Below are 125,000 nucleotides of genomic sequence, written 5' to 3'. Positions count from 1 at the left end.
TGTATGTACATTCAACCATCTTCTGTATTGCATTCCAGTTGTCATCTTAGCTACATACTATCTCAGTTTATTACTTTTGTCTTTGATGGCTGCTAGTATCCATATTTTGTCATTTACAAGTGATTTCCTATTGTGGGTGGTGGTTGTAATATTTCATTATCTTCATCCTTTGCTTGCTTCAGTCATAAGACTGTGGCCATGCTGGGACATCACCTTGAAGAATTTGATTTAATTGAATGAATTGACCCCAGAATTTATTTTTTTAAAGCCTGGTACTCATGCTATCAGTCATTTTGCCAAACTGCTAATTTATGGGGCTCTAAACACACCAACACTGGTTATCAAGTAGTGGTGGGAAATAAGCACAGACACAAAGATACACACACTCACACATACACATATATGATGGGCTTCTTTCATATTCCAGCTACCAAATTCACTCACAAGACTTAGATCGGCCCAAGATTATAGAAGACTCTTGCCCAAGGTGCCATGCAGTGGGACTGAACCCATAACCATGTGGTTGAGAAGCAAGTTTCTTACTACACAGCCATTCCTAGCCAAGTAGGAAATTACCATACTCTTCCTATCAGCTCTTCTGATGAGTACTGAGACTGATTTTTTTCTTAAATTCTTATGTATGAAACAGATTGGTAAAATTGGCTGAAATGGATCTATTAAACTGTATAGAACAGATATTAAATTATTCTTTTGCCAAATATACAAGTTTTTGTTTTTTTTTCTGACTCATGGCTGCTTAAAATCTGAGTAGTCATGTAGCCTGAGTAAAGTTTAAATCTTAAAATGCTAACTATCAATAAAGTAAGAAAAAGGCAAAGAATTACAAAAGCAAAAGGCATGCAACTTTAAATTGAGACAAATAAAATGAATGGTCCATATTTAGAGTTCATGTTAAATGCAAGCAGAGAGTGACAAAAGGTTCATGTAACATCTTTCTTAAAAATGAAAGTGTAAGAACAGTGTAGTGTTAGCTCTGCTTGTGTGTTGTGTGCATAAACATGAAGCAAAAACCATTGCAAGAGGACAGTGAGTGGCCTGAATGCATAAATTGAGTATAATCTACAAAAAAGAATAGAACACCATGTAAAATGCATATCTGTGCATAAAATTGTCATTTGGTTGCATTTCGTTGTTTCTGTTGCTGGCTGCAATCTGTACTTTGAAGTTTGATTGTCTGGCTTCCATGTTAACTATCATTTCTAGTGGTCTGGTCTCCATGTCATAGCAGTTAGGTTCACCAGTTTGTAGAAGAAATTTAGCTGCCATTTCTAGTGGTTTTATCACTATTTTGTGGCAGTCAGTAAGAGACAAATTGTTGTGTCGATGTCAATGTTGGAGTTCAACAATTTGTTGTTGAAGTAACCTGTTGTTGTCAATGTTAGTGGTACCAAATAATGGTTGGTAATGAATGTGGAAGTATAGTTGAGTGGCATGCTTTGTATGAGCCATGACAAAATGTAAACTTCAATATTTTGCATGTTATTACTTTGAAATGGTTGAGTGGCTCACTTTCATTGTTGGCTTCAGCAGTTTGTAGCGGTTGTATCAGTGTTACCAGTTTGTAGAAGTTGAATGTCAGGCGTTGAGTGATGTAGCTTGTTTTGGCTGCTATTTCCTTTTATTAGATGTAACAGTGTGAATGGTATATTGTGTTCACCACTTTAGCTTGCATTAAATGTCATTGTTGCCAAATGTGGCTTGGATAGGTGAGCAATGTAGATTTAGTTAGGCTGCATGTCATTCCCATGTAAAACCAAGTCACCATATTAACTTTTCAATGAATCCATTTATTTACATAAAGGCATTATAGAGATTAATTGCCAAGCATGTTAAGCTGTGTCTGTTTACTGAGATTTGGCTACAGGTCATAATGTATGCTGGCAAGAAGTGAGATCATTATTTCTTTGTGTTGGCATGAGGCAAGGGTGTTCTCTGTTTGAGGTAGACAAAATGATTCTGCTCAAACCAAGGATTCTTTGTAGTTACCTGTCTTCTCTGGAACTTCTACTCTCTCTGGAACCATACATTTATGACCATATTTTGGCAGGGGACAGCACAGAAATTTTCATTCATATCATGCAGTCTCATGAATACACCTGAAATGCAATTGGTCAGAATTCAGGGCTCAGTCACCTGATGTGTTGTGGCCTATTTCTCTTTACTGAGATATCAGAATTTCAAATTCCAAGCATTGCTACAAGAGAATCACCAAGCTCATTTAGGTATGCTTTTGAATCAGCTATAAATAAATTTTTCTCATGTTTATATATGACTCTGAGATCATATCTTTGTAAGTGTAACATTTTCAGTACTCATGATGTGAATAGACAAAAATTCTTCTGGAAAATTGATAATAATGCTTTAAGGCTAGTTTAAACCAATGCTGTCTTTCCATATGTCATATACATAGATTATGGCAAGCAGTTCCTTCTCTATTTGCAAGTAACTCCTTTTTGGGGGTTTCATTTAATGCATGTGATATATAAAACAATGAGATGACAATATTATGATATATTCATATTCTTTGACATCTTTTTAGCTGTCTACTAAGAGTAAACAGTAATCACTCATCATATCGCGGTTCACCTATTGTGCCCTCAGTACATCATGGATTTTTTTTGGCGAATATATGTAAATTTGTATTGTGGACTCCTCAGTATATTGCAGGTTTCTGTGGCTGATAGGTATTTATATTTTTTTAGATTTTAATTATTTCTGTGGTAAAATAAGCATTTTCATGCCTAAAAATTAATAAATAAAAATACAGTACAGTACTGCACTGTATAATACATTAATTAACATATATTAAAAGAAAATATGTTAGTATACCGTAGATGAGTAAACAAAGAATCACACATACTGTATGGAAAACGAAACTTGGGAGATGAGTGTGTGGTGTTGTTTTGCATTTATAATAAAATAAATATATATGAATTATAAAAATAATAATAAAAATATCCAGTAGAGTACTGTTTCTACTTCGCAGATTTTCACCTGTCGTGAAGGGTTTTGGAATGTAATACCCATGATAGTCAAGAGATTACTGTAATTTGTTTTTTGACATCATCATACTTAAGTATCTGCTATCAGTTTTTAGTTATCAAAACTTTTCCTGTGTGTATAATTCCATGTGAATTCGATGTCATCTTTGGTAAGCTCACATAAAGGTACAGAAATGTTAGATGAATTAGAAAAAAATTTTGCAACCATTCATGACTATTCCTAAAAATCTAAATACATCTTGTTTGTTTGTGGAATCTCAATAACGGTATGCACATGCTCTGGATTTGATTTAACACAAAGGTGAGTATGTGGCCAACATTCTTTGCCAATTTCTGTTTTCCCTGAGTTCAATATTTACCAAAGCTTGTTGCAAAAAGTCTCCTGAGCTGCATTGACCAAATAGTTAACACAAGAAAGAAGCAACTGAACACAATTTTGAGCTATCTTTGTCAGCTCTTCGTACTAGTAATTATGTTGTGTATCTAGTTTGGTGAACTCAGTAGCTTTGCCTATTTGTGTGGCAACTTTCTCAACTATGACAGTTAGATGATGTTCATGTATAATAACTGTTGAGATTGGTTGGATCAATGCAAATCCATTTTTGTGCTGTTGCTATTGAGTTGTCCCTTGCTGTTATTGCCCAACAACATGGGACAACTGTTGGACAATAATGCCAAGCTGCTCCATGCAACCAAGTTGCTTTTACTTTATCTTAAATAGCATATGGAATTTTACATAGAGGGTGTATGATTGGTGTGACATTTGGCTTTTAAATCAATTGAGTATTGACCAAGTAATTACAGAGTCAACTTCAAGTCTTTAATAAACCTAATTTGATACAGACAACTTTTCCTAGTAAAGGTGATACTTTCATATTGACAACTTGAAACATAAATTTCATAACATTATTGACTCAACTTTAAGTTCAATCTGACCTTCTGGCTGGATGGCATGCTGACTGAAGTTCTTCAGCTGAACTTTAGCTAACTGTAGTGTAAAATGAGCAAAGTGTGGAATATTTGCTTGTGTTGCAGTATCAAGCTTGAAGTCAATGCTTTGTCTATCTTCTATGATAGCTCATATCCAGCCAGATGTTACTGCATTCATTTCCAGTGTGATACTGTCTAGAAATAACTATTGATATGATGAGTCACTTTCCTGTGTGTTTATTTCTGACACCCATTGGGATTATTTAAAGCCTCACAGATTGGCAAAATGATTTTGCAGATGTTTTCCCATAGGCAGGACATTGTTTAGATTGATGACTCCTACCATATGAATTGATAGTCATTTCTTAACTTTTATTTTAATCTTTGAACAGCATGCTTTTAGATTTTCTTGATTTCTATTTTCCTCATCTGTTGATATATTTTGTGTTACAATAATATAAAAGAATCTTCAGTGATACTGTTTGCATGTATGGTAATTCAATAACTGTCACATTTATCTATAGCTATTTTTAAATGGTTAATTCTGCATATGAAAACAGTCAATCTTAAGTATTTTTATTTTGTATTCCACATACGATCATTCCTGTGATAAAATCTTCCAGTAAGTTTCCAAAACGACTGTCTTTAGCTTTCAGTTTAAAGTTAGTTAGAAGTGGATCAAATTTCTCAAACTATACTTGATTTCTATTAAATAGCAGACGTATGTGATGAAGTTATTTTTTAGTACTCTTGGAACTTCAGTTTAACAGTGATAATTTTGTCTTTAGTCTAGCTTTTCAAATTCAAAAAAGTTGTGCATGGAGTTTGGCAATGAGGAGATAGTTTCCTGTGACCCCTGCAGCAAGTGAATAAAGTTGTAGTATTGTTCCCAGACCTTGTAGTTTTCATCTAAATTTCCTTCAGATTTTTTGATGGTTTCAAGCTCATCATGTTTAGTTGAATGTATCCCCCAAAATGTGTGCAGGATATTTCACTTTCAAACAACTTGCAAAACAAATAAAATTAAAGGAGAGAATAAATACTCGGGTTTGTGTGCATGCTTTCTTTTGTGGTTAACTTATTCTGATAGTATTTTATGTCATGTTATAACAACATGAATAACTGGATAAAATAAGAAGAGACATTACATGTGGCTCATTAATCATGTGACTATTGTTAGAATGTATGTAATCTGTTTGTAAGATGATGTACCAAAATAAATAAGCAATTATTTTGGCAGTTTTGAATGCATATATATGTAGAAGATTTGTGAAATTAGATCGAGCATTTATTGTGGAAAATAACATAAAATATAGAATAACAAGGGAATCACTGACTATGACTTTTTACTGAAAAGAATAAAACCTGTATAATATTTGTTGAGTGATAAATATAATTTTCTTATTTTCCTGTTATTTTGATTTCGTTTTTGGATTTTGTTTGCAAGATTCTTTATGTGAATTTGTGAGTTGAAGCAGATTCTGTTGGTCTGGGAAGAGTCATTCTCTTTTAGTACCTTATAATTTAACACACTCACCGGTAAAATTTCCACTCATTTACTTATTTATTCTTCTAAAATTTTCGTTGCATTTTGCAACCTTTTCAATAGTTGTTGACTCTGTCCGTTATTTACACTGCGTTCATTTTGTTTGTTTGTGCGCATACATATATATGTATGTATGTAAGTGTGTCTATGCATGTATGTGTGTGTGTTCATATTTACATGTGTGTACGTTTGTATGTATGTATGTATGTATTCATGTGTTTGTGTGTTTTTATGTGTGTACCTGTCTCCTTGTGTGCATGCACACACACATACATGCATGCATACACACACATACATACAAACATGCATACATACATGCATACATACATGTGTATGTGCAGACACACTGACCCACACACATGCACACAAACAAAATGAATGCAGTGTAAATAACGGACAGAGTCAACAACTATTGAAAAGGTTGCTAGACTCAACAAAAATTTTAGAAGAATAAATAAGTAAATGAGTGGAAATTTTACCGGTGCGTGTGTTAAATTATAAGGTACTAAAAGAGAATGACTCTTCCCAGACACAACTGTTATTTTGATATTTTTATTTACATCCTCATACTCTCATTGGTAACTTTGATCATCTAAATTTTTCAGTAATACCTCCAAATAGAAAATCGATTATTTATATATACATCATCATTATTGATGGTATGGCTACCCTAGTATTTTATAAAAATACGATTATTTAAATAAAAACAAAACTTGAAAGTAAAATTTTTGTTGCATTGATACCAACAACTGGTATTATTTAATTTGAGTATGCTGAATTCAAATATGAAGTTAGTTTTCCTCTGTAAGCTTTACTTTTTTTTTTACTTGTTTCAGTTATTTGACTGTGGCCATGCTGGAGCACCGCCTTTAGTTGAGTAAATCGACCCCAGGACTTATTCTTTGTTAGCCTAGTACTTATTCTAATGGTATCTTTTTGCCAAACTGCTAAGTTACAGGGATGTACACACACCAACATCGGTTGTCAAGCGATGTTGGGGGTGGGGACAAACACACACACATATATATATACAACAGGCTTCTTTCAGTTTCCATCTACCAAATCCACTCACAAGGCTTTGGTCGGCCCAAGGCTATAGTAGAAGACACTTGCCCAAGGTATCACACAGTGGAACTGAACCTGGAACCATGTGGTTGGTAAGCAAGCTACTTACCACACACCCACTCCTGTGCCTAGATTACTTGCATTTAAGGGTTTTTTTAATATATTTTCCAAGTTTTGAAAATTTCCTGAGATATGATATAATCCATCTGATAATTTTCTAGTTATACTATCTTCAAACTAAGTGGAAAAGAACAAATATCTATGCATTGAGATTTTAACTTTATTCATATGTATGAGTTTCTACACCACAATAAGAATTAAGTTATAAAAATAATGTTTCTTATTCTGATCCTGAGTAAAATAAATGTTATATGCCAGTTTTTTTGCCATCTGCTTTTCAGTTGAAAATATATATTATGTACAAATGATAGGTGTACATAGTTGAGAAAGTGATTGGGATAGAAGATAAAACACAAATAGATCTTATTCAGGCAAGAATTTATGCTTGGAGCTCTTCATTTGTAGACTTTCTCAGGGAAATGTTGTTTAATGCTGTAGCAGTAGTCTGCTATCACGTTTTTTTTCCATCACTCTTGATAACATTCTTCCATGGTCCTGTGGTCTTGGTGGAAGCATTCACCTTGTTCATCACTTACATCTCCAATGTTTTCGGGGAATCGATTGCAGTGACTATGCATATTATTTACAAGAATTTCATAGTCATCTGCTTTTCTGTTCCAACGAAAATTCACGACTGCTACGAATGACAGCCATGCTGCTTTTTCCTTGTCATTCATGTTTCCTACAAATTCCTTACCATGTAGAAGTGCATGAATCTGAGGTCCATCAAACACACCTGCTTTGATCTTCTCAAATCATAAACCAGGAAATGCATAGACAATATGTTGAAAACATTCACCATCAGTATTCAATGCCTGAGTGAATTGCTTCATTGAGCTCAACTTTATATAGAGTGGTTGGAAAATAATCTTTCCTCAGCTGACAAATCATTCCCAATATTAGGCATGCCTACCTCCAGTGTCTCACAAATGGGCCACTTCTAAATCCAGTGTTACTCTTGAGCTCAGCTGTCCCACATGCAAACATAGCAAGGATACTTTGTGAAACCTTTCTGTTGGCTGAGGAGGAAACTGACCATTTTCAAATCTACACAAATGGTCCAGTTGTGCTCATGGCATTTTAGTTGGCCAATAACCATTTTTATGTCATTGTATTCTTCTTGTAAATGCACTGAGTGACCAGCATACATACATGCATGCATGCATAGGCACACACACTTACCCCCACACATGCGCACAAACAAAAGGAACGCAGTATAAATAACAGATAGAGTGAAGACTACTGAAAAGGTTGCAAGACGCAATGAAAATTTTAGGAAAATAAGAAATAAGTGAAAATTTTACCTGTGTGTTAAATTATAAGACACAAAAAGAAAATGATTCTCCCCAGACACAACAGAATATAAAAAGGTAATCTTCGAATTGCAAGAAAACTAGAGCATCGAGAGCAAAACCGATTACAGTTTTGAAATTAGCACAAAAAGGACTGTTAGAAGCAGTTAAAACATCTCATGCAGCTGAAAATTAAAAAAAAATTGTCCTCTGTAATTAACAAGTATGAAGGGAAGTAACTCAATAAATATATTTTAAAAAAAGGGGTATAGGACCTAATTTGAACTCGGAATATGAATGCTCAAACAGTTTTGTTAATTCCCTACCCTACCTTGCTTGTTTAATAAAGCTAAAAAATAATAACAATCTTGAGTTGTTGGAATTTGTAATTAATGACTCAATCTAATTACACTCTTGAAATAAGGGAGACAACTTGGAATTCTTGAAAACTAATTTAATGCTGTACATCGTAGTTATTCCCTCATATGAGGCCTTGTACTTCTTAAAATGTATTTTTATAGGTAAAGGCATCCCATACCATTGGAAATTACTGTCAGAATATCTGTAAACAATAGAAACACATCAACAAGTATCACCTAAATAATATGGTAAGTAGACGATTCATTGGCCATTAAAGTCACGGAAATTATTTGCAATTTCCGTTACGTGACGTAACGCCATTTAATGTAATTCTAGCGTAAGTTGTATGTAGTTTTTATGAGTTAAAATAGGAAACTAACAAACGAAACGCATTTTAGAATTTTGAAAATAGAAGTGTATGTAACATCAACAACTGGTGACCAAAAATTGTGAAAAGTAAATTTTTTAAACGATCCAAATAACTGAACTTCGGTGGATACACATGTGAGAAGTTGGTTCAGAAACTCTTTGTATTTCGTCTGCCGCTACGTTCTGAGTTCGAATTCCGCCGAGGTCGACTTTGCCTTTCATCCTTTCGGGGTCGATTAAATAAGTACCAGTTACGCACTGAGGTCGATATAATCGACTTAATCCGTTTGTCTGTCCTTGTTTGTTCTTTCTGTGTTTAGCCCCTTGTGGGTAGTAAAGAAATAGGTTCAGAAACTCTGGAACCAGGGAATGAAAGTCTACGCTCAAACGCAAAATGAATGAGAAAATAAAATGGTTAAATTTAAATAAAGTCATGCTTTTAATTTCGTCGCGTATATTTCTGCAAAGATTTATTTTGATTTCATTTATGTTTCATGAAGAGAACGTAAAGTTAGACGATTTCGTCAAACGTAGTAAAATAACTTGGCGGAGGTAAATACGCACACCACCCTTTTTCGGCGTAACAAAAATCCTAACCCAAAACACCGGGTGTACGTATTCTTTACTTCCACCAACTGAACAATTACCATATATAATATTTCGTGTGATTAACTCGTCACATAAAAATATTTAAAATATATATATATAAATTTAACAGACAAATATTCCGCCGAATACCCAATGGCCAGTGCGCCACTCACCGTGGTTATATTTTCGATGAAAAAATTTACTTTCAGGTGGTGCTAGTAAGTTAGACATGGTCTGGGCCAATAATGGCCGAAACCTATCAAAGTTACGTTCACTACTACTAGTTGTCCACTAACATCAAAGCAGCCAATTTCCATTATATTTTGTCGGAGCCAAACGAACATATTTTGGTGCATTTAGTTATGTCCCCTTTTTTTACGCACGTAAACTGAATAATTCGTTTTTGGATTTGGTTTGCAAGATTCTTTATATGAGTTCGTGTGTTGAAGCATATTCTATTGTGTCTGGGGAGAGTCATTTTCTTTTTGTGCCTTATAATGTAACACACTCGTCGATAAAATTTCCACTTATTTCTTATTTTTATTTTCCTAAAATTTTCGTTGCGTCTTGCAACCTTTTCAATAGTCAAGACTATTGGAAATTTTACCGGCGAGTGTGTTACATTATGAGGCACAAAAAGAAAACGACTCTCCTCAGACACAACTGAACAATTACCTTATATTAAAAAACAAATTGTAATTAAAAAAACAACTTATTTTTGAGTTATTTTACTTCCCTAGTAAATCGCCAGGAAGTAAAGTTGGCATTCTTTCGATATAACTCGACACAATCAAAACATTTCACTTCGGAATTTATTATTGGCACTGTGTAAGTCACTGTAGTGAAGACACATCGCTCAGTGGTTAGAGCATTGGGCTTACAATTGTGAAGTTGTAAGTTCAATTCTTGAACCAGGCTGTGTGTTGCGTTCTTGAGCAAGGCACTTTATTTTACATTGCTGTAGTTCACTTAGCTATAGAAATGAGTTCCGATGTCAGTGGTGTCAAACTTATTGGCGTTTGCCTTTCCTTGGACAACGTTGGTGGCATGGAGAGGGGAAACTAGTATGCATGAGTGACTATTGGTCTTCCACAAACAGCCTTTCTTGAACTTGTGCTTTGGAGGTGAACTTTCTAGGTATTATCCCATGGCCATTCATGACTAAAAGTGTCTAAAAAGTTTATGTAGCAATGGTAGCAGAAGATTGGGATTGTTGAACAGATACCAACTGTGGTACATGAATGAGTTTATTTTTGTTTATTTTATCCCATGTGTTCTTGGGTTTCCCTCTTCCACAAATTCCATCCACCTTAAGTGATCATCACTTGTGTATACTGCTGTCCTCATCCATATGCATTATATGTCCATACCAGTGCAATCTTCTTTCTTTCACACTACATCTGATTCCTCTTATACCCAATTTTTCTATCAACACATTTGTACTTTGTCATCGTGCTCATTTATGTTGCACATTGAATGAAGCATACTAGCTTCATTTCTTTCTTATCTTTGCAAGTCCTTTGCATTCAGAGCCTAATTCTCACTACTATGTAGTATTACTGTTTGTACATAAACATCATACTTATACTCTATCTTTCATTCTCAGAGTGAAAGTTTTAATTACCTACAGTAGTAAAAGATCTGTAAAAAATTTTCCCAGCATGTTCTTATTCTAGCAACTATACTTACAGAACATCTTTTTCTTTTGCTAATTAAGTCACCTAGGAAATAGACAGGACATTTGAGAAAGTTTGTTTTCCATGAGTTCTTAGTGCTTATTGCTTCTGAGCATCTGCTGCATGTAAACTCTACTTTCTCTCTTAACCTGCTTGTGATACCACTGCATCTCTTGCATTGGGTATGCCATGCCAAAGCTTTTCTTTTTCTATGTAATGAAGAATGCCATTTCCCTGATGGAAGCAGATATGTCTATTTTCTTATTTACTAAAGCTTTAGTCTTTGGTAAGTTAACTTTGAGGCCCTTTGATTTCAGGTTTTGCTTCCATACTTAGAACTTCAGTTTTAGTTCTACTAAGATTCAGCTATAAAAACAAGGTCATCAGCATAAAGGAGTTTCCATGGGCAGTAACTGGTTTTGTACTCCTCTGTTATGGCCTGGAGGACTAATGAAGGGACTGATTAGCCAGTGAATCATCATCATCGTTTAACGTCCGCTTTCCATACTAGCATGGGTAGGACGATTTTGACTGAGGGCTGGTGAACCAGATGGCTGCGCCAAGCTCCAGTCTTGATCTAGCAGAGTTTCTACAGCTGGATGCCCTTCCTAACGCTAACCACTCCGAGAGTGTAGTGGGCGCTTTTTACATGCCACCGGCATGGAGCCAGTCAGGCAGTACTGGCAATGACCTCGCTCGAATCTTTTTACACATGCCAGTGAAATGACATTGGCAACAATCATGCTCGAATGGTGCCCTTTTACGTGCCATGGGTATGGAAGCCAGTTGGCTGCTCGGGCAACGATCACACTCGGATGGTGCTCTTGGCACCCTACTAGCACAGGCACAAGTGCCAGTAAGGCGACGCTGGTAACGATCATACTCGAATGGTGCCCTTTTATGTGCCACTGGCACGGAAGCCGCTTAGCTGCTCTGTCAACGATCACACTCGTATGGTGATCTTTGCACCCCGCTAGCACGGATGCCAGTCAGCGAATTGATTTTGATTTCACTTGCCTCAACAGGTCTTCACAAGCAGAGTTTAGTGACCAAGGAAGGAAAAGGTACGCATAAGCGGGCTGGTTACGCTCCTGGCATAGGCCACAGGTTATGGTCTCATTTGGCTTGCCGGGTCTTCTCAAGCACAGCATATTTCCAAAAGTCTCAGTCGCTAGTCATTTCCTTGGTGAAGCCTAAAGTTCAAAGGTCATGCTTCACCACTTCATCCCAGGTCTTCCTGGGTCTACCTCTTCTATAGGTTCCCTCAATCGCTAGGTTGTGGCACTTTTTCACATGGCTATCCTCATCCATTCTCATCACATGACCATACCAGCACAGTTGTCTCTCTTGCACACCACATCTAATGCTTCTTAGGTCCAACTTTTCTCTCAAGGTACTTACACTCTGTCAAGTATGCACACTGACATTACACATCCATCGGATCATGCTGGCTTTATTCCTTGCGAGCTTATGCATGTCCTCAGCAGTCACAGCCCATGTTTCCCTGCCATGTAGCAGTTCGTATACATGCATCATAAAGTCTACCTTTTACTCTGAGCGAGAGGCCCTTTGTCACCAGCAGAGGTAAGAGCTCTCTGAACTTTGCCCAAGCTATTCTTATTCTAGCAGCTACACTTTCAGTGCACCCTCCTCCGCTACTGACTTGGTCACCTAGGTAACGGAAGCTATCAACTACTTCTAGTTTTTCTCCCTGGAATGTGGCGGATTTTCAGTGTTTATTGCTCCCGAGCATCTGCCACATACAAAAACTATCTTTCCAGTTAGCCTTCCTTTGATATTGCTGCACCTCTTATGTGTCCATAGCTTACACTGGATACATCTTATAGAGTTTCTACCTACACCTCTACTACAGATCGAGCAGGGCCATCTACCTGAAGGGATTTGTGGTTTGCTTGCCTTCCTACTTATTAGGACTTTTGTTTTAGCTAGGTTGATTCTAAGGCCCTTCGATTCTAATCCTTGTTTCCACACTTGAAACTTCTCCTCTAGTTCTGATAGTGACTCAGCAATTAGAGTAAGGTCATCAGCATGTAGGAGCTCCCAATGGCATCCTGTCTTGAATTCCTCTGTTATTGCCTGGAGGACTACGATAAATAGGAGGGGGCTGAGGACTGAACCCTGGTGGACCCCAACCTCTACCTTGAATTCTTCAGTATACTCGTTCCCAACCCTCACCTTACTTACAGTGTCCCTGTACATGGCTTGCACAGCTCTCACTAACCATTCATCTATCCCTGGTTTCCTCATTGACCACCAGATAAGGGATCAGGGAACCCTGTCAAAGGCTTTCTCCATGTCAACGAAAGCCAGGTACAGGGGCTTATCTTTGGCTAGGTATTTCTCCTGCAGCTGTCTTACCAGAAATATGGCATCAGTGGTGCTTTTCCCTGGCATGAAACCAAACTGCATCTCATCCAAGCTGACTCTCTCCTTAATCAGTTGGGCTATGACCCTCTCCGTAACCTTCATTACCTGATCCAGCAGCTTGATACTCCTGTAGTTATTTGTAGATACCGCTGTAATTATTTGTATCTAAAGCGTCACCTTTACCTTTGTAGCAGTTGACTATTATGCTGCTACACCAGTCATTGGGTATGACTCCTTCGTGTATCACCTGGTTAACTATATGGGTGACTAGGCTATAGCCAACACTGCCAGATATTTTGAGCATCTCTGCAGTAATTTCTGAAGGGCCTGGGGCTTTCCCTGTCTTCATGCTTCTAATTGCCTTAACTACCAAGGAACTGTCAACTCAGATAGCTGGTCCCTCTGTCGGGTCGACATTCAGCAGACTCTCTTTATCCCATTCATTTTCTTTATTCAGCAACCTTTCATAGTGGCATCTCCAAACCTCTCTCTTTGCATCATCATTTAGCGCAAATGAACCATCATCCATGCGAACACCCTTCTCTCCTACCACAACACGATTATCTCTCACACACTGTCTTGCAACACGAAATACCTCATGTCTTTGGTCCTTACGGCGCAGAACATTGGCAAATTTTTTCTTATCTGCTTCCCCTCTGGCTAAATAAACCTGCCTCCTAGCTTCCCTTCTGGCAGTCTGATACAGTTCCATGCTACCACCGTTCTTGTCAACAACATTGTTCCACCACAACGTTATTTTGGGTCGAGAGGGGACTTTGCACCATCCACGGATCTGGTCAGTGGCCCTTAGCAGGTTGTCCCATAGGAACCTCCAGTTGTCTTCTGTACCATGTGAAGCTATATCCCCTTCTATTTCATCAAAGGCTCCAAGTAATAATATGTCTCTAAATCTCTGGTGGTGGTGGTCATTTGTGCAGATTGGTATGATTTCTTTTTAAAAACAATAATGAATAATGCAAGAATATATTTATTTATAAAGTTTAAACAGAACATGGAATGAAATGTATTTATTTATAAACTTTAAACTGAACATCAATTGTTTTATAAACCTAACAGCGTGGTTGTACGTAAATAAACGGCATAAATTAACAAAGGTCTAAACCTGACGTAAATACACGAAGTTGACGTCAGATTTTTCTACTTTCACTTTTGACAGCTAATACCATGACAGTGCCAGTTAAAATCTCTTAGCTGAAATTTTTCATCCTCTGAGATTCGTATTTTACAGCCAAGGAATCGCAGTGTAGTAAGAGGGTCACCAGGCATGCTTTAGTTTATATAGGGTGGTGGGTGGGGAAGTAGGAAGTAGGTCTTGGCTAAGCTAAAGTAATCAAAAGAGAGGGAGAAAGACACATAGTGATACAGAGATGGGGTACACGACACGAACTAGCAAACAAGCTAGGAATTGTAAGAGAGAGATAGAGAGTCAGTCAGATAGACAGATAGATAGATGGATGGGCACATACTGAGCCAGTGAGGTGGGGGGTGGGGTCACGACACGCGGGAGGAATGGTTCTGGGGATTTGGAGAAAGACAAAATTAGAGACGAGTGATTGTGTGATTGATATCTCAGCCATCAACAAGGAAGACGAAAATATAGAACTGAAATGAACTTGTTAAAAAATGTTAAAAAAATAAAAATAATATTTTTTTAACAAGCTCACTAGCTAATCATGACACCAGTGACTTTTTTCTATATATCACTTGTGGGTGGATGAGTTGCTGCTATTTCTAGCGGTTGCGTGTCTATCATTGAGGAGACTAAGGAACGTTGAAATCACATGATTTGGTGGTCTCAGTGCTAAAGGGATTTATCTCCCTACTAGCATTTTGCACCAAAAGCCAATATGAGAGTTTCTTTCATGGTAACTAACACAGTATAGTTCTGATGGAATATCCATGGTTAAGTGGGGACAAATATTACTTCTCGGTATTAGTACTGCCTCTGTTGCTAATATATATATTTTAACAAGTGATAACACTGTATATACTCATAGACAAGTCACTATGTTTTATTCATATAAAGTTACCTAAAAAAAATAGAAAAAGTTACTGGTGTCTTAGCTACAGAACCTTACTCCAGGTTTGAAATGTACAGTATACACTAACACACAAACACACCCCTCCCACTGGCAAATGATTGAATATATTTCACTATGCAGTCTGTATGAGTATTGGCATTGTAAACAAAGTTGTTGTCATGTACAGAAACAAATAAAACTGCTCACGGAAAATTCGAATTTGGTTCAAGAGCAAAGGTGTTTTATGATGAGGCACATATACTTCTCATAACCGTCCTAACCTTTCATATTTATACACGCAGTTTTGTTGGTAGAAGTGCTAAAAAAATTTATGCTATTTTTGATAGAGAAAGATGATGTAAAAAAGCAACCATGAGTATTTGAAAGCAAATGGGTTATGAGGTTTGTTTCTGAGTTGTGTATTATTGAATATGATTATGAGTGTGGAAATTAGTGTTGAAGGAGTGTTTTATGTGTAACATATTATCAAGGTATTTGTGGAAGCAAAAAGAACTTTCAAGAAAATGCTAAAACAAGATGTCTTGATGTGGGAAGTCAGAGAAAGATATATGAGTGCTTGTAAATTATGTAGGAATAGATTTGTTACTTGTGTAACTATGAAAACAAAAGCTAATAGATAGCTTACAACTTACTGCTATCTATGAATACAAGTAAATATAGTATTGCTCAAAATTTCCACATGTAAATGTGATTCATGAACAGAAATTGGCTTGCAAATTGGTAGTGATGAGTAACTCATGAAGCCATTGCATGAATATTATAAATACAGTTTTAATAAAGTTAATTTAAAATCAATTCATAAGTGTTTATTTCATTGTAACAAAGTCTCATGGATTTAATGAAAGTATCTGAATGAAAGCATTTGATAATAAAACTTTTTACATGTTGCATTACGTTTTTTATGTCCTTCTGTGCTGAAGATTACTGGCAGTAATTCCACATTTTTCGTCAGTTAATTTTGCAGGCCACTTTTAATTGGTAAAATTTAACTGGTAAAACACTTTTCAATATGTTTTCTGTTTTGTTTAGTATGCTTGAATTTTCTTGATATATTTGAGACAGCAATTATAATAAACACTGCACATTAGAAAGGTCAATATGTATCATACACCAGGGATATTTTTTACCTTGGATTTCATAGCCCAAAATTTGTGATGGACATTACATAGGGGTTCATATTGAACAAGAATAAATATGGTAAATTGCTATGTATTAATTTCTGATGCCTGAGTAACATTTACTTAGAAGGTGTGTTTCTTGTAATTTGCTCTTAGACTTGAAATCAATTCTTATGTGCAATTCAGGACTTGAGATAAATCCAATGAAGAATAGTAGGCTTGAAATCAGAATAGAATCACATCTATACAACTCCATAGTCAACTGCACTGAAACAAATCATTACATATATGAAAGAAACAATATTGTATTATATATTATGAGATGTATACATAAATGATTTAACATTTGTGGAAAGGAACTGATAGGGCAAGAATTTAAAGAGTTAATTTATTTCTATTTGTAAAAGCTCATTTTCATGATTAGCAGATAACAAGTAACAAGATAACTTAAAAACTAAAAAATAGAGTCAATATAAGTTAAAAATTTGGAGAAATGTTTGTTCACAAGAATATAATTACGCTTGCCTTCTGTGCAAGGTTGTTACCATAGCAAAGTGAAAAGGTGTGTGTGTGTGAGGGAGAGAGAGAAGTTGTGTTGATGTATGTGTGTGTGTATGTGTGTGAGGGAGAGAGAAGTTGTGTGTTGATGTATGTGTGTGTGAGGGAGAGATAGAGTAAGTGACAGCGTATACCAAAAATAAAAATATAAAATGGTTTTTTTTCTTAAACACGAGATATAGTGTTCAAATTTAGGATGTTTTTGAAAGACACTATATTTTATAATCAGATTATATATACTTTCTCACACAACAATTAAAATATATTTATTTTAAATCGTTCATCTTTCTCCCCCCTCTCACACACACTCACATTACTTTGGGCGTGAAAGAGTTTTGTTTTTATTTTACACAGAGGAAAAAGTCTTTTGTTGAGAATCCATTTATTTAATAACATAGAAACAAAGAATTACATAATATAAATGGGTAAAATTTCTGAGGCTCTACCACACCCATCCCATTTCTTGGGCCACAAAAAGGGTTTTGTAGCATATTAGGAGGTTAGGGTAGTTGATTAGACGCAAAAAATCCGATTTTATTTTCTTAGTGAAAATCGTGTGAGTGTTATCTAAAAATTTGCCTGGAGTTTTTCATGGTAAATTTGAGACTAAAAAAATGTTTTCCATATTCTTAATCCCCGTATTTTTCCACGTACATTGAAAAATAGATGGTGAAAAGATCAATGGGTGGTGGGGGGTGAAATTTCCGAGGCTTCCACCACACCTCACCCTGTTTCTCGGACCACAAAAAGGGCTTTGTAGCATATTAGGAGGCCAGGGTAGTTGATTCCATGCAAAAAATCCAATTTTTTTTTTTCTTAGTGAAAATCGTGCAAGTGTTAATCTAAAAATTTAATCTAAAACCTTTTTTCCATTCATTTCTGTTTATGAAATTCTCTGTACATAATTTTGCTTTCTCAGTGGTCAAGGTAAACGATGACTGGCAAAGCAACAGTACCCTAATGCTGACATTGGATAATGCGCTGATTGAAATCGAGGATGGCCTGCTCAAAATGGGTGAGGCAGTATTGGACACATTCAGTTTGCCATCCTCATTGCGATAGGATGTTAACACACTCCCACCAAAGTTATTTCTGTAGTTGTTGTATGACACTGATGGCCTTGCGGAGTACCTGAGAATAAATGAACTGAAATTGCTCTCTGATCAGAGGCTGGCGTTCGAATGATCAGAGACTGGCATTTGAAAGTGTCGTCAGTGCCATTGAAAAACTGGTGGACAGCATTTTTCCCTCGATACTCCTGGAGGTACCAGCAAATCCTTTGTAACACAATTAATACTTGCTAAGATTCGTCACGAGAAACAAATTGCGCTAGCCGTTGCCTCCTCAGGAATCGCTGCTACATTATTGCCGGGAGGTAGGATGGCACACTCGGCATTCAAGCTGCCTTTACATTTGGTGCGGGCTGAGGTTCCTACTTGCAACATTGGCAAAAATTCAGAGGGAGCTGAAGTTCTTAGACAGTGCTGTCTCATTGTATGGGACGAAAGCACAATGGCCAATAAGGGTGCCCTTGAGGCACTTGACCGGTCACTGAAATGTATCAGGGATTCTACTGCTTCTATGGGTGGTGTAACTCTATTGCTTTCAGGAGATTTCTGGCAAACCTTTCCTGTCATCCCTAAAGGGAGCCAGGTTGATGAAGTGCACGCATGCCTTAAGTCATCCACATTGTGGCCCCAGGTTAAGACCTTAAGCCTAAGCACAAACATGCGTGCACACTTGCTTGGTTATAGCACGTCTGCAGCATTTGCTGAAGACATTTTAGCCCTTGGAGAAGGCAAGGTCCCTAGGAATGATAGGGGTGACATATCCATCTCTGAACTGTGCAACACTGTGGACAACCCTTCCGATCTTTTGGAAACAGTGTTTCCCAATCTGGAAAGTAGTTATGCTGACATCAATTGGCTCAGTGAAACAACCATCCTGGCCACCCAAAACGTAACTCAGTGCTATCGACGACCAGCTCATAAGCCGAATTCTGGGTGAGGAGCGCATCTACAAATCGATTGACCGGACCTCTGATCCCCAAGACATTGTCAATTACCTTATCAAATTTCTCAGCTCACTGGAGCCAGCAGGGCTTCCATATCACATTCTTAGGCTAAGGGTTGGATGCCTAATTATGCTAATCAGAATCTTGCTTTTGCCTAAACAGTGCAACGGGACCCGCTTAGTAATCAAGTCCCTGACGCCCTACTTGATTGAGGCCACCATTGTTACAAGATGTGGGAGGGGTGAAAATGTTTTCATTTCAAGGATGCAGCTTTATCTCTCGGGGTCAGGCATGTCATTTAACTTCTGCAGATTGCAGTTCCCAGTGAGACCATGCTTCGCCAATGTCCATCAACAAATCCCAAAGCCAATAACTATCGGTGGCAGGTATCCATTTGGGGTTTTCCATTCAATCAGGATAAAAAAATTGATAAACCGATTCTTTATAGGATTTCCCACTAAAATTGGCTAAACCCCATTTACAACCATAACTTTTACCAGTTTTGACATATTTTGCTCAAACTTGATGGCAGCATTACTTAGGACTCATAGGATCTTTGAATGCCTTAAGTTCTAAAAAAAAAACAAAAAACAATCGATGAATGAAAATAATTGACAAACCGATACCTTATGGGATTTCCCAATCAAATTGCCTGCAACCCATTTTTAGCCAAACTTTTACCAATTTCAACAGATTTTGCTGAAATTTGATGTCGGTGTCACTTATTTTGGTTTGAAATAAAGTACTTGATCACTTAATAATCCTAACTTAATCCCGGGCAACACCAGGCTATACTACTAGTTCTGAGTTAAAATTCTACTAAGTTCAGCTGTGCCTTTCATTGTTTTAAAGTTGATAACATAAAGGACTTGTCATGTACTAAGGTTGAAGATATTAACTGATCCTCTTCCTGAAAATATCAGGCTTTGTGCCTATGTTAGAAACAGTTATTAAGGGTAGAAGATTAGAAACAGTTATGGTGGGTTGGTTGGTGCATTACAATGTTGGAGTTTTTGTTTTGGTTCTTTACTTTCTAAATTCAAATCCTGCTAAGGTCAACTTTGTTTTTTGTGCTTTTAGATCAATAAATTAAAGGTACCGGTCAAGTACTAGGATCTGTAGTATCAACTAACCCCTTCTTCCAAATTTGAGGTCCGGTGTCTTTACAAGGAGTTATTGTCACTCATCTTTTTGGGGTTAAGGAAATAGAGTACCAGTCAAGTAATGGGGTCGATGATATTCATTAATTCTCTCCTCTCAAAATTGTTGGCCTTGTGCCTAAATCAGAAACTTTTATTATTGTTATTACTCATATAATAATTTATGTTATTTCAGGAATAATGGACAACTACAATAAAGAATCCAAAACGGTACCGGAAAGAAACCCAAATGTGATTTATAAGAAATTATCAACAGACACAAAATATGACGGAGCTAAATTGAATCAAAATAAATTTAAGAAAGATAATTCAGAACAGTCTGATAAAAATCAACAATCAAAATCAGTGTCTTCTGATGGAAAGAAATATAAAGCTAAAAAGTCTAAAATAAAATGGAAAAATCTTGAACTTGATTTTCAAAATGATCCTTGGACATCTGTAAGAACTCATGAATGTTCCAAACACAGAATATGTTGTTTAAACTTGAAATTATTTCAAGACCTGATTGAGAAGGATGCAAGCAGTATTTGTCTACAGTTGGGATCCTGTGAAGAATGCTTCAAATACTTTCTCAATAAACCAATTGATCTTCACACAACAACATTGTTTTTGAAAGTCTTGAGACAAAGTTTGAAATCTTTCACACTAAAGGAAATGAACAACAAACATCTGTCACTAATGATGTATTCCACATTCTTTGATCATATCAATGATGTAATTATTGCCATAAGAGACATAAATGACAAAGAAAAAGACTTCTTAACTGAAATATTAAATATATTTAAAATAATTCTAACACTTACTCCCAGCCATTATGTAAAAGTCATGCAAACTGTTGGCATTATAGATATTGCTGTTCAAGATCCTGATTCAGAACTTAATTTGAAAATGAAAGAACTACAAAATCTTTTACAATCTATCAGTTCTGAACATGCACCTAGATCCAGGCAGAGCAGAACAGATTCTTCATATAGTATTGTGGATGATTTTAGGAATCTAAAACTGATTCCCACAGTAGGAGAGATTATTTCAAATAAGAAACCTATCCTCCATAAAAATATAAAAAAAGGTGCTTATGAAAATCTTGACCATTATCTGGACGTACAGTTCTGTTTGTTACGCGAAGATTTTGTTGGTCCATTACGTAATGGCTTAGCTTTATTCATCGGTGATAAGAAAATACTGAATGATAAAAAAAATGATGACTTTTATATTTATCATAAAGTATATGTTATAGATTGGGTAACAACTAAGAATGGTATTCAATATAAAGTATCATTTGATGTTTCTAAATTCTCAAATATCAATTGGGAACAGAATAAAAGATTTATATTTGGGTCACTTCTCTGTTTGTCTGAAGACAATTTCATAACTACTTACTATGCTACTGTTTCTGATAGGAATTCAGAAGAATTGCAGCAAGGAATTGTTACAGTGAACTTCTTTCCTGATGTTAAATTGAATATGGTAATAAATAAGCAATTTGTTATGGTTGAATCAAAAGCTTTTTATGAAGGATATCGACCTATTTTGATGGGTTTAAAGGAAATTGTTTCTTGTGATTTACCTTTCAAGGATTATATTTTATATGCTGATAAAAATGTGAAGGCTCCAAAATATTTGACAGCTTGTAGCCCTGTCTTTGATTTATCTTGTCTCACTGATAAATCCAAACTTGTTTATGATTATTCCACCAAAACTGTTAAAGTTCAGAGAACCTCTTCAACTGCCATTAAGGTTGATGTTCTAGGTAACAGCTGGCCAGAAGCAGTGTCACTGAATTTCAATGATTCTCAGTTAAGTGCATTTTCCAATATTTTATCCAAAGAATTCTCTCTTACACAAGGTCCACCAGGTACAGGAAAGACTTATATTGGTCTTCAGACAGTCAAGGTTCTCTGTAGCAACTATGAGAAATGGTGTGGCAAGCCAATGCTGATTGTATGTTACACAAACCATTCTTTGGATCAGTTTCTTGAAGGTATTGATAAGTTTTTAGATGGAGGTATTGTTCGAGTTGGAGGACGAAGCTCTAGTGAAATTCTTAAAAAATATTCTCTGCACCAAATGAAATTAGAATTTTCATGGCAAAATCATTTTGCTCTGAATATAAACAAACAAAATGTTGAAAAGGAAATAAAAGAACTTAAAAGCAATATTGATGGAAAAACTGACCAGTTTCAGGAAACAAGATATAAAATTGTTTCTATTGATATTCTTGGACAATATATGGGTCATCTTTATGACTTGTTAATAGAAGGTTTTCAAGATAATTTTGGGAAACTGAATGGAAATAAATATTTTATCATAGAAGAATGGTTAGGTTTTGGAGATGTCACAGTTAATGAAGAAAATAGTTTTGAAAAAGTAGCTAATTATGATGAAGTTATTGATGACTCTGATGTTGAATTTCTTCAAAATAATCATATGCTTGATACAGATATTGAAGATTTAAGTCAAGCAAGATGTAAAAGAAATCCCGTCTCTGATGAAACAAAAGAAAGTGATAATTTAAACAATACAGATGGATTTGAAAGAACAGCAAAAGAAAAAGAAAAATTGCAAAAGAGACTCAAAGTGGAATTAAAATCTACAGAGATAATGTCTGTTGAAGAAATTGATTCACTCAGTTATATTGATTTGTGGATAATGCCTGTTTCCAAACGTTGGTGCCTTTATCGTTATTGGGTATCTCTCTATTCTTCAAAATTATTAGAAGACATTTTTGAATTAACAACAGAGTACAACATGGCTGCAAAGAGATTGGAAGAGCTGAGATATGAAGAAGACAAAATCATCTTTCAGAATTCTTTAATCATTGGAATGACGACTACAGGTGCTGCTAGATATCGAGCAATTCTTCAAGAAATCCAGCCACGAATTATAATTGTAGAGGAAGCAGCAGAAATTCTTGAGGCTCATATTATAACAAGCTTAAATTGCAAGTGTGAACAACTTATTCTTATTGGTGATCACAAACAACTGCAACCATCTACAAATGTCTATAAACTTGCAAAACACTACAATTTGGAAATTTCTCTCTTTGAACGCATGTTTAATAATGACATCGAAGTGAAATGCCTTAACTTTCAACATCGCATGCGGCCTGAAATTGCAGAACTGGTTCATCCAATTTATCCAGAGTTAAAAAATCACCATTCAGTGAAACTGTATGATAATATCCATGGAATTAGTAAAAATATATATTTTATTAATCACAATCAGCCAGAAAATGAAGTTAGATTTGGGACAAGTAAACACAATCCATATGAGGCATCATTTATCACTGGATTATGTTGTTATTTACGAAAACAAGGTTATGAAAGCTCACAAATCACTATACTGACAACATATTCAGGACAGTTGTTTTCTATAAAGAAATTGATTAAAACTGAGCGACTATGTGATGGTGTCAGAGTAACCATCATTGACAATTATCAAGGAGAAGAAAATGACATAATTTTATTGTCTTTAGTCAGAAGTAATGAGCTTAATTCAGTTGGATATCTAAAAATTGATAACAGAGTATGTGTTGCATTATCAAGAGCAAAGAAAGGCTTATATGTCATTGGAAATTTTAAGCTTCTTGCTACAAACAGTCCACTTTGGGCAGAAATTTTGTTGTCGTTAGAGGAGAAGAAAATACTTGTTGATGCAATGATATTGAAATGTCAGAATCATCCTGAAACATGTGCTCAAGTAACATCTTTTGAAGACTTTTGTAAGGCACCAGAAGGTGGATGTTTAAAACCATGTGAAGCACGTCTAGATTGTGGACACACTTGTGCATTACTGTGTCATCCTTATGATAAGGAACACAAAGGTCATCAGTTTTGTGAATGTAAGTCAAGCATTAGGTAGCAAAAATTCGTCTATAACAACCATATTAATTTGTAAACAAATATGTACAAAACTTGTGATATAATCAAAGAGTTAAATAGATATTTATGTATCTTTTTACTAAAAGAGTATTAATGTTGCAGTGAACATAAAATATAAATGCTTTGATAAAAACACATTGCTTCATGTCTTTCATATATGTTATTGTTATTTTAAAAAAATTGTATATAAAATTTTTTCAAGAAACTGGACTGGTTATTTGAATTCTTACAGATCTATCTCATTCATTTCAACATGGTAACTTAAAATTAAAACTTGAAATATACTAATATTACTTGTATTCTTTTTCCTCTCTTGTTTTCAGTTCATTTACTATTGTGACTGATAAGAAAGTATTATATGTACTCTGACATGTACCTTATTTTACTTCACCCATTTTAAACCTTGCTATATAGTTTCCTCTGCTACAGTTCTCTGGTATTCTTGACACAAGGTCATGTTTGTTTGGTGTATGTTTCAGTTTCATGTACTCAAATTGACTTGGCACTTGTCTGGAAAATCTTGACTTAAGTTTTTGTTGACAGTCCCTTAGAGTCTCACATGTTTAGTAGCTAGAGTGCTACTGTCACGTTGCATACATTGGTGTCTCTGCTTCCCTGGTTACTAATGATACTAAGTGGGTGAAAGTATTAATATTTTTAGTGTTTCCTCTTGTAGCATGATTTGGTCAGTCGCATAGATTTGAGGATTTTAGTCTTTCATCTCTAGATATTGAAACCAACTCGTGCATAAGCAACTGTCACATTTGTTTTGATTGCTGGTTATGAGCTGTAGCACCAGATTATTTGTAAGTCCCATTAACTTGTTTTCTGGTTGCTCAGTTGATCCTGTTTCTTTTCTTTGTATAGATTTTTAATAGTATCAGTTAAACTTGGCAGATGTGATGTTGGAGATATTCTCAAAAAGTCTCCTTGATATTTTATTCTATTCGGCAATATCTTGTTAAATACATATCTTAGAATGGATTGAATTGTGATCCTCTTTAGGATCTTCATTATACTTGCTAATTTTCTTAAGGCTTCTTAGAATGGTTGAAGATCACTGTTGTGTAGCTTATTAAAACTAATAATTGTTTAAGTAGCAATTCATTTACATAGTACATTTTAACACACTTTTTTTCATTATCTATTTGATCCTTTTATTCACCACTTCTTTTCTGTACCATTAATAACTTTTGATTGGCTTAACAATCTCTATGTTCAATTTTTGTAATCTATCCTTTCATCCTATACCCAATCATTGCTAATTAATAAATTCAAATGGCTAATTAATAGGGCCGGTGTGGAAGTGATAGCAAATGCCTAATTAATAAATTCAACAAACTGTCAGAGCCTCTCACCAACATATTACAACCATCAGCCCACAGATATGCCGATTCTTCTCTCTGCCTCTTCTACCTCTACTATGAGGACTTCTAATCAAGTTGAATATCCTTTCTATCCAAGTATTCCAACAAATATCTCTCTTTACTGTGTGTCATCTCCCTAGATTCAGACTTTGTCTAATCATTCCTTGCTAGAATAGACTTTTCTGGAATTCTTCCTCCACCATGTTTTTCTTACAGATATTAACTTACAGAGGTCCAAATTAAATTCAAACACATAGATCTCACTTGTCTAAGTAGGCATGCATATTGTAAACTTATCAAAATGTTCCTGGAATAGTTTGAAGGAGGACATTCAGTGAAAGCGACTGGATCTGTGGAGTGTGAAGAATTGGATTCTTCTCCATGACAATGCACCCTGTCACTGAGCTCTATTCACTCATGAGTTTCATGCCAAAAACAATATGTTATCACTTCCACACCAGCCCTATTTGCCAAATTTAGCACCTATAGACTTCCATCTCATGCCCAAGATGAAAATGCTGCGTAAAGGTTGCTATTTTAACACTGTTGTCAAGATCCAGAGCAAATCATAGAAGGTCTTTGACTCACTTATGGAAAATGAATTCCAGGCCAGATTCTGAAAGCGGCAGGTATGCTGGGACCAGCGTATTGTTGCACAAGGTTTTGAAGGAGATGATGTTAAGACTTAGGGAAATAAGTTATTTTATATTAAGCATAAATAGTCTGAGAACTTTTTGATACCACCTTGTATGCCATGGGAATTAGTATTTCCTTGAGTCAAGGTTCACCAGACCTTTCCTTTTTTTAATCACATGACACTCCCACTTTCTTCTTAAATTATATAGTACAAGGTGCAGACACTATTCTTCAAGTGTGCTTGGATCATCAGGGAACACTTTATTGCATTCTGTTATGGAGATCAGTGCTGTAGAATGTTTAATTGATGATCCATTCCAGTTAGGTATCCGAATGAACTTGAAACACCCAATGCTGAGTTCCAAATAACTTCAATGGTTAAAACATATGTAGGAACTAAATATTTATACTGATGGTCATCTTAATTTCCACTACGAATACTCTTACATTATAACTAGTAACACTACTAAGTGTAGAGGTTGTTTAACCACTACAATGGAAGCTGACTGGATAATGATAAGCTATGTGGAGCTCTAACTCTTACAGTAGTAGACATTCATCTAACTGTACACACAAAATGTACATCAATCTGATGAAGGCTTAGCTTAAAAATTCAAAGTCACTGTCAATGACAGTGTTAAAGAACAAAAAAAAAACAAATATATATATATATATATATATATATATATATAGAAAATGGAAATAAACAGTCTTTGACTGCCATTTCTAATTCCTTCGGTATGTGGTGAAGCAACCTGTTGCCTGCCCTTTTAATTATATTTACTATATATACTGAACTCTACAGAAGTTCCTGACGCTAAAAGTCATATTTACATACCGAAATTTACCGGTAAATAATTGTTGGTTGTACGAAAAACCACGGAAAAATTATTTACCCTTTTTATTGTATTACCATGTGGATTTCTTACTCCATTGCGATCACCCAGGTGGCGCACATAGCAGAATTTTGGAGGGAAAATTTACGGCCCCAGTCGTTTACTTAGTTTTAACATCTGCACACTTCCCCCCACTATCTGATGTCGCCTGGTCAGAGGTGGAGGCTGGTGGCATTTGATAAATCTATTGAATATGGTGCTGACGAAAGAAATTAGGCAATTTCTAGCCTACGATCTAGAAACATGTTCATCATTAACGGTAAGAGATTGTTTTCGTTTATTTACTACTCCGATTTTGCGTATGTGAATTGCAGGGTTTGTCGTATATGGAACCTCCACTTGTAGAAAATGGAAATAAACAGTCTTTGACTGCCATTTCTAATTCCTTTGGTATGTGGCGAAGCAACCTGTTGCCTGCCCTTTTAATTATATATATATATATATATATATATATATATAAAGGGTAAAGACCCCCTTCGGTCATGAATGACCATGGGATTGCACCTAGAAAGTTACCCTCCGAGGTACAAGTCCGGGCAAGGTTGTTTATGGAAGACCAGCAGTCGCCCATGCATATCAGCCTCCCCTCTCCACGCCACCAGTGTTATTCAAGGGAAAGACAAAGGTCGATACAGCTTGGCACCAGTGACGTCGCAACTCGTTTCTACAGCTGAGTGAACTGGAGCAACGTGAAATAAAGTGCCTTGCTCAAGAACACAACACGCAGCCTGGTCCAGGATTCGAGCTCACAACCTCACGATCGTAAGCTCGACGCTCTAACCACTGAGCCATGCACCTTCACATTAGTATATATATATATATTTACAGCTATTAAACTCATATCTAGATTAGATGGTCTCCCAGGTATACTGTTAAAGAAGTGCAAATACAGCCTCACTAAACCACTAAAATTGCTAGATATTGGCATTTTCCAAGAACACACAGGAAGTAGCAGGGCTGAAGCTAAAATTTACAGACCTGTGATACAGATGCAATGTTTTCCTTGAATCTTTATAAGTCAATACCTGTATGAAAGATATGTTCTGAGAAGGTGTTCCATGCGGAAAATGTTTTGGGAAGGAAGGACTAGATTTAGTCATTATGGTATGCAATCAGCCAACTCCAAGGAACAGAGGCTATTATTATAGCCATAGAGAGAGGCTAGTTTCTCAGATGTGGTCCTCGATGTGCTTTTGCTTTTACTAGAAGAGATCCTCAGGGATAATGATGTCTGATAGAATGATTGTGAGGGCTCTAGCTGAGTGCAGCTCATAATTAAATATGATGAGTATATGAATTAACCATTTAGCATTTAAATGAGCCATATCAGGCTCAAATATTTTACTTGTTTTCTTTACAAATTAGCCAGCCTCTCACACCTCTCATATAATGTCATTTTAAAAATTAACACGCACATCATTAAAATCTCAAAGCTACAAGATAATGCATAACAATGTGAATAAATAAACATTATATTTGACAGAGTAATCTGAATGTTAAAGGGTTAAGTACTGATGCCTCAGTTTATTTGATGAACATCAGTTCGATCGCCAGATAAGTGAATCTCTATAAGCTCTGGTTTAAGTGGAATAGTTAAATGGCATCACAAGAATAGTCAATATAATATCTTCTCATATATGGGCAACAGAATGAACATCATCTACTCTTCCCATCTCTTGGACTGAAATAATGAATTCAGTTAGAAAATGAGAGAACCTTAGTGAATCTCCAGAGAATACAACAGCCACCTGAAGAAGGCCAGAATGTTCAGTGACCGAAACATTGTGACTATAACAACCAAGATTTGGATCTTAGTTCAAATATATCACTGTATACTAAAGAAGAAACAAGGTATTGATATTTGTGCACTTTTTAAGATCATTAGTGATTAATTTTATTTTTTACCTTTGTGGAGTTGATAAAATAAGGACTAATTAAGTTCTGAAATCTGATTAATTGACTGTTCCCGCTCACCAGAAAACATGACCTTGTGATAATGTCAGAAATCATTAATTAGTTGGAGATGAAAGACAAGTGTCTTTGCTTTGCAGGCCATCATAGACTGGTGGTACTGATATAGTTGATGGTCAAGTTGAACATCTGTAAGCCAATATGTACAGGAAAAATAAGGGCATGAAGGGAATTACAAGTTGTAGAAACTCTGTGAAGGAATGATTAAATAATATATTTACAGTAAGATCAGTGGCAGGGATGAGGTGTAGTAGGGCTAGTAAGAGACGAGATGGATATTGGATGAAAGTGATATGCAGCTTCAGATACCAGAGGAGAGAGTTTGTAGTATAATAACAAAAAAAAAACAAAACAAAACAAAAACAAAAAAAAACAAAAACAACAACAACAACAATACATCCATGATCTAGTTGGTCAACTTACTTTTGAACATAGCAGATCACCGGCTCATAATCAAAGCTAAATGTCTGATAATTTAACCCCCAACCATTGTTGCTATGTATCATTTTAAAGTTGAGAGGAAGAGTATTATAAGATATATTTATATTTACAATCATTGTATCTGTATAAATATGAAAACAAAAGCCCCTGGTAAAATTGTTTAGACATCTACTAAATGTACTTACTGTTATTGATTATGTCCTTGTCAATAGATAATGATAATATTCATAGGAACACTTATTTAAAAAAAATAAAATGTGGAACAATAAAAAAGCATAATTTATTTAATTTATACTTTACCATTTATGATGAAAATAAACCCAAAGTTATTGAAACAAGAGATGCTTTCTTTTATTAATAAATATCCCATTAAGCATCTGAATATCCATATTAACTCTTGAAAGGATATCTATATCAGAACTATCAAAACTGTTAAATATGTGATGAAAGATTTTATAAAAGCTTTGAACAGTGACAAACAAAGAATAAGGGTGAAATTAAGAAGAGACCAAAATATGAAATAGTGTAACAACTACTAAAAAGAACATTAGATCGTTAAGAAAAATTGTGATTGACATAATCAAGTTGAGGGAAACTAATCAACTATTGTGCTTTTATTGTTGGTTCTGTGAGAGGCAGAATCTGACTATTTCTAAATATTTAGTCTCTAAAGGTGTATGATAATTTAGAGGGAAATTATTGTTTTTATTTTTGTTATTAAAATATATATTTATATATAGCTATGTGTTGAAAATTTGAAATAATATAGTAAATAGAACCATTCAAACTAGGAATGGAAATTTGCCAAAAGGTTGCATTAAATGAGAATTGATCACTGTATAAAGCAGCAGCAGCAACAATGATAATAGTAATAATAATAATAATTTGAGTCAGTACTGAAGAAGTAATGGAATACATTCCATTTATTTACAAGTAATATAAAAAAAATTATTTGGTAAAAAAATGAACATTGCACATTGTAGGCTATGCGAGAGAAGGAGAGCCCTGAAATGAGTGAAATTGCTTGTCATTCAACAAGCCAGATTGTATTACATGCACATAGAATGTTTTAAAAGCTTTTCTTTTAAATTATTTGTCTGTTCTGGTAATATAGAGAATAGATAAGTAAAAAAAAATCTTTTCACCACTTGCTTTTATTTTTCCTTCTTTCTTTCAATATACAAATTTATAAATTAGATACGGTTTTGTAATTAATAGTGAATTAGATTTAACTGTAGACATACATATATACTAGCCAGTAACTTAACCATACTGTCATCTTTTTTGATGTGCAAAGAAGAATGTAATGTTCAGCATCATTTCAAATTTTCTTTTGAAAAAAATATATTTATCAATAATTAAAAAAAAAATAAATCGAAAAATATTTGTAGTAAACTATTTGCATATAAAAAGAAATACATATCTTTTTATTCTTTTCTCAGAAATGCATTTTTAATCACCATATAACTGAATTGTGCCAACAAAGTCATTAAAAATTAAGGTTTCTACTATGTATAAAAAATGTATTTTTAAATATATATTGTCAATGAATGTGTATCATTCTATCAATCTATTTATCTAACTAACTGTCTGTAAGCCAATAGACAAACTGATAGCTAGATAGATCAAAAGAAATATAGATTGATAGATGCATAGTTAAAATCCAGCTCAATCTGTTTGTGGTAGAGAAGATGGCTATTTTCCTTTTTAATTTTCTCTCATTTCAGCAATTCATTAAGATGTTAAGTTCTCTTTTAAAAAAGTACAAGTTTTTCCATAAGTCCTTTACAAAAAACCCCTGGCAGTGTTTTATTTTAAACATCACAGTATGATTAGAAATAGTTTGAGGGTGATGATGATAGAACAAAAGGTAAAAAAAAACCCTATATATATATATATACACACAACACACACACATATATATATATATATATATGCATGCATATACTTGTATGTATATATGTGTGTGTGTATATATATATATATATATATATATATAAATATGCATACATATACTTGTATGTATGTGTATATACATATATATATATATATATAATATATATATATATAATATATATATATATATATATACAAATATATATATATATATATGAATTGCAACAATAATATTATTTATTAAAATAATAATCAAACAAGAACAAAATTCTTATTACAGTTTTGTAAGAAATTCCACACCAACAATATTACATAGCATTTGGGGTTTGTGAGTTCAGAAGAGATGGAATCTATAGGTAAAAATAAATTGAAGAGCAGAAACTAAGATAGTTTAACTATCAGCTATCAATAACAAAATACTCTAACCTTTTGTGTGTGTTTGAGCACTCAAGTATGTGTCTGTGTTAATACATTAGTTCTTTCTAATTTTGTATTAATTTAATTTACAAATATTTTTCTATTTTTTTTTTGTTACAGTAACTGATGAAGGTAATAAGATCTGTATGGTAAATACTACAGCTAAGTACATAGCACCAATAATATAAGGACATTTGAATTTTAAAAAATGCACCTCTTGGGAAGTCCAGCAAGCCATTTATATTATCACTCAAAAGGGTGATAAAGAGTTTTGCTTCTGATAAAAGAATAAAAAAAAAAACGAAACAAAAACGTTCATTTTGCTTGATGTTCTGCTCAGCGTTAGTCTTCAATTATTACACTTTTAACTCAACAGGAGTTTTAGTTAGGAGAGTTGACCTCGGCCACCTCCCCTATTGCGACGGCGGTTACCGATACTTTTCATACACACTTGACACCTACTAATTCGAGTCTTCAAGCTTCCAGCTTTCAATGTTTGTGGTTGTGGAGCTCTGAACTGTTGGTTTTGTTCAATAGTTGTAAGCCAAAAACTGTATTTATTAGCAAAATAGTGGCAAGTGCCTGCATGCCCATTACATTCAATGAATGGTGTAGCTCGGAAGTCTTCAAGACAGCTGCCAGGGCTAGACAAAGATTGTCCACCACCTCCTGCTCCAGCTCCAGTGTGCTGAAAGGAAAAGAAATTAGATTAAAAACACCTCCAAAACTCTTAATCTTAAATATGAATAATTTGTATGCATGCAATCAAGAAAGGGATGAGTATGATTCTGATTTTAGAGAATTAATGTTTTTTACTTTCACTTGCAGACTCATTTTGTCATCATAAAATACTGTTCTACAAAGCAAAATTGATAATTGTCTGATTCTGCTTATTTTTATCGTTATTTTTTACTTGTTTCAGTCATTAGACAATGGCCATGCTGGGACACTATCTTGAAATATTTTAGTTGAACAGACCAGCCCCAGTACTTATTATTTTTAAGTTGGTTCTTATTTTATTGGTCTCTTATGCTGAACTGCTAAGTTACAGCAACATAAACAAACCAACACTAGTTGTCAAGCAATGATGGGGAACAAACACAAAGACACACATAAACACATATTTATTACAGGCTTCTTTTCAGGTTCTATCAATCAAATCCACTCACAAGGCATTGGTTGGCCTGAGGCTATAACAGAAGACATGCAGTGGGACTGAACTCAGAATCATATGGTTGGGAAGCAAGCTTGTTGCCACACAGACACACCTATGCTATGATCTATGGTTTCATATCTGATCTAAGCAAATGATGAGTATTTACACAGGTTTTTGTTCATAAATTGAACTGGAATGGCAAATTTTTAATCTATTTAATTTCACTCTTATTCTATTGTAATTTTATTATATTTCTTCCATCATTCTTTTCTTTATCTAAATATGAACTACACTTTTGCAGATGTGTAACGACAGGAAACAACCAAATGATAAATTGTTGGATGGAGGTATATGAAAGGTTATTTAAATTATATAACTAGTAGGACAGATTATATTATTATGGCTGGTCTTATAAGAGTATTGTTTATTGATAATACAACACAGATAGTATGGGGTGATAAAACAATCTTTTTAAATCTATGTAAAGGATGGAAAATTAAAGATATGCTTGTATTGAGGATAATAATGATGAGGAGGATAAAGAACAGGATGAAGATGGTGACAAGAATGATAGCAATGATGATGATCATTAGAAGACTTATTGACAATGATAATGAAGAAAAATTTTCATGATATTTACCATAGCAAAACTGTAACCAATCCATAGATATTCCCAGCCTGCTGGGCAGTCTGGTAACTGAAGAGTCTGACTATGGACAGCTATAACATTGGAAGGAGAATCACAGACTGCGCATCGACTTATGTAAGGTGCAATATCATCTTGTGCAACTGGCATCATAGGCATTGGTGCATTTGTTGAAAGCCAATAAGATTTGTCATTGCGGCTAGCATAATTACATACATTATTGAAGTCACAGAATAGGAATGGCATAGTTGAAAATCGTGTTATACAAGAACCAGCCCAACCTGAAATAAAAATAAGAGTTTTCATCAAATGTATATATAGAATGTCAAAGATTGCAATGGTATCAGTTAGATTACTAATATGCGTTAGCATTTCTTAAGACCCATTTTTTATGGTTTCATCTGAGGAAGAAAGATAGTACCCATGGACTAGTGGGGAAAGCAAGAATTAAACCACAACACAGAAACAGTTACTTTTTGTTATTACATAGAAATGTTACTGATTAGTAAGATACTTTGTTGAACAGGTAAACATAGTGTAGGAAATGAATATAAAACTGTGACTCAATTGGGTTGAACCCTGTACTGTGTAAATGCAAAAAGAACATCAAGTGACAATTAATTATGAAATTTTATCATATTAAATTCTTCAGTGTATAGAGACAACAATAAATAGAATTAAGAATTTGTTACTGAAGCAAGTAACAAACTGGTTTTTGAATAGTAAAAGACTGAGAAATTTGGCCAGATATTAGTTTTGACACTGAGCATACAGTTGTCCAATCTGGTGAATGGTCTATTTTTAAAATCTGCGTGTAAGTGGAATATTTCACAGACACAAAGATAGACCTTTAAATTACAGATATAATTCATTAATGAGCTTTCATACAATTTTAGACTGAGGATTTGGTCATGAAATCCTTCTAAAGGTGGTTGTATTAATATGGTTTAAACCTAAGAACATGTATAATCCATCCAACAAGGTTCTGTAAAGTTTCTTTCCAGCCATTTTTTACTCACAGGGTTTGGTTTAATCAGATGTAATTGTAGAAGACACTCACTGAAAGTGTGACCCAACTGGTTTGAACCCTGTACTGTGTAAATGCAATGTGGACTTATTATTCATTTAGCCATGTGTTTAGATTTCCTGTTTGCTATTTCATCAGTGTTGTTTTTTAATAAGTGATTTGCTCTATTTACATCAGGCATGAAGAAAATGAGAATTGTGACATTTATACATTAATCAAAGGTTTTACTAATATGAAAAATAAGATAATCAAAATTAGGAATTTTAACTAAAATCTTTTTGCAATTCCTGCAGTTTTTCCTCTTTGTATTTACCTTTTTATTCCAGCTAGAGGTATAAATAAATCAAGAAAGCACTGAAGAGAATAAAGGAAAATGGTTAGAAATGAAAGCAATTTTTGAAGGTGGAAAAGCCATTGAAAAGCAAAGCTAACAGACTGAAAGCAAACAGAAGAAATAAGCAGCAGGGTAAAATACTGAATTAAAGTATTTATTTTTAACAATCCAGAATAAAATGTATTTGAAACTTACCAAGGTCTTGATGATGAGATCTATCATTACCCTCAAGATAAAGCAAACTGTAGCCATCCCATAGTTTTGTTAGTCCAGCTGGGCACCTTGGAACCTCTGTTGTTTGACTGTGTCGGGCAAACAAGAAACCAACAGCTGCTGAACGACCAGGTGGTCCAGGAGGACCTATTGGTCCCATTGGGCCAGGTTCACCTAAATGAAGAAAATATGGTTTTGATGCTTACATCTTTTTAGTTTAGTTTTGTTAAGGCAAACTATTGCTTGTAGATTCAACATTCAAAATTTTACTATACCAATGATGATTCACTCTATTAGAATCAAAAACAGTTATTATTCCTTTTTGTTTTATCAAGTAGAGGGTTTATTGACAATAAAAATACTTTGTTGACTGGATAATTACATTGTAGAAAGCAAATATAAAACTGTAAGAAATAATGAAAGGACATATTCTTTATTTTTGGGTACATATTACTAGTATTTTAATGGTTTAAAGTCTTTGGTGTGGAAATAATAATAAATAGAATCAAGAATTTATTATGGAAGCAGGCTCTTCAGTCAATACACTGCTTTTTGATTAGTAGAAGAGTGAAAATCTTGTCCAGATAGAAGGATTACATGATGGTTCTTCTCTTGTTTTGGGTTGACTATAGCTTTCTGAATATGGTTTTCAATTTTATTCAGAAAGCTATAGTCAACCCAAAACTACAGTAAAAGACATTTGTCCAAGATGTTTTGCAGTTGGGTTGAACCTGAACCTCATCAATGCAAACTTCATAGTAATCTGGCCATATCTGCATCCACAGGAGATTACATGTTTCACTAAGTTTGTGCCACTGAATGTTCAACAGGCAATTGAAAGTTTATAAAAAATGCTATTTGTACAAGTGCACTTTTAGCTGGTTTAACAATGTGATCTTGTGTTTGAATTACTTTATTAATCATAGTTCCTTTAGCTTAAATGCTCCCGCTTTTGATAGGTTTTGTTTCTTTATAGTCTAACAAATTTAGAGGCTGAGGTGGCAGCAGCAGCGTAAATATAAGTTTGAAGCTGTTGATGGCTAATAGCACCAAGGGGCTATATCTTCAAATTCATCATCTTTGTGATGTATTAATAAGAATACACTACCTATTATTGGCAGGTCTGCAACACAAACTTCTGGAAAATATTCTGTCTGCACCCTTGTGTAAATGTTTAGAAAAGCCCTCAAACCAAAGTTCTAATGTAGTTTCACAATGCATAGGAGTTTTGCATCATCACTTCATCACAACAAGTATTCATTATAAAAAAATCTTCTTGATTATAATAAAACTTTGTTGGAAAGTTTGTGAACATTGTATGGAAATGATAATGTCAACCAGATTGAAATCTGATTCCTTCAAATGCATTGTTTAGCAATGTATTTGCAAGATGAAGATGCTGTCTTTACAAAAAAAAGTATCTTTAAGTAAAATGACCTTTGTCTGGGAGACTATGGATGGGAACCTATCATTTTGAAGGTGTACTAGAGCAGGAACAATGCAGGCTTTCTTGCACTCCAGTATACAAATAATTGTGTCCTGATGACACTTTGATCTAACATCTATGTAGTATCACGCAACAGATTTTAGATTGTATAACCAAACGGCAGATTCTATGCTAGTTTTGCCTGACGCCTTGCATAAACTTCCCATCTTCACTCTATTTGCTACTTTCAACCAACTGAAGTACTGAGAGGTTACCAACATTACTATTTGATAAACAATTTCTGAACATATCCTCTTTTAAAAAGGTGACTTTAAGTCCTTAAAGGGGTTCAGAGTACTTCTAGTACACTTTCAAAATAACATAGTGAGATCTTTTTGAGACCAATAGATAAGCTTCACTAATCAGGAAATGTGATTAATTGGATATGTCATTTGGATTCTGTATATGAAATATTTTGATTGCCATTTTCATCTCAATATCTACATAACAAGAGACAAAGGTGCAAGGAACAATTGAAGATTTTTCTCTAAAAATGTGAAATGAATTATTGATTTGTGATGAGGATAAAAAGTAGAAAGTTGCTTTGTCTGTATAGTATCTGGTACACAAATTATATCAGAAATTAATGAGTACAATAGAGAAGAAGAAAAAGAAGAGGAGGGGAGGAGGTAGTGGTGGTGGTGTTTGAATGTAAATGTATATCCACAAATGTATAGTGGATAGCCTGATAGAAATGTTTTGGGGCTCTAATGTAGCAATCTGTGGTGCCAAACATTAAATTAATAACTGTGAAGTAATTGTGTTTGAGCAAAGTCAGTGTGACTACATTGCTGCTACTTCTGAACAAATAGTGCTCTCATTAAGTAATATTTATTATAAATCTATAAGGGGTTGATATATATTTATATATATACACATGCATACAACTGTTTATATAAGTCTGAAATCTGCTACTAATGAAAACTTGAATGAAATTATAACCTGGTAATCCATCAATTCCTCGCACTCCAGGGAGACCATCTTTTCCAGGCAGTCCAGTCAATCCAGCGTTTCCAGGTACACCACGATCTCCAGGTATACCAGATAAGCCAGGTTTTCCTGAAAGAAACAGAGAATAGTATTTCAAATTGTAAATATTTCACAATAGATTTCACATTCAAGCAAAAGCAATCACTTTTTAATTAATTACCTGCAACACCGGGTTCTCCTTTCAAGCCAGGAAAACCTGGAGGACCTTGCAAACCAGACAAGCCTCTATCTCCTTTAACTCCAAGTATTGATTCTCCAGGTCTGCCAGGATCTCCTTTGAATCCTCTCTCTCCTTTTGGACCTGGATAAAACAACAAAAAAATAAAGCAGATGTTATTGAAAGCATATATGTTTCAGATGATGTTAATATTCCCATCTGATATCCACTTTTTTTCATCAGTAAGAAACTTCACTTGATCTTGCATAGAAATCTAACAGTCCTGTAAAATTTAATGGTACTACAAAACAGAATGGTACTTATATTAAAGAGAAAGTGCACTAGCCACTGTTCCTCTTGAACATAAACCCAACTTTAAGAATCAAAATCAAAATCATCTGACTCATGTGATGCTAGAACTCACTATCTATAAGGATCTCAAAAAGAAACTAAACATTCTGAACATTGTAAAAGAACATCAAAATTACTTGTCTTACTCTTTGCTTACAAAATACTGCCACTTTTGATTTTAAACCAAGTTGAAAGACATCTCACATTAGTTTACATTTCACAGGATTGGGAGGGTACATATTTTGTATCACCATAGATGTTTTGTAGAGTATTTTCATTGATGAGAACTGTCTTACTTCTACAATCCCTTACATATTATAGTTCTCTCTCTTTCGAAACAATCATAAAAGAAAAACAAACAAATCAACAAACAAAAAAATCTTCATTTTCTCTCACTCTTTACCTAACCAGACACTTCATCCTTCTATTGGACTATCCTGCTACCTCTCCTATCTTTCTGGAATTCCATTCACTTTTTAGATATGAACACAACCTTCATTCCTTGTGAATTTGGAACATCTTCCAGTCCCTGCTCTCACTACAACATACTGTCTTTTCATTTGTAACAATGCTATGTTTCATGGTTCTTAGTGTATTCTTCAAGTTGTAGATAATTTCTCTCTTATGATATCTATTGTATAAAATGCCAACTTAGCAATGCTTTGTCTGAAGTGATCTACTGGTTGGTAGATTAAATCCAGGAGCATTTGCATAATGTACTTTGCAACAACTCCAGGCCACTTAAGTCTGTTGCACATCTTTTTGGCACAATGAACCACTCACATCACTTTTTATCTTTATTTTACCCCAGCGTTTTGGGCTACCACTACCTGACTTTTTTGTATACTATGACTACTTTTTCTCTTAGATACCTTCTCTCTTTAGAAGGAATTGTTAATTTTGGAATTAACAACTAAGAATTTTTCCTCTAATTCTTTATCATCTCTTTTCACCTTTGCAGATGCAGAGATACAAAACCCCTCACATTCAACTCTTCAGCTCAGTCATAAGTACTAGTATGGATATGCAGCTGACAAGCAACTACCTGATTCTGCTTACTCCACTTCTTTTATTCTTTTGTCTGCCATCCATCTTCACTCTCTTTCACTCAAAAATCACATATCTACCTACTTGTGTCATATATTACTACCATGGCTCCTCTCTTTTTTAATGTCTTTTCCCTGTTTTAAAAAGGAGTTCATGTCCAAAATGCTGATAATTTTTCTTTTCCATATGACATAATACATTGACTTCACTTAATGTACACAAAAACATGTTAATAATAAATAAATAATATCATTACTTACCTGGTCGTCCATTTCCTCCAGGTAAGCCATCAGATCCTCTGTCTCCAGATTGGCCTGGTAAACCAGGTAATCCATCAATTCCAGTGTTACCTTTAGGGCCATCAAATCCATTTTTACCTGGTTCTCCTCGTTCACCTGTAAAGAATTAGTGTGTATGTATGTTAAAATATATATATATATATATATATATATATATATAAAATTATGAGTTTGAGGTTATGCAACTGTCTAGGGGATAAATGTATGTGTAGGCCTTGTTGTAAGGTTAACAGTAGCTGGTAATTTAAAGGGTAAACCGTGGTTTAATATATTCAGATAAGAGAAGAGATGTTTGTTATATTATGACAAAGAAAAAATTGCTCAATTTTTGAGCATGTGTCTAAATGTGTTTGAGAGTGTATATGTGTGTGCCTGTGTGTATGAGGTGCATAAAAAAGTGTCAAAGCATAATGAAAAAGAATACTTTTATAATTTTATAAATTTATCCTTTTATATATCTTCTATATATTTTTATGAATTCATATTTTCGTATATCTGTAAGTTTTCATCACATTTGTATTACATGTTTTTTGTCATAAATGTACATACATTTTTAATGTTCATAAGAATTTTAGCAAAGTAAATATATACTACACACCCAAATACAAGAATATGATACTAGCACTTGTGAGGTTATCACACAACTTGCAAGACTACAAACCCTGAAGGGGTTACTTTATGCTTGGAAATGAGGGGTAAAAGTATAAGAGAAGAGGTTAGGGTAGAATAGATTGCTACATGACTACTCACAAAGAGAAATTACATGACTTCTCACATTGTAGAAGAGAGGGTGAGAGTAACTAAGTGGGGTTGGAAAGTGATAAAAATAGTGGTGATGAGGTGTCAGGGAAGACCATAAGTTATGAGGTAGGTAGAGGTGAAGGAGACAGAGAAGGTCTAGGAGTGTGGGTGGGTGGAAGTTGCAAGAGACTAGTGGGAGTGGGAGATGAGGAATGGGGTGGTAGGTGACTATCAATGATGTAAGAGTTAGAGAGAGGGGAGTAGGAGATGACTGACAGTGTGGAACAGAATAGTAATGATGACACAGTAGACAGGAGAACAAAAACGATGACGATGCTGGGTAAACTGCAAGAGTAGATGGTGAAGAAAGTGGTAGGAATAGTGCATGAGAAATGAGAGAGGGAGACGTATAATGGTGGAGGAATTTCGTGACTCGGGAGGAGGGAACTAGATCATTTGCATCTAGGAGTTTTTTTAATACAATTCCTAATATTTAATTATAAAAATATAGTTTTTTTTTAAAACATTGAAGGGATATGAGGGTCCATCTGAGTAAAATAGGAATTAAAGGAATCCATAGGTAAAAAATGGTTGAGAAACACTGATCTAACACACTGCTGTCAACTTGAATTGCTGGTTCGTCTGTGATGTCAGCACTAGTTACGTCCTCGTTATCCCATGCATTCTCCAAGTTCAGCAGTCCCTCATAATATCACTTCTGCACCACTTTATTGTCTTTTCTATCAATGATGAGTTTATCTTCCTCACTCCAAATACACTTCCCACCAATAGCATCTTGATTCTTTCTCACACATTGCCTCACAATCCTGAACATTTCATGCTTCTGGTCCTCACATTGCAGGACATGTGTAAATCTCTTCTTTTCTACCTCAACTTCAACCAAAAATACTTGTCGTGTTGCTGCCCTTCAAATCCTTGGATAATGTTCCCTACTACCACCTTCCTTCCAGGTTTTCCAAGCCTGTCCCTTAGCCTTTACTGCCATGTCAACTGTATCGTTCTACTACCATGTTGCTTTCGGCTTGACAAGGACTTTATTCCAGTTACATGTCTGGTCTGTAGCCTTCAGCAGGTCATTTGATAGAAATTGAAATGCTAATGTTTCTGCCAGTTCACAGTCTTGCTTTTGAATAATAATAATAATGATAATAATAATAATAATAATAATAATAATAATAATAATAATAATAATTATTATTATTTCTAATTTTGGCACAAGGCCAGCAATTTTTGAAGGAAGGGGTTTAGGTGATTGCATCAACATTAGTACTTGACTTTATTGATTCCATAGTGATGAAAGGCAAAGATGATCTTGGTGGCTTTTGAAATCAGAATGTAACAAATACTACAACATAATTTGCCTGACACTTTAACAGTTGTTTCAAAAAGATGAAGAAAACTTTGTAATTAAATTTAATAAACTTACCTGGTAGACCTTGAAGTCCTTTAGGGCCAGGTAATCCATCCCGTCCAGGTGATCCAGACAGACCAGGCTCACCTTTTGGTCCAGATGAACCTGGTAAACCATCACCTCCTCTCAGCCCAGAAAGTCCAGGTTCACCTAGAAATAAGAAACATTAAACTAGAGAAATGGAAAGGTGGATGCTTAAGTTATAGAATAGTAAAAATATTTGGGGTTTTGCATCTAAACAGGTTTAATTTTAAAGCTGAGAAAGATATTAGAACCTGGATCATTGCCTGAAAAAGATAATAGAATTTCCTACTGTAATTCAAAGCTGATTAGATTTATTACTTTCTGAAACTGAATAACTTTCATATGTGCTGTTCCAATTATATATTTATTTGATGTTATGTTGCACCTGTCAGCTGTGATCAAAATAAAAGTTAGTCAAATAACAAAGGGTAATCAACAAATCCAGTACTTCACATGTGTCAAGTTAAAACAATTTTGTGCATTACAGGCAGGTTGTACTTAACAGTGTCAAGTCTGTTGCTGTATGTCTATAAGTTCAGTTAGTGACCATGGCAGAGATAGAAAAAGTGGACTTAGAACATGTCAGTGCTATTATTCAGAAATGATCTTACAGTACTTGAAAGCTTAAAATGTTATTGATGTTGCTAATATTTTTTTGTGTGTTTGCTTTTTTTTTTTTATCTATTTTTCTGGATTTGGAGGGAGGGGTATTGTTGTACTATTGTTTCGGTGAGCTGAAATGTATAAAGAAAAACAATAGATGCCAAGGAAACCAGTATAGTATGACTGCTAAAATTCATTTAATTCACAAAGATCACAGCAACTAATTGTACTTATCACATTTCCATCTTAAGAAATTTTGTTGCACTGTGTAGCTGGTTTATGGGATGGAGTGAGCAACTTGTGATGATGTAAAATATGTTATTTTGTGTTGTTTATAGTTAGTTGTGGTGGACCAGTAGCATTAGGATAATGCATGATGGATCTAATATGTTGCTTATATACTTAGACTGTCATTATTTTCAGTTACTCAGTTGTGAGTACCCTGAGTGTAGACGTGTTTTTTTTTAATAATATATTTTTTATGCTGAGATAAATTTTATTTAAAATAGATAATTTTGTTTAATACATGCACTAGTGTATCTACGTTGGTGATTGCAGAATAGAATGCTTTGAAATTTGAAATTTGTTGTAATAATGATGCATAAGTGACCTGAGAAACTGATTGATTGCTTGCTTTGTGCTTGGGATAGTTATGCATGTCTATCAGAAACGATGTTAGGAGAATTATCACAGCTTGGTGAAATATCTGGGTGCATTTTGTGCAGTTTGATAGGATGTAAAGGTAGTTTAGTTGTGATGCTTTATGTCTCCTTTGGTGTTATTTGTGTTACTTTGGTTCCAAGATGTGCAATGAACATTAAAATCTCACTTGTTATGGTCATTGGGTATGTGTTATGACTAACAGTTACATTTCTATTGTTTTCTTATGCTGTATTGATGTCCAAGTGTTTACAGTGTCTATGTCATGAATATATGATTTTATGTGTGTTATGAGGCCTTCCCTGTGGTTTTGCAAACCTGAATTATAGGGATACAATTAAGTTGAGAGGTCATCCTTTTGGAATTGTAGGATTATTTCAATTGGAATGTTTTGGGCAATGAAAATTATCTTATAGACAACAGTATGCAGAGGATTTGGTTACAAGTTAAAGACTAAATGAAATGATTGGATATGACAGCAAATCCTCTCCATCAGAGGTGTCAAAAAAATATTTTGTACACTACACATTTCACATTCACACTTGTTTCCTTGACAAAAACAAATGTTATCGGAAACATTGTCTTTACTTCATAACTGTCATATTATGCTTGCAATATTTGACATCACTTTAGCCTAGATATATTACTTATGACATTTTATTGTTTTTGCTGCTCACAAACCAATTACATCAAATAATTAATACTAATTTCTAAACAGTTTCTCAAATATTTCATAATTGAAATTAGGTAAAAAATAAATGAACAGGAATCAAAGTATTTTTAATAAATAATATAATGCTAACCTTTTGCACCAGGATATCCTGGGTCTCCTTTGGCTCCAGGGCGGCCAGATATACCAGGTAGACCATCATCACCTTTAGGACCAGGTAATCCATTTACACCATCCAAACCTGTTGACAAAATAATGCAACCATTTGGAATACGAACAGTCATTTTGTTAGGAAATGTAAATTTGAAATAATTTTCAGAAATATCATAACAAAGGGATCAACAAGATTTCCAGTTATATATTCTGGGTCAAAGGTTGATTAATGGTTGAGTTCTTATAGCCAATCATTTAGCTTACCATCTTTTCCTGGAAATCCTCTAGGACCTACAGGACCTCTACCTCCTTTAGAACCCTTAGCGAAGTTTAATGGGCCAGGTTCACCTGAAAAATAAAATTTAACAATAATTAACTAAAGCTAAAGATGATAATTATTTCAGAGATAGAAGAGTTTTAAACAGAAAAATATATTTTATTATTTATTTCTTAGAAACTTAACAAAATGTTAATTAGTTCACTTTAACAATATAAAGAAAAATATGTAATATCATTATCTTTTATGTATTTGTCACTATGTTTTATGTATCTACATTTAATATGAAGTGCATCGAAGGCTGGTGGCTTGCAAAAACAGTAGAGGGATAGACTTGCTTGCTGTTTAACCTCAAATTCAAACTCAACTGTGGTCAACTTTTGTCATTCCCTTTCTGAAGTACTAGAGTTGATTAAATCAACTAAACGACTCCAGAAATTTGCTGCTTTTTCAATATATTGATATTCTTTATAAAAACTTGGAGGTGGTACCACAATATAGTTATGAAAATAAACAGCACAACCAGAAAACTTCTTCCAACTGAACAGGACAAATCCCACCTTGGCAGCAAGTGTCATTTACATTCATAAAGCTGCTACATCTGACTACTAACATTAAGGGGGACAATTATGTGATTTTTTTCCTGACAAATATCCATGGAGAAGGTAACTCAACTGAATAAAGCTTTACCTTTGAATTAATAAATAAACTCAACAATACATTTATATACTTTCCATAATATTTTTTGCTTGTTTTCTGAAATACACATTCACATGTAAATATGCACACACCACATACACTCACACCACATGCATATATCCATACAAACACATACACTCACACCACATGCATGCACATGCATATACTCATACAAACACATACACTCACTCACTCTCTCTCCCTCTCCCTCTTCCACTTCTCTCTCTTTCTCTAAAATCCAGCAAAATTTGAGATGGTTTGTGATTGCAAAAGTATTAATAACAGCTCTTCAATACTTATTTTATTGTCACCTTGCATGAACCTAGTACTGAGCTGAACTCACCTTCATTCTAAACTGTTTCTTTTTCTCTGTTGAGTCTTGTGACATATAGCCATTGGGGATTAAGATAGGCTACAGTTTTCTTAATTCACTGGGTTAACTACAGAACCTTATGTTTGCTATAATGTGTGTTCCACCCACATGTTAGAAGAAAACTTTTCACACATTCCAACACGCTGAACTACATCTCTTCTCTTCTTCACATCTCCTCTTTCATGCACTATGGCCCTGTTCACTGTATTATTGCTATCTAGTAGCCACCCCCACCCCCAACCACTATATACTCAGGTTTCCACCACTCACTGCATTCCTCACCTTCACTCTCTACTCATGCCTCTTTGGCAATGTCCTGCCACTTATATTATGGCCTCCATACCTCAAGGGTATGCCCTGGCACTTGCCTCCATCTCTTTGTTTACTTGACCATCCCATTTATATTCTGATCCCTGTCCCTTGTAAGTATGTCTGGCACTTTGCCACCAGCTGTCTCCTGCTCTCTCTTATACTCTTGATGTCTCCTACTCTCTCTCCTTCTCCTTCTGCTCTTCTTCTCTCAGGCTTGGTAACCATGTATTTCCTTTACAGCAGCACAGCTGCCTTTGTTCTCATTCCTGATCTCTCTCTCTCTCTCTCTCTCTCTCTCTCTCTCTCTCTCTCTGTGGCTGGGTAACCATGTACCTTCTCTACAGCATGACACCTTTTATCATCTGATACAAGATCATCTCCTCCAATCTAGTCTTGCAAGTTACTTGGTGACCCTGCCAGTACTGATGCCACATAAAAAGTATCCAATTCACACTCTAAAGTGGCTGGCATTTGGAAGGGCATCCAGATGTAAAATCCTTGCCAAAACTGATTTCACCTCATAAAAAGCACTCAATCCACTCTGCGGGATGGCTGGTGTTAGGAAGGGAATCCAGCCATAAAAATCCTGCCAAAACAGACACATGATGATGATGATGATGGTTACTGTATCAGTCTTCCTTTATTCACTAGAAAACAACACAATTGCCTTATCTTGTTCATCAACAATTCTCACTCTGTACTCTACTATCTGAGATACTTCCATTAGCTCCTTGGCTTCTCTGGTATAGTGCCTACTTTTGCAGCTTTGTACATTACAAACTTATTTATAATTCACTCATATCTAAATTCTTCTTCTTATCTGACACATTAAATTTGTTGGCTATGTTGTAAAGACTTGGACTTCAAAGCCAAAGAAATATATAATTTCTTCTTTACTTATGGTTTCCCATAAAATTACAGCACTCCTGCCATCTACACATAGGTATACAGAAGTAAATTCCTCTTCCACATCTCCATCTTCTGACAGCTCTGCCTTCTACCATCATTCCATTATCTGCTGCAATTTCTATTTCTTATAGTACAACCTAAAATCACTTCTAGTTTTCAAGAATATTTTCTTCCCCTCTTTCTATTTGACATCTTGGCTATCAATTCTCTTGTTCCCATCTACACCCAATCCAGTACCTTTAAATGTATTCTTCCTTTCCACCTAGATACCATACCATACCATGTCATCCTCTTTTATATCTATACAACAGTCATAACCAACTTGAAATCCAAGTTTATATCTCTGACAACTCTAACTGAATTTCATTACAACCATGTACTGTATTGCTTGCTTGCTCTGCACGGCACATTTCTGCTTGCAAAATGAGATACTATGTGGATTACCATTTCTGAGACCCTCTCCTTGATATTTGTAACAACAGCCAACATTTAAATTTACCAGATAACTCTGTAGACTATCTTCATTGATCTTCTCTCACTGACAAGCATAAGAAGTACGTTATTCTTCATACTTTGTTTGTACTTTTAGAACCCTTAATGCTGATTTATATTTCTATATGTGTTATTGTTTATTTCCAGACCCTTCCTAACAAGGCAGACATTCTGTAATTAAAGGTGTTCCAGCTACTACTACCTTGTCCTTCTCTTTGGTTTTGCATATTTGAGACTACATCACTAAATGTGCCTTAATCTTTTCAAGACTGTAGGGTGTTATCTGAGGGAGATTTGGTTTCTATTTCTTGCAGGTTTGAATGCTCATAAAGATATCTCATTGAGTGTTTGGTGTATTATACCTGTAAATGTGTACATACTGTTTCTTCTACTTTTTATTTTCTTTCTTCATTTTATATTTTTTCTCCACTTTAATTTTTGATCTTATAACTACTTAATGTCGGAGCACTTGCATCCCACAACTTTCACTCCTAATATAAATATATCTTGTGTGGGCTTCAATGATGAATGTTCAAACTGCTTGATTAACTGAATCACGCATACACACACACACCTCACACATATATACACTCATATACATACATACACACAACTCATGCATATATACACACACACACACATACTACTTCCATGTATCCATGTATACATGTCATTTGAACACTTATACATATGCAAATATCTACATAGATATATATACATAGAACAAAGAATTAGGTATGTTTTTAAGCCACTATCACTTTCGATGGCCTATATGCTTTTACATGAAGATTTTTTTCAGTTTTATTCAAAATATTTGATTGTGATATTAGTAAAGAAATTAGAATAAAGTAACAATTATTCCAACTAGACAAATATAAAGTGAATTGAATCTTCAAAGTGAAAAAAAAAAGGAACTCTATATCTACATATCAATATGATATGGTGAAAATATGAATTGCATCTTACCTTTCTTGCCTTGCCGTCCAGAAAGACCATCACGACCTTTAGGTCCTGGGTATCCTCTATCTCCTTTATCTCCTATGAATAGAATTAAAGCAAAATTATTCATTTAGCTTTACTTTAATTTTGAACCTTATGTAATTTTGGGAGGGTGTGATTTCTCTGTTCCTGCATCTGGTCATTGATAGACTATTTTCTTTATAACATACCAATGGAGACCAATATTAGAGATCAATGTGAAGCTATATGCAGAAATAATTGATACTACTGAGTTAAAGAGAAAGAATATATATATATATATATATATATATATATATATATATAAAAGAGAGTTTGTGTGCATGTGTGTGTGTGTGTGTGTGTGTTCATATTAGGATATCCTGACTTGGGTAAAAGTATTACATTGTTTGTTTATTAAGCTTATGTTTAGCATAAAAATAATCTAATTTAGTAGAATTCATAGAAAATATGTAATCTAAACAAATTACTGGAAATGGAATGACCAGATCTAAAATGACTACTCTGAAGTACGTCACTATATTTGTTTTTTATTTACATAATTACCACTTAATTATCAAAGATTAAATATATTCTCTTCGATGTTTCAATATATTGGTTTTAAAATACTAAATTTGATTAATGTTTCATCCTCACTAATTGCTTGGCAAATCACAGCAAACTGTAATCATATAAACTAAAGAAATTTAATTGAATATTCCAAGTTCTTACCTGCACCTCCAGGGAATCCAGCCCAACCGTTCTCTCCTTTAGGACCAGAAAGACCAGGAAGACCATCAGGACCAGGTAAGCCAGGTTTTCCTGCAGGACCCCTTTCACCTAAAGTAGCAAGAAAAAGATTATTGTTAGAAACAGCAAATGTTACTCTATAATGTCTTTCATATATATATATCTATCTATCTATCTATCTATATATATATATATATATATGCACGCGCACACACACACACACACACACACACACACACACATGCACACACACACAAGTATATTGATGCAATCAGGAAAAATGGAACTCAAAATATGAGTTATAAGTATATTTTTATTAATATTTAGCAGAAGTAACGGAGTGACTCAAGGTCTGAGAGTTTTGTGTATTGGCACTTATTAAGTTTAATAAGTGCCAATGCACAAACTCTCAGACTTTGAGTTATTCTGTTATTTCTGCTAAATATTAATATGCATAAATTCCCACTTATTTTCTTTGCTGATTTTAACATTGTATTAAATTATATCACATGTATGTTAAACAATATATAGAATGGATGGCCATGTTGGAATACCTTTGTGTTATTTCTCATTATTGTGGATTATTGAAATATATATCCTTGTTGTAATGTACATATGAAACAATATATTGAAAAGACTTAGGTACATTTCATAATTTTACTATTTATAATTTAACTTTTTAACTCTAAAATTTAAAATACTATGTTTCAGTTAATTAAGATTCTACTTCTTTTAATTAAAAAACTTGGTTAAAAATATTGCCACATCCTGATGGTTTGATGTTTAAAACATAAAACTGAAGAATGCTTTTATTAAAAAAGGAATCATAGTCAAGTTAGAGGTAGGTGGTTTAAAATATCCAAGCATAATTTATAATTACTTTGTTCCTCTGTGACAATATAACCATATGTGCTTCACTGCAAATAGTGAATTGTAAAATGGAATATAAACTATTTAAATACATTGTCATTATCAAAATTAAGCTGATTTCCAGGAAAATAAATAAATAAAAACATGATTATATGAGTTTCATTATGCTGACTTTAAAGTAGATGCACTTTTATGGCCCACACCAGTAAAATTCAAAGGTTTTTTGAAAGTGCTATTTCTGTTTGCTCTGATTAGGACGTGCAAACTTGCCCAATGTACTTTATACAGCAATTATAATAAATCTGTCTAAATTCCTTATTCTATTCATGAAAATTCTAAAAAAAAATCAACGCATATTCTATATGAGATATATTTTTTTCCTCCTAATTAGAAATGCACATTATATGTGAATGCATATATAAATAGAACATAAATTAAGGTAGCAGCTGTGCAATTTGCTTAATGATATATCCTAATGGATGACATATAACAAATAGCATAATTACTGTAGCACTAGATCAGTACTAAAGATTTTAAAATGATAAATAATTATAAGAAAAATAGCATTTCTTACATAAACCACCATCTCGTCCATTTGCACCAGGATCTCCTTTTGGCCCAGAAAGACCAGGCAGGCCATCATTGCCTCGAGGTCCAAAACTTCCTTTATCACCAGGAATGCCAGGCAACCCATCTTGACCACGTTCTCCTTTAATACCAGATAAACCATCTCTGCCAGGTAAACCAAGTTCTCCTATAATATTAAAAAGTAGTTTCACCAGAAAATGAACTAAGAAAATGATAGTAAAGAGTAGACTAAAAGAAAACAATACTTGTTTCTGATTTTTTATGCTCAATGGAAGAAAATATTCCTGAAAAATTTCCAATAATAATGTATTTTAATTCATTAAAGTTCACAGTATTACAAATGGTCTAGTAATCTGTAATGCCACTTTTTCTTCCCCATGGAACATTGGAGCATCAGCTACCATCAATTACAGTCTGTTGTTTGATTCTGCTTTAAGAAATGTCTGTAGAAAAAACATTATAATCTAAATGCTTACAGAAATATCCTTGGAACTGAGCTGCCAGAGATATGGAGGAGTGTGTAAAAAAAAAAAAAAAATGAATGCCAAAATCGTTTCCAGTTTCTACATTGAGTTAATGTGAAAGTATATGAAATTACAGAGTAAATTCAAAATCTTATGGTAAGCACTTCACTTAAACAATAGAAAGTTTAAAGACAGAGAAATATTTTTAATGTTTAAATAATCATGATTATCCAACTGAGACATCAAGTGAATATCACTTTTGAGAACTGTTTTTAGTGAGTCATCTTCTATAGATGTTGATAAATTATTAGATGACAAAGCTTCATGTATGGATGAAACATCATCTGAAATATTGAAGTTGGTGTCTATTTACTACTCTCTAAACTACAATCATTATTGTATCTTGTCTCAATTAGTGAAAAATTCAAATAGTTGGAAGAATACCATGATTGTATCAGTTTTTTAAAAGAGACAATTGTGGTTTTGGCAAGAACTGGCTGAGATGAATGTTGTCAAATGTCGGCAAAGTTTTTATTTCCCTTTACACTTTACACTTAAAGTGAAAAGGAACAAGTGAAAATCAACCTAAATTGCAGTTGCTGCAATTAAAGTTTTCTATTTAAACAAATTAGGGAAAGATTCATTCATTATAGCAAATGACTAATTATTGCTATTACAACCGTGAAAGAAATATATATTTGATATTATAAGCAGACAAATACTCTGGAAATCTTTGAAGCCAAGGGTGTATCATGAAAGCTTCTCCATTTGCTACAAGTGTATTAACTGTTTAGTTCAGGCAGTGAAAATTACAGATTAAATATCAAATATTTATTTTCTAATGGACTAGTGTCACACTAGGTTGTTATATATTCTCATCTCTGTTATTCAATGCAGTTACCAATATGATAATGAAGAGCATGTTCAGTATGGAATAGATTATACATTTTGGCCAGAAAAGCTTGACAATGCAGCAATTTATGGTGACCGAAAGGACAGAGCTTAAGAGCTTTTCTGATATATCTAAAATATAGCTTTGAAATTTGTTCTTAATATACTTGTTATGGATTGTCAATGTCGAATTTGGTTAGAAGAAAACAAAATTACTGTATTGTTACATATCAGAATAGAATTGATTTAGCATCTTCAGCTTATTGGTCTGTTTGAAAACAGAACATCTCATTACACACTATAATGCACATGTTGAGAACATGTGTTTTGTTCAATGATATCAAACCATGAACATTATTCCAGAGTGATTTAGATATGTTGGAAATGTTTCAAATAGGATATTTTTTAACAAATTCATGGAGTGTCATGGTTTAGCTGTTTACTGTATGTTTTCATTTGACAAATTTGCTTTTGCCACTTTGTTATTTCTGGTTCAATTCAGAATAAAGATGCTGAATGTTAATCAAAAACAACAGATATGAAGGGAAATTGTTCATTGGCAATGGGTAACTAATGTAAGAGGGGAATTGGAAAATACTGTTAAATAATTTCTTGCAAAAAAATACTTATGATGACAATGATGATAACAAGTACTAAAAGTCAATATGAAGAATTTGATTTATTTCCAGAACTGCTTAGCTTCATCTTTTTCCAAATATCAAAACCATATAACATTTGAAAACAGAGTAAAGGAAATATTATCTTTCGATAAAATGATTATTACTATATAAATTCATGCTTTTCTTTTTGAGACCATTAAAAACAAATTAATAATAAGAGAATGTAACCCATACTACTGTATTATTTTTCTTTTCTCATTGCTATCAGCCCATGAATCCAGCCATATGATTACTGATAGCTGGAAATATATTGTAATTTTTGCTGTCATGATGTAAATTCACTTTTGAATGCTATTTTACTGCATCACTTTCTGTTTGCTCATTTAATCTCAGCTGTCATCTTGCTAAATATACCTATAGTTTCTAGTAGTGGCCTGCCTATTCATTCACTTGTGTCAAGACAACTTTGAAAGCTAATATATATGTGCTCTTTTTTCTTGTGGGTTGATTACCCAAATAATATTTAATATTATCTGGTGTCAATAACAGAAAGAATAAACTCAAAATTCAACTTTACACAAAGCTCTTGAGTTGTATGTTCATAATCTACAAATAATGCATTAGAACTATTCTAATAAAATATTTCCATTATGTCTTAGAGTTTGACATTTAATTATCTGTACTCCAGTTCATGGAATCATCAGGAATATAACATTAGTTACTAGGAAATATTTTTTTAAAAAAGAATAGTATCTTATTTAAACATAACATAAATTCAAGCTTTATGTGACAATTTTTAAAACGAAAAGAAAAAAATTCTATAAAATTATAAAGTATGAAGCGCAGGAGTGGCTGTGTGGTAAGTAGCTTGTTTACCAACCACATCGTTCTGGGTTCAGTCCCACTGCGTGACACCTTGGGCAAGTGTCTTCTACTATAGCCTCGGGCCGACTAAAGCCTTGTGAGTGGATTTGGTAGGCGGAAACTGAAAGAAGCCCATCGTATATATATATATATATGTGTGTGTGTCTGTGTGTGCGTGTGTGTTTGTGTGTCTGTGTTTGTCCCATCCAACATTGCTTGACAACCGATGCTGGTGTGTTTATGTCCCTGTCACTTAGTGGTTCGGCAAAAAGAGACCGATAGAATAAGTACTGGGCTTACAAAGAATAAGTCCTGGGGTCGAGTTGCTTGATTGAAGGCGGTGCTCTAGCATGGCCGCAGTCAAATGATTGAAAACAAGTAAAAGAGTAAAAGAGAGAGAATATCTTTCATAAGATATCTGGTGATGAAGAGATTGATTTGCAATCACAGGTCATTTGAACTTCCTATATTCTACTTTGATCTCCTAATATGATGAAGAAAAGTTCTCATCATACTTTTTCTTGTAGCTATGGACAAACTTAAACAATTATTTGTTGTGCTTTCAGCTCCCCACAGGAGAAAATAGTGCAAAGTGCATTGTCAAATACTACATTAACAATACAAAGTTTGAAATTATGACTTTTGAAAATGCTCAGTTACAGTACTTTGTTTAGGAACAACAAAAAGTATTAAAGAAATTCCTGTGAAAAGAATGAGTCTAACTCAAATTAAAGAAAAATATATTTAACATGGAATCAATATTTTCTCTTAAAGGCTGTTTTTCTTTTTAAACAAAAATACATAAAGTATTATGAATAAAAATTAAATCCTCTGTAAATTGTGTGCATACCTTTCATTCCAGGAAGTCCATCCAATCCATCATTTCCAGGTGGTCCAGCAAAGCCAGGTACTCCCTAAATAATAGAATAAGTTGACTTAAAATATTTTTAATATGTGCTGATGAAAGAAAGAGTTCCTCTACAAAAATTGGGATAAAACTTTTTGACAAAGTCAAAATATTTGCCAAAACAAAATGAATCTTGGTAGTCAATTGTTGTGTAAAAATTTTTATAGGGCTTGTTTTGAGGGAAAGAAATCTCCTGATCATTCTGTAAAACTAAAGTGTGATTTCGTTCAGAACTTTGTCAATCTAGAAGGTAAGTCCAAATTAAACTTGCAATTTAACTGGTTTGTTTGCAAATATGAATGGATCTGTTCCTTCTGGTGCTTAGCAGTTATTTTAGTCTGCTGTATTTACAAACTCCTCTAATCTATCAATTACTACAAAATAGCCAAGGCACGCTTTGTACTTTCCATTCCTGTTGTAATTTAACTTTGCCAGTTTACAACCTGCAGAAGTTTCGGACAAAAAAATCCACGTATTTTTCTTTCTTTTTTGTTTTCCTACTGTCTACCATTTATCTTGTCAATTAAATCCTCTTTTACCTTTTTTTTCATGTTACCTATTTTTCTTAATTACTGAAGAATAATAATGGGTGAGTTGAAAACAGAGCAAATTCAGCTTGTTGCTACTCTAGATGGTGTAGCAACTGACTTTTTGAAAAGATATTCTATTTCAGGCTTGTTGATGATGATACAGCAGGAGACAATTGAATGTGACAAGCAATACATTTGTTGTGCAACTGCCATACCTCAGCCTGGCATGAAGTCATATTGCTCAATGCAATAGTTAACTATGTGGGATATAGTAAAACAGTCTGGATATATTGAATCTAGTTGCCCTGACTGTGTATTCTTGATGGTCCTCTATTAGTCACCTGACCTATATAATATAAAATAGTAAAAAATTCCTACAAGCAATGTAGTTGCAATGCCAAAATGAAAACACTGTGTGTTATGAATGAATTTTCAAAATAATATATCCACAAAAAAAAAAAAAATGGATAAGTATAACACAACTGATCAATCCTTTTCTCCATTGTAGGCTGAATTAGAACTTCAAACTTGACTCGCTTTACCACTAAACTCTACTGAGTACAGAGTTACAAGAAACTTCTTTATTTGCAATCTTCAATATATTTGTGCTCTGTATATGTGATGATTGGATATTTTCTAAACACCTTAAGACATATTAACATTTTGTAAATCAATATTATTAAATAAATTGATAATGTCAATTCCCATGTTGCATGTCACTGGTTTTTTCATAAATATACTAGTTTTGAGCTAACATTTCCAATGTTAATTTTCAGTCTTAAGACTTCATCTACCACAAAGTTTATTTCTAGCTTTAAAAAGATATTCTGAAGGCTGCCTTGTTTCAAGTTTAGACCTTTTCTTGTATATTACCCATTACAGTTTAATGAATTCAAGGGAGGAGTGTCTAACTTAGTTTGAATAAATTAGTTAAGGCAACGATATATACTAGGAAATTTAACTACTATTTAGAGTAGTCTAAACTTAACAATGTTGGGCTTTCCCTCAAATACTTACTGATTCACCTTTCATTCCAGGGAAACCAGGTGAACCTGGATCACCTTTAACTCCTGGTAGACCATCAGGACCTGGTCGACCATTCAAACCAGCAGGTCCAGGCTCTCCTTTTTGACCTGAATGACTATAGGCAGGTTCTCCTTTAGGCCCAGAAATACCAGGCAAACCATCATTACCTAAACAAAAGAATAAATCGCATTTCAGACAGAAACAAAAAAACAAGCAAGAACCTTCAAAATGTACATATTTTGTGAAAAATAGGAATGGATGTAGTGAGAGAATTAATAAGATAGACCAAGAAGAAGTAAATATATATAAAGTATTTGCATAATGATATCAAGTTCAGATGATGACTCTGTAAAATAACTTAAAAAGTGTAACTGCATTTATTTGGTGATAGGATAGTATAGCAAAATATTATAATTGTCAATAATACACAAAAAAAATTGTTCCATGATGTATTAGTGATGGTTGCTACAAAGGTAAATAGCTATAAGGACATAAAAATGTTGCTGATAAGTTCTGTCTTCAAATCTAGACTATATTGAAAAATTATGAAGATGTTAAGAAAATTTATTTGATATTCGCAGGATCCATGAAAACTCCATGTTTTATAAAAGGTTTTCTTTCTGTTTTGATGCATTAGTTTATAGATATTCATAACAATGTTTTGTTATGTTAATCATTTTGAGCAAGTCTTTGATTCCATTCCATAGTTAAGGTTGTTGACATTGTACATTGTTACAAACTTGAGAAACTACTCAGATCAGTATGAAAAATAAAATATTTATATCGTCCATGCAGCAGTGAATGGGATAAATTATCCAAATGCTTATAATTAGAGGTCTCCATCAACAGTTTGTTGGATCTTCCAAATAACAATAGTAAATCTTATAAATGAAGGCATTTCTCAGGGGTAGGTGTATTGAGAAGTGATATGTCTAGTTGATTAAGGTTTAGATTTTTCTTTTATATGTCTTATTAATGAAAAATAGAAATATTCCATATACATTGGAAATAAGGTCAACATACCTGGTAAACCATCTTTTCCGGGAAGTCCAGGTAAACCTGAGTCTCCTCTTTCACCTTTATCACCTTTTGCTGCAACTCTTCCAGGCTCTCCTTTTAAACCAGGTAAACCAGGGATGCCAGAATCTCCTTTTCTGCCTAAAAATTTTGAAATTTAAAAAATTATTTGATAATTTATGAAGGATATTTGTTGAAAGTGTTGGACGAAAGAGAGGCAGGTTGATTTAGTGTAATTAACATTATTATATTGAACTAGTAGTTACAAAGTTAGTGAGAAAACCTGCTCTATTAAGAAATTCTAGAGTGATGTGGGATGTTTATGGGGTGTAGAATAATATAGAGCATAGAAAAAGTGGCAAAGACTAATTAGAATTTGAAAAATGGGCAGGATCTTGTATTGTCTTTATGGGCATTTTGATTAATATTAGTTTGGTGCATAATTATTGAGGCTTTCTTCAATAAATTTTATTCAACAAAAACAATAGCAACATTTAACAAAAACATTTTAAAACAATTATTCTGGAGCATATTCATCATCTACTTCAACTTCTGCCTGGTGTTTTGTTTAAACTTTTTGTTGAATAAAATTTATTAAAAAAAAGCTGCAATAATTGTGCACTAACCCAATATATATATATATATATATATATATATATATATATATATATATATATATATATATATATATATACCAGTCTATTGTCATATATATGACTATTTAATATTTTAGATTTATATACAGATGACTCAAAAACAAATAATAAAAGAATATTTACCAGGTAATCCATCCACACCATCACGCCCTGGAAGACCAGATAAACCAGAATCTCCCTTAGGTCCAGGCAAGCCAGAAATTCCAGGATTGCCATCAGAGCCTCCTTCTCCAGGAAATCCTGATTCTCCTCTTTCTCCTTTACTTCCTATTTAAGAAAAAAAAAATCACTTCAGAAATTGAACTTTTGCAGTCAATGATTCTATATCATCACTTTCTAAGTATTCTTAGGATGACTAGTGAAAGGTGAAGTGGTTAGAAAAGATTACTTCTTGTTGAAGTAATGTCTGACTGAATATCATGTTGGGAAATCTTATTTCCCAGGAAGGTCAATTCTTCTGAATGAAATACGCTCTCCTTTTCATTAAAAGCCATATCATAGGAGGTGCATTTTTACAAAATTGCTTTTACTTTCTCCTCCAGGATATCAGTTGTGTGATCACCAATGCAAAAGTCATCTTAATAAATTATTATAACAGTGATATCACCTAATACATCTTTAATGGTATGCTGAAATATGATTGCTTGCTATTTTTATATTGTATAGTGGATGTGTCCTGTATAATAATCCAAGAGGGTGTTCAGTATTGCTATTTCATGAGTTTCATCAGAAATTTGGATTTGATGATAATTTTCAACTGAATCAATTTTTAAAGATATTACATACTTACCAGCTTGTGCAATGTCTTTTTAATATTTGGTGTTAGATAAGAGTCAGAGCAAATATTTGGATTTACCCCTATCTTGTAGTCTGCACAAATACATAAATAACTATTGAGTTTGTGCATCACAGCCAATGGTGAAACCTATTTATGTTCTCCTGCCTCAACTCTTTTCATTAAGTTGTAGTTGTTTCAATCCATAATATGCAGGTTAAACATTCTTATAAAACAATATTTTGGCTTTATGACCTTTTAAGCACTCATTATAGTCAGATTGTGTGTGATGAGTATATGTTATTTCTTTATTATCAGCAGAGTTGCTGTGTTTCTTTGACCTTGCACTGGATAAAAGTCAACTGGGATCTGACTGTATTAATGCTCTATCAGTGATCCCATTGTTATGTTGTTAATTAGTAGAGATTATTATTGTTATATAGATTATATTTATCTTGGACAGATGGCTTTGATAAAATCCATTAATGTAATCCCACATTATTTATCAAAGTAAAACAGTAGTCATACATGATCCCTTAATTGATTGAATAACCAAGTAAAACTAAAGTTGCATACATCACATATCACAAAAAAATTAAGTTCTGGGCACAGAAAGGGCAGTTATGCTGAATAGTTTTCATCACATAATCACTAGGTTGGTTCACAAGATAATGCCATGCAAAATGCAGGCAAAACTTCAATGTACAGAAAGTTTGTAGATCAATTTGGAAAAGGAGTGCTAAATTAATGTAAAGGTAAATTATCTTTTGCATGGATAATCTCAGTTAGTCAAAAGCTTTTCAGTCCATTATAATACATATGTGAAAGCCTGCCACATATGTATTTAGTATACTGAAGACTTCTCACAGGTATTTTTCTCTTCATATTCATTATCAGTATCACTACAAACTCTCTTTTTTTTTTTATATGTATTGATCACCTCTAAGTTATGCCAACAGTATAGTATGTGATTTGCTGAGGCGGTTTAATAAAACCGAATATAAATGCTGCTTTCATCAGTTGCCTGTTAAGGCAGGATTCACACCTATTTGCATTGCCTTTATTTTCAAAAATAATTTATTAATTATTTTATTAGAGTTATTTTCCTTCCTTGTTTTTAGATTTTTTAAGACCCCCTAGAAGGAGTTTTTGTCTACTAATTTCATGCTAATCTTAGCTGATTAAAGGTTTTACATGTGTGAAACCATATCGCATATTAAGCAAAGATGTAAGATGAATTTCATAACAAATGGATAAAATTCAAGATGAAAGTATCTTCAATGAATATTTCAGCTGGATTATTTTTGAAATATTCAAATGTGTTCTATTGTTAGAAAGTTTTAAAGAAAATCTAAAGAATTCAAAATGTTTTCCTTGAAAATCCAAAGTAGTTAGTTTGAAATGTAAAAGGACCAGATGATGTAAAGAAAATTAAATGATATAACCATTTCTAATAAATTTTGTTCTTTCTTTTTTTTTTTTGTAGAATATCAGTTTTGAGATGAGAATAACAATGGAAACAGGTACCAGTAACATATTATAATGATGTAATTACAAGAATGCTGCTATAACTGTTAGGAAGTAGAATGTAAAGGTTTTCCTTCAAAAATTTTTTTACACATTGGTGAATTAAAATTCAAATGGTTTCTTTAAATATGTCTCTGAAAATTTCCTGATTTTATCACCATAGAACAAAGGTTGCTTATATTTCAAAGGAAAAAATCTCACTTACAAGAGCAAATTATATTCAAATAACATTATAATGCAAACCAAACATTTTTTCATATTTTAGAGAAATATTTCTTCAATACCTCTAGAAATTTACAGTAGCATTATTGTTTACAGACTATAGTGATTTACAAGAATAACAGTAACCCATAAAAATTTTTTTAAAATTCAAGCCCTTCTACTAGTAGGCTAGTAAATTGATCACCTAATAATTACCAGCTCTCATTATTATAAATACTTACCAGGTGATCCAGGAATTCCAGGTAGACCATCTAAACCAGGGGGTCCACTTAAACCATCTAAACCAGGTAGTCCTGGTGTGCCTTTAAATCCTCTTGCACCCTTTGCTCCTTTGGGACAAGGCGGTCCTGGCAGTCCATCTCGTCCTGGTTCACCTTTGCGACCAGATCCTCCTGAAAGCAGAATAACGAATAAAGATTTTTTGCTCTGAGCAATGCAGATAAATTGTAATAAAATAATTGAATTTTGCTAAGTATTTGCAGTGGTTAATTATATATGAAACATTTAAGACAAGGAAATAAACCAAGAAAACAACTATAAAAGAAACTGGCATGAATGGTTAATAATGAATGTTTATAAACCAATATTTAATAAAAGTCATTGAGGTCTTATATAAGTAAACTATATATATATATATGTCATCACAAGGATGTGAGTTTGAGTCTCATGTCTGGCTGCTGACAGATTTTTCTGCAAAATATGGATAGTTCATCCTGTACATGCTTTATTATTAGCATTATCCTGCATTTGAGAATAAAATTATTTCCTTATCTGTATCTTTCAATACATCTCAATGCCTCTAAAGCAAACTTTGTTTACTTTCAACATAAGTTGAATTTAATATATATATATATATATATATATATATCATCATCATCATCATCGTTTAATGTTCATTTTCCATGCTGGCATGGATTGGACAGTTTGACTGGGATCTAGGAAGCCAGGAGGCTGCACCAGGCCCCAATCTGATCTGGCAGTGTTTTTACAGCTGGATGCCCTTCCTAATGCCAACCCCTCTGAGAGTGTAGTGGGTGCTTTTTATGTGCTACTGGCACAAGGGACTAGAGGAGCTGGTATCGACCACGATCGGATGATGCTTTTTATGTGCTGTCGGCATGGGGCTCACAACTACAATTTCCATTTGATGACATCAGCAATCAAAGGAGAGATAAATGACATTTGCTTCATTAATTACGTAGAGATAAGAAGTTTGGGACAAGTTGGCCAACAGTTGGAAATCAAATTGGTACTTGTAAATTAGAATGATTGCATTACAGGATTAATTCTCATCCATCCTTAACTCCTGATCAAACAATACTGGGGCATATAGCCATTCATCATCATCATCATCATCATCATCATTTAATGTCCATTGTCCATGCCAGCATGGTTGGACAGTTCGACCAGGCTGGCACATCCATGATCCTTCCAGGAATAGTGAGTGGGGCCAGTTGATGATGGATGACTGAAAATAAGACTAAATTACACCAGAATTTGAACTTCACTGATAAGAATAATTTGAATACATATCACTCTTTCAACAATGATTTTTAATAATAACTGAAAACTTTAATTGTTTAATAACCTAAAGGTGAGAATTATCATGTGGAGCAGAATTTAACCTAAATTTTAATCTTGAAATCAGAAAGTTGTTGCTATAGAAATCCAATACTTACCTCTAGATCTCCACAATAAGCACAAATAAATAAATAAATAAACAAATAAATAAATAATATACCATCATCAATTAGGATATATATATATATAATATATATATATATATATATATATATATATGGGGGGAAAGAGAGAGAGGGGTTTAATAAAAAACAAATACAAAAATGTAATAGTTTTATAAAACCTACATGTTTCAGTAAATTCACTGACAAGATGACACAATTGTTTGGAAAAATTGCATAACCTTATCATTTCACTTTATCACATGAAATGGGGTAAATCATTTGTGTGTGTGTGTGTATATATATATATATATATATATATATATATATATATATATATATATATATATATATATATATATATATATATATATATATACAAGGGAAAGTAAAAAATTATCCACACTTTTGCCATAACATATCTTTATATTGCCACACTGCCTTCTGTACATTCGTGCCTATAATTGGTACTATTGTGGTCACATGATCAAAGTTTGAGCTTGATTGCACCATTTTTCTTTCTGGCAATACAGTGTAAGCATGGCTGCTCCACTAGCAATGAGCACTAAAGAAGAATAAAGTGCCGTGATCTGATTTTTCTGGAAAAGGAGTATACTATCAGCAGTGCCAGATACAGTGCCTTGCTGACCAACAAACTAAAGCCAGCAATTCACACCAAATTCTGAAGCCAATTGTTAAAGAAAGTTTTGTTGTTACATGACAATGCATGCCCACACATGGCCACCCAGACCATTGAAACCATTAACTGATTGGGTTTTGAGGTACTAGAACACCCTGCCTACAGCCCAGATCTTACCCCTTCCAACTATCATATCTTTGGACCACTCAAAGGTGGTTTATGAGGTTGTTGATTTCCTATGAATGAAGATGTGAAGGAAGTGGTGCTTAAATGGTTGCATGACCAACCGAAAACTTTCTTCTTGGAGGGAATACACAAGCTTGTGAACCACTGGACCATGTGCATCAAAAACAAAGGAGACTATATAGAAAAATGACATACTTGTTTATCTCCTGCTTTTGTGTAAATACATTGGAAAAACAAGAGTGAGTATATTTTTGATTCTCCCTTGTATATATACAAACACCTCCTCTCTCTCCCTCTCTCTCTATATATATATAGTGGAGGCACAATGGTCCAGTGGTTAGGGCAGCAGACTCGCGGTCATAGGATTGCAGTTTCAATTCCCAGACTGGGTGTTGTGAGTGTTTATTGAGTGAAAACACCTAAAGCTCCACGAAGCTCCGGCAGGGGGTGTGGGGAAACTTTACTGTACTCTTTCATTACAAATTTCTCTCACTCTTTCTTCCTGTTTCTGTTGTACCTGTATTTCAAAGGGCCAGCCTTGTCACACTGAATCTCCCTGAGAGCTACGTTAAGAATACATGTGTCTGTGGAGTGCTCAGCCATGTTAATTTCACAAGCAAGCTGTTCCATTGATCAGATCAAATGGAATCCTCGTTGTTGTAACTGATATATATATATATATATATATATATATATATATATATATATAGAGTGGGACATAAAGATCTTCCACATTTTGAGGAGACACCATGTGGATGTAAGTAGAAGTAGAGAGACAGGACAGGTTTCATTTGGAAGGTTAAGATCTACCATTTTTGTATTCATCATTAATTACTCAAACACTTTGTGGAGAGATGTGGGGTGGCTGTTTAAAAGATCCTTGCAAATATCCAAGTTTTTCCAGTCATTCAGTCTATAAAAGAATAACAATTTCTGTATGCTATGTATGTGAAAGATAAGGTATAACTGATTGAATCTACTTAGTACTTTTTATCAACCCTGGAAGAATGAAAAGTAAACTCTCAAAATGCACTGTCATCACCAACATTTAGCATCACAGATCACATACTAAATATTTAGCTTTTCTCCAGATACTTGGGAACTTTTCATTTCATATATTTAGTTAATTTGACAATAAAACTTGATTAGTGTCAACAATTTACATCCAACACAGATTCTTGCACATATAAGCTGGCTTTAGAGAGACATCGTATATTTGGTTTATTCCACCTTTTATAGTATTAATTGGTTGCTAATATCAGTCTATAATTGATTCTGTTCATGGAAGTATTCTAATTCAGAAATTCAACCCAACAAACACAGAGATCCTAGGACTTACTTGTAAAAAGCATGATAGCTGTCAAGTACTCATGTAACATCTGTAATACATTATTCACGTGTTTGTGTGTATACTTATTTATAAATATTAACAGGATAACAAATACTGACATAAGATGCTTACCTGGTGTCCCTGGAAAGCCTTTTGGTCCATCAAGACCAGGACTTCCTGGCAAACCAATGCCGACTTCTCCTTTGGGTCCATCTTGGCCAGGTAGTCCAGGGAGTCCTGATTCTCCAACTTGACCTCTTTCTCCTTTGGGTCCTGAAGGTCCAGATTGTCCTACATTAAAGAATATATTAATTTGTATTATTTAGTTGCTTTGTATTCATTATTTTGCAAGAAAAATATATGGTTCTTTTCTATCATATAAATGTTCTTGTGTGACTATTAGATAATAAAACCAACATCTGAAATATATTTCTTACCTTCTAAGCCAGGCAATCCAGCCAAACCTCGTTCACCCTTTGAGCCACGTAATGAAGCAGTGGATGGTTCACCTTTGCCACCTAGAAATTAAGCAAGGAAATAAATTATATTTCATTAATGTGCTCAAACAATAACAAATTACTGGCATAATTATAAAAAAGTATTAGGGCATATCTCTAGTATTGATTTGAGGATACTTTCCTCAAGTAGAATGAATATAGAGAAATAACTACAGCAGTAAATCAAAACAGTTTTGCTTAGTTTGCTGGTTACTTATTTCATACTCTTTGTTGATTGTCAAAGCGCATTTCAAATTGTCAAATTGTCATTGAAGTATGTCAAAGCATGCTTCAATGGTACTCACAATTTACCTCATATCCTAATGACACAGAAAATTTACCTCATACTCTAGGGTACTTACAACAACCTACCTCATATAGCTACTCATAGAACTCATCACAAATTATGTCATATTCTGTGGTATTCATCCAACCGATTCCATATTCTAAGTGAAAATATCTTATTCTTAAATGGTATGCATCTGTTGTTATTGTTGATGCTTAGCTCCAAGTCAGTCCTTATCAAAGACATTCTAACCATGATGATCCCATCTTTTTTTTTTCCGACTTTGTGCAGCTTGGAATGCATTATACAATGTATTCATCTTTTTAAAAAAATACAGAGCATTAATTCTTGTAGGACACTATGTGGAGATTCCATAAATGGCTCAAAGAAAATATTTGTTTGAGGCACTGGAGACAATTTATGTCCAAGTAGTTGTTGACAGAAATAAAACATACATTAAATATGTGTACAAACTGAAAATATGAAAATATTGAAATAAATGGAAAAAAACCGATCTTCACAAAATAATCACTTATGGGGAATGTAATCATTAATTTTTACCTTTTTGACCAGGAAATCCATCTTGTCCATCACGTCCTGGGAAACCCGAGTCACCTTTTTCTCCAATTAAACCAGTTTCTCCTTTTATGCCTCGTGCACCATTGTATCCTAACATATAGGAATAATAAAACTATAACAATGAACCACAAAACAGAAGCATCACATATGTAAAGGAAAATTAATACTATTGGAGAAAATATGAGTATACATAACCATACTGAATTTTGAAGTTTTAACCCTTTATTGTTCACACTACTCTGTCAAATGTAACACTTTTTATTTAAATTGTCTTGACTTAATCATGCATTATTTTATAGCTTTACGGTTTAGTTGATGTGATCGTTTATTTTTAGAACATGAGTGTAAGTTAGGTGTGAGAGATTAGATGTAGCCAATTTGAATGTAAAACGTAAAATATTTAGGCCAGATTTGGCTAGTTTAAATGCTAAAGGGTTAAGTAGATGAATGGAAATGTTATTTGTAGCCAAATAACTCATCCTACTGTAAATTCCCTATTGGAATCGTACAGATATGCATTATGTTGATTGAGGCAACTGAGATGCCTTTTCCAATGAAATGTTGATATGAACTCATGGCTTATCCAATTAACAAACAATTCAGTGTTATAATCTGATCAGCACTTCAATTGAGATTGGCTTTTGCAAAGAGGTAAGGACTTAAGGGTATTGTGAAGATAGATACTGGTGCTGAGGTGCAGTGTTTGAGGGTGATGGAAGAGGTTAGAGAAACTGGAAGAGTTTTTAGTATGATCATTTTGTGACATGATACTGATATTTGGAGCATGAAGAAAGGGTGTTTTAGAGGAGGTTTGTTTGAAGCAGTGTAACTGAGAAGCAAAGTGGGCAAATACAGAAGCTGTTTCAGCTAACAGAACTATATTGAATAGTGGTTGACAGGAATATTCTTCAAAGTTGGTAGGTGCTCCCTTAGCACAGAACCAGATGGTAGCAATTTGGTATGTTGGTAAAGCTTTCAGAATGAAAATCTTTACTTTTAAAGTTGAAGACTTAATGTATTGTGGTGGTTGGTAAATGTCTCATTTGGTGGTGATGAGGGGATTATCCAGGTGTTGTAGACAGTATTCATTACCTGTACTACTGCAGTACAACTGTGGTTAACTAATCTGAACAGCAGGGATAGGTTAGAGTTACAATATGGACAGATTAAGGGCTTGTATTAGGGATGTGCTGCCTGAATGAAATAGATCCATAATAACATTTCCCTTTTATGGCAAAATATGCACCTAATTCTATAAAATTACGAAGGTGACTCTTATTACTATGTATAAAATACAGAATATTTTATTTGTTTGTAAATTAGATAGGCATAATTCACCCCTACTTTTCAATCTCAGTATTAAAGCTATGCATAGAACTGCTATAGTACATGTGCTGCATACATTCCTACATTTTCTTTACGCACTATAAAGGCAGAGTTAAATCAGTTGCGTGCCTGTGTTTCATTTAATTTTTTGTGTATTTTACTACATAAACATCACCAACTGCCTACCCTGAGTAATTACTGATGGTACGTGTCTGGCTTGTATATCATTAGGATGTGGTGATTGAGGTCTAAGCTGGATTGAAGTCTACTAATGTTTGTTTGCATAGAGGAGAGAATTTTCAATAGATTCACTGATATTCTTATTTTGTGATATTTTCATAGTTGGCATGAAGTGGGTGATGAACCTCTGACTCTTCTTGGGTCATTACTTCCTGGGATATGATGGCTCAGACAGTCAGTGACTGTTAGTGGAATTCCTCAAATTTTGTGCTTTCTGGGCTCCAATCACGAAATAGGGTGAATAATGAAAGATTATGTGTCAACTACCAAGGCAGCCAGGTAAGGTATAATTCATGGGCCTGGTTACTTTCTGGCAGTGTACCTTCACAATGAAAAACTTCTCCACATGTACCCTCTGACCAGACAGTGGCACTATTTAAGGGGAAGTGAAGTTAGGAGTGCATGAGTGGGCATTTAAAGAATGTATTGTACTAAAATTTTGGATTTAGTGTAAATATTTGCAACAAAGTAAACTGTACAAAAAACACTACAGGGCCATGTAATGATTTTAGAGTAGATATGACAATGTTTGTACAGTGACCAATGAGTTGGTCTTCAATGTCATTACTGATAAATAGTTTGACAGAGCTATTGGGCTTTACTCATCTTAGCCAGGGATAAATTGCAGTATTGGTAATGGGAAACAAATTATTGACATTTTAACCATCATTCCAGATTTTCATAATTTTTTTCTCCATAGCCATAGTATTTAATGCCGTAAATTATTTAAGGTGGTAAATAATTATTTGACATAATAAATAGTTATTTAACACAGTAAATAATTATTTATAACTCTCATATTAACTCCTTAACATTCAAATTAATCTACCTAATACAATGCTTATTTACTCACATTCTTTTGAATTAATCATGCATTATCTCATAGCTCTGATATTTTGATGATGAGATTGTTTATTTTTAGAACAACATTATCAGATAGGTGTAAGAGGCCAGATCTGGCCAGCTTGGGCATAAAACTAGTAGAATATTTGGACTGGACATTGCTGGCTTAAATGCAATAAAGTAAATGAATCTGTGTCAGTTCCAACTAAGAGGATTTGGTTGTTCAATCAGCTGAGCTACCAGCTCATTGAATTAGTGGGCAAGTGGCTGAGTAATCTAAAGTCACATGCACCATTAACAGTGTGATACCATGTAACAACCGTTGACATATAAAATTCTGATACAGTCCATCCAACAACCTTTCACACTGTTTCTATCTACCCAATTTCATTTACAAGGCTTGGATCGACAGAAGACTATAATAAAATACATTTGCCCAAAATGCCATACTTTGGGAGCAAACCTGGGAAGCTTCTGATTGCACACCAAACTTCTTTTTTGACCATTCTGTGTCTATCAATGTTTATTTATTGCTGTTGTAAATAATTATTTACAGTTGTAGTATTATGAAAAATAAATAAACGTCTATATTAGAATGGTAAGAAAACTTAGGAACTGTATACTCTTCATAGCTACAATAGTGAAGTAACTGAATTATAGAAATAAATAGTTATGGGGTATCATCAAAAATGTATTGTTATAGAGTAATATTAAAATGTAAAAAATATCTCTTGATAATTTATTTTCCATAAAATAATTGAGTTTTGATGTAATTTACCTCTAGGTCCTTGACCACCTGGAAGTCCATCAATTCCACGTTCTCCTTTCAAACCTGGTAAACCATCAAGACCAGGAGCACCATCAAAGCCTAAAGAATAAAAATAATTATGCAAATATAAAATTGACATTGAAGTATATGTGTGGATATGATTCCGCTCTTCAAAAAATAAAGTAATAAGAAAATAGAAGAATACAATATAGGGCATTAAAAATTCGAGAAAAACAGAAACAAAATCTCCAAAGAAATTTGCTGAATAAGCAATAAACTTTGCCTCACTTTTTATAAAGATTGTTACACTTTTCCCTTGCATCAATGGGGGAAAAAAAGAGACAGGGTTATGATAGTATGAGAGTAAGAGTGTGATAGCAATAACCAAAATGGAACCAACAAATTAACCTAGCTAAATAGGTTGTACAGGAAAGTATTAATCCCCAATTAAAGGCATTCTAGTATTATTATCAGCTGATACAAAGACAGAGGAGATGCATTTGTAGAATGGTTCAATTGTAGAGGTATCAAACTGATGAAACAAGTATTAACAGTAGTTGAGAGAGATGCAACAAAGCTAGCAAAGGATAAAGTTGTAACTTTCATATGATGTAGTCAAGTTTGTACCAGCATTTAGAATTGCAAAATGCCATATTCCTAGAAAGAATTCCTAGATAAGAACATAAATATTGTTGATCTGTGACAGACTTTTATTAGATTCCACACCCTGTCACCTTTTGGGAGCTAAGAAAGCAATGTATAGATGAATACTTTTTGAGAGATGCAGAAGTTTCAACCCTGTAAGCATAATCTAGAGTCCAAAGGCCTAAAAAAGTCAACATTGCAAAAACCAAAGTACTTAACAGGGAACAGAGTAATATGGGAGAAGCACTTCAGATGTGATACATACAGAGCAATAGTAGTTAGCAATAGAAGCATTAATGAAACAGAGTTCATGAACTGCTCAGATAGCCATCTAAACACATTGCATAATTTTCAAAATCTAGGCAAGCTGGTTGTATCAAAAGTATATTACAGCTAGAGTAAGGAAAGAGTATGAGAAGTTCAGGTAGCTGTTGTTTTACTGATAACAAATAATTTTTTTCTGAATAAACATACTATATAAAATAATATTAGGACTTGGATACCTTATGATAGAGAAATGTGCCCATTGAATATAGGACAATCTACAGAAATGGAAAAGAAATGAAAGCAGAACAAAGAAAATAGATTAAGAATGAAGCTGGGCATTAAATGTATCAATTGATGAATAAAAGAGAGGTGACTGCAGGCATATGAGCATGGTGCAAATTGATGAGGAGGGCTTGGTTAAAACATACTATATGGTTATAATAAAACTGTCAAAGAAAACATGCGAGAAAAGTGATGAGGTCAGATCTTAAGTTGCCCCACATACAAAATGACAAAAGACTGTAGAAGATGATGGTATACACTACACCCAGACCCACTCCACCCACTTGTACATGGGGAAATTATGATAATGATGATGATAATATTGATTATAATAATACAAATGTATGTATTTGTATTTGTGTGTGTATTAGTAGATATACCTGTAGTTACCCAGGTACTATTACATTTGCATATATATATTTTTTTATTGTAATGTAGATACATGTCTAAAGTTTAATTTTTCCAAATTTCTATGATAAGTGAAAGTTTTGATTCTATGTTCTGATAAATTTTAATTTTGTAACTTAGTAAAATAATGGCATTATGTTTCACTTTATATATATATATCTTTTTGATTTCTAAACTAATATGCAACACATAAAACAGAAGCAAAATCAACAGAAAATTCTTGTCCTATAATTTGGGGCTCTAGTAAAAAGATACCTGTTTGGCCCAACATGTGAACATGGAACATAGAACTGACTTTCAGAGAAACATTGACATATTAGTTTAACTAGAGCAACTCTGAAGGTCCCTGAAACCTGCAAGCAGTTGTAGAAAAAGACAATGACATTGGAAACTAGGCACATCAATTAAAAAGGCCTATCTAATAAACAGAAAAATATCAGATAGGCAAGTGTGTGTGTGTGTGTGTGTGTATTAGTAAGCTGTTACTAAATTCTCTCCTGTATGACTTCCTGTCAAACAGAACTGCTGATAATTATTATTTATTTTAAGATTTGCTTGTAGAAATAATGAATGAATGATTATGGTGACAGACAGGTGATCCTTTGAGAGAAAATTAGTTGGAATTCTTAGTAAGAGAACTTCTATTCATTGCTCACTGATAAGAGAGATGCACCTAGTTTTAAAGAAGATTGTGACTGCTTTGACATGCCATTACAAGGCATAGAGATATAAACTTGGGAATGTAACAGGGATACAATCTAAATATTTAATAAGCTTTAGTTTAAATTAAATTTATTGTAAGATACAACACTACAATTTTTGTGAAACAGGTATGAGACAGAACTGCTCATTTTAGTGCTAAGATGTACAAAAGATTTGAAGATTTGGGATGAAATACCTCTATTTTATTTTATCCAGATGCTGTTACATAAGCATCATAGACTGCATCAGCCCAAAGGCAGAAGAAAATAAATATCTTCTTCAAATTAAAATAAACTTATTTTACTAATATCAGAAATGAAAATAACCTTTTGCTCCTGATAAGCCTGGAAGTCCTTTAGCACCTGGATAACCTCGTGGTCCTGGTTCTCCTTTGCGTCCTAAAATATATAAAATGAAAATCCTTAAAATCCAATTTAGGGCCATTGTAAAAGGTATTATTTTCATAAAATTACTTCATTACTTTATAACATTTTAAAATTAAACCTTTAGCCATTCTACATTATACTGCATAATGTATATTTCTGAAAAATAGAATGAAGAGGAATGATAGGGAAATGGAAAGATACATTGATTTGAGCAAAAATCATCTTTTCTGCTACTTATTAAATAGCTTTGAGGGTAGAATAAGATATTCTGCTCACAGAAGCTATTATAAACATCAACTACAGCTTTAAAGATAAAAATGTAGGACAAAATGTCTAAAAATGCACTTGGATGTGCTTCAAATGGGATGGAAGCTCAAATCAATGGATTAACTTTTTACATTACATATATTATACTTTTGATGTTGTATCAGTTGCAATATTGAGATTAGATATAGCATTCCTTCTTATAATAATTAACATTCCATGTGGTATAGTTATTGTGAAAAATTACATTGGTAACAGAACAACTTATATTGCTTATAACTACATGTATGAAAATATAATTGAAACCTGTTTTTAAATCTGCTACATTTACTACTAATTTTTCATGCATGTACAAGTGTGCATGCACATATACACACTTTCTTTCATGTTTGAAAATATTTCTATAGAAATAAAATTATGTCTGACAAAAAAAAGAAAAAGCAAATGAATGTGATTAAATAGAAAATCAAAAGTTTCATAGACTAAATTGAAATTCATTGTAGTCTAAGATAAAACTACAATTTACAGAGAAAGGTATGGGATAACATTACATTACATACCTGGGTCACCCTTTTCTCCTTTAGGACCCACTGTGCTCACACCTGGCTCTCCAGGATGACCTTGTTCACCTTTAATTCCTGGTAATCCATAGCCAGGCAGTCCTTTTATACCTGACTTTCCGGGTGTGCCAGATAATCCAGGAATACCATCTTTGCCAGCTAATCCAGGTAAACCCTAAAAATATTATTCTTTGTTTAGTTCTTTATTTGAATTTTTCAGGAAATGAAAGCATTTGTACTATTAATGATTCTTAAAGAGTTTATCATTTAATACTTTGTAAAGTTGAAAATGTTTTTCTTTTTCATTCATTCTTTCTTTTTTTTTAAATAATGAGGTTTTTTTTGTATATAGTCTCTTTCAGTTGTGTCAGTAACACCTGCACGGATATTATAAACCTGTCCAATTTAAAGTGATTTCCTTGAAGAAGTGTTGAAATAAAATACCTTAAAACACAATGCAAAACATTTGGAATTGGAGGATATAAGTAGTCAGTTTGTAAGTTTCATGTTCAGATTAAAATATTAACAGATTGTAGAAGGAAAATGTGTGGGAACATAGTTCTAAAGAGATCCAGTAGTAGAAAGAAGAAATGAGCAAACTATTTAAAGATGTGAGTGTTGGAGCATGAAAGAGATGAGCAGAAGAGGAGATGTGGGAGAACCAAGTAGAATATGGAGAGTGAGAAGCAATTGAATTGGGTAGGTCTGAGTGAAGGTGGTGTGAGATTAGTGAGATCAAAAGAACAGAGGCTGTTGTAATAGTGGTAAAAAAGGCAGAGAGAGGAGACACAGCTCATGTATCCCAGTGTTTGAAGTGTGCTGGTGATTTTATGCCAATCAGTCAGTGGCTTTTTTATGTGGCCTAGGATGCTTGTATGTGTAGTACCAGCATTGTGCTAATTGAAGAAGCAGTAATTCATTACAGGTTTCATTTAATTTTTGCATAGTGCTAGAAACTATTAGATGAGTCATATGGAGTCCATACATGAATAGTTTAGCCAGGAAACCCACATGCTAAATATGATTGAACACTTTGTTGATCAAGTGCCTTGACCTTATAGCATAGTCTGACTTGACAAAAAGCGTTTCTTGATTGTTGCATTGAAGATACTTTGGTAAGGCAGCATGGAATTTGTGCATCACTAATTTTACTTTGTGCTAGATCGTGCATTGATATCCAATCTCAACTGCTACTATAGTAGTAGTGATTGTTGATAAAATAAATATTTATGATAAATTGTAATAAATTATAAATAAGTATATTTAATGTTTTAACCTTTACTATATGAATGGTACATGTGGTATATCTTGAACATCCACCATTAGCTTATACTTCATTTGGTTACAAATCTCTGTATAAAATATTCTAGGAGTGGGGTACCGAAAAGTTCCTGGCTTTGGGTAACAGAAAATACAGGAGGATCAGTTAAATATGATTTTAATTATCATATTCTCCTCTCAGATTCACACACTTATTGCAATACTCCTTCAGATTTTCTAAGCCCTGTAAAAGAACCCGGAAGGTTGAGCCTCCAACTAGGCCTTTCACAATGACCTTAAAGCCAGGAACTTTCCAGTACCCTCTTGTACCTAGGAATCAGTTTATTTCTCACAGAAATACATTTCATGATGCTACATAATCTGATACATTTCAATATGTAGTAGTCAACTAAAATTTGAAGAGTTTAAATAATAATACCAACACTAGTACTTATTTTATTAACCCCATAATAATGACAGGCAAATTCATCTTCAGTGGGATTCAAACTTTGAAAGAAGAATGAACACTGAAAATTGAATAGCAGTATACTCCTTTGATTGTCAACGTCTATTTGATTATCTGTTTATTTCACTTTAACCAAACCTCAAAATGTAGTATTCTAATTCATTAACTTCTAAGCTAATTCCTTGGTGAGTGATTCCATAATCCAGTGGACTTTTAGTGAAAGTGGTCACTAATTCAAAATATGAAAGTGTTCATGACAAAGTCCATTAAATGCGCTTTTGATAAGCATGTGTAATGAATGTCAGAAGGCAGTTTTTAAACAAAACTTTGTAACTTTATTGAAATAGAAATGAGTGCTGACAAGTACCAAGAAGTGTAGCCTGTAGGTGTATGTGAGTCAGGCAAAGAATCATAACTTAGTTTTGCACAAAATGATTCTGTTGGAAGCTGTTGTAAACTAATAGGAATGAAGCTAGCTTAAATGAAAATATATAGTTCATTATAAGGCAGAATTGTGGCTGATGTCATCCAGACTTTCAAGGAGTGAAGTTAGCATAAATGAACCAGGTTATTCAGGAAGTGACTAGTTGAGAGCTGATATAACTCCAAGTTGGCTGCATGAAGTTAGTGGTGAACATACAAACACTGTTTCATGTTGGAAGAAGAACTGTTGCTGCTATGTTGTCTTTTTGCCAACTAGTTAAAAACTGCTTGCTTCTCTGCTTGGGCAGAGAACTGCCATTTGTATTCTTACGTGTCCAGCCCTGATTAACCGGAGAATATCACAGCACAACAACACAAATAGCTTTTCTGACTCACTTCAGGCTGTTAGAATATCACTGAAGATTTTGCTGTCATCTAGTGACAAGAAGTTCACATAGTGCAACCCATTACACTGTTACCTATACTTGGAGTAGGATTTGAACCCAGTTATACGCTCTAAAAGAATTCTTATGCATGTACATTCACTATAACAAAAATTAGTAATGGAAAGATATCAAAAACGATTCAAAGTGATTTACCGATTCTCCCTTGGGTCCTAGTGGGCCACGTGGTCCTGTTGGTCCAGGGGGTCCTCTCTCACCTTTGTCTCCTAAGTGTCCAGTCAATCCAGGAAGACCACGGTCTCCCTTTTCACCTAAAAAGACATAAAGTAGAAGTGAAAAATTAATAGACAGTTGGATATATGACATATATATATAAGAAACATAGATTAGCAGAGATTATCAGAAAATTTTGAACTTTAATGGCAGCCAATGTCTGCTAAACTACAATTCTTGTTATTTATTATTTCTGTATTTGTACCTGGAACAACTGTGGGATAAGCAGCTTCTCCTTTTAATCCTGGAAGTCCTGGTGGTCCCATGGGTCCAGGGTCACCCTAAAAACACCAGAAAATATTTGTTCAAGCAAATTAAACAGAAAGTACATATAATGTACTCATACAACAAACAATAAAAGCCACAGTAGTGATGGAACAGTAGAGTGTTATAAGAGTTTAAATGCAATAATAAATGAGAAAATGCTTTGCATACCTGCAAACCTCGTGTGCCTGTTTTTCCATAAAGTCCATCATCACCTGGTTCACCAGGTTCTCCTTTTTCACCAAGATTACCACTACGACCAGGAGAACCAGGTAGTCCATTCAGTCCAGGATCTCCTTTCTCACCTGGAGCTCCATTAGTGCAGAAATTACATTCTCCTCCCTTATCACCTAAATAAATAAATAGTGAAAAATAAATTCATCATCTTTATATTGCTTCAAGTCAAATTCTTAGAAGTTAAAATTATGCAGGAGTTAGTCTGAAATACCTTATTTTAAACTTTCATGCCTTATTTCTTTAGTCTCCACTACTTAATATCGATATGTGTATTAGTTTTGAAGACATAGACTATCATAGTAAAAGAAGATTTGACTCTCTTCCAGTACAAGCTTTAGAGATGAATACTGACTCCCCATATCTATAAGGTTTCAGCCTATTTATCTTTAACTTACCTATCAAACATTTTTGTGACTCAACATTAGCTTTTATCACAGACTCTTTATGAATCAAGAGTCAAATGAATCTGGATTTGTGTCAGCCATGGCTGAAGTATATAAACTGAGGATGTGTGTATATATATATCATTCTTAGTTTAAAAATGAGTATGACAATGCCACCAAAAACAGATTTGTGTTCATGAATGCAGCATCCCCAAATTTTGTTTTTGAGCTCAGGAGAACACAAGATCATGTGAACTTTTTAGAATGATTTTTCTTTCTGCCGAGTAGAGTTAATATAATCTACTTCCATTACTATATGGCTCAGAATACTCCTCTGATCTCCATTTGATTTATACAGCATTGCTTCCTCTTTAAATTGTCAGATATGAACAAGTGTTGAAAATTTCCTGGTTTTGGGTAAAAGTAAATATGGAAAGAGCAGTTAATTATGATTTTAATCAATATATTCCTCTCTCAGATTCACACACTTATTGCAGCAGTCCTTCAGCTTTTCTAAGCTCTGTAAAAGGAAGTTGGGCCTCTAACCAGGCCTTTTGCAATACCCCTAAAACCAAGAACATTTGAGCACCTCTTCATATTACTGGCTAAATTTGTAACATTGCACCTTTCCTCGATTCTAAAAGAGGACTTGTGATAATTTAGTCTGGTATTAAAGGATCCTTCTGTTGCCCCAATGTATTTCTGTATATGCATCATCTCACTGGTGTTGGTTGACACTAATTTTGCTTTGTAGATCACAGCTTCTGTGTTACATTAATCATTTACTCAGCACTCAAGGTAAACCCTACATGAGTATCCTGCCTCTACTCAACTAATTGTAACTACCCCTAAATCTTATGGCTTGGGATACCAACTAATAATTTTTTGACTCTATGTGCACACATACACTCATCCATATATATATGTGTGTATGTATGTCAAACTGAGATGATTAAGTACAGTTGTTTGGACATAGGCAATTTGGTGTAGCTAACTGGACATTCAGTCTGTTTTGGCACTGAAAGCAAACACATACATGAGTGCACAGAAGTATATACATACAGATGCAGAGAGTGAAAAAGAGTGAAAGAGAAAGAAAGAGGGAGGGATAGAAAGGGACAGAGTGAATGAGAAATATTAAATTTGTTGTTAAATAAGTTGGTGTCGATTTTAACAATGTCAAAATAACTGTTGCGTGTGTGTGTGTGTGTGTGCATGCATGTGCATGTTTGTATGTGTATGTGCATGTGCATGCACACATGTGTGTGAGCATATGTATAAATCGCTGAGACCTTTGGCAATATGCTGTGCTTGAGAAGAAGACCCATCAAACAAAGTCAAATCATAGTCATGGCAGGTACTGGTGTTGTGCAACTGGTACCCATGTCAGTGGCATGTAAAAACACCCTAATGCCAACTACTTTTGGAGTGGTTGGCATTAGGAAGGGCATCCAGCTGTAGAAACCATGCCAAATCAGACTGAAGTCTGGTGCAGCCCCTCAGCTTACCAGCCCTGGTCAAACCAGTCAACCCATGCCATCATGGACAACAGATGTTAAATGATGATGATGATGATACATACACACAAACATACATATCAGATTTTCATACAGTCTATTGAAGTCTACTCACTAACTATTGGTTAGCATGAGGCTATGGCAGAAGATAGGATAGATTTGCCTCCAATGCTGCAGAATATTTTTGAAGCAAGTTTCTTAACTACATTGCCATGCTAGTGTTTACTTGCTTATATACTATTTATAAATATACCTTAAAATTATATGTTTATAATATAAAAAAAGGTATAAAAGTAGAATATAATTTACTAACCTTTGGATCCTCTTAATCCATTTAATCCATCAATACCTGGAGAACCAGGAACTCCTCGGTTACCTTTGTCACCTTTTCCACCAGTTGCTCCTGGGTTTCCTTCTTTTGTTTGACCAGGTGGGCCCCGTTGTCCTTTTAATCCCTTATCTCCTTTTAGACCTGGTAATCCATTCAATCCATCTTTTCCAGATGATCCATCACGACCAGGGATACCAAATCCTGGAGTTCCCTTCATTCCTTTACCTCCTTTTTCTCCAGGTATACCTGGTAGTCCAGGTAATCCATCTTTTCCTCTAAGTCCTGATATAAAAATAGAAAAGATTATGCAAATATAATTTCAAGTTGCTAAATCCAGATTGAAGACAAAAAAACAAAATAATAATTTAGAGCATCCAAATATTTGGAAATTTTGTAGATTTCTTGTAATGTTTAAATCTGACATTACAACACATGAAATGTGACATATTTATCAGTTTAAAAATTAAGCTTGTAGTGAATAAAATTCCAAATGCATTAATGTCTAACATTTCATAATGGGTAGGTACAGTTAAGGTTACAAAATTCTACACAGGATACTTTCACACAAATATGGATGCAGAATTTTAGATTGTTGGTGAAACAACATATTTTATTGCTATAATAATTCCTTATAAATAAGCTGTTTCCATAGAATATAGCTATATCAGTATTGAATGATAATTTTGAGATTAGTAAACTCTAGAGTGGATATTTACAATCTTTGTATTAACACCACACTATTACACTTTATGTAGAAAAGAAGCCTTAGAAAATGAGCATATTCTGAAACACAATACTTGATAATGCTTGTAAAATATCATACACTGAAATGATCTGGTAAGTTAATAGTAAAAAATTGATCATCTTTGTAAAAATAACTCATCTCAAAAAACTTGATATCTGTGTTGGTTTCAAAATATATTTCTATAAATAATGGTAATAGATAAAGAATTTGGGTTTTTTATTGTCATATGAATAATAGAAAACATCCATGATGACTGACTTGCATTTGTTTCAGTTAAAATCTGAGAATAAAAATGAAGAGATAACCTCTGTGGGATTAAACTGTGGATATTTGAATCAAACTATAGAACTTGGAGGAGCAGGATTCAGGAATTAAAATATAGAGATTAGAATTTATAGAAAAGACTATATAGATTACATGTCCCTTAATAAAAATACTTTAGATAAATATAAATAATACTGACCAGGGAATCCGGAATCTCCTTTATCACCTTTGGGGCCATCTCTACCTTGAGGACCAGGGGGGCCTTGAGTTCCAAATCCACCTACTTCTCCTTTTGGGCCTCGTAGTCCAGGAGGACCTGGATTACCCTTTGGTCCATCAGGCCCAGAAAAACCACGTGGACCAGGTAAACCTGTATCTCCAGGTGGGCCAACAACTGTTCCCTAAAGGTGAGAAAGAGAGACAATATTGATGTCTAGGATGCTTGTGAATGTTTTGAGATATGTGAGCAGTAGTCCAATGTAGTCCTTACTTTATAGAGTGAAGGCCAATAATTGTTTAAATTAGAAGTATTTTCTATTCACAAAAAGGAAGTCTTAGTCTTTGAGAGATTTTGTCGTAGATGTCATAGATATGATGTCATTATGAAAGACCATCAGAGATTAGGAAGCTTGGCAATTTGAGAGCTTTAACAGTACATTGTTTGTTGAGAAAGTGATGTTGCAAGAATAGTTCTTTGATAAGTGGAGTGAATGAATATTTTTGTATGTTTGAATGAGCTGAGTTACCTTGTTCCCATTCTAGGATGCTTTTGAAGATTGGCTCATATGAGCAAATGTGGTGTAAAGTGCAAGATTATGAGCAACATAACTTGTTTGCATTAGAGCTGGTAATATATAGTTTGGAGAAAGCTCTAACAGGAAATTCTGATGTAAAGATAAATTAGATGACAAGCTTTGATAGGATATTATTCTTTCATTCTTCTGTCAATGATGAGAGATGCAGTGCATGCAGTAAGAAATTTCTGTTAGAAACAGCAAGATGAAATTGTATCTTTGATTCCTATATGGGGAGATGAACAAAGGAATAAAGGCAGCATTTATTAAAAACCATCTTCATCACATCTGAGATGTTAAAAGAATGTAGTTGATAATTGTGGAGAATTGCTCTTCTCTATTATGGGTCATACTATCAGGCGTTTTCAGCTGGAAGTAGAGACTTCAACTGAGGTAATGAATAAAAAGTTTAGTGATGATAGAAACTTGATAGAATATTAACAAAATCAGTTTATTTTGTGGAATTGAAATAACTAAAAAAGAATGTTCTATCCATGTATAGGTTTGAATAAGAGGCAATGTGAGTATCAAGTATAGTGCTTTATTTGTAAAAGTACTGCTTACAGGGCAATCTACATTGAGAATGGTGGGTAAAAAGATTCTGAAATGTTAGAGATCTCTGTAGTAAAGGACAAGAGAGCTTAGCTGTAATTTAGGAAATGCACAGACTTTGTGAGGTGCACAAATATATGCTTTGTTATTCTGATAACATTTCTACATATTTTGCAATGGACAGTAAATAATTCTTTGTTGCAATTCGTTGGTAATATCCCTTAGGTGTTGTAAGCAGTGTTCTTTATCTTTATAGATGTAGGAACCTTTCAGAGCTTCTGCTTATAGAATCAATATAAATCTGACATGAAGTGTCTAGTTGGTATGTGGATAGTACTTGTAGGGGCTCTGTTAAGAAGCAGTGAAAGTTAGTATCATATGCTGAAGAATATGTCTAACTAGAAGAAACAACAAACAAGCTGTCATTGTAAGTCTGAGAGATACTGAATCCCATAGAAAAAAAAAAGAATGAAAAAGAGTTCAGGTATAGATACCATTACTTTGATGGGTATATTTTAATGTTTTACTGCTGAGGTGTGTCTAGATTATTACTATATATTATTAAATTTTTGCATTATTTATAAACAGAATATATCTTATGTAAAATATATGGTATTTATTCTAAAAATCAAGGTTTATAATATTGAACACAATTATTTTTAGCATAGGTCACTGATTTTCTTCATTATCTATAGCACATTATCTTTTAGTATCTATGCCATGTATCTTGTCTTCATTGTAAATAGAAGAAAGGGCATTTAGAATGAAATTAATGATCTTTTTGTTAAATATCTGTTTTAATGAATATAAATCAACATTTTCTCTGATAATTATTCTGGATCAAAAGTAATTATCACATTCAATGAACAGCTGGCAACATAGACTCAAAACCTTAGCTCAAATTTGCATTGCTATATTTGAAGGTCAATTATTAAATTTAGGTTGGACTGAAGTTCAATAATTCATTAAACAACATAATCCATTCATAATATTTATTTAGCAAATATTTTAGAAAGTGTTATTAAAATTATCATTTTAAAGTTGGCTTTAGTACCCTAATATGATTTGATTATACTGAAGGTGGTGAGCAGGCAGAATCACAAGTATGACAAGGCAAAATGTTTAGTGACATTTCATCTGTCTTTACTTTCTGAGTTCAAATTCTGCCAAGGTTGATTTTACCTTTCATCCTCTTCGGGTCAATAAAATAAGTACCAGTTGAGTACTGGGGTCAATGTAATTGACTTACCCCCTACCCCAGAGTTGCTGACCTTGTGTCAAAATTTGAAACCAGTATGATTTGGTTATATTTACCTAGAGCTATTAAACAAAAAGATTGTGCAGTATTTTTTATATGACAATAAGTAGATTTGAACCCACAAATGTTTATTATTTAATGCAGATTTACACTAGGAATTGGTTAAAGACTTGGCATATTTGTCTTATTCTTGATTATATTATATAGATTTGGTATTAAATCCAGTAAATATCTCTATAAAAAGCACTTTATTGAATTTACTTGATTCACAAGAAATATATAATTCAGTGGTTTCAAATATAGAAGAGATATTAAGCATTACATCTGTGATGTACATCAAAGGACAATGAGGATTACAAATTGCGGTATAAAGCTAAAATTAAAAAGAATCAAAACCTTTCATTCTTTCAATACCTGTTTCCATGTATATTCTTTCTATATAATTACTTTGATCTGAATCCTTTGATTCTCTTTCACAATATTCAGTTGGTAAATTTTTATGAGCAACTCAGAATAAAACCATTGATATTTTATATAAAATAATAATTTATATAATTATAAAAATTTTTTTAATTCATCTTATCTATCATAAGACTGTTCAGATAGAGAAATTTGTGAGAATTATTGGAGTAGATGTCTAAAATCAGTCTCATAAATATGAAATATTAATGATACTAAATTTTCAGTAAAATGTGACTACAGGTTTAAAGACTGAAATTTACAAAAAACATTTTTATTTTAAAAAGGTTTTGGCCTTAGTGATGATTAACTAATTGTTATAACATAATCTCTAACAAAGTCAAAACAAAAAGCTTTTACTTACTCCAGGTGGACCAGGTGGGCCAATAGCTCCAGTGATACCCCTCAATCCAGAGCCGCCTGGTTCTCCTTTCAGCCCAGGGAAGCCATTTAAACCAGGAAGACCATCCATGCCTCTGTCACCCTAGAATTATTTTCATATAATGTTTAAATTATAGAAATGGAAAGAAAATGTACTCAATACATAAATTTTATTCCTTATTACACACTGTGGCTCCCCTTTGCCACTAATTCATTTATCATTTTCCAGAGAGATCTCTTTTCTTCCTTCTATCATTTATTAACTTGCAGTCCAAGTGGCAACACTTTTTTCATATTCCACATTTTCAGATGAATGGCAACTTGTTTGATATTTCATTCTTCACATCAAGTGAACATATGTAACTCCACTAGGAACTCTTATCTGGACTAATTGTTACCAACAATCCAAGTAAACTTAGATTTTATCCTTTATGAGTTAGTATTGAAGATGTGACTCACATCATCCATGGATAACCCAAATATTGATGTAGTAGTACTTCCCAATAAGTATAATTCTTAGGTAGAGCAACAAAGAAATTTAACAAATAAGAAGCTCGAATAACATGGAATACATTTACTAAACAAACTAAAGAATAACGGTATAAGGAATATATAAACTAATGAAATAGGAAAATGGAAGACTGGATCCAATATGAAAATGAACAGTGTCCTGGAGGTTAAATGATAATTGAATATATCACTTCTATAATAAATGAAAAGAATAACAACTCAGAGCAACAAAATTCATGAACTTTTCATCTAGATTATAACTTCATATTTGTACATGTAGGCATCAGATAACTTGAATGTATGTATAAATGCCAGAATCTCAAAATTGTGAAGTTCACAAAGCTGGTATCATCATCCAGTGTTTTAAATCCGGGTTTTGTCCCTGTTAATGAGGGTGGCTGGATCTATCTCAATGCCATAGCAACTGAGGTAGGCAGGTGCAGCCCCCCTTCCCCCACAACCTTTGGGCTGGTTGGTGCCCATTCTCCTTTGCTATCATGAGGCTTTTTTGGAGCTGGATTTTCTATGGGGAGTATGCCCTTGTTTACCCACAACCTCAGTTTCTAGACATGAGTGGTCCTGAGACTAAGGTCTCTACCATGATTTTTAAGAAATGTGGAGAACTAGCTAAGGAAGGCGGGTACGCTACTCCCTGAGACTCCTTTCGGGGTCACCTACCCTATTTACAAAGCTGGTATATTGATACAAATGAAGCTGCACTCACCCAGCCATCCTTGATTTTGTCTTTATTCTATCTCTATCTACTTTCTTATACCTTGAGGTTAGACCCTAATACTGCATCTACACCATCCTTTTTTCTTTCCTTCTGGGGTATATATGAATCTTCTCTACAGTAAGACACATGTACATATCCCTCTTTTTTTCCCTATTGATGTAATGCACTTTCTTGTACTCACAAGTCCATATTATAGATCCAGTGTGGAGGTGCAATGGCCCAGTGGTTAGGCTAGTGGATTCACAGTCATAGGATCATGGTTTCGATTCCCAGACCAAGTGTTGTGAGTGTTTATTGAGCAAAAGCACCTAAAGCTCCACGAGGCTCCGGCAGGGGTTGGTGGTGAACCCTGCTGTACTCTTTCACCACAACTTTCTCTCTTTCTTCCTGTTTCTGTTGTACCTGTATTTCAAAAGGCCAGCCTTGTCATACTCTGTGTCATGCTGAATCTCCCCGAGAACTATGTTAAGGGTACATGTGCCTGTGGAGTGCTCAGCTACCTGCACGTTAATTTCATGAGCAGGTTGTTCCATTGATTGGATCAACTGGAACCCTCATCATCATAAATGATGAAGTACCATGATAGATCCAGCAAATTCATAATAAAAACAACATACCTTTATTCCCATAGGTCCCTGTGGTCCAGGTAAACCTTGCTTTCCCTGTAAAAGAAAAAAATAAAGATATGTATTTGAAGTATGGATATATAAAATAAAACTAGAAAACATATTAATTATTACACCATTTAATACACTGTCTTGTCAAGACAGGCAATGAATGTAGATTAAATCAATTTTTTCAACTTATACCTCTATATGAATTTAAAAAGAGTACTTCAAAGCAATAAAAGATTCACATTTATACAATTACTTCCCACAGTAATTATTTATGGCAAAGTGTACTGAGCCACATGAATTAAATGATCATGAGTTATGGTAAATAAAAACATTACTTACTCTTGGACCAGCTATTCCTGCAACACCTTTTTCTCCTTTCATTCCAGTTGAGCCCGGAAGACCCTGTCAAATATATATACACACACACGCATATATATAAGATAACACAGAACACATTGTAAACATTTCTAATACTTCAGCGATGTTCTTGCTGAATGGTATGCTGGTATTAAAGAGCAGAATATTTGACTTCTTGGCTTTTGATTACTTCTTTGATTTCAGCTTACTACTATATCACCAATGTAAACTAAATATGAGTATAATACATTTTTTTTTTTTTCAAAACAACTGTTAAGAATTGTGAAAGTTTTATTCTTGCTATTTGCAGCACCTACAGTTACCTACTGAGAGTTAGGTGGATTTGGCTTTTGAGAAAACAAATTGTCTTAACCAGAAACAATACTCTCTCAGTGAAATTACCAATCTGTTGATCGAGCTATCTAGCTTTTATAATAGTTTGAACTTAATTTACTATAAGCCATTCTTATCTGAATCCACTTACTTCATCTGTCTCTCATAATCTTGTTACTGTTTCTCCCAACAATTACTGGCCTTATACTAAATACTTTATCTAAGCTTTCTTCAAATTTTTTTTCAGTAGCTGAAGAGAAACTAGTTAATGATATTAATATCAAATTAATTGCAGGTTAAAATAATTTATCTAGTAAGTAAACTTTTAAATTGCTTAATCAGTGAATTATTTTTACACCAAAACTCTTCAATTAATTTCTTTTATGGTTTGATAGTTATATGTTGACTTAGGCTTTTCTGGGGAGGTCTAATATGATCAAAACATGTCTACAGTTGTCACCATAACAGTCAAAGCTCAGGTTCACTCTCTCCTAGTGCATCTTCATTTAGCTTTTGATAATTTTAAATGTGGAGTTTTTTCCTTTGTTCCTTTTGAGATGACTTTTCATCAATGTTAATGAGTTTTCTTTTCATTATTGATATAATTTGGATTGATTAAAAAAATTTTCAGTTCCTCACTTTAAGTATGTTTAATTTGCACATAACCATGTTCTTCATGAAAAGGGCAGCTATAGTAATTTTCCAATTACGTTAACATCAGTTAAGTTAATGTTAGCATATTTAACCCGGAAAGAATTAAAAAGCCAATTAGAAATAATTATGGAGTGAGGAAGACAATATTATTTGATGTGTAATATTGTTCTGAAACAATATTACAAATCAAATAATATATAGAAGGAGATAACTCTGAACTTATTTCAGTCTTATTATAATCTCATTAGCAGAAGCTAATCTTTATCATATTTGCCAAGGTCATGATGAAAGAATAGCAAAATATAAGATTGTACAATTGGTTGGTGTAGAAAAACAGAGCATCAATTATTCTTATTTTAAACTAATGAATAAATCTTAAGAGTGTATATATAAAAATATATCTTTGCAATTTCTATATTGTCATGAAAATTTAATAAATTCAAATTTAAAATTAAAAATGTTTTCAAGTAATGATAAAATAATAAATGAATAAAACAAAATGATCTTACATCAAGACCTGAAACACCTGATAATCCTTGTGCACCTTTATCTCCTTTGCTACCCTGAAAAAGCAATATTTCATTAGTGTGTTTGAATAATTGAAATGAATTAAGAAATACAAGTAGAGTCAAGATATGTTCTAGAAAATATTAATAGTAATTAATAAATTCAGAAAGAATTTATAAAAATATGTTATCATAGCAGATTCTAAAACAAAATTATAACAATATATTCAAATAATGATTGTTAAATATATTAACAATGTTAACTAGCAGTAGCCATAAATATTCCAAGATTATTTTCAAAACTGTGAAATGGCTTGAAATTTATAGAAAACCACGAAACACAATTTATTATGAATTTAAATTTTGTTTCAAACATTTTATTCTTTTGATAGGGTAAAATCTCAAATTGGTGATGTTGAATGTGCAGTCTTGGGAGACAGCATCTCAGAAAGCTACATTCTTTGTTATGTACTTGTAATTTTTTTCTACCTTAAGTATTGTGATCTATTATGTTTCATTCTGTGTCAAGAAGTAAATAATGTTAACTATGGAATAAAATCAAAACCATAATCTATCATAAATGATATTCTGTTATAAGATGACTATAAGGATAAAACTTTAACAAATCATAACATGCTGTATTACATGATAATGTCCACAGAGAAAACTTTGTATGGCTAGACTTGAACCCACACTCCCAGTAATCAAATTATTGTAGCTGTTCCACTGAGGTGTGGATTCTAAAAAAATATCAATAATATAGCAGCAGGTATTGCTGTATGGTTTGAAAGTTTGCTTTATAACTATGTTATTCTGGGTTCAGTCCCCTTGTGCAAGTGTTTTCAACTATAGCCATGAGGGATTAATGTCTTGAATGAAATTTGACTGTTAAAAAACAGTATAGAAGCTTATTGTGTGTGTGTGTGTGTGTGTGTGTGTGTGTGTGTGTGTGTGTGTGTGTGTGTGTGTGTGTGTGTGTGTGTGTGTGTATAAATCTCTGTGTGTGTCTGAGTGTGTACTTATGTTTATGCTACTAAAAACTCGCAATGTTGTTGAGATATATAACATAGTGGTTTGACAAATCCAGTTGATGAAGTAAGTACCAAACTTTAAAATAATTATTGGCATCAATATGCTTGAGTAAACCCATGAAAGTGATGCCCCTGTATGGCTGCAATCCAATAACCAGTTAAAGACTAAATGAAAAAAAAGCAAGATATATATATACATACACACACACACATACACACATATATGGGTACAGGACATCACCAACAGTGCAAATAACATGTTATATGTAAACGAGAAAAAAAAAAAAAGGAAAACAGGACAAATAAACACAAAGAAAGGACCCTTCATCAGTTGTCAGCTGTCTATCTGTTCCTCATTTCGAGCATTCAATGACAATATGAGTCTTCAAAGACAGTTGCTCCCATAAATTGTAATTTAAATTTAGGATTCCTAACCATATGTATTTATTTATTATTCCCAGGCAACTTATTCCTGGAATCTTTTCTTAAATCTGTTTTGTATTTTGATAGCTTTAACGGACTCAAATAATGTTATTATTTTTAAATAGTAGCTGACCAATTAAGTTGTACGATTGACATTGGCCTTACCCTACTCATAGGGGTATTATGATGAAAATTTTTGTTAATAAACAATAACATCACACATAATTTATACCCAAATTATTCCTTCATTGATATAATTACGTATTGATTTTCCCAACTACGTTTACGTTAACTAAATTTTATTGCTATTCTATTACATAGTTTTTAGTTTCTATCTAATGACCTCTGTTATATGGATCATCCCATTAACCCCACCCTATAACGTTTTATCTTACTATATCCCTCATTAGACTGAAATAAGATGTAATCTTAGAACCTCAAGATATTATCTTGGAATTTACTTTTTTACTATTTAAAATTTTTTTTATTATTTCATTTTACTTTTTTGCTTGTTTAATTCTTACCATTTTGGACTCTCTGATGAAGCTTTGGAGTTCAAATTTTGTCAATTTTTTACTCTTTGACTTGTTTCAGTCATTTGACTGTTGCCATGCTGGAGCACCACCTTTAGTCGAACAAATAGACCCCAGGACTTATTCTTTGTAAGCCTAGTACTTATTCTATTGGTCTCTTTTGCCAAACCGCTAAGTTCAGGGATGTAAACACACCAGCATTGGTTGTCAAGTGATGTTGGGGGGACAAACACAGACACACAAACACACACACACACGACAGACTTTTTTTCAATTTCCGTCACAAGGCTTTGGTTGGCCCAAGGCTATAGTAGAAGACACTTGCCCAAGGTGCCACGCAGTGGGACTGAACCCGGAACAATGTGGTTGGTAAGCAAGTTACATACCACACAGCCACTCCTACACCTTTGTCTAATTTTTGTTCAATATTTGTACAATCTCTGTATAATCTTGATATGATGTGTCAACTTTGGCATGCTGGACCCCAAAGTAGAAACAGGTGTAAGAGTAGAGTTATATTCACTCATTTATCCTTATTTATTTATTTATTCATATGATTGTAACTAATAAATAGATCTAGCTGATGTTTGTCAATTAATTATCTTCTCCATTTTCTTCTTTACCTTATATATATATATATATATATATATATATATATATATATATACATACATATATATATATATATGTGTGTTTATGTATGCGTGTGTATATACATATATATATATATTATATATATATATATATATATATATATATATATATATATATATATATAACATACACAACTAAAACTGTAGTGACATTACAATCTTTGTTATTCTTTTTCCTTTCCTTTTTTGTATTTAAATCTCTCAATTTTTTTCCTCTCTTTCTCTAGCAGGTTTATTTTCACTCACACTTTTATGCTTAGCAATACATGTCTAGATTAAAAATTGAATGCAAATAACAATGTTTTGATATTTTGAGAAATAGCTTGAAAGAGGGTACACAGAAATTATATGTATTCTATTTTGATATTTCAACTGTGTGGTTTTGATTTTTAAAATCACAAACTCTGGCTTAAGAGCTGTGTGTCAGTACAGGTATGAAAGAATCTGAAGCTCTGCATCTCAATTTCCACAAATGCTACACATAAAAATAGTGTATATAGCTGAGTTCTATTCAACATGATAATACTGCATAGAGAACAGGCAACTAGCAATTACATCTGGCAATGAGTTTGAACTTAAGTCACAAACCGCATCTTCCAACAATTCTCATGGAATCACTCAGAAATGATCTCTCTTGGACATATTAAGTTCTAAAAGCATCTCAAAAGATGTAACATTCATATAGGAGAAAGCATATTAAATGCATCATCACCTCTATTACCATCATCACGTTTTAATGCTATTTTCTTCATGTTGTCATGGATTGGACAGATCTATAATATAAACCTGTGACAGCTCAGCTGTGAGGCCCAATTTTCACAAATTTCACACCAACTATTTTTTGTCCATCATCTGCCAGGTTCCTCTTCTTCACTGTCAAGACACAGCATTCTAACTCCCAGCCAGACATGTTCATTCATATCACATCAATTGCAACACAATGATTCCTCCTACTACAATGTCTTTATGGCATAACCACTTTTTCATCTCATGTTTCATACCCAACAAATTGTATTCAACTCATTTTTTCTTACCACTTCATACATCTTCCATATTTAATGCTCATGCCTTACTGCTATGCAGAATAACACTTACTACACTCTGTTCATGGCTTGAAGAGAGAAAATTTCACATAAAAAACATAATAGAAATATTAAAGTAACATAATCTTGACTTTTTCACAGCCTTACCCTCATGCCTTTTTCACCCTTTTTACCCATTTTCATTGTATTAGGTCCATCTTGTGCACAGAGGTTTCCTGGAGGTCCAGGATTTCCTTTTGGCCCAGGTGGCCCTGGAGTTGACTTTTTAGATATACCAGCTGGACCCTTTTCACCTCTTTCACCTTTCTCACCTTGAGGACCCTATAAAATATAACAGAAACACTTTTTAAGAGACAGAGGTAGATATCTGAAGCTGAGTAGCAGAAGAAAGCTGAAGAAATTCAAGCAAACATTTTATATGACAACAATAGAACTAACTTTCATGATGAAATTATTAAGACAGCTTATGTTATAAAACATCTAAATTAATGTTCTAAAACATCTAAAAATGAAGCAGAAGCAATTGGTATGATTGGAACTATTGCCAATTCCAACAAAAAACTTCAAGAAACTTTATTATGTGTTGCAGAAAAAATTCTGGTACACTCTATGCAATTACTTGATTTGCTAAACGTAGTTGCCACATAACACTCTACCATCTCTGAAATGGAAGGATACACACAATAATGTTGTCCTAAATATGTTTAGTATGGTAAACAAAGATGGTGGTGCTTGAATGTCTTTAATTCAAAGGTATGTATAATCTAGTTTAACTGGGGTTAATAATAATGATTGACACTACTAACATACCACACACATATTTACTTATGCAGTACTAATAACTGTAATAGTAGTAACTTACTAGCAATCCTCTGAGTCCTTCTGGCCCACGCAAGCCAGATTTTCCAGGAGGGCCTTGTGATCCCTAAAAGAGAAGGACAAATAAGCATTTATATATACATATATATATACAGAGAGAGAGAGAGAGAGAGAGAGAGAGAGAGAGAGAGAGAGAGAGAGAGAGAGAGAGAAGAGAGAGAGAGAGAGAGCGAGAGAGAGAGAGAGAGAGAGAGAGAGAGATGGAACAGATTCTTTTCAAACAAATTATATTGAAGACATAACTGTGTTCAAGTTTAATATTTTACTAAAATTTTTCATATTTTCTTACAAACTATAAAAGTAACCAGGATTTAACCATCGAGCAATTCTAAATCTGGGGAGAATGGTTTGGTCGTTATTCCCATGATCTTTTGCTGCCTATATTTTATGTGTCTGATGTAATCCTTTTCATATTGAGGTAATGTAATCCTCAGTATATGTACTTCTCAAAGCAACTATAAATTTCATATAATTTACAGTTAGATTGTTAGATTATAACATAAATACAAAATAAAATGAAATATTTTATCAACTTGTACCAAATCTTGATTATTTCAAAATTAGTTGAAACTCAAAGGTTGACTGTTCTTGGGAGAAATATACTCAACAAAACCACTAAGTCATTTTTTATTTTAGGATAGATATTTTTTTTTAGCTCTCATCTCAATTCTCTCTTGCATCTTGAATATTTTAAAACTATTCCAATGACTTTTTGAGGATTTGTTTTAAAACAGAGGAGTTTCAATGTTGACATACTTACCACAGGACCAGGTATCCCATCACGTCCAGGTTCACCCTGTTAAAAAAGATATGAAATGAATAAACAAAATATTATACACTGACATATTTGGAAAGAAAAAAATATTAGGTTGAAATCTCCTAATTTTCAATACTATTTTATAGCATTATGAATATTTTCAGAATCAACACTTGCATTTGACATAAGATTACATATGCAAGAATATCGCTATGATCATGTATGTAGTGTGTGTAAAAATACATGTATATATATATATATATGTGTATATATATATATATATATATATATATATATATATATATATATATATTGTTATATTGTTTTTATGTATGTATACATCTATGTATGTACTATAGAAGTAATGCGAAAAATAGTCAATAAAGCCTTTAAAATACACACCTTCAAACCTTTTAATCCTAATCCAGGTTCTCCCTTTTGTCCAGATCGTCCACTTGGGCCTGGTGTTCCTCTAAGACCAGGAACTCCAGGGAGTCCAGGAACACCAGGATCACCCTGAAAATAAAAATAAAGTAACATAAAATGTTTGAAATTTATTGAACTTTTATATTTTTTTTACAACTTCATGATCCTGAGCTAAAATCCATTTTTTTCTGAACTATTTCAGCTCATCATCTCATTATCCTGTTTCATCTCTGTAAACATTTGTTGATACAAGTATTCAATTATCTATTTAAATTGGAGATAAAGTGATTTACTCAAATGATATGAGATTCAACTTCAAGACTGATAGAAAACCCTTCATATAGGGGAATTAGAAAATTTTGAATAGTAGCATATGAATCAAGTTTTATGCAAATTAGACACATTTTTTTCCCTGCCTCCCTGACACAAATCATTTAAGTATTAATTAGGAACTGCACTGGCTTTAAGCTAATTTGATAAAAGCAACTTAAGTAAAATGGCTTATTTGAACGCTTAATTCAATGATAACTAGGTCTGGCACTGCTTAAAAATTTTGGATCTAAAATCTGACAGTTGAACAATGAATGAATTTTGATCCTTTTTAATATTTTGTTCATTTCCCATTACATAGGTGTTATGAAATTCAGATATGTATTTATACAACCTATGTAGACTATTATTATTGTTGAATTGCTCCACTCAGTGGAGGTTGATTATTTGTATGGTAAATAAGAAGCTACAGAGTAAATATTGCAAAAGTTGATAATTTAAAAAACTTTTAGCTCAGCACTACAAATTGACTAAATTCTCATCATTTATGCAATGTCTCACCATTCCACACTACAGTACTTATTTTACATCTATGTTATCTGGACTTGCAAGAGTAATATATATGAACCAAGGACACAGTGCAGTGCGAGTAACAAATTACAAAGTGTTGAATATTTGGCTTGTTACTGGAATTTTATCGATTTCTTAAGTTGCAATTCTCAATTAATTTAGCAATAATAAAATTTCTGATAATTTTTCAAATGGATAACATGGTATAAAGTGAGAGGAGAAGAGGTATGATACAAAATGTAATCACATAGTCTGCCACACACTAAAACTATAAATCAAAAACATCTGAAGGTTGATGATTGAAGAATGATCATAAAAATAAATGTTTTACCTGAGTTCCATTGCATCCATCTAGACCAGGAGAACCACGGGGTCCAACAGGACCAGGTACACCCTAAAATAAAAAAGAAATAATATTAATATTGAAATTATTTAACTGTGACCTATTAATAATATTGCTGGTATTCTCTTTGAAATTGAGAATGGATCAACATCAATGGAAATTGCAGCTGTGATACCAGTGCCGGTGGTACGTAAGAGAACCATCCGAACGTGGCCATTGCCAGCGCCACCCCGACTGGTCTCGTGCTGGTGGCAAATAAAAAACACCATCCGACTGTGGCCGTTGCCAGCCTCGCCTGGCCCCCGTGCCGGTGGCACGTAAAAAGCACCATCCAATCATGGCCGTTTGCCAGCCTGGTCTGGCACCTGTGCCGGTGGCACGTAAAAAGCACCCACTACACTCACGGAGTGGTTGGCGTTAGGAAGGGCATCCAGCCGTAGAAACATTGCCGGATCAGACTGGGTCTGGTGCAGCCTTCTGACTTCCCAGACCCCAGTTGAACCGTCCAACCCATGCTAGCATGGAAAGCAGACGCTAAACGAAGATGATGATGATGATGATGATGATGATAATCAACCAGATTTAACTTCTGTGGATTCACATGTAACTTAATATGCTAAAGTGGAATCCAAAATTCAAGTGCAGGATAGCTATTTGTTGTCCCCTATGAGAAGAGTTGATGTATTGGTTATTTTGCACAACTTTCTATTCTAACTTTTACTCTCTAAGATGTTTACTTCATATGCTGTATTGAAGTATTAGGCATTGATGCCAAAATGACTAGGATTCACAAAAACAAAATTCCATTGGTGATTATTATTATTATTATTATTATTATTATTATTATTGAAGGTGGTGAGCTGGCAGAATTGTTAGCATGCGGGAAAAAATGCTTAGCAGAATTTCTTCTGACTGTACACTCTGCGTTCAAATTCCGCCATGGTTGACTTTGCCTTTCATCCTTTTGGCGCCAATAAAATAAGTACTAGTTATGCACTGGGGTTGATGTAATTGACTAACCCCAAAATTTCAGATCTTGTGCTCATAGTTGAAAGGATTATTATTATTATTAAGGTGGCAAGTTGGCAGAATTGTTAGCACTTCAGGTAAAATGCTTAGCAGTATTTCACCTGTCTTTATGTTCTGAGTTCAAATTCCACTGAAGTTGACTTTGCCTTTCATCCTTTCAGGGTTGATAAATTAAGTACCATTTAAAAACACGGGTTGATGCAACTGACTTACCCCATCCCCCCAAAAATGGCTGCTCTTGTGGCAAAATTTGAAATCATTATTATCATTATTATAATTATCATTCTAGCGTTGTGGCAGAATTACTATTATTATTAAGGCGGTGAACTTAATAAGGCTTAGTAGCATTTTGTCTGCCTTTATATCCTGGGTCCAAATTCTGACAAGGTTGACTTTACCTTGCATCATTTGCTTTTCATACTGGGGTTGATGTAATCAACTTACTTCTTCCTTGAAATTGCTGGCCTTGTGCCAAAATTTGAAATTATTATTAACATTATTATAATTATCATTCTGGCGTTGTGGCATTTCTTTCAACATTTTACATTTGAAGTTTAAATTTCACTGAGGTCAACTTTATATGTCATCCTCTTTGGGGGGTGGGGTCAATAAAATAAAGTACCAGTTATGTACCTCCTCCTCTCAGAACTGCTGGTCTTGTGCCAAAATTTGAAAAAATCATCATCATCATCATCATTATTATTATTAGATAAAAACTCAAAGCTTATTTTGCTGGGTATGATGGGTGATGGTCGTTTGCTGGGTAAATGTCAGCTGTCCACAGCCAGCAGACTAAAGTGACACTTGTTTACTGGTCGTGCTTCAAGAAGAATGCGAAAAATTTTTGCAATTCCAAGCAATGCTGATTTTTGTAAGAGTACTACCTTCACTCTTGCACCAATCTTATACTTCCAGGCGCACCAATTACTACTGGAATCACGTCTACTCTCATTATTGATCACAAACATTATATTTCCCACTTCAAATCATCATAGGTGTATATTTTTTCTTCTTTCACACTGATTCTATTGTCAGGGCAAGCAATGTAGATTATCATACATGTTCTTTCCTTTTTATTCACCAACAACGTCTATTTTCCAATGTCTGGTCAGGTGATTGCACTGGATCATTGTATCCAACAGGATTTTGCAATTCTCATTCCTGGTAACTCCTTCTGGGGTTTTCTCATACCATGTCTTTGCTCTTTCTAGGCTGTGATTTCTACAGATTTCCCATAACATCTTTTATGTTGTTCCAATTTCGTGTATTCACTAACGATGTGCCATACTGTTTTACCCCTCTCATCACACATTCTGCATTTGTTGCTGTCAGCAGTGTTGTCCCTTCTGCACTTCACATAGTTGGTCCTTAATGCTTATTCTTGAGTTTGCATATGAGTGCTTATGTCTCTTCAGGTCACCCCTCCTCATCCATAGCCACCAGTCCTCTGTATCTGTCTTTGTATCTTACAAACTGACTTTTTTTTTGTTCCATGCTTTTTCTTTTTCTTTTGTTCATTTCTTGTTTAAATTTTTCTTTCATTACACAATTTTTAGTTTTGATGACACTGGCCTTCTTCATATGTTTCAACAATGGCTCTATGGAATTTTTTATATACTACCCTAAGCTGTTTTTCTCTGCTTTGATATAGTCCTAGCAGCTCATCAAATCTCTCCCATCCTTTCTTCTGGACATGTACAGCCTATCAGTGTCCTCTTAGGGTGGAAGGCTCTGTGTACTGTCAACATTTTTCTGGTCTTCGTATCCATTTTCATAATTTCTCTTTTTTGCCATTTTATAATACCTGCTCCATATTGAAGTGATGCTTTTGCCCACATATGCAACACCAACTATTATTATCATTATTATCGTTATCATTATTATTATTATTATTACCTCTGCCTTAGCAAAGGTGGAGGTATTGTTTTCAGTCGTGTTCGTTCGTTTGTTTCGTCAGACAGGATATCTTGAGTGAAACTTTCAGGGATGTTTGACTTCGTGACTGGCAAGAAATGACTAGATTTTGGGATTGATCTGGTGCTGAATAACGATTCTGAATTATTTTCCCTGTTTTTTACTTAAGTTTTGAGAGTGGCTGGGTTCATTTTTAGCATTCTCGTTTGTGAGAGGAGTCAAGCTTATTTCAGATATTCTCATTTTGAAAATCCTCTCTGGCTAATCGTTGGGAAGATGTTGGTGTTGCCTTGGTGGAGGTTTGTGCTCTCTGAGTGCTTTTATTATTATTTTTGTTTGGCTCAGGTTCGGTCTTATTCCTGGTAGGATTTATGTGGGTAGTGGGTTACTACCTGAAGCCTTAGGTATTCACAAGTTTTCAGCAGTCTTTCAAGTACTTAGAACCCTCCTGATAATCCTTGCTATCCCTAAGAGATAAACTTTCTGTAGGAGCTCTACCATGGTTTCTATTCCAATCTCTTTCAACCATTTATTTGTATGTTTCAACACACCAATTACCATAAGCATGACTTTTACTGTTCTCATGTTCCAAATTCTTCCTATTTCAAATTTTAAGGGATTGTATTTATTTTGTTTTTCTTCTTCTTTCTTTACAATCCTGGAATCAAATAGGCATGATAGATCGATCAGTAAGCAACTTCGTTTTTCCTAATCTATCATTGTTATGTCTGGTCTATTATTTTCTAGTTTCATGTTTGTTTGAATAGGAAAGTCCCACAAAATCTTATATTTCTCCAATTCCAATACTCTTTCAACTCAGTGATTGTAACATGTGTTTCCAGCTTCAAATTCTCATTTTTGACACACTTTCCAGTGTATAAATTTTACAACCTGGTTGTCTCCATTTCTTATGTTCTTCCTGTGCAAACTTGGGGCATTCTGTCACTATGTGTGCCACTGTCTCATTCCAAGTTCCACATTTTCTAATACATACTCTATATTTTTCTTACACATTCTATTCATATATATATTTTCTCAAGTTGTTTGTTTTTATTGCTTGATCTTGGGCTGCTACAATTTGGCTCTCTGTTTCTTTTTTAATTGCCCCTTTTTTTAACCAGGCCCAGGATTTTGTTCCACATATGTCTTCAGTGGCTCTCCAAAATTGGTCACTCAGGGGTTTTTCTTCAATCTGTCTGATGTGCTCTCTTTGTATTTCATTCTTTTCCTTTTCTCCTATTACGCACTTGATCACCTGTTCTTTATTTACTGTCTTTAGTAGTTTTTTTGTGCTGCTCTGTAAATACTCTACTAGGCTTCTTATTTCCATCTGTACACATTCTTCTACCTCTATTAAGCTTCTTTCACCCTGGTCTTTCCTCAAGTACAGCCTGTTGATATCAGCTTGTCGGATGGTGGACTCTACACATTGTCAAAATTATTGACATTATTATTGTTGTTGTTATTATTATTATTGTTATTATCATCATCATCATCATCATTATTATTATTATTATTATTATTATTATTATTAGTTAGTTAGTTAGTTAGGGACTAAAGGGAAGACCCTCCCTTCTTTTATTTATTCAAGATTGGTGGGTAGAAGTGGAGAAGTTATCTTTAAACTGGAGGCCTAGCCTGAAAGTTTTCCACAAAATGAAATGCACTAACGTTGTCTAAAGACCAAGTAGTTGCAATAAACTTGGTGTTGGGCTAAGCCTCCCACTATTAGATATAAAACAATAAATAAATTATTGGCGATCAACTGTTTGATGATTAACTTAATAAATTATTCAAATGGGTAAAAAGATACTTTTAAATATACCAAAATTTTACATATTAAAAGAATTAGAAAATCTGAAGGATACATACTGGAATTCCGTTCACACCTGGGAAACCTGGGATACCAATTTTTCCCTGAAAATAACAAAGTTTGGAATCAACTGAGGGTGAAACAAATAAATCAGTCAATTTTCAAAGGTTAAAAAAAAACATTATTATCATTATTATCACAAAAAGTTTCTAGATGAATATAAAATGGAAAAGCCATTTTTTAAATGAAAGAATTGTGAATTATTTTTATGAATGTCTTTTTTCTTTGAATTCAGAAGAAATATTGAATATAAAATTAAAATATATTACTCTGTCTCCTTTTAAGCCAACTGGTCCTGGTGGCCCTGCTCTTCCTTTCTCTCCTTTAGGTCCAATCAGTCCTTCGGGTCCTGGATAGCCACGGACCCCTTGAAGTCCAGGTGGTCCCATTGGTCCATGGGGACCCTTTACATAAGAAGAAAAAGAAAATTGGCAAAATATAAAACTAAATTACAAAGCAATTGACAATGTTATTTCAAAGCTAAAACTAAAAGAATGTTTTAAAAATTAAATTTTTCTTTCCCTTGTTCTGTACACACATCCACACATATATCTAAATCTATGTATCAAGTATTGCTTGTGGTCACCTTAATGTGGCTGTCATGTGGAAGTGATAGCATGAATACCTTGTCTTTCAGATACCCCTAAAGGAAAAAGTCACAAGGCGTTAGGCTGGATGACTTGTTGGAAGGGGCAGTCTATCATTGGCAAATCATTCACCCAAGCACAGCCAATCCAGTGTTCTGGAAGATACTGGTTTAGGTAATTGTGTAGGTGTCTATGCCAATGTGGCCGGTCCCCATCTTGCTGCAAAATGAAGTTGAGTATCTCTTCTTCCAACAGGGTAATAACCAAATGGACAGCATGTCAAGATGGGTGTACCTTGTAACAGAGGACTCGGTGAAGAAGTAAAGCCCAAACACTCTTTGGTTTGTCATGATGCAGAAAACTTACTTTTGGAAAATCGTGTTTACTTTCCAGTATGGCATGTGGATTTGCCAAGCCGCAAAATCTCAAATTATGCCAGTTCACTTTGCCTTTAAGGTGAAACCTAGCTTCGTTAGTAAACACAAGTCTATCTGTGAAACCATTCACCTTGAGCTGTGCTTGCAAATCCACACAGAACTCTCTTCATTTTGGTTTGTCCTTTCGTTTTAGCTCTTGTGCCAAGTGAAATTTGGAAGGTTTGAACTCCAGATATTTGTGTAACACATGCCACCTATATTGGAGGGAAAATTTCCACCTACATTGGGGGAAAATAAATTTCTGCAGAAAATATTTGCAACATCATTTCTGTATAAAGTAGAAGTGAAATTTGTTTAAGCGGTTGACAGTGCAAACTTGCTGCTGATGATAACCAAATACATAGAATACAGAATCAAGCAATTCCACCACCACTGCTGGATGCTTTTCACCTGCTACTGATGCACATATATATGTGATGTTTTCTTGAGATGAATACCACAGTGTTGTGGCTTTCTTACAGTATATCCTCATTAAGTAAGCTATACAGGATTCTTTACAAAAGGGTCTTTTCTGTTGCTGTCAGTTTTCTATTTTTAAAAACTTTTGTTCCAATTGTTTTCAAATTTAGTGTACTGATTTAGTTTTGTATGCTAATTATCAAAATGAATTTCATTTTTCACATAAATAAATAAATAAATAAATAAATAAATAAAGCATTAATAGCTTTTAAAGTTGGCAAGTTTTGGGTAATTTTAGCCAACTGAAAGCCACTGGTGCCTGTCTCCATAGTAAGAAATGAAACTGTAATCTGCTTCCAGAATCACCATAACCACCACAAATATCTTCTTTTAATCTGTGCATTTTCTTTGACGATGACCCTTACCCTAATGTACAGAATCTTTTTGTAATTTTTCGAAAGCAAAACTTATTTCATTAAGAATTATTTTTCCTTTTTATATTATTTAGATGCCTGTTTAACCATTTAAAATGATTTTATTCATGAAAACTAATTAAAACTTCTTTCAATTTTTATCATCGTAATTCTTTTATTCTTTTATATGTTTCAGTCCAATGACTGTGGCCATGCTGGAGCACCTTTCATTTTGTCATTGTAATGTTTTTGCTTTCATTTTGTGATAGCTATCACACAAAAACTGCTAGCTTCCAAATTCTGTCTTCTAATTGGGTAAACATTTTTCCAAAATTTTAAACCTCTGTAAAATTTTTCTAAAATTTTTTTTTCTGGAATAAATGAATCACAAAATCAGATTCAGTGTGAAAAATTACATCAATGTATCAATTTTGAAAATTTTCACTTAATTCTATAAAACTTCAAAATCTTTGACAACGCCAGAAAAGATAAAAAAGGAAAAAGAAAATAAAGAACTGGATCAATTTAATACTCCTATAAAATGTATATGTGAATAGAATCATAAAAGAAAACTTAACCCTATAAACGATGGTTGCAAGACATTTTTTTTCAATACTTTACAGAAAATCTCCGCACAAAGCGTTTTGTTATCAGACAACATAAGAAGGTCAACGAGTTGGTCCATCGTTAGCCCATTGGACAAAATATTTAACAGCATTTCTTCCAATTCCTGATGTTCCAAGTTCATATTCCGCCAAGGTTAGCTTTACCTTTCACTCTTTCAGGGGCGATAAAATAAAGTACCAGTCAAGTACTGATGTCAATGTCTTCTCCTATTCAAAACTGTGTCAAAATTAGAAAGAGTGGTGGAGTGACAGAAGCTATACAGTGGCACTTTATAGGCCTAACAACGTTTAGTGCTTCATATTTCTATATTTTGAGTTCAAAGAAACATTAGCAAATTACTAAAATAAGGTAAAATTAAAATCTTGTACTACGTGTATGTAGTATATGAAACACTTTGCTCAGAGTCTCACTCATGTATATTTCATGAAATGAAAAGATGCTTTTATTGCTTGACATTGTGTTATTTTTTTATATATATATTTATTCTGTTTTGTTCTAATTTGGCATTATTCAAATTTATTAATATGTGATCTGCTTCTTTCTTTTTTGCTTGTAGGTTTATACTGTTTTTCTTGATTCTTACACCAGTTCATTGTCATGAGAGCAAAACTATGTTTTATATACAATTTTATGTCAAGTCAAGTGTTAAAATTTTAGAGAGTAATAAGTTTTTCCATTCAAAACTGCTAAATCTAGAGTATTATATTTCTTGCATAAATCAAAATAAGTAATGTAGTATCAATATTACACCTCCCCAAGAATCAAATGGTTAATTAAAAAAAAAAATATATAAATATATTTTTCCATATTTTGTTATGAATGAATATAAGAAATTTCTAAAGGAAGGTCACAGGGTCAAGCAAGGTGATTCGGATGGGCATGTAAAAGATATAATGTCAGCAATTATATTTAAATTCTTTAAATTATAAGCTGCAAGACTAAATTGTCACATTACATAGAGGAGTAGCAAAAATGACATACATATTAATTTGCAAATCATTCTGGCAGATTCAAACATGAATATGTTTATTGAGGTGGCATTTTGTCTTTAGAGAACAAGCTCTCCTTTCTGAAGGTGTGTGTACACAACACACTCAATTCATTAAGTTAACAGGACTTTGAGACACTGAGGTGTTTTCATTTGGTTGTGTCTCTTCTGTCAAAGTTATCCAATCTAAACAAAAGATTTTTTTTCAAAGAATTCAGTAAACAAACTAGTGCATAAAGTACTAAATTCACTTCTTAATTAAATTAATGAATTTTTTAATATCAAAAAATTCTTCTGTGTTTTTCCAGTAAGAAAATAAATTTTTGATTATTTGAGATTAAATAAATTATTTTAACTTATTTGGATATTTATCTTTGAATTATATTTTAACTGTTAACGTCCTGTTGAACACAGTGATCCTGTAATGATTTTGTTGTAGAACAGATATGAACGATAGAAGACAGGAGTTTTCTCCCTTGTTAATTTGATTCTTGAGATATCGTTTCAGGACTGGTCGAGTGTATGGTAATTAAGAGTTAAATTATAAATCTAATTAAATCTGAACTTCAAGTTTTATATAATTATCAGTATTTAGAGTTAAAGTTCATATAATGAATTGGTTTATTTTTAAATATGTTCTCTAAAATACTTGTTCATCAAATGTGAGGTTGGTCTAGAAGTATTATTTGTACAGAAGTTTGGTGATTATCTCATGGCAAAGTTCTTAAAAAATACTGAATAACTGAAGAATGAAGAAGAGAGAAAAAAAAAGGTGGGGAGATCGTGCATTTTGCAATTCTATTCAGCATGTTAATTTTAAAATACATGGCTGGTATTTTTAAAAAGTAACGTTTTTATTCTCTCTATTCAAAGCAAAGATGATATGTTAACAATATATAAAAGGTGCTTTTCAAAAGGAGACTGTCAAAATATCTTTCCTTCATAACTCAGGAGAACATTTGAAGTAATGGAAATGCTGAAAGATGAAATTTTCCAGATTTCTTTTCATGACTAGTGTAAAAATTAAAAATTACCACTTTGACTTCTCTTGTGGAGCAAATGAAACATTTACATGAAATTTTGATCTGTAATAATTCTTGTCAACATTTTAAAATATTCTTCTCTATTATTTAATGAATAAAGTGCAGTAATCACTTAGCCTCTGAAGGCAACATCCAAGTTATTCTTACATTAAAACCTCTGATATTTAGGATGGTGTTGTATTAAAACTAAAAACAACATTATTTTTCATCAACCTTAAGTGTGTAGCAGTATCTGATATCCTCACTATTTGGGAGACACAACAGGAATGATCTCGTTTGAGATTACAGCCATCTTTGGCTGGGTTGTTCCTTTTGTGTCCGCTGATCTGATTGGTTGGCATGTGGCGCGGTTTGTCTCTACTTATTTTGCGCCACTGCAAAGCCAACCAATCATGGCCTTTGGTTAAGGTTTCGTGACACTGTTTTTCTTAGGCTCTGTTTGAGCCATTTCTCCTCTATATAAAGGGCTTGCTTTCAGTATACAGGGTCTTTGACTCAAGACCTTTTACGGTCCAGTCTAGTCACTGACCAGCATCGTACTCAGCCATGTTCCAGTTTCCAGCGACAGACAACCAGTCAGCCAGCCACTACGACACTATTATACACCAACGACAGACAGAGCGTCTTCTATCTCTGCCGCCGTCGTCAGCATTATCGTACCAACTTTATGTCGTCCCTACCATCGTCAACTTCAGATATGTACACACCAACTACACAGACTCACGCTGTTAGAGTGAACCTTTCACCAAGTAAAACAGTCCATCTGAAGAATTCTATATTAAGAGACCCAGCTCGGCTTTGAGGCTACAACCATGTCACAGCATTTTCACCAAACATGCCTCTGCCTCAAGACACAACTTCTTGTATAGAACTCTTGCATATCCTGTACTTCATGCATGAACTGGTAATCTAAATTCCATCTTAACACTAGGCTGAGACTTTCATCTTATAGTCTGTATTTCTGTGTTATACACGTTCACCTTTGTATCTGTCACACAGACACAAACACTTGTTGCATGCACACATACACAACACTTGCTAGCACTCACAACACTCTAACTTTAACACTTTGTTAATAAAATCTTCTCTTCTCTCAAACAGTGGAATGGCTTGTCGTCATTCATTTATATTCTGTTGGCACTGTATTATATAAGTTGTATTATGGCTTATCCTATTTTGTTAGGAATGCGACCGTGTGGCTTACAAAAGGGGACCTATATCACCAACCTCCTCACATACGGTCATATTCCTACAAGTGGAAATGTTTTGAATAAAATTCTTTAATTTTGTGATTTGTATAATTAATTTTACTTTTGTGGATGTCAGTATATTTACTTCTATATATTCCTTGATATCAATTGATCCAATAAATATTTTTTGCATAAATTTTTGTATATAGTACAATATGAAACAATTTTAGAGTGATTGACATGATTTTGTTCACTTTGAAGGCTGCAGTTAATTTCATTTTACATACACATATCTTAGAAAAATACCTAAAAAAAAGACCCTTGTATTAGAATGACAATAATAATTACAAATTTTCTTGAGTTCAACTTCTTAATAACATTTAATTGTTTTACTCCTTAGAAAGTGGCTGTCATTAAAGTTAACTTTGGCTCTGGAGTTCTAGTAACTCTTGAATTCTTATAGTACTAGCTCTATGTAAATCCATCAGTTCTTTTAGAAATTAAAGATTTTGATGAAAATGCTGTTAGTCTTGTGTTAATATCATAAAAATATAACTATTGCATAAATTTGGATGAAACTTAGAAGAAGCTGTGATTATTTCTGTACATTGGCAAATGTAGTTTCTACCTGTTATTATGTCACTGTCCTCCACTCAGGTAGGTTGAATAGATATAAGATGATTACAATTAGATGTTTTCACATAAATTTACAAGATATTATTGATTCCTGGGCATTGATTTCTTGTTTCAGAGTGGATTTTTCTTTCAGCAGTCTTGGTAACTTGGAAGCTGTACAACTCCCATCACAACCAGCACTCTGATATATGACTTCACCTCCTCTATTGATGTCTTAAGGCAGTATTTTCTTCAACTTTATTTTATAAGTTCAGAATCATTCCAATCACTGGTGTGTACACCGAAATATCTCTCTAATTATTTTCTACAACTAACTTCAAGCTCTCTATCTCTAATTAAATCATAAGTAATATTTCTGAATTTTAACTCACCACTTAATGTATCACCCCACATGATGCTTGAAAACTGAATCAAGAAAAACAGCCAAAGAAATTCACTGAATAAACAACAAATATAAGCACATGAGGTAAACAGGAAGCCTTTTGATGAGAAGTTCTTGCTAAAATGAGGCCAAACTTTGTTTCTCACACAGTATAGTTCTTATCTCAGTTCCCTGTTTTTTTGCCTTAAGCAATGACAAGCAGTATAGTTATGTGCAGTTCAGGACTTGGCAAAATTTGTGGGTAGTTGCAATACAGTGATTTAAGAGTTAATAATAGAAATTACTTTTGCCGGTCATTTAAAAAGAGCATACATAAATAGATACGTACACATATACATTTTTTATTTAAAAATTTTCCTTTCAACTAGTCATTAGTGGAAAGTGTGTGTAATAGTTGAGAGACAGTTTCCATTCCAGGATTTAATGTCAGTTAACCACAGCCATTCTTTTCAGGACAGTTTAAGCTGGACAAAAACTACATCCCCTCTCAAAGAAATTTACAACTATTACCACTATCCAAAGCTTGTATTTACAGCTTAGTAGACTGAGTCAGTGGAAGCTAAGACTTTTATTTCAGGACACAGCATAATATATGTGACAAACAAAAAGTTTCAGTGATAGATCGTGAAAATTCATTTAGCTGCAGCTCTCAAATATTACAAAATACTTTGTTAGTGTGTGATTAATTTTTTACTAATGATGAAAATCAAGGAAAATTATTTCTCAGCATAGAGCAAAGAGCTATGTTTTCTTTCTTATGGAATATTAATTCTTGTAATCCATGAATTGACTCCAAATGTGACAAAACTTATTTCAGGCATTTGATATGCTGATCAAAAAACAGGATTAAAAGAAAATATAAAAATGTATTTACCCGAGATCCCTTTTCTCCAATACATTTGCAACTGTTATTTCCACATATTCTTCCACATTCTGGATTTTGCTGAAATCATAAAAAAGAGGGAAAAAAAAATTAATAAAGGAATAAAGAAAGCATGCTTTCACTCAACACTAAACATACTAACCAATCCCTGTTCTTATTATATTGATGTGTAGACCTGGTTTATCCATTTCTGCTCTTAGCATGCAGATATATAACCCCAGTCCACCCAGTACCTTCTCTCATAAGATGAATAGGCGAAAAGAAAAATTAAATTAGTCTCATTTTATTTTAAGCAAAAAAAGGAATGTATGATGATATGTGATGGAAAGAGAAATTAATGGAAGTCACATAAGGTAAATGTTTCAAGAATTTTGTAAAAAGAGCATAATCTTGCTAACATGAGTTCCCTTGAAATCAATTAAGTAGAATAATGTAGGAGGTGGTTATATCGTTAGTCACAAGAAAATACCATTAGGACTTTATAGCACATACATAAAGACCAAATGATATTTGTCTTTTCCATGTCTTCTATAGTGACCACTGTTTAGTGAAAACACAAAGAAATCTTTGTGTTTACAAAATTGTTTAGAATTAAGAATTATAACCCTAATTATATTTGAAGAGTTAATTGTATACTCCTAAATGCGTACAATTAAATAAATCTAAGGTGTTGCTTTGTAGCAGATGAATTCTTATTCTGCTTGGAGAAACTATTCATGTAGTATTTAAACAAACAGAAATGTTACTGATAATATTTGAGACAAAATCCCTTACAATGGTTAGGTATGAAATTTAAATCTTGCAAAGATAAACTTTCATCCTTTCAAGTTCAATAAAATAAAGTACCAGTCAAATACAGGGATCAGTTTAACTCCCTATATCTCTTCCTACCCCAAATATATAACTTTGTGCCTGTGTTTGATATCAATATTGAAAAGCCTCGCTTGTGATGAGAATGTTGTGACATCAGGATAAATTGAGGTTCCCTAGCATGGAGACTGTTTATAGATGCAACAAATGTAACATGTTTTCTGACATCTAGTAACTGACATGGTAGGCACCCACAAGATTATCCACCATCTTTCCAACAACAACCTTGGGCACCTTTTTGAATTCCATATGTCTAACACTCGTGGACATGCTTAGAAAATCAAAGAAACAACACAGCATCCATGATTTTCAGAAACATTTTTTCACAGAATTGCTTAACCATGGAATAAACTACCTGCATCAGTTGTCACACACTACATCCTTCAAAACTTCCAGTGCTTCCTGAAATTCACCAAAAGTACACCTGATGCCCCCAACCCCTGTTTCTTCTTCTTCTTCTTTGCTAAGACTTTTTCACTGATCACTTCCTGTTCATATTCTATGTACTGTTCATGCAGTTTTGGTTACTTTTTCTGTTGAGTTGTAGTGCACCCGTGCACTACAGCTGTAAGTTCATTATATATAATATAGTGATAAATTATTTCTCTGTATGTGTGTGTGTGTATACATACACACTCATATATATGTATATATTTATATATATACATAAGAAGATGAGATGACAAAAGAATAAATGATTATCATATGAGCTAATGAAGTTCATAAGATAATTGTTTATTCCTTCATTATCCCATCTTATTACCACCCTGTACTCGACTAACACTGTTCTGAAGTGTATGTATGTTTAGTTCTACACCAAGTTATCAGACTTGTAATGCCTAATTGAAATATACATACATATGCTGTGCAATTTCAGGGGCATAATTTAAAAAGAAATATTATTACATTTCCTATTGTATAATTAACAAGAAGTACTGGAATATTAAAAAGCTATGAAACAGTTGTGCTCTTGTTTTTTTGTTAAAATATCTCTAAGCAAAAGAAGAGAGCTTTCTTTACATTAACCAAGCCCCATTACTAACAAGTTTGAAACATGTGGTCTTAATTTTGAGAAATGACGTTGACAACATATTTTTCTGACATCTTCCAGTCACATCCCAAAACCCTTACATAGTAACCAGTACCAGTCATAGGTATTGATACACAGAAAATGTATGTCCTAAATAGGGATGATGCATTGCCAAGTAGCTACCATAAAGAAATTGTAGAGTATCTTAAACATAGAAGAAAAAGCAACAAAAGAAAATGATATTATTTTTGAAACCTGAGAAAGAGAATACTGTTTTTCACAAATTTATTGTCATGTCATTGGCTAAGAGCAGTACTGCACACTATACATATACCCCTTCCTGCATCATCAGCATACACTTTTTTTTTTGTAACTATATACAAAATGTTGTAAACATTACATATGTACCAAATTGATTTAATTTTTCTCAATAATCTGAAGGTGGTAATGTTATTGCAGTGTCTTGACCACACACATTTTTTCCCTCTCTGTTTCTATTTCTAACACTTCTCACTCTCTACCTAGCCTTTTCTCTCTCACCTACAAAAGTATATTTAAGAAGTGGGTTCCTGTTCTTTGCATGAAATTACTGTGTAATAGAACTCTTGAAAGCAATTATGAAAGCAAGTGAGTTATGAGCTGAACAACATTAATCTTCTCCTTATCGCCCCATATTACTAACTATGATAGAAGATTCTCATTAACAATAAGGAAGACATTCGTGGTGCTATGTAATCGTGCATCAGTGTCAACAGTAGGGCAACATCACTGGAGTCACATGCACTCCTTAGATCAAATACATATACCTTTGTATATAGATATATTATAGGAATTCATCTGTGTGTGTGTGTGTATGCAAAGATATTTGAGACATTTACACACTCACACATACAATACATAAACAAATGCATTGATAGACAACCACCACTTAACAGCCGTGGTGACAGATATAGACATACATTAAAACAAATACATTTATCAGCTTCACTTTCAGACACACACACACACACACAACCTACATATATGTGCACACGCATATACATATAGAGGTACACATTTAGGTGTCTGTGTAGAAGTATGCTTGTGTTCGCATCTGTGTTTATATATAGTTTACCATTTGAAAAATAAAAATTGTCTACTTTATTAGCTAACAAATTTGAGTGAGCCACAAGTGTTTTTTTTTTTTGTAGCCATCTCAGCAGCTGTTCTGTCATAGAATGGACAACACCCAGATGTGGAAGCTCACATTCAAGTTCATCTAGCCCACATACATAATTTCCAGTAGTTTTACTTCTTTCTTCAACCCTCCCTTAACTTGTGTATTCAAGAGAGGAAGAATCTGGTAAGGGGAAAGTATAGCAAATTTTAGTGAAACTCAATGCTACCTCCTGGATAACTGTAAGCTAGTGTGTGGGGTAAGATTCTGATGAGAAAGTGGGACAGGGTTAAGGTGATGTAGAGTGTGATATGTGGGTTGAACTTAGGTTTGGTAAGTCAGACATGTGAGCATGGAAAACATGTTGTAACAACCCATGTGGATTTAGGCACTCATATTTTCTACTTACTAACTGAAAAAAAAAAAAATACTATTACCCTTCACCTACTCCTGCTCCTTTTTGTCCTCTATATCCCTCCCATCCTTCCTTTAAAAGCTATAAACATTACACCCTATTCGTTGGTCTGCCATTTAGTCTCACAATTCTACAGACAAGTTATTTCTAGCAAGGCTAAGCTAGCAGAATGTTATGTTAGTACTAATATATTTCCAGGCTGCCGTTTCTCTGTTGAATATTGTGTAGGTGGTTCCTGTTTATACCAACTGACTCAGACAAACTATTAATAAAGATATCTATTACTTTTGAAGTAACATTTGCTATATAAGTTCATTGTGCTTTTGTTGTTGTTGATAATTACTAGCAAATAGTCTGTTAACTATTACATCATAATTATTATTCAACTGAGAGTAGGGGAGACAATTTTGCTATACTTCAGTGTACTGGGTTCAAGTTTTGCCAAAGTTGATATTGCTTTCTTTGCCTCCTGTCTCTGTCGCTCTCTCTCTGGTGTGCATGTGTGCAACACAGTATATTTCTGGTACTATGAGATATATATATATAAAGGTGGTGCTCCAGCATGGCTGCAGTTAAATGACTGAAACAAGTAAAAGAATATGTAAGTGTGTGTGTATGTGTGTACATAAGTATATATATATATGTGCGTGTATACACGTACACACACACACACGTGCGCGCGATAATACTAAAAATACATTGGACTGATTCAATTTAATATATCTTTTCCATTCAGAATGGTGGATTGGTAAAATTGTTGAAGTATGAAGTAGATACTTTCAAAGTAAAATGGCTTTCCATCAGTTTCGATGATGAGCATACAGTTGTTTCATTAACTGACTCCCTGCTCAATGAATTACCAAGAGATTAAGCAGTCTGTAGACATGTGGACCTCTTAATGTATTTCCTAAGCAAAATCAGTATAACAGTATGTGACAAAGCTGAAATCTTAAATTATAGATCAAATTTGTCTGAGAGGATTCCACTCAGTTTCCAACTATCCCATTCCACTCCCAAGGCTTGATCAACTTGAAACTATAAAAGGCACTTGCCAAAAGATACCACATCATGAGATTGAACACAGGACCTTGTGTTTGTAAAACAAACTTCTTAATCATCCAGTCATGCAGCATCCTTGGACATTGAATTTATGTAATAAATTGTGGCAATTTAAATTTTCTGTCTAAATATTGAAATTATTTTTACTATTAATCTGTAACTGTCTGTTAATAATGGTAAACATGTTTTCCTAGAGCTCTTTCATTCATCACATTAGTTTTCTTTTATCAAAACAGTTGCATCTACGCTTGCTCTTTTTTTTTCTTTTATGGATTTTTCTTTGACAATTCCTGCCATCAAAATTTATTGAAATAGCCAGTACCCTAAAGTTATTATTGAATTGGCATGTTTATCAACATAGGCATCCAGGCAATAAGTATAGTACCCAAAGAAAAAAAATTAATGAAGAAAATATATGTTACATTATCATGAAAGAAGAGAAAGGAAACAGCCATAAAAATAAACATGTGAGAATGAAAAAGGAAATGATTTGCTTGGAGCAGATATAATTATAGTTGATCAGTCTCTAATCTATTTCCCTATATTGTATCAGTTGCTCTGAAAGGAAATGTTATTAGGTGTTTATATGTGACCTTTCATTTCTATTTTGTCAAGTTAATTCCTTTGTTATCCTGTTGGGTGTCAAAATATCCTGTATTTTAAGAGTTGTTACACAAATGAATTATGTATCATTCTTTGGCAATTCTTTCTGTCTCCTTTCTTAATGTTCATATAAGTTCTTCATAGCAAATAATAACACTAACAACACAGATATTTACATTTACTTCTTCTTCCTATATTTTCTTTCCTTCTTCTGTTCCACTCTGTCCATAATCTCTAGGTCTGAACTTTAATTCCACATTAATGTCCAAATCATAAGACACATATCAGTTTTTATATATGCAAACCAATGTTCATACTTCGTAGCATACATACACATTGATGCTGAGAGACAAATGTAAATGAACTCACATGCAAACTGATGTCATTTATTTCTGCATTGGATGGTATTTTAGTATTATAATGGAACTGCTGAAGAAACAAGGAAGATTTTTGGGAAGTAGAAGTACAGTATCTATATTTCTTTGTTCATACCACTTCTGTACCTCCGTTTACTAGTTCAAATCTCTGCAATGTCTTTTTAGAACACATTTTTGCCATCAAGAAGATGTATAGAAGTAAATATTAGGAAGAAGTGAAGTACCTAATTCTTTTTAGCATTGTGGCTTTATATGATAGAGTAGTAGCCTAAGTTAGCAGTGTAATCGAGTCTTCGATTTTATTGACATTAGAAATTTAACTTCAAAATTAATTTTGTCTGTTTAACTTCAATATTAATTCTGTCTGCAGTAGTGCTGAACCTGCAAACATATGATTGAAAAGTGAATAACTTATCTACACTTCCATACTGCCAATATTTAATAATGAATGCCACAGAGTCCCTTATAGTCATAATTTGAAAACAGGAAATTACCGAGATTATTTGTTTCACCAACACTGGAGGTTAACAGGGAAAAATTTATAAATTGTCTGAGGGGTGTGCTTCAAAATCTACATTTGAGATATTCTTGAAAGAAGATTTTTTTTATATTATTCATTCTGTTCTTTAGAATGTTTTCACATTCAGATATCAAATATGTGGTGATTAAATCCTGTTGTACATTGAACTTTTGCAACCGGACATAATAGATACAATGTAGTTAAACATTTTGAATGAAAAATTGTGGTTGTACTTAGAAGTAGAATTTTATTATGTATGGCAATTTTATTACATATGAAAATGAAGACATGCACAATGAAGTTATGAGATGTCATTAAAATTATAAAAGCAAAGATGAAAACTTAGGTATTAAGTCTGTAGTATAGCACTTTTCAAAACAGCTTATAGATAATAGAGAAGTTAAAAGTATTATGATATGATGAAGCTAACAGCTGTGATTTGGGTAATTTTGAGCACTTTTTTTTCCTTTTGTCAAATCTTTTTTCTGCTTCAGAATGTCTGTTTTAAAAGACTATATCATAATAATAGAGAAATGTATATACTAACATAAATATCAAATTTTGCAATTAATATGTAAATGTGTGTGTGTGTGTGTGTGTGTGTGTGTGTGTGTGTGTGTGTTTGTGTGTGTGTACATACACACATATCCATACATATATTTGTTATATATGTATATAATAATTATAATTAAAGTAAAAAAGACTAAGAAATTTTAAGCCAATAATCCAAATATTTCTTAATTAACCTGAATTTGTGTTCTCATGCTTCCAACCACATATGGGCAAAGTTAAGCATAAGAAGATATTAAACATAAAACATTGTACTGTTGAGATCAGTGGAATCTAGCTGCAGAATGTTATGCAATGCAGCAAAGTTTAACCAATCAAAAAACTGTAAAGTAATTCTGCATTTCACCACAGATGTTTCTAAATGCTGTCTCCAAAATCTACTACCAATGGGCATTTTTATTAATGTACTACCATGAATGCAAAGTTTTAGGAGGATAAATATACTATAATAATATTATATACTATATATATATATATATGCATACAAACAACTCACACACACAATGTTATGCTTATTTATTGTATTAGTTGTATTTTCAGAAAATAAAGAGAAGCTTCTTATTCTCACTTCATCTGGTACTTAATTATGATTACTAAAATTTCAGAGTTTGATAAGAATAAATTAATTTTATATTATAGCTTTAAGAAACTGTAAATATGAACTAAAAAAGTTGAAATGAGAAACCAATTGCAATGAGTATTAAAACTGTTATGACATGTGCTGAGATAGGTATAAAACATGCCAAAGATAGGTGCATGATATTGAAATCATACAATAATTTGTTTCCAGTTAAGAAGCTCATCACAAATGTTAATCTATGACTCTAGAGACAATAAATATTGGTTACAAATTTTACCACAAGACCAGTATTTTCAGTAAAGTGGGTAAATCGATTATATCAACTCCAGTGTGAAGCTGGTACTTATTTTATTAACCTCAAAAGATGAAAGGCAAAGTCAACCTCAGCAGAATTTGAACTCAGAACATAAAGTATTTTTCTTGGTGTGCTAATGATTCTGCCAGTTGCCACCTAAGACACAATAAATATTGCTTCTTTAATATAAAATTATTGAATGTCATGGTAGAAATTATAACTTCACTGTTCTGAAGCTGTCAATATGACCTTTAATGGACAAAGCTGCTACATTCCAGTGTTCTCTAAAGTGGAACATACTGCCTATGTAATACATTTCATATATTCAATAGAGTACATTACGTGAGATCTAAAGTATCTGCCAGCATTTTTTATCAGTCTGTTTGCCAGTATGCAAATTCTGTAGGAATTAGCAGCTTGCTTTTTGTACAAGTAGCTTTTAAAACAAAGTCTTACATTGGTAAATTGCATGTTTAGCTCTTCTCCTAAAGTCAGTCTAATTGCATTGGTGAAATATTTGCTTATGTGAGGAATCATGAAGTAGCAAGTGTTCTAGAAGGGGAAAACTTTTGTTCATTTTGGTCCTTTATTTTACCCTGATTTCTTGCTTTTGTGATTTAATAACCCCCATCCCCACCCCCACCCCCCGAATATCTCTCATCTTATCTCAGGATGATGTGTAACCTTCTAATATTAGTAACCTAATGTTAGCTGAATTTCTCAAGAACCACTTCATGATGATGGGTTATGAGACTTACTATACATACTTGCATGCATATGCATGCAAGCACACACACACATGTACATGCATATATATATATATATTTATATCCATATGTATATATGTGTGTGTGAATGTATATATATATATATATGTACTCACACACACATATATACATCTAATCTGTGTGTGTGTGTCTATGTGTGTATGTGTGTGAGAATACACACACACACTCACACACACACACACACACACACACACACACACACACACACACACAGATTAGATGTATTCAACTGCAATTGAAGACAAAAAAAAGTAAACCTTACCAGAGGAGTTGAACCCTCTATCTTTTACTTGCAGGGTGAAATGGCATGTATAATGCTGACTGCTATAACTAGCATAACCATGCCTTTTCTACATAAGCTTCACCAAGTAGTTTTGTTATGTTTCATGAGAATGACGGGTAATGTAACAGCTACATAAGTAGATAAACTGCTCCCCTTTTTGTCTTACAGAGAAAACCTTCTATATCTTTGCTAGTGCACACACACATTTTATAGTTAAAATTTTAGCCACTTATGAAATAGCTTATTACCATTCCTATTCTGTGGTTGCTCAAAGTCATAAATACAGAAAAATTTCACTGTGATACTAGACAGGTGGCGAGCTGGCAGAAACGGTAGCATGCCGGGCGAAATGCGTAGCCGTATTTCGTCTGCCGTTACGTTCTGAGTTCAACTTTGCCTTTCATCCTTTCGGGGTCGATAAATTAAGTACCAGTTACGCACTGGGGTCGATGGAATCGACTTAATCGCTTTGTCTGTCCTTGTTTGTCCCCTCTGTGTTTAGCCCCTTGTGGGTAGTAAAGAAATATATGTTAAATGCTAACTGCGGCTGCCAGTCTGCTGGAGGAATTTGATGAGAGGTGTCTGCTATTTCTTACAGGTCTTGCTTGACCTAACAAAAATAACAGGCAAATGAGTCTCTGTCAATGCACACTATAATGCTTTCAAAAGGGGAGGACACAGATAATAATATTGTCTTAGATAAACTACATGTTAAGTTATAAAAAGGACTGTGATAATCCCACTAAAGGGCCAGATAAGCCAGAAGCTTTACAAATCTCTACATGATGCTTGTCAAGTAATTTATTGCTTATTTCTTGGCCTAATTCTGAATAAAAATATTTCAGAAACATGTGGAATAAATACTTTACCTCCGAAATGCATTATACAAAGAGGTGAACAAATTTCAAAACTGCAAATTCTAAATGATGGAATGTTACATTCTAAATGTCAACTATTCCTAGACTTCTTTCATGTTTCAAATTAAATACTAATGTGAACTTATGTAAAATAATTGTTTTTTAAACATGATTCTCCATTTATTGTGACAGAAGTCTATGTGTTCAAGCAAAAGGAACTGGATTATATTTCTACAAAAATCCAAACTTCATAGACTTTGATGATAACATTTTCCCATCTGGCAGAATTGTTAGCATGCAGAGCAAATACTACGTGGTATTCCATTTGTTTTCACATTTTGAGTTCAAATGCCACTGAGGTCAACTTTGCCTTTCAATAAAATGAGTACCAGTTGGACACTTCTGTTGATGTAATCAACTTACTCCCTCTCCTGAAACTGCTGGCCTTGTGCCAAAACTTGAAACCAATATAACCCCATCTTAACTTCTTGCCTCTCAGCCAGAATAGAGACCAATGCAAGTTGTCACAAATGAGTATGCAAGTATGGTATGTACACTCACACACACACATGTAAACTTATATACATATAAGTATACAACTGCACACACACGCACATATACATAGATACAAATATATATATATATATAGATATAGATATATTCGCATATATATATGTGTATACATATATATATATATATACGTATATGTTTATATATATATATAATATATATATATATAGATATATTCGCATATATATATGTGTATACATATATATATATATACGTATATGTTTATATATATATATATATATATATGTATATATATATACATATATATATATATATATATATATATAATATATATATATATATACACACGTATATGTTTATATATATATATATGTATATATATGCATATATATATATAATAAATAAAATATATGCATACATACAAACATATGTACGTACCGACATCTACATGTATATATACATGCATATATAAATATAACACACGTATATATATATATAATATATATATATATAAATTTATATAATTCATCACTATATTCACTGTGGTGTTTATTTTGACCATATCACGCCAATGAGGTACTTGGCGGGCAATTCAAATCTGGCCTTGTACATACATGCATATATATGTATGTATGGACGTTCGTATATGTAAGTATAATGTTTGTTCTGTATATATATATTTGTATTTATCTGCAAATGTGGTATATTCAACTGACAAAAGCAGAGCTTATTTGAAGCAAAGCTAGAAATCCAGGATTTTGAATTATTCATTAATATCTTTTTGCTAGTTTATTTTGTCTCTCTGTCTTATCTGATGGTGCGATATGAACATTTTAGGTGGTTTTTAGAGTCAGGGTTTGACTGCTATTTCGGCATGGTTGTGTCTCTCAGATACCCTTATTTATAGTTATATATATATATACATATATATATATATATATATACGTATATGTTTATTTATTTATTTATATATAATATATATATATATATATATATATATATATATATATATATATATATATATATATATATGTATGTATATAAATGTAGTATAAACAATGGAAAAGACTAAGAGAATGAGAGAAAGTAATGACTGTTTGAGAAAGAAGAATGCAGAGTGTTTCTTCTGTTCTCAACAGAATAAAGTAAAAGACAGCCATTCAACTCTGTGTGAGTATATGTGTTTACATGTGTATATGCAAAAGGGAGGTATGTGAATGTATGTGTATGCTTGTGTGTGTGTGGGGAATGTGTGAGTGTGTGCATGCATAACGGAGGCATTTCTATGCATGTGTAATGGAAACGTACAACTCTGAAGATCAAAACAGTGATCATTCCAAATTTCTTTGAGTATATTTATGTGTGTGATTGGGAAATATTTGAATGCTTATATCTATGATTGCCCTGTACTTCATTTTGTATATATATATATATATATATATATATATATATATGTGTGTGTGTGTGTGTGTGTGTGTGTGTGTGTATGTATGTATATATATATATATGTGTTTGTGTGTGTGTGTGTGTATATATATATATTATAGGGCAACATTATTCTTACAAGGTGGAAAAATATATACATATGCACATACACATATAGTTTCCATCTACCAAATCTATTCATAAGGCTTTGGTTAGCACAGGGCTGCAGTAAAAGATATTGCTCAAGGTACCAAGCAGTGGTACTGAGCCCAACACCATATGGTTGAGAAACAAACCTCTGCCTATATCCATACGTCAGAAAGTTTTGTAGAATTCCCTCTCACTGTTCCTACTTTCTTTCCCTCTGTTTTTACTACTGAACTTTTGGATTAAAACCCTATGATATACCAAATCAATTTAACCAACCTGAAGAATTCCTTGTATTTTAAAGATTATTTTGGTTATTTGCAGTATAAGAAGAAATGTGATAAACCAGAACAGGAAATACGCAAAAGTAAAAAAGTACAGAAAGTGTACGTATTCGAGTATACATGAGTGAGTGTATATATATATATATATTATATATATATATATATATATATATATATATATTTATATATATATGTGTGTGTGTGTGTGTGTGTGAAAGAAATAGAGAGAGAGAAAGAATGAGAGTGGGGAAGAGGGATAGTTGAAGAGCAATATGCTTTCTTAAGACTGTTGCTGCATATAAGACGGAATCTTGAAAGGCTCCTGTAAAGCAGGAATATCAGTCTATTTGACATTATTCCTGTCTAGTGAACTCAGCTGCACAATAATAACTTTTTATATTACACCATCTGCTATGGCACAAGCAAATAGAACCAATAAACTTTAAAATTTAACTTTTCAGTCAATGTCAAGAAAATGTCAGGCAGTCATAGGCTGGTTTAAATTTGAAAAAAACCCCCCATTTTTTGAAGTTTCTTTTTTGCAGATTTTGCTTTAATTATGTAGCTACACCGTTGACCTCACTTGTAAATGTTGACTTATTCTATGCTATATTAAAATGATTCAACTAAACTAAGAACTTCAACATTATAGTTGTTACAAAATACTTATGAAACTAGGACAGGAATCAGTTTTATCAACAAGGAATACTTAGAACATACACACACATCACTAGGACAAGATTGGTAGACACTGCCTTCAAATTCTATTGCTACAGCCAAGAGAGTCAGTCATTCCAGTGTGAGCCTTTGCAGTCATAGCAAACACTATCCTGCTAATAAGACCAAAACAAGGCTTTTTAGGTGCAGATCACATACATACATCTTATTATGGTACCCAAAAGGCTAACAAATACTACAACAATAACAATAACAATCACTCACATGCACACACGCACACATACACACACACACACACACAAATCTAAAAAGTACATTGAACTTTGTAAAGCGTATTTAAATGTACATCTGGTTGTACATGCCAGACCTTGATTCTGCATCCAATCTGCTACCTCAAGCATTTCCCACATCTCATCCTCCCAACACCCAATGGTACTATGTGGCATTTGTAATTAGTTGAGAGCAGTATCACCACATATTTCATCATCCTCACTGTTTTGTACTACTATCTATCCCCTTCTCCTCTTGGAATCGCCTTCTATTAACATCCATTCTTCATTCTCATTATCATCCCTTTCTACAGAAATTTTACTGATCAATCCCTTTCTGTGCCTTCAGTGATCTTTCCCTTTCCTTTGAGCTACATCTTAGGTCTGCCATATCTCATCTTTAATACCTCTCATACATGCTATCATTCTCAAATATGCCTTTGTTGATCTCCTCTTCCTCCCACTGTTGTTATTCTGCTCATGTAGGTATGAAATGTATAGGATACATGTAGATGTTCCAGAGAAATATAGGGTATAAAAAGGTATGTGTTGGTGAAAAGTAAGTGTGTAAGTATTTAGAGTTCTTCATTCATGAGTGTATTTATGAGAATTACTCCGCCATTTCTAATATAGAAAATGTAAGTTGGTGCAAATGTTTTCCACAAACTCAAAGAACAATATACCTCAGGTTTTCTGTTAGAATTATTCATCTCCTGGGTCAGTTGGCTTTGCGATAGAGTCCAATCCACCCTGGTTGGCAAAATGTGCTCATGGGAACAAAACCAGAAATCTCTAAGACCTTGTGCATGCATATATATCATGGAATTGGATGGCAACTGACTCATCTGAGTCCATTCTGCTTTTGGTTCCGCTGGTTGTCCAAGCAGGCTTGCCGTTGTTACTGGCTTAGACCAGATGCAATATGAAAAAATCTGGAGATTTCCTATTATTTCAAAATTTCAATAGCTATCAACAAATTCCAAATCCCTTTTCATTTATATTGGAGTATATCTGTCTTCTTCCATCTTTTTCTTATGGCTAACTTTAAGATAAAACACATGAATAGGATACGAGTATGTAACTGTTTTGGAGAAAATTATAGGAACTGAAGATAATTCCTGCATGCAGTTGTTCAAATTACAATAACAATAATATGGAAATAGAGTACCATAATAAAATTGTTTTGAAACTTAGTCATGTAGGACACTATCCATGCTCTGTTTCAAGCCATAATGGGGCTACAGAAAGCAGACCACATTGGTAAGTTTGAAAGCATAATTAGCAAGCCAATTATGATGATGAATGATGATGACAAAAACGATGATGATGATAATGATGAAAAAGAAAAAGGAAAAAGAAAGATGAAGATATAATGTCAATAAGAAACACAATTTGTTTTAGTTTTTCTTTAGTTATTTCGGAGGGAAGATAGTTTTATAGTTAAACTTTTATATCTTCGTTTATAATCTTTTACTTGCTCTCATTTTACCTTGATTCTGGATTGAAATGATTTGATGATGGAACGGTATATTTTAGAGTAACTATTATGAGTGCTGCTAATTTAAGTGGTCTTTAAGGGTTAAAACTGACAGAACCTCTAAATGGTTTAGCTAGTTTAATATTCATCTGTGATTTGCCATGTTATATTAGCTTATTTGCATCAAGCTTGATTGAAATTAAGAAATTGAAATGAGCTTTTATTTATGTTTTAGTATATGGCACAGGAAGTGCAATATGTTATAGTCTTGTGGATGAACCTTGTCTCAAGCAGTTAGTAATACAAATCCAACTAGCTTGTCATTTTATACTATTGCAAAATTAAATCACATTATTAGCACTAAACACACCCACACAGATGCACTTCTTTAGCTATTGTTTATACCCTCACATACAAATTATATATACATTTTCATGTATGTTTAAATGAATGCAATTTTACAATGCAATGCAAAAATGTATGCACTCAAGCAATATTTCTTGTGATTTTGACCCATATTTGGGCTGGTATTTGCTGATGTAGACAATTGAAAAATATAAAGTGATATAGAAACAGGTTACACTAATAGCTTAACAAACTGGTTCTGTTTTGGCTTAAATCAGAACATGTAAAAAAAAAATTATGACAAAAACAGAACATTGAAATGAACCACATTTATAGAATAAACTAGACCAGTGTTTTATTTTTTATTTCTTTAATTGCTTGTTTATCTTTCTGGGTGGTCTTTTTGTTTCTTAGCACCAATGTAAAAAAAAAAAAAATGAGTCATAAGTAAGACATGGAGCAGGTTCTAGCAACATTGCCACAAAAACTTTTCCAAAAATGAACATCAGTTGTTCTTTTAAGAAATTGAAAGATATTAATTTCCTACTCAAAACTTATTCTAAACAATATTCCTTCTGTTTACACTTTTATCATAGCAGAAAATAAGTTAAGAACTAAATTGACCAGCAGTGATGACAATTATATACATAAGGAATGAAGCTGGTCAGAGAAAGATACGGAAAATACATTAAGGAATCTGAGATGTTTCCGGTTGCAAAAATGTAAACACTGAAGAAAAGTCTAAGAGCTTCTGTGATAAAAGAGTTGGATAGTAGAGAATTTATATAAGAGAGAATCTGTTGCAAGTAACATGATATGGTTACATTGGCAGTTTCTATTTTGTTATATTAACATAATCATTAAAGGATTTATATATACATACATATATATATATATATATATATATATATATATATATATATATATAATATATATATTATAAGTTTAAAATAATAATGGTGAAAAATTGAATATTAATTTGATTAATATTAATTTAAAACCAGTGGTCTAGCATATTGAAAAGTCTGAGGATTCAGAAAAATTATTTTACATACATATAAGAGGGATGGCCACTAAGTGGACATCCCTCTATGTGTATATGTATATATATATATATATATATATATATATATATATATATATATATATATTATATAGAAGGAGCTTCTACAGGACTAGAACTGTTTCATTCAAGAGAAATCTTCAGGAAGCTCTGAGCTTCCTGAAGATTTCTCTTGAATGAAACAGTTCTAGTCCTGTAGAAGCTCCTTCTATATAATAAATTAATTTTACTCTGCTATGTATTGAGTACCTTATTTACTGTGGTTAACCCCGAATCAACCCGGGACCTACATAATATATATATATATATATATATATATATATATACACACACACACATATTTATGTATGTATATACACAACTGTTTCTTATCAATTCAGTCAGCTTTGCCCTTTCCCATTGAAATTTATGCCCCCTAGGAGAAATCAATATTTATAAAAGAGCAGTGGAGTGGAAGAACAGTAGGGTATAGGACAAAAATGCCATGCAACATTTAGTTGTAGCCTTTCATATTCTGCATTCAAATTCTGTTGAGATTGACTTTGCTTTCCATTCTTCTGGAATTGATTAAACAAGCACCAGTTAACTACTGAAGTGAACTGAAGGTAACAATACACTGTGTCTACAAACGTGTACATAAGTTAGCAATTATTATTATTATTATTATTATTATTATTAAGCCAGTGAGCTGATAGAGACAAATTGCTGGACAAATTGCTTAGTAGCGCTTTGAGTACAAATTCTGCCAAGGTTGACTTCGCCTTTCATCCTTTTGGGGGTCAATAAAATAAGTACCAGTCAAGTACTGGAGTTGATGAAACTGACTAGCCCTTTTCCCCAAAATTTCAGGCCTTGTGTCTATAGTAGAAAGGATTATTATTATTATCATTATCTTTTTCAGTTTTGTTTCCATTTCTTGCCGAGTGTCTTCCCAACACCTAGGGCAAAGAAACTCACTGTATACATTCGTAGGCCATTAAAATGTACATACCAGGTTGTTCATATTATTATTATTATCAAGGTGGTGAGCTGATAAAATGCACATAGCGTTTAGTAGTATTTTGTCTGTCATTATGCCCTAAGTTCAAATTCCACTGAGGTTGACTTTGCCTTTCATCATTTTTAAGTTGAGGAAGTTAGTACCAGTTGAATATTGGGGTTGATGTAATCAACTAGCCCCTACTCTCCAAAATTTTAGGGTTTGTTAATTTGATAAAAAGAATTATTTGTTTATTTATTGCTATAATTGGTAAAGATGATGGAGTAATGGCACCTTATATTTCTAAGTTAAAATCCTACCTGTTTTTTTTTTTTTTTTTTCTTGGGTTAGTAAAATAAATATCACTCATGTACTGAAATCAATTCAATTTTCCCATGGGAAGGGGCCAAGCTTATTGAATTGATAATAGTGTACAGTCATCTATATATGTCAGTGCACACAAACCTAGCTATTTATAACTTTTTATAAATGACAAGACTGGTAAAAGCAGGAAAATTTTCAAGAAATATACATGAAAACTGACAGCTTGAAGATGTTTAATCAATATATTCTTCATTGTATTTAATAATAATACAAATGTCAAATTGCTATTGTGATTTGATTACTCTATAGTTGTATAATAGTTACTTTTCTTGTTTTATTCATCTAAAGTGTCGCTAATCTCTTATTAGAAATTTAAATTTATTTCTTGTTGACAAATGCAGTTAAGCAAGTTATCCTTTGTGTTACAGTGACTAGGTCAAGTAAATATATACTATATAGGGACAATTTCTCAAGGCTTCAACCTTTGCTCTGAGGTACTATCTAAACAGGGATTGGCTCTGATACAAAATTGTGGACAGACTTCTTCTGCAATACTATAAAAGACAGACTAATAAAATTAATGCTAATTATAAAATTGCTATTTGATTACTTGAAATATCTGAAGTAAGATATGTTTTAGTTTACAGAAAGAAAAAGATGGGACATCAAATGACTTTTTTTTAATATATTACCAATGTTGTTTCACTCTTAACAACCACTATGTTTTTCAAAGTGTTCCTTCCAAATATATCCTGACAGTTCTATGATAGTGTAGAATAATACATGTTACAATTGTATAGGTAAGAACGAAAACAGATGGAAATGCCATCTTTTGTTAAGGACCTTGGTGAGTGAAAACCCTCATCTAAATTATTTATAGTTATATGTTTTAATTATAGATTATGGTTTCATGTGTTAACAAGATTCAATAGGGTAATTTAGGAAGTTCCTAAAGTTGCGTGGAGTGACACATAATTAATCAAAGAAATAACAATTATCTACCTTCAAATCTTGTTCCTTAAGATAATGCATTTGGGCACAAATTTTTATTAACACAACTTGGAACAATGACTTTTTTTCCTGTTCGCTTAGTTTTAAATATGTCCATATAAAAACATTTGGCATTCTCCATATGAAACAATTAACTTTAAGCTTTCATGATGAGAAAACAAGTGGCATTTATATAAAAAAAATGGCACTTGAAAGAGACAAAATGGCCAATAGTTAAGGAGAACAGTCAACCAGACTATTTTTATGAACAAAAATATTGTTACTTATTTCAATGGGAACAGTGTAGGTAATAGCATAAAAATTGTGAGATAATGAAGACAACCAAAATATGCCTGAGCAAGATGCTATTCCATTGCTGGGCTCAAGACTCAGAGGAGGGACAATTCAGTTACTCTCACCCCCAGTGCTTGACTGGTACTTTATTTTATTGACCTTGAAGGGATGTAAAGCAAAGGTGACCTTAGTGGGATTTGAACATAATATGTAAAGAATAGGAGAAATGCTGCTAAGCATTTTGTCCAATGTGCTAATGATTCTGCCAGCAACTCACCTTTCAAAAGCAATAAAGAATATATATAGATATATAAATATATATAATATATATATACAAATATATATATTATATAATATATATATATATATAATATATATATATATATATATATATATATATATATAAATAAATATATATATAAATATATATATATATATATATATATATATATATTATATATATATATATATATATATATATATATTATATAAATATATATAAATATATATATATATATATATACTTTTATTCTTTTTCTTTTACTTGTTTCAGTCATTTGACTATAGCCATGCTGGAGCACTGTCTTTAGTTGAACAAATCGGCCTCAGGACTTATTCTTTGTAAGCCTAGTACTTATTCTATTGGTCTCTTTTGCCGAACTGCTAAGTTACAATGATGTAATCACACCAACATCAGTTGTCAAACATATACATACATATATACGACAGGCTACTTTCAGTTTCCATCTACCAAATCCACTCACAAGGCTTTGGTCAGTCTGAGGCTATAGTAGAAGACACTTGCCCAAGGTGCCATACAGTTGGACTGAACCTAGAACCATGTGGTTGGGAAGCAAGCTTCTTACCACATAGCCACACCTGCACCTATATATATATATATATATATATATATATATATATAGAGAGAGAGAGAGAGAGAGAAGTACATTGAAAAAGTATCTGATTTTATTTTTTCCCAACAAAACTAATACCACTTGGACCAAATCCTTTAGGTGGAAGGTGATGCCACCCTTCCTGTGCATGCATTCAAAATTATCATGTTGGTAGGCCACCTCAGTTCCTGACTGTTATGTCTTTAGTACAAACATGTGTATGCTTGTCGGATTTTCGTCTTCACACAAGATGGCTGAACGCATCACACAGAGACCATATACCTATGTCTTATCACCAGTGATAATCATCTTCATGAAATCTGGGTCATGGTTTGTACAGTCCAGGATGTCTTGAGTGATTTCCATGCAGAGTTGCTTCTGCTGATCTGCCAGCATTTTGGGGACAAATTTTGCCAATACTCTCGGCATGCACAAATCCTTTGTGAAAATGGAATGCACTGATCCTGTGTTTATTCCTACTTCATGAGCAATTTCCTGGATTGTTACATGGTGGTCTTCCATGACTGTTTGCCGAACCTACTGAATCAGCTCCTTGTTTTGACTTGTGGATGGCCTGTTTGAGCATGCCTTGCTCTCCACTGAACTATAGTTATATTTAAAGTGATTGCACCACTTCTTGATCTGAGTTTTGTCCATATCCTTACTGCCAAAGACCTGCTGAATCTCCTGGATGGTTTGAGCTTCAGTATCACCTAGCTTTTGACAAAACTTCATGCAATATCCCTGGTTGATGTGATCAGTGAAAACAGTAATCTGACAAGTGTGCACATCTGTACTCTAGGCATAACAGCCAGGAACTGATGCAGCATACCATGAAGGGTGATGTCACCTCTCACCTAAAGAATTTTGCCGACATAGTATTAATTTTGGCAGGAAAAAATAAAGTCAGATGCTTTTTGAATGCACATTGTGTGTGTGTATGTGTGTGTGTGTGTGTGTGTGTGTGTGTGTGTGTGTGTGTGTGTGTGTGTGTGTGTGTGTGTGTGTGTGTGTGTGTGTGCATAGAATAATTTTGAGTTGACAAGGATTTCAAATTTCACCTGAAAATCCTAGTCAACTGGAAATTATTAATAAATTTGACTCTGCTATGTTGACAGAGTTTTACTTTTAGGAAATGTTTTTCTTGTTTTCTGTCAACTGACCAATATCACTGAATGCATGTATATATAAGAATATGTATCATATGTATGTATATATATAAATTATTAAGTTGGTTATTTGCAATTTAGAACCAAAAAACAATATATTTATATATATGTATACCCATACATATATATGTATGAAAAGGTTTAATGAAACTGCTCACACACTAGAAAATTATTCTTCCCAAAAATGGTTAGTAACATCCTCATAAAAGATTTCATAACATTTAAAAAAGAAAAATACTTTTTTTAAGAAAAATCTCCTTTACACTTCAAAAACTGTATATAGACTTTCATATA

The 125,000-nt window shown here is 33.4% G+C and overlaps 3 protein-coding genes and 1 long non-coding RNA gene across 4 annotated transcripts; 3 read left to right on the top strand and 1 right to left on the bottom strand.

Moving 5' to 3' along the window:
• Positions 1-8,285: 8,285 nt before the first annotated feature.
• Positions 8,286-24,276, top strand: LOC115222334 (NFX1-type zinc finger-containing protein 1-like). The gene is made up of 2 exons (XM_036511111.1): positions 8,286-8,584; positions 20,446-24,276. Exon 2 carries the CDS (start codon positions 20,451-20,453, stop codon positions 24,129-24,131), a length of 3,681 nt encoding a protein of 1,226 aa, XP_036367004.1. The 5' UTR covers positions 8,286-8,584; positions 20,446-20,450; the 3' UTR covers positions 24,132-24,276.
• LOC118767203 lies at positions 18,477-19,103 on the top strand. The gene has a single exon (XM_036511424.1). It carries the CDS (start codon positions 18,477-18,479, stop codon positions 19,101-19,103), a length of 627 nt encoding a protein of 208 aa, XP_036367317.1.
• Positions 24,277-31,626: 7,350 nt separating the features above from the next.
• LOC115221996 (collagen alpha-2(IV) chain) lies at positions 31,627-104,521 on the bottom strand. Its single transcript, XM_036511110.1, has 40 exons — positions 104,427-104,521; positions 97,120-97,254; positions 96,850-96,894; positions 92,023-92,085; positions 90,828-90,941; positions 90,429-90,464; positions 89,652-89,714; positions 88,937-89,110; positions 85,110-85,163; positions 83,596-83,658; positions 83,257-83,301; positions 81,377-81,496; positions 78,149-78,350; positions 76,923-77,222; positions 74,644-74,822; positions 74,414-74,489; positions 74,131-74,246; positions 71,383-71,557; positions 70,499-70,570; positions 67,878-67,967; positions 64,673-64,780; positions 63,766-63,846; positions 63,461-63,619; positions 59,712-59,882; positions 57,090-57,233; positions 56,317-56,451; positions 55,285-55,460; positions 53,681-53,744; positions 49,978-50,157; positions 48,516-48,623; positions 47,793-47,864; positions 44,029-44,112; positions 43,745-43,852; positions 41,670-41,804; positions 39,443-39,577; positions 37,788-37,928; positions 37,580-37,696; positions 35,134-35,325; positions 33,572-33,858; positions 31,627-32,463 (listed from the first exon to the last, which is right to left on the bottom strand). The coding sequence occupies exons 2-40, from the start codon at positions 97,237-97,239 to the stop codon at positions 32,161-32,163; spliced, it is 5,007 nt and encodes a 1,668-aa protein (XP_036367003.1). The 5' UTR covers positions 97,240-97,254; positions 104,427-104,521; the 3' UTR covers positions 31,627-32,160.
• LOC118767083 lies at positions 67,070-85,567 on the top strand. Its single transcript, XR_005002979.1, has 3 exons — positions 67,070-67,279; positions 77,409-77,411; positions 85,555-85,567. It is a non-coding gene; the product is annotated as an uncharacterized LOC118767083 (long non-coding RNA).
• Positions 104,522-125,000: the final 20,479 nt, after the last annotated feature.

Source organism: Octopus sinensis, linkage group LG19 (genome assembly GCF_006345805.1).
Source record: "Octopus sinensis linkage group LG19, ASM634580v1, whole genome shotgun sequence".
In the NCBI taxonomy this organism is placed as follows: domain Eukaryota; kingdom Metazoa; phylum Mollusca; class Cephalopoda; order Octopoda; family Octopodidae; genus Octopus; species Octopus sinensis.
Note: the sequence above shows the minus strand (reverse complement) of the source record. Positions and strands in the feature narration are given on the sequence as shown.

Excerpts from the sequence above, each read along its gene's own strand:
- LOC118767203 (XM_036511424.1), top strand. The coding sequence starts at position 18,477 with ATGGCACACTCGGCATTCAAGCTGCCTTTACATTTGGTGCGGGCTGAG.
- LOC115222334 (XM_036511111.1), top strand. The coding sequence starts at position 20,451 with ATGGACAACTACAATAAAGAATCCAAAACGGTACCGGAAAGAAACCCA.
- LOC115221996 (XM_036511110.1), bottom strand. The coding sequence starts at position 97,239 with ATGGGACCACCTGGACTTCAAGGGGTCCGTGGCTATCCAGGACCCGAA. Across the intron at positions 92,086-96,849 it reads CAGGTGTGAACGGAATTCCA|GGTGTACCTGGTCCTGTTGG; the intron begins GTATGTATCCTT and ends TTTTTATTTTAG. Across the intron at positions 47,865-48,515 it reads TGGATTCCCTGGAGGTGCAG|GAGATAAAGGAGATAGAGGA; the intron begins GTAAGAACTTGG and ends TTCTATTCATAG.